The 113,226-nt window shown below is 44.1% G+C and overlaps 5 protein-coding genes and 4 non-coding genes across 12 annotated transcripts; 7 read left to right on the top strand and 2 right to left on the bottom strand.

The window, feature by feature from the left end:
* Positions 1 to 3,112: 3,112 nt before the first annotated feature.
* TMLHE (trimethyllysine hydroxylase, epsilon) lies at positions 3,113 to 37,126 on the top strand. 4 transcript variants are annotated; one of them, XM_026702995.2, is made up of 8 exons: positions 3,113 to 3,250; positions 19,392 to 19,540; positions 22,294 to 22,470; positions 23,809 to 24,088; positions 29,751 to 29,870; positions 31,878 to 32,114; positions 33,353 to 33,491; positions 34,345 to 37,126. In XM_026702995.2, exons 1-8 carry the CDS (start codon positions 3,174 to 3,176, stop codon positions 34,474 to 34,476), a joined length of 1,311 nt encoding a protein of 436 aa, XP_026558780.1. In that variant the 5' UTR covers positions 3,113 to 3,173; the 3' UTR covers positions 34,477 to 37,126. The 4 variants fall into 4 exon arrangements, with proteins under 4 accessions (XP_026558780.1, XP_026558782.1, XP_087797145.1 ...); XM_026702997.2 differs by lacking the exon at positions 3,113 to 3,250 and adding an exon at positions 13,678 to 13,880; XM_087941019.1 differs by lacking the exon at positions 3,113 to 3,250 and adding an exon at positions 17,498 to 17,568.
* Positions 37,127 to 41,797: 4,671 nt separating this feature from the next.
* LOC113437972 (putative G protein-coupled receptor 34) lies at positions 41,798 to 46,953 on the bottom strand. The gene is made up of 2 exons (XM_026703177.2): positions 46,818 to 46,953; positions 41,798 to 43,795 (listed from the first exon to the last, which is right to left on the bottom strand). Exons 1-2 carry the CDS (start codon positions 46,823 to 46,825, stop codon positions 42,823 to 42,825), a joined length of 981 nt encoding a protein of 326 aa, XP_026558962.1. The 5' UTR covers positions 46,826 to 46,953; the 3' UTR covers positions 41,798 to 42,822.
* A 4,972-nt stretch (positions 46,954 to 51,925) lies between these two features.
* LOC113437830 (40-kDa huntingtin-associated protein-like) lies at positions 51,926 to 53,958 on the top strand. Its single transcript, XM_026702999.2, has one exon. The coding sequence runs from the start codon at positions 51,970 to 51,972 to the stop codon at positions 53,029 to 53,031; it is 1,062 nt and encodes a 353-aa protein (XP_026558784.1). The 5' UTR covers positions 51,926 to 51,969; the 3' UTR covers positions 53,032 to 53,958.
* A 3,076-nt stretch (positions 53,959 to 57,034) lies between these two features.
* DKC1 (dyskerin pseudouridine synthase 1) lies at positions 57,035 to 74,109 on the top strand. The gene is made up of 15 exons (XM_026702993.2): positions 57,035 to 57,075; positions 58,961 to 59,013; positions 60,425 to 60,511; positions 60,838 to 60,929; positions 61,576 to 61,760; positions 61,873 to 61,937; positions 62,610 to 62,736; positions 63,107 to 63,237; positions 64,342 to 64,485; positions 66,081 to 66,201; positions 69,040 to 69,158; positions 69,924 to 70,030; positions 70,842 to 70,908; positions 71,264 to 71,422; positions 73,252 to 74,109. Exons 1-15 carry the CDS (start codon positions 57,060 to 57,062, stop codon positions 73,318 to 73,320), a joined length of 1,542 nt encoding a protein of 513 aa, XP_026558778.1. The 5' UTR covers positions 57,035 to 57,059; the 3' UTR covers positions 73,321 to 74,109.
* Positions 62,928 to 63,003, top strand: LOC113438000 (small nucleolar RNA SNORD83). Its single transcript, XR_003374321.1, has one exon. It is a non-coding gene; the product is annotated as a small nucleolar RNA SNORD83 (small nucleolar RNA).
* Positions 63,282 to 63,417, top strand: LOC113437996 (small nucleolar RNA SNORA36 family). Its single transcript, XR_003374317.1, has one exon. It is a non-coding gene; the product is annotated as a small nucleolar RNA SNORA36 family (small nucleolar RNA).
* On the top strand, positions 67,262 to 67,510 carry LOC113437997 (small nucleolar RNA SNORD17). Its single transcript, XR_003374318.1, has one exon. It is a non-coding gene; the product is annotated as a small nucleolar RNA SNORD17 (small nucleolar RNA).
* LOC113437999 (small nucleolar RNA SNORD83) lies at positions 69,616 to 69,691 on the top strand. The gene has a single exon (XR_003374320.1). It is a non-coding gene; the product is annotated as a small nucleolar RNA SNORD83 (small nucleolar RNA).
* A 944-nt stretch (positions 74,110 to 75,053) lies between the features above and the next one.
* On the bottom strand, positions 75,054 to 102,661 carry MPP1 (MAGUK p55 scaffold protein 1). The gene is made up of 12 exons (XM_026702994.2): positions 102,444 to 102,661; positions 87,946 to 88,089; positions 87,046 to 87,124; positions 85,980 to 86,065; positions 84,536 to 84,604; positions 82,133 to 82,329; positions 81,162 to 81,268; positions 79,314 to 79,394; positions 78,923 to 79,003; positions 77,521 to 77,723; positions 76,705 to 76,779; positions 75,054 to 76,004 (listed from the first exon to the last, which is right to left on the bottom strand). Exons 1-12 carry the CDS (start codon positions 102,549 to 102,551, stop codon positions 75,828 to 75,830), a joined length of 1,407 nt encoding a protein of 468 aa, XP_026558779.1. The 5' UTR covers positions 102,552 to 102,661; the 3' UTR covers positions 75,054 to 75,827.
* Between the last annotated feature and the right edge of the window lie 10,565 nt (positions 102,662 to 113,226).

Below are 113,226 nucleotides of genomic sequence, written 5' to 3' on the forward strand. Positions count from 1 at the left end.
GCATGCGCTCCACACAGAATTGCTTTGAGAAAGTGTGCCATGCGCAGGGGTGCACCGTGCACAAGTGGCCTTGTTTTTTTTCTTCAATTTATTTCTGTCCTCCTCCTCATCATAAAAAAGTTGGTCACCTTACCAGAAAGAAAAAACAAAAACAGCATGGGAAGGGCATGTGGCACCCCTCCGTGCTCTGTTTTGGGACCTTCCGGTCCTCAGAGGAGCCTCTGGGGGGGGGGGTGTTTTTGCTCCCAGAAGGCTCCCCTGGGGCCCAGGAAGGCAAAAAATGGAGGGTGGGCTGAGTCCCTCCCTCCATTTTTTGCCTTCCTGGGCCTCAGCAAGGGGAATCCTGGCACAGCTGATCGTATGGACAGCTGATTGTCTGGAGGGGGAAAAGAAATACCACGTCAAGCGGGTGGGGCGAGCAAGCAACAGGTAGGCAGGGCAAGCGAGCCATCGGCAACCAGGCGACTGGGTTGGGGGCGTGGCCAGCCAGAACTTACTACCGGTTTGGCGACCTACGCCAAATCCTGGCTACCGGTTCGCCCGATCCGGTGTGAACCGGCTGGATACCACCACTGGATAGGACAAAGTATTTTCCAGCACACAAATGTGGATCAGAGAGAGCAATTCAAATGGGATCTCTTTTCCACTCCTGTTGAATGCGATTCAGGAGAGAGAGAAATTTAATATCAGCAGGAAACTGGTTTCCTCTAGTTCAAGGAATATGCATATGGTTCAAATAGCATCCTCATTTTTTTTTTTAAAGGCTCCAGTTAATTGCTAAGACTTTCAGGCATGTTCCCATGTAATTCCCCAGTCATGACAGCAAACATATGGATGAGTTTGCCTCTTGGAGCACCCTTGGCCTGCTCGTCTTCAACTTTGGCAAAGCTCATTCTGGTCACTGACACAAAAGTAAGGATAGCACTGCAACACGGGAAGGCAGGCACACTTCTTCAACAAGCCATCTGTTGTTGATGGTTTTATTCTTGAGTAAGCTAGAAAGGAGAGGAAACGAGGTCTATGGAGATTCTAAGTCATCCAGGCCATGGTTGTCCCAAAGGGGCTTTTTCAAGACAACTGGACTTTCTTTATTTTTCTTTGAAGACATTTCACTTCTCATCCAGGAAGCTTCTTCACCTTGAGCTTAGGAAGATCACACCTAGAGTACCGAAGACCACACCTAGAGACACCACACTATAAAAAAGATGTTGAGACTCTGGAAAGAGTGCAGAGAAGAGCAACCAGGATGATTAGGGGACTGGAAGCTAAAACATATAAAGAACAATTGCAAGAACTGGACCTAGCTAGTCTAGGGAAGAGAAGGACCAGGGGAGACAGGAGAGCAGTCTTCCAATATTTGAGGGGCTGCCACAGAGAGGAGGAGAGGGTCAAGCTATTTTCCAAATCACCCAAAGGCCAGACAAGGAATAATGGATGGAAACTGAATAAGGAGAGATTCAACCTGGAAATAAGGAGACATTTTCTGACAGTGAGAACAATCAACCCATGGAACAGAAATTGCCTTCGAAAGTTGTGGGGGCTTCATCACTGGAAGCTTTTCAAGAAGAGACTGGACTGCCATCTGTCAGAAATGGGGTAGGGTCTGCTGCTTGGTCAGGGGGTTGGACTAGATGACCTACAAGATCCCTTCCAATTCTGTTAATCTGTTTAAAAAAAAGCAAGGAAGTCCAGTTGCCTCTTGAAAAAGCAGCTCTGGGGAAGAAACCACCCAAACCACTTTCAATTGTGGAGTATGGCGGCCTCTAGTGGTAAGAAAAGGGCTTTTACGCAGGCTGAGCTGAATTCCATTTATTCAATGTTAGTGCCAACCAGCCTCTGGCCAGCTTACAAAGCGTAAAAGCAGTAAGTTAGAATGAAATAAATCAAGGAAAATTACAACTACTACTACTACTACTACTACTATTGTTATTGTTGTTGTTATTGTTATTGTTGTTATTATTGTTATTATTATTATTTTCAATGACAAAGTTGAAACTGTTTCACACTTAATATATGAGTGTAGCACAATTGTGCAAACATTGCTAAATTAATCCACTGGTCATTATGTAAAAAATATGCCTTATCTGTATCTGAAAAGTCATGGGAACATAAAGTGAAAAAAAATTGTTGAAAATGAGACAGTGAAGATCTTGTGGGACTTTCGAATACAAATGGATCACCATTTGGAACACAACACGCCAGATATCACAGTCGGCGAAAACCGAAAGGTACAATTGATTGATATCGCTGTACCAGGAAACACTAGTCGAAGAAAAAGAACGGGGAAAAAATCACGAAATATCGCGACCTGGCCATCGAAACTACGCAGTTATGGATGAAACACATACGGGTGATACCTATTGTCATCGGGGCACTTGGTACCATGTCCAAGAATTTTACAAACTACATCAAAAAGTTGCAGCTTCCTGCAATAACACCAGTAGGAGCTGCAAAAAACTGCGCACCTTGGAACAACATACATATTAAAAAGGTACTTGGTCGATACCTAGAATGCTGGCAGCAACCTGTATCAACCATCAGCACCAGTCAATGATATTTGTGAAACATTTTTAAATGTTCAGTTGATTTGAGTTTCATGTTTAATGAATAGATAATATAAGAATAATAATTTTGGAAAAAGAAATCATGTGTTATCTCAATTGTGATTGGAGCCCTTGGAGCAATAGCTAAAGGGCTACCTCATTATTTGGAACTTCTGAATTTATCAGACTTGAATACCCTGATTCTACAAAAAACCACCCTACTTGGAATAGCTTATATCCTCTGACACTACTCGAACAGTTTCTAGGTCCTTGGTTAGGACTCGAGTTGCTGAGCTACCAAACCAGCCCCAAAGGCTGTGAATCTCACTAAAGATTAAATTGTTGTTGTTATTATTATTATCATTATTATTTTCATTATTAAGGATAATAAAGCAATAGATGACCATGCAAGGCTACAACTCAGGATCTCGCAAATAACCGTGCAATTATTCCCTTTTTCCTCCAGGCAAAAGGTGGAAAAGAGAGGGGAAGCATTTTTTTTTAACCCGCATTGATCTATTGGGATCCGGAAGTGTCCTGGCGCATGCCTCTCTTCCCGCTTTGCGCTCTCTTTCCCTTTCTTTCGCTAGGGGCGGGATACTTCTTGGGGCCGCTCTGCCCCGTCGCTCTATGGTGGCCGCTGCCCTTCTCCTCTCGGAGGGGCGGGGCGGGGCAGGAGTCCCTCTGCTGTCCGGAGACCCCGCGAGGTACGTCCGTCTGTCTCGGTTGCTGCAGGCATGAAATGGAGGAGGAGGAGGAGGAGGGAAAAGGAGCCAGGGGAGATCGGGGAGGGGGCTCGAAAACTGGAGGGGTTTCTGGAGGGGTCCCCTACTGCATTGCATTGAGAGGGAACCTCGGAAGCTCAAGAAAGTGTGTTTCTAAGCATGTCCAGAGTGCATTTGCTTTGCACAGGGTCCGGGTGATGTAATCCGCATGAAAGCATTTGCAGATTTACAGGTTAATAGAGTTGGAAGGGACTTTGTAGGTAGTCTAGTCCAACCTCCTCCACCATTTCTGACAGATGGCAGTCCAGTCTCTTCTTGAAAGGAATAAAGCAATTTGTTCCCCAAAGAGAGCTTGGAGACTGTTTTTGTTGTTGCTTTCTTTTCTTTTCTCTTCTCTTCTCTTCTCTTCCTTTCTCTTCTCTTCCGTTTTCTTCTCTTCTTTTTTCTTCTTCTTTTCCTCTTCTTTTTTCTTTTCTTTTCTCACTTCTCTCTTCTCTCTTTTCTTTCCTCTTATTCTTACTCCTCTGCTATTCAATCATAAGTCACTCTCTTTTCAAGATTTGGCTCCCGTGTCCTTGGACCCAGAATGGCAGGCTGGAGGTCCTGCCTGCCTCCTCTTGTTTTGGCATCCCATAATAGCCAGCCGCTGTTAAACCCGAGCTGCACTGGGCTTGGGAGCGTGGCTTTGGGGTAAACATCCCTCTTGCGAGTCCTACTTGCGGGCTTCAATCCTGCCAAAGTCTTACCGGGAGTGACTTGAGTGAAGAGGTGTCCTAACTCTAAACCTCCAAAGAAGCTGCTTTAGATCAGGGTAGGAAGGGGAAACAGTCTGCTGTGGTCTAAAATGTTTGGACTTCAACTCCCATCAGCCTCAGCCAGCGTGGACTTGTTAAGCCACCAACCTCTGCAACCCCCATCTGCTAAGTCTTGTGCAGAATCAGTTACTTTCCCCTCTTACCAACAGCCTAATCTTTACCCTTTTCAAGTCGGAATGTCATTTGAGGATTGCAAAGAAGAACAACCAGGATGATTAGGAGACTGGAGGCTAAAACATATGAAGAGCAGTTGCAGGAATTGGGCGTGGCTGGTCTAGGGAGGAAAAGGACCAGGGGAGACAGGATAGCAGCCTTCCAATATTTGAGGGGCTGCCACAGAGAGGAGGAAGGGGCCAAGCTGTTTTCCAAAGCACCCGAAGGCCAGACAAGGAATAATGGATGGAAACTGAACAAGGAGAGACTCAACCTGGAAATAAGGAGAAACTTTCTGACAGTGAGACCAGCAATCCACCCATGGAACAGAAGTTGCCTTCAGAAGTTGTGGGAGGTTCATCACTGGAGGCTTTCAAGAAGAGATTGGACTGCCATCTGTCAGAAATGGTGCAGGGTGGAGGGGTTGGACTAGATGACCTACAAGGTCCCTTCCAACTCTGCTAATTGTAAATTCCTAGCACAGGCTTTCGGCTTCAAATATTTAAAAAGAGAGTCTGGTTTGGTTTTTTTTTTGCTTTTTTGAATAAGGCTTCCTTCTTCCACCACTAGCAGTAGGACTGTAATTTTTTCTCAGCACCTGTCATATTGGGTTAACAATATGCTGGGTCCAAATAATGTGAACTATTCCAATCCTGCACATTTCAGGATTACTAACTTGAAGCTGCAAATCTAATGGTACTTCTTAGATGGCAGGAATGAGTTCGGATGTCTCTGCCTCCCTTTGGCACCATCTAATGACCAGCGGCTTCCGTGCAGCCTGGATCTCCTACCTCCACCTTACCTTGAATAGCACCTATACAAGTAGTCTTTGACTTACAATCACAATTGGGACAGGACCTTCCATTGCTAAGCAATGCGTTTGTTCGATGAGGGGTGCTCGATTTTATCACTTTCACCACGGTCATTAAGCGAATCACTCCGTTGTTAAGCAAACCGGACTTCCCCCATTGACTTTGCTTGCCAGAAGCATCCTGGGAACGATGGAAATGGCGATCATGTAACCTGGGATGCTACAACCATAAATACATATAAAGCCTTAGTAAGGATACTGGAATACTGTGTCCAGTTTTGGTCACCAGGTTACAAAAAAAGATGTTGAGACTTTGGAAAAAGAAGAGCAACTAAGAGGATCAAAGGCCTGGAGACTAAAACCTATGAAGAGCAGTTTGCAGGATTTGGGTCTGGCTAGTCTGGAGAAAAGAACTAGCGGGGGACATGAGAGCAGTACTCCAGTGTTTGAGAGGCTGTGAGAAAGAAGAGAGGGGTCAACTTATTCTCCAAAGCACCAGAGGGCAGGACAAGAAAAAAAATGGAGGGAAAATAAGGAGGGAAGCAACCTGGAACTGAGGAGAAACTTCCTAAGAGTGAGGACAATTAACCAGTGGAACAGCTTGCCACCAGAAGTTGCGGGTGCTCCAGCACTGGAGGTTTTTAAGAAGAGACTGGACAGTCACTTGTCTGAGATGGTTTAGGGTCTCCTGCTTGAGCAGGGGGATGGACTAGAAGACCTCCAAAGTCCCTTCCAGCTCTGTTCTGACTCTAACTATTCTTCGGATTGTGAAAAAAATACCTGGGTGGTAACCTTTGCTGGCAGGTAATGCTGTTGGATCACTTTTCCTGTTCGTTTGCATTCCTTCCAAGGATGGGACTGACCAGAGAGAAAAACATCTAGATAGACAGACAGACAGACAGACAGACAGACAGACAACCAGAGAAGTGGAAATACAGATCTTTTTAATGGAGATGTCCCTGAGTGAGCTGAGTATTAACAGTTGAGACTTTTTAGCTGTATTATTTCTTCAACCTTTTATGATCCTGTGCCCTCCAGATCTGCTGGCAATTTAATTGCCATAATTACCAGTCAAATCTATCTGTGTTTTTTATTTATTTTGTTTTGTCAAGCGATTATTAGATAACAAGTATAAGTATAAACATGGTTATGAATACATGAAATGGATACATATAAGAAAAATTTAAAAATACAAAAGAAACAATAGGACAGGGATGGTGGGCACGTTGGTGCGCTTATGCACGCCCCCTACAGAGACCTCTTAGGAAAGGGGTGAGGTCAATAGTAGACAGTCTAAGGTTAAAGTTTTTGGGGTTTGGAGAAGAAACCACAGAGTCAGGTAGAGTATTCCAGACATTGACCACTCTGTTGCTGAAGTCGTATTTCTTTCAATCAAGTTTGGTGCGGTTAACCTTGAGTTTGTATCTATTGTTTGCTCTTGTGTTGTTATGGTTGAAGCTGAAGTATTCATTGACAGGTAGGACATTGCAATGTATGATTTTATATACTATACTTAGATTGGACCGAAGGCGGTGTAGTTCTAGGTTTTCTAGGTCTAGAATTTCAAGTCTGATGGCATAAGGTATTCTTCAACGAGTAGAGGAGTGGAGAACTCTTCTTGTGAAATATTTCTGGACGTTCTCAGTTGTAGTAATATCAGCGGTTGCAAGGAGTTGAGAAATGACTGGATCAGGGCTCTCCAACCTTGGCAACTTTAAGACTTGTGGAATTCTGGGAGTTGAAGTCCACAAGTGTTAAAGTTGCCAAGGTTGGAGACCCCTGGACTAGATAGCATTTAATACATCAATCATGATCTTTGCTGGTGGGGCGTTTCAGACATTTAATGGTGCTAGAGGTAACCAGAGGTTAGTTTATTTTTCATTTAGTAGCTAGGCTGACCTCCTGCCTTTCCTCCAGCCAAAGGATGGCAGATTTAACGCTCCCTTGTTCATGTGTTTCTTCTACAACAGCAATCTTGGGAGGTGGGTTGGGCTGAGAGGGGGGGATTGGTCCGAAGCATTCAAGGAGCTTCGATAGTTGGAGATGGAATTCAACTCAGCTCTTTCCTTTTCTGATGTGAATCGAAGCTGGGGTGTTACTTGATTGGAATTCTCCATGGAGATTCTCAATCATCCAGGATTGGCCCAAACATCCAGGATTGTTTTTCTTTCTAAATGTTTCGCTTCTGATCCAAGAAGCTTCTTCACTTCTGAAGAACTTAACGGGAAAAGCTTCTTGGATGAGAAGTGAAAGGTTTTCCAAGAACAACAACTTCAACAAGAAAATCCGGTTACCTTTTACAAAACCATCTTTGGGGATTTGATTGGTTTGAAATGCTGTTTGCTTGGCTGACTCAGCCTTCCCTCCTTCCGAGGCCAGTAAAATGAGGACCCAGATTGTTACGGGATAATACGCTGACTCTGTAAACTGCTTAGAGAATGCTGTAAAGCACTGTGAAGCGGTATATAAGTCTAAGTGCTAGTGTTAGTTCCATACATAAATTGCAGAGCTAAAGGAGAGATTTTTGGCACCTTGAGACACAAACCAGGTACACACACACATGCAAACACAGTATCTGGGAGAAATAAAATGCTTATCTCCAAATCACACTACTGTATGTATAAAGGATGTATTCATCAGTGCTATGCAGAGATGCTTCTTGCGATACAATATTCCTGAAATCATGAAAGTGAGCGGTTAGTGTAACATATTTCTTACCTGCCTTTTCACTATCCAGCTTAGTGTGTGTAGTTTTTCCTACCTGATACCAGAATGTCAGTGGTTTTCCAATATTGGGGGTTCAGGGTAGATCCATTGCAATAGACTGAAGAGTTATGAAAGGCATAAGCTTGTAACCTGTGGAGGCCTTGCTGGTCTCCAAGATTGAGGGTTTTCTTGCAGACATTTCATTACCCAACTAGATAACATCATCAGTGCTTGAATGGAGTGAGTTTGTTCTCTGTTTATGCCCTGTCAGTATTGGTGTAACTGTTATTAATGGTTCCCTAATTGTTTGAGTTGGTAGTTCTTTGATTGGGGTTATAGTTTATTGCTTGACTGTTGGCCTCAGACAAACTATCAAAGAGACAACTCGGGAAAATATTCTCTTCCTTTGGTAGCTTGTAGTCTGGTTCCCTTGAAATGTCTTGGACTACAACTTCCATAGACCCCCATTTAGCACATCTAATGGGTGTGATTTATGGGTATTCTTGCTTCAAAGAATGAAGCAAGCATGTTCCTGAGTTGGTCAGTTGTAGGATATTTTACTGGGAGAAAATTGGTATCTGGGTTTGGGCCCAGTTTTGTTTATTCAAAGGAATCTTTTACAACACAACCAAATTGCTCTCTGTTTGCTTTCCTGAATCCCTAAAAATTACTCTCTTCTTTTGACATCTCTTGATGCTATCTGAACCTGATCTGACTTTTCCCAACTGAGGTTTGTCCTAATGAATCATTTTCAAATGTTCAGGGACTCGGAGGAAAACATGGGTAGAAGGTTAAGTAACCTAATATCTGAATTTCTTCCCATTATTGCAGCCTGGATAAACATTGCATGTGTGTGTTAGAGCTGCGTGCCTATCTTAGTAGCTGGGAAGGTAAGCCAATAAGTGCTTTTGGGGTGGGAGGAAGGAACTAAGTGTTCCTTATTGTTCAATATAGCCTTTTATTGTAAGACAATAAGGGGTCTGGAGGCTAAACCGTGCTATGAAGAGGAAAACCGGATATATCAAGTCTTGTGAAGAGAAGGATTAGGGGTGATAGGATAGCAGTCTTCCAATACTTGGGGGGCTGTCACAGAGAAGATGGGGTTGATGTATTCTCCAAAGGGAATAGGTACAAGACAAGAAATAATGGATTTAGATTAGCAGAGTTGGAAGGGACCTTGTAGGTCATCTAGTCCAACTCCCCATTTCTGACAGATGGCAGTCCAATCTCTTCTTGAAAGCTTCCAGTGATAAAGCTCCCACAACTTCTGAAGGCAACTTCTGTTCCATGGTTTGGTTGATCTCACTGTCAGAAAATGTCTCCTTCTTTCCAGGTTGAATCTCTCCTTATTCAGTTTCCATCCATTATTCCCTGTCTGGCCTTCTGGCACTTTGGAAAAGAGTTTGACCCCTTCATCTCTATAGCAGCCCCTCAAATATTGGAAGTCTGCTATCATTTCTCCTCTGGTCCTTCTCTTCGCTAGACTAGCCAGGCCCAGTTCCTGCAACATTTCTTGGTTGATTTTAGCTTTCCATCCCTTAATCAGGGATTCTACCAGTTCTCACCTATTCGCTAGAACCGGTTGTTAACATTCTAAGCAGTTCGGAGAATCAGTTGTTGGAAGAAATTGCTGGCCTAATCCTGTAAGGAAGGCAGGAAGGAAACATTCTGGTGTTGCTTACAGAAACTGCCTCTCCGTTAACCCTTATTCCATTCTTGGCAGGACTAGACTTCCTGTCTCAGGAACTTCTCTGGAGTTGTTTTTCCTTCCTTTGCTGGTACTTTGCTTGTGTGGAGTGACCATTCAAAGTTACAATGGCACTGAAAAAAGTGACTTATGACCGTTTTTCACATTTACGACTGTTGCAGCATCCCCACAGTCACGAGAGGCCAGGCGAGGAGATGCGTGCCTCGATGTGAGTGATGTTGAGTTGGCCACGCCCAGCCAATAACATGACCACCAAGCCACGCCCACCAACTTAGCCACACCCACAGAACCCATTGTTTAAAAATTTGAATCCCACCCCTGCCCTTAATCATCTTTGTTGCTCTTCTCTGCACTCTTTCTAGAGTTTCAACATCTTTTTTTATAGTGTGGTGACCAAAACTGGATGCAGGACTCTAGGTGTGGAAGGAATGGATGGACACTAATCAAGGAGAGAAGCAACCTAGAACTAAGGAGAAATTTCCTGACCCTTAAAACAAGTAACCAGTGGAACAACTTGGCTCCAGAAGTTGTAGGTGCTCCATCACTGGAGAATTTTGAGAAGAGATTGGAAAGACATTTGTCTGAAATGATATAGGGTTTCCTGCTAGAGCAGGGGTTGGACTAGAAGACCTCCAAGGTCCCTTCTACCCCCCTTTCTCTACATTCTAAGCAATTATATGGTGGGCATCAGTGCCCCTTTCTCATTCTCTCAGCCCTCCCTTACTGAAATCGATGCAGCGTTTTTTCCCTTCCAAACCTGAAGCTCTTCTGGATGTTATATTGAAAAATTGCCCTCCTTAATTTACCTGAAGAGTCCCAGGTTGGAGAAAGTGCTGATGGTTCTTCTACCTACCGGGGGGGGTGGGGGGGGCATTGCGGTCCCCATCCTAAAGTCAGCAAACCAGTCCCTCCTTCTTTTCCTGAACGTTCGAAAATGAAAAGCCAATTGGCCAATTTTTTTACAAGAGTGATCTTTGTTCTGCCCAGCTACGTGCTAAACGAGCAGATGAAAAGTCTTCGGAGGAGCTTCAAAGGAGGAGCTGACTTAATGCACCAATTAATACACTCATTTCCAATTAGAAGACCTGGGATGGCTCAGAAAAATGGTACAGTCAGGGGCCATACACCCTTAACAAAAATCGGTTGCAAAGTTAGTGCCAATCTCTTGCTTGCCTTTTAATCCTCCAAGAGCGAATAGCAGCAATGGCACTTAAGATTTATATACCGCTTCGCGGTGCTTTTACAGCCCTCCCTAAGCCATTTACAGAGTCAGCCTCTTGCCCCCAAACAATCTGGGTCCTCATTTTACCCACCTCAGAAGGATGGAAGGCTGAGTCAACTTTGAGCTGGTCAGGATCAAACTGCTAGCAGTGGGCAAAATTAGCCTGCAACACTGCATTCTAAGCACTCAGAAGGAAGGAAGGAAGGAAGGAAGGAAGGAAGGAAGGAAGGAAGGAAGGAAGGAAGGAAGGAAGGAAGGAAGGAAGGAAGGAAATGAGAGAGACAGAAAGAATACAGGAAGGAAGGAGGGAAAGAAATGAGAGAGAGACAGATAGAAGACAGGAAGGAAGAAAGGAAAGAAATGAGAGAAAGACAGAAGAGAGGAAGGAAGGAAATGAGAGAGAGAGAGAGAAGACAGGAAGGAAGGAAATGAGAGAAAGATAGATCGAAAGAAGACAGGAAGGAAGGAAGGAAGGAAATGAGAGAGACAGACAGAAAGAAGACAGGAAGGAAGGAAGGAAGGAAATGAGAGAGAGAGAGAGAGAAGACAGGAAGGAAGGAAATGAGAGAAAGACAGATCGAAAGAAGACAGGAAGGAAGGAAGGAAGGAAATGAGAGAGACAGACAGATAGAAGACAGGAAGGAAGAAAGGAAAGAAATGAGAGAAAGAGAGAAGAGAGGAAGGAAGGAAATGAGAGAGACAGACAGAAAGAAGACAGGAAGGAAGGAAGGAAATGAGAGACAGAAAGAAGACAAAGAAAGGAAGGAAGGAGGGAGGAATGGAGGGAAGGAAGGAAGGAAACAACAATAGCCCTTAGACTTATGTACCACTAAACAGGGCTTTACAGCCCTTTCTAAGCAGTTTACAGAGTGAGCATTTTGCCCCCAATAATCTGAATCCTCATTTTACCCACCTCAAAAGGATGGAAGGCTGAGTTAACTTTGAGCCGATCAGGATCGAACTGCTGGCAGTCAGCAGTGAGTTAACCTGCAATACTGCATTCTAACCACTGCGCCACCACGGCTCTTGGATTCGTTGTACAGGTAATCCTTAACTTACAACCCTTCATTTGGCCATCATTCGAAGTTGCATCAGTACTGAAAAAAGTGACTTACACCCGGTCCTCGCACTTAACGACCCTTGCACAATCCCCACTGCACCTGAGCAAAACTCAAGCATTTGGCCACAGGCATATATTTAGCAATGGTTGAAGCTTCCTGGGAAAAGAACCATTTCTGTAAATCTAAAAAAAAAAAACCCAAGGTTTGTTTTTCCTTATAAACCAGACAGAGGAGTATTATTTGCCCAGGATTATATGTGTTATAAATAGTCGATTCCTGAGGACAGCAAAATCTAGGCTTACAAAAAAAATCAACCTTTTTTTGCTTTAAGTTGTGTCCTTTGGGAGAAAGGAACATTCTTCTTGAATTTGACAATAAAGGGACTTCCCAGCCGATCCCAGGATTCATGCATGACATTTGAGAGGACCAGAATATTTTTCAAGCCGACATCTGTATGTCTGCCTCTCTCTCTCTGTCTCTCTCCACCCAAAGCAAACAGCTGCTCTTCCAGAGGGCTGGAAATCAACGTGGCTGTTCTCTCTCATTGGAAGCCTGTCTGCTTTGCTCCCCCTTCCCCTCCTTTAAAAAGCAAAACAAAACAAAACACAGCGGCTAAAAAGCCAGCCCACAGCCGAATGCCCCACGGAGCTCTCTCAGCCCCTGTGCAGCGTAGTGGAAGGGCTCCCCACCAGGAACCAAAGAGAGGCTGCCTCGTGCTCGATTGACAGATTTACAGATTCACAAGAGTTGGAAGGGACCTTGTAGGTCATCTAGTCCAAACCCCTGCATGAGCAGGAGACCCTACACCATTTCGGGCCAGTGGCAGAAGTGGGCTGCTAGGGGTTCGGCAGGGTTTGGGGGAGCCTCTAGCTAAGATTCTGCGCAGTCTGGAGAACCCCGAAATTCCATTCCTGGCTGGCCCGGCCCGGCCCTCCCAGGAGCCCCCACACAACCCGTTTTGGATGTAGGTAAGTGCAGGGCGCATGCAGAGGCTCAGGGAGGGGGAAAAACGGGCCTCCCGGAAGTTCAGGAAGGCCGGAAATGGGCCTGTTTCTGACTTCCAGAGAGCCTCCGGAGCCCAGGGAGGCCGTTTTTGCCCTCCCGGAAGCTCGAGGAAAGCCTCCGGAGTCCGGGGAGGGCAAAAACGCCCCCCCCCGACCATGGTGCAGGAGGCCGGCTAGGCCACGCCTACCATGGCCACGCCCAACCAGCAACTGGGCAGAGAACCCCTCGCTAAAATTTTTGAAGCTTAGCCCTGGCCGGCAGTGCACATGGACTCTTCTTCTTGAAGGTCCCAAGGGATGGCGCTCCCACAACTTCCGAAGGCCACTTCTGTTCCACGGGTTGATTGTTCTCACCATCATAAAATGTCTCCTTATTTCCAGGTTGAATCTCTCCTTGATCAGTTTCCATCCATTATTCCTTGTCTGGCCTTCGGGTGCTTTGGAGAATAGCTTGACCCCTTCCTCCTCTCTGTGGCAGCCCCTCAAATATTGGAAGGCCGCTCTCCTGTCTCCCCTGGTCCTTCATTAGACTCCCTTTTTATTGCATTTGTGCTTTCCCCCCCTGAAGTCTATCCTTTCGTGGATGGATTCTTCTGCTGGAGCAGGAATTCCTCTCTGCCGAAGAACCGGCAAAGAAGATTTTTGAATTCTGTTCGCCTTCTCCTGTTTGGTGTTTAAGCGAAACATAGCCAAGGGGAGCCTCTTCCAAGGAACTCACTCAGTCAGGCATGGCTGGGAAAGGCTGTTGAAACTGCAAACTCCTTGGCAACCTCCTCGGCAAAATCAACTTTGCCTGCCTGCCACCCACCAAATCCTAGAAGTCATTCTCATTTCAGTTTCCCCCAGAGATAGGACAACGTGCCCACCGTTGTCTCTTGCCAAAACACGAATTAAGAAAGAATTAAGAATTAGGAAAGCTATTTTTTTTTCAGGGTTTGTTTTTTTAAAAAACAAAAAACAAACACCAAATCTGAACAGCGACGCCCACCGGAGCTGTTCTTTTAATCGGCTGCTGGTAAGAAGCAGATGGAGAGCAGCGTGACACTTTGCTGTATTTAAAAAGTAACAGCCTCCTGGTCCTATATCCAGCTTTTTTCTGCTACGGAGCCCTTGAAGAATTGAGAGTATCAGGGTAAGCTTGCAATTCTGTTCCCGCATCGGTGAGAGGAAGAGAGAAGGAGGAATGGAACGAGGGGAAAGCTAGAAAGGAGAGGAAAATAGGGGGAGCTAGAGAAAAGGACAGGGACACGGTGGCTCAGTGGCTAAGACTCTGAGCTTGTCGATCAGAAAGTTCGGCAGTCCAACGGTTCGAATCCCTAGCGCCATGTCACGGAGTGAGCTCCCATTACTTGTCCCAGCTTCTGCCAATCTAGCAGTTCGAAAGCACGTTAAAAATGCAAGTAGAAAAATAGGGACCACCTTGGTGGGAAGGGAACAGCGTTCTTTGCGCCTTTGACGTCTAGCCAAATGACCACGGAGACATCTTTGGACAGTGCTTTGCTCTTTGGCTTTGTAACAGAGATGAGCACCTATACCGATATGGGAGGGGAACCTTTAGCTTAAAGAAAAGGAGGAAGAGGAATGGAAAGAAAGGAGTGCGGGAACTCTCAAAAGTTCTAATAAAAATGGAAACACCGCGTCCCATTCAGGTGCTTCTTGGGTAGCTTCAAAGTTCTGAATTTTGTTAAGGGGCTGGATGAGAGCCACGAGCTCAGGAAATTGAGTAAGCAGAGGACAGGAGTTTTCTGACCATGAATGGTGCTTGGTGCTGGTTTCTGGTGGACCAAGATAGTGGAACAAAGAAGGCTGATGGCTGTGTCTTGAGAAGGAGATAAGAGCTTTTCCCTGGGGGCTCTTGACAAATAAGAAATCACTCAGCAGGTTTGTCTGGGTAGGTTTGCATTTTAATAAGTCTGGGAATTACCACAGTCTGAAGGGCTTGGAGAAATCTTGGAAAGAGCTTTGAACGAACAAGTCATTTGTTGCTAAGCTGACTTTCCCAAGAAGCAGGCAGTCTAAGCTAATCTGAAAGAATATCAGAAATTCTTGTTCCTTCATTTCTTTGCCGTTTGCCTCTCCAATGATCAAACTGGTCTTTCGTCATTATTATCGCTGCTTTTGTGACTCTGGTTATCCTTAATATCACTTGTATTCTCTTGCTTTTCTGGCCTTAGGACATTGAAGGTGTAAAAATGGCATGGGTGAAGGGTTAATTTATTTTACTCATTTATTAAATTTATATGCCAGTTACCTCACTGCCCAAAGTGGCTCTTAATTGTAGAAATCATTGTAGAATCATAGAAATCATTGTAGAATCATAGAAATCATTGTAGAATCTTAAAAATCATTGCTTAGGATGATTCAAGGCAATATTCCTTTCCTCTTTGCTTCACAAATCATTTGAAAGCAAGGACACGATAATTTTTCAGCAAGAGCGTCTTTTTAAATAGATGTTTAATTAAATAGTAACACAGAAAGAACAAAACACACAGAAAATTAAGAGACAAAGACTCGCAAGGAAAAAACAATGCATCAAAGTACTTTTTAAAAAGTGGGGAAAGGCAAGAATATTATTAAGAGCAACTTAATAAAGAAATTGGAATTGGCAAGCTAAATACACGGAGAGTGGAAAAAATGATTAAGGGTTTGGCGATTCCGTCATAAGGAGAAGATTGGTTGATATTTAGCCAAAAATCTGATGGTTTGAATGCCTTTAATGAGCTGCCAGACAGAGGATGGAGCAAATATATTTTGTGTTCCTCCAAAGGATAAAACCTGAATCAACAAGTTTACATTTCAATCCAAAGATTCCAGCTAAATATTGAGAAGAATTATGATGATCCAGATTCTTTTGTCTGCAAGTTTTAAAAATTATACTGGATTGGGGAGATGATTTCAGCCAATTTCCTGTATCGGGAAGGAATTCAATGACCTTTATGGCTATGTTCAATTCTTGCTTTTTTAGAATTTCAGAAGGATTTCACCTTCTGAGATGTTACAGAATTTCTGAAAAAAAGAAAGAAAAAGCCACCAAAACAAAATATCTGTGATAAAAAAAAGATTAAAAATTATCTCTTCCTGGACAGCCAACTGGGTATTTATCTTACAAAATATACATTCCCTAGTGCAACTTAAATTTAATCTAATAAAAATCGTCATTGATTTGTGCATTGTGTTCCTTGAAAGTAGCATGCCGGTGGTCCTTGACTTAGGATGACAATTGAGCCCAAAATTTATGTTGTTAGGTGAGACATTGTTCCTCAAAGCCTCTGACAGTGAAAAGGATGCTGGAGGCGATGTGTGCAAGTGAGGTTAGTCAGTGGATGATATCCCCCACAAAATAAGATCTGGTGCCTTTTTTGGTGGGGAAAAAAAAAATAAGACAGGGTCTTATTTTCGGGAAAACGTGGTAGATGATCATCTGATATGGGTTATTTTTGAAGAAGTGTCCTGTAAAGATCAAGAAGCAAATGTTAGGTTTAAAATGCTCAATTGCAATACTTATCTGGCAATTCTGGCCTGGAAGTATTATTCTGAAAGCTCACTTAAAGTTTCCAAGGATTGGCTTTGTAAATCTTTCTTGAATGTGAATTAATTACCTCCAAATAGCAGAATAACAGGGTTGGAAGGGACCTTTGGGGTCTTCTAATCTAACCCCCTACCATTTCAGACAAATGATTGTCTAATCCCTTAAAAACCTCCAGTGTTGGAATATCCACAACTTCTGGAGACAAGTTGTTCCACTGATTGACTATTCTCACTTTCAGGAAATTTCTTCCTAGTTCCAGGTTGCTTCTCTCCTTGATTAGTGTCCATCCATTATTTCTTGCCCTGCCTTCAGGTGCTTTGGAGAATAGCTTGACTCCTTCTTCTTTGTGGAAGCCCCTGAGATGGTGGAATGCTGCTATCATGTCTCCCCTAGTCCTTCTTTTCATTAGACTAGACATACCCAGTTCCTGCAACTGTTCTTGGTTGATTTTAGCTTTCCATCCCTTAATCATCTTTGGTGCTCTCCTCTGCATTTTTTCTAGAATCTCAACATCAAATAAACCTCAAATACTTTATTTGATGCTTAATTACAACACGGGCATGTATATAAACACACATCTCTGACTTTCGTGATTTAAGCTGTAAAGACCTGTCAGAGTACAACATGAGCAGTTTTGTGCAGACATTGTTTACTTTATTTCATCTCCAATTTGAAGAATTGTGGGGCAGATAATAAGAAGGGTTTCTACAGGCCAAACATCTGGAAGAATGCTCCGGATATAGTGGGTAAGCATGCTAAGAAGGGCCATGTTCAAATCTATATGAAACCATGAAGCTTGATAAGCACTGATTGAACACTGAAGATCTTATCTGGTTGGGCAGTGAAACATCTTGCAAACAAACTGCCAAGCTCAGGAAGCATCAAGCACTCCCTGAGCTACAGAAATTCTCTGCCAACCCCGAAGTTGGCCAAACTGTGACCTAGTTTTTCTTTAGGGAGTTTCTCCTTCTCGCAGCTTCAGGGCTGACCCAGCCTGGAACGAAGGGGCAAGGGAGGGGTGGAAGGCTGTAGGGATAGCTGGGGTGTTATAGCATAAATAAAATTCTTTCCCTTGGGAACCAAGGATGTTGGTGCAGGTATTCGAAAGGTGCAGACTGAGGTCACCTAGCAACTGGACTGTGTGCTGATTGGACCATGTGACTGGAGTGTCAGGGTTCCGGCAATTGCCCTAATTAAATCATGAGCCTCGAGCCAAGCTTCAAAAGAATCCAAAATATTTATTAGGAGCAACATGTCAGCATTGAGCCATATGAAGCCAACTCTGCCTCATGTAATTTACGGTCACCTGTGACCCTATTTCCCCCCCCTCCCCCCGGGTGTGTCATAAATCAGATTCTCCAACCACACGGGATGGATGTCATCAATCACATTCTCCAATGAAGGATTTTACCAGGCAGAAAATCCAGTAGCCTAGGCTACAATCTTTGTAAGATAAGCATGAAATGTAATTCTGGTTTTAATTGCCGTACTGCTCCTTTGGGTTTTCCCCCACACCTGCTTGTGGCAACTCAAAAACAGGCATAGGAGTGCTTTACGAGTTGACATGGAGACTCTGGGGGAAAGTTTTACTTTTCATTGGGTGTAAAACCGGAGGGAACTTAGAGATGTTTTTTTTTTCACCAGGAATATTGGCCATTTGATATGTCCCAATAAAATGTTCTTTGAGGAAATTGCCTGCCTCAGAGTTCTTATTGAATGGGATGCATTACTTAGAAACCTGAGATGTTCTTCTGTTGGGAGACTGTCTCTTGCAGTTTTGTCTACATCTGGAAGAGTACAGATGTGCTCCCTGCTGTTCTTTGGTGCTTTCGGGATGGTGGCATGTTTCAAAGATGGCTCCCTCTTTAATTCAAGTTACTTCGTTGATTTTTCGGAGTCCCCATCTCATTAGCTTGCTACTGCTACAAAATTGGGTAGGAAATTGCAATCTTGGGTTATAAAGAGCTGCATTCTGCTCTTCCATTGACCCACCACATCTAAGCACAGATTGCAGAGTTGCCATCGACTCGGAATCGAACCTGGCTGAAGCCCTGCTTTTGCTGCGTCGTAGTTGCCACACACTCTTAAGACGGAGGGGGAAGAGATGGATAGACTGTCTGCAGACATAACAACAAGCCTTCTCATGGGAACCAAGGTCATCCCAACAGGTGCCAGTAGAAAGAGAGGAGGAGCAGGGTGGATTTGATTTAAATCGACTTGATCGATTTAAATCATGATTTAAATCACTAGTAAAAAGGCTTGATTTAAATCGACTTGTTTTAAAGCATCATTTTTCAAGAGCCACTGTCCTCTCTGTCCCGCAGCAGCTTCTTCTGTGACCCGCTGTTGACTCAGCGATAGTCCCATTCCCTTTAACGGGATGGCTAGTCGTGTGACAGGGACACAACATGTTAAGGGACATGGCGGGCCGCAGGTGAGTGGATGTAACGACTCATTCTTGCTTGCGGTTAGAATCTTTAATATTATCATTTGGAAACAAAATGAAAGTTTGCTATTTAGCTTGCAGAGCTCGGATTCATTGAATGAGTTTACTAAAAATGTAAATATTTGCAGAAAATACAGCCTCATGCGACATAACTAAGCTTCACTGCATGCTAAATAAATTAAATTATTAATGTACCTTAAATAGAAAATCATCTTTAGATAGATTTTTTTTTTTATTCCAAAAGCATCTTATTAAAATAAATTTGATAAAAATAAAAAAACCAAATTGATTTAAATAAAAAAATCCGATTTAAATTTTTAAAAAGCCTGATTTTTAAAAAAATATTTTTTATTGATTTTTGTCCACCCAGGAAAGGAGTGATTGAGGAGCCTGCTTCCTGTTTTAATTGGTCAGTGTGACTTGGGACAACTGAGGAAGGAAACTGTTACTCTTTAAATTACGCTCTTAGCGCGGGAAACTTCAGAGTCGGTTTTCACCAGCTGTGCCGATACGATGCATCCAATAAATGTGTTTTTTGATGGACCTGCCTGTCTTTGGAATTCTGATTTCTTTGGATGCTGTACTCGGAACGCTGACAGTTGCTTTGAGTTTTCAGTTGATTCTAGGAGTCCGTGACGGTTCTCTCTTTTTGGGTCTCCCTCCCCCAGGATGTGGGGCTGTCAGCTGAGGCAGGCACTCTGCAGCGTCCACCATCAACTGAAGAAAAGTTTCGGGATTCTCCCAGCTTCGACCCATTGGCATCACACGGTTCCCACCTCGCCCAGCTGTGCCTGGCAGTTAAATGATGGTCATCTAGGTAAGAACTGGACCTTGAAGGGAACGGCGGGGGTCAAAGGAAGTGGGTGTAGGTAGGAGCATCTCTAGGCATCATTGGGGGGATGGAGTTCTTGCCCTAGGTGCCAGCCGCCTGCTCGTGCTCCTTTCCAAAGGCCTACATTCCGCAGTGAATGAGCTGTGGTGGCGCAGTGGTTAGAGTGCAGTACTGCAGGCTACTTCTGCTGACTGCCGACTGACTGCAATTTGGCAGTTCGAATCCCACCAGGCTCAAGGTTGACTCAGCCTTCCATCCTTCCGAGGTGGATAAAATGAGAGGGTTAAGGTTAGGGGCAAGAGGCCAACTCTGTAAACCGCCTAGAGAGGACTGTGAAGCACTGTGAAGTGGTATATAAGTCTTAAGTGCGATTGCTACATTCTGTTCCTTCCCCTTCCTGGTCTTCCTGGCCTGCTCTTGAATGTTGTTATGCATTCCACGCTCACGGTCCATCCACATGTGCATTCCAGCCTTATCGGGGGAGGGGAAAAGAGAGGAGAGGGGACAGGAGGGGAGGATGAGAGGAGAGGAGGGAGGGAGGGAAGGAGGGAGGGGGGGAAGGAAGGAAGGAAGGAAGGAAGGAAGGAAGGAAGGAAGGAAGGAAGGAAGGAAGGAAGGAAGGAAGGAAGGAAATAAATGACAGAGAGAGATAGAAAGAAGACAGGGAGGAAGGAAGGAAGAAAGGAAGGAAATGAGAGAGAGATAGAAGACAGGAAGGGAGGGAGGGAGGGAGGGAAGGAAGGAAGGAAGGAAGGAAGGAAGGAAGGAAATGAGAGAGAGACACAAAGAAGACAGGAAGGAAGGAAGGAAGGAAGGAAGGAAGGAAGGAAGGAAGGAAGGAAATGAGAGGGAGAGATAGAAAGAAGACAGGAAGGAAGAAAGGAAGGAAGGAAATGAGAGGGAGAGATAGAAAGAAGACAGGAAGGAAGAAAGGAAGGAAGGAAATGAGAGAGATAGAAAGAAGACAGGAAGGACGGAAGAAAGGAAGGAAGGAAGGAAGGAAGGAAGGAAATGAGAGATAGATAGAAGACAGGAAGGGAGGGAGGAAAGGAAGGAAGGAAGGAAGGAAGGAAGGAAGGAAGGAAGGAAATGAGAGAGAGACACAAAGAAGACAGGAAAGGAAGGAAGGAAGGAAGGAAGGAAGGAAGGAAGGAAGGAAGGAAGGAAATGAGAGAGAGAGATAGAAGACAGGAAGGGAGGGAGGGAAGGAAGGAAGGAAGGAAGGAAGGGTCCTACAAACCTTCCATTACTTTTCTCATTACATCCCTTTCATGCAAATGATGCCATCTTGGCTTTATAAATACCCACACTTAAGTTTCAGGGAGATGTTTAAGCAGCTTGTTCAGTAGACAGGCAATGGGAAAGCTTATAAAAGAGATTAAGAAATTGGGCTGAGTCACAAGTTATACACAGAGCAGCTCCAATGTTTTTTTTCAGGGTTTCTGAAGGATCTTCCTATCAAAGGCAGGATTAGACCAGCTCCCTGTCTGTTAACCTTTCAGAGCAGGCAAAAACATTTTTTATATAATCACACATTTGCTACCCAAGCAGGTTTGCATTGACCTATTAATCATTTGACCAATTACTTAGTTTTAACTTGTTTTCATAGTGTTTTAATTCTGGATTTTAACAAGGTGTTTTTTTTTTTTAATGCCTTCATATTTGTCTGGACTCCTGGCACTGCTTGGATAACATCCCTGGAGTTTTCTTGGCAGGGTTTTTCAGAAGTTGGTTCTCCCTTGCCTTCTCCTTCCCAAGGCTGAGAGGGAGGGGCCGGTCCAGAGTTCACGCAACTGGCTTTTGTGCCTAAGGCAGGGCCATAATTCTTGGTCTTCTGGCTTCTAATCCAGGGCCTTTTTACCACTACTTCAAATTGGCTGTCTAACAGTGCTTATAATTGCCTTTTATTATTTCTGTCAATTCTGTTGAGTGAAACATTACCAAGCCTCAGTGCACATTGGCAATTAGTTGCAAAACAGGGCAGTTTATTTCCTGAACATTTTCCCATGGGGGAAAAAAAAAAGGCAACCTTTGTATGTTCAGGTGTGGTCCATACATTTCTGGAAGTATATTTGCTGATATTTGGGGCTCTGTTCCTGAACAAGACCACACTTGGAATTCTGGATCCAGTTTTGGTCACCATCTTACAGAAAAGTTGTTGGGAATCTAGAGAGAGTGCGGAAAAACAGCAACAAAGATAATTAGTGGGCTGGAGGCAAAATTGCATGATGAACAAGTGAGAGGATTAGGTATGTTTAGTCTAAAAAGAGAAGGATCAGAGGTGACGTGATAGCAGTCTTCCAATCTCTCAGGGGCTGCCCCAAAGAAGACGGAGTCAAGCTATTGTCCAAAGCACCTGAGGGCAGGACAAGAAGCAATGGGTGGAAACTGATCAAGGAGAGAAGCAACTCTCTCTTCTCTTCTACTCTACTCTTCCCTAGAACTAAGAAATTTCCTGACAGTTAGAACAATTAACCAGTGGAACAACTTGTCTTCAGAAGTTGTGGATGCTCCAACACTGGAGGTTAAGAGATTGAACAGCCATTTGTTTGAAAAGATATAGGGTCTTCTGCTTAAGTGGAGGGTTGGACTAGAAGACCTCCAAAGTCCCTTCTGAATCTATTCGTCTGTATTCTGCAAGTTGCACGGATGGTAAAATATGCTCGTAGTTTAAGAGGAAGTGGAAAGCTTTCTTTCTGTCACTTGTTTTGACCGAGGGAAGGGTCTTCTTTTCCTAGAGCTGAAATACAGGGACACTCTGATGCGCTTCGATTACTTTTGGCTGCGGGACCACTGCCGCTCGCCGTCTTGCTACAACACCAAGACCAACCAACGCAGTCTGGATACGGCCAGTGTGGATCTCACGATCAAGCCCCAGGCGGTACGAGTCGATGAGACCACGCTCTTTCTCACCTGTGAGTTTCTGGAGTTTTGTGTCTCCAAAGGCAGAGGGGGAGATGCTTCTGGAGAATGCTTCTCTCTTTCTCTCTCCCTCTCTTCTCTCTCTTTCTCTCCCTCTCCTCTCTCTCTTTCTCTTCTCTCTCTCCCTTTCCTCTCCTTTCTCTTCTCTTCTCTTCTCTCTTTGGTCCTCTCTCTCTTTTCCTTTCCTCTCTCTCTCTTCTCTTCGCTCTCTCCCCTCTTTATTTCCCCTCTCCTTTCTTTTCTCTTCTCTCTCTTCTCTCCTTTCTCTCTTTCCCTCTCCTCTCTCTCTTTCTCTCCCTCTCCTCTCTCTCTTTCTCTTTTCTCTCTCTCCCTTTCCTCTCCTTTCTCTTCTCTTCTCTTCTCTTCTCTTCTCTTCTCTTCTCTTCTCTTCTCTTCTCTTCTCTTCTCTTGTCTTCTCCCTTTGGTCCTCTCTCTCTTTTCCTCTCCTCTCTCTCTCTCCTCTCTTCTCTCTCTCCTCTCTTTATTTCCCTTTCTTCTCCTTTCTTTTCTCTCCTCTCTCCTCTCCCCCCCTCATGTGCGTGAGTTTGTGTTTGTGTTTATAGCAAAAGTAAAGTTGTTGGAACATTCAAATGTGCTTGGAGATTTTGTTCAAGATGAAAGTGGAGGGGGAGAAAAACACTCTAGTTGGTGAATAATTTAGAGAAGGAATTATTCTGTTCTCATGGATTCTTTCCTTCCTTCTTTGGCCGTTCAATTGACCCTGAACTCAGTAGTTTGTTCAGGAACCCACATGGAGCCCGCAAAACGGATCTTCTGCAATCCCAGACCTCCTGACTGGATAGGGCTAAGCATTTTAGCTGTTTGGGGAGGAGGATTTTGGAGAAGTTTGGGGGACACATTGCACCCATTAAACCCCCATCTCCCTGGTAAAGAATCGAGACCTTTTTTTCTTTTTAAACAATCCCAAAATGTGCTAACCAAGTTTACAAGGGCTACTAACCTAGTTTACAAGAAGCAAAACCAAGCCACTTGAGAACTTAGTGCAGGGGTCCCCAAACGTGGCAACTTGAAGACTTGTGGACTTCAACTCCCAGAATTCTCCAGCCAGCATAGAATTCTGGGAGTTGAAGTCCACAAGTCTTCAAGTTGCCACATTTGGAGACCTCTGGCTTAGTGGTACAAGACCCATGTTTTGAAGAACGTTCCCATAATCCTGTCTAACGTCAACTCATAAAACATTCCTATGCCTGGCAGTGCCAGTATGTCGCCTCTAATAAATCCTTTCAAGTTTTTTGAAGTTTGGCTCGAGAATCATGATTTCATTAGTGCGATTGCTGGAATCCAGACCTCTGTCTCCCTCTCGCCACCAGGGCCAGATGGCCACGTGACCAAGTATGGTCTGGAATGGCTGATGATGAACAGCTACGAGGGACAGAAGCAGCAGGTCATGCAACCCCGGATCCTGTGGAACGCTGACATTTACCAGGAAGCTCAAGTGCCCTCCGTCGACTATCGCAGTTTCTTGGAAACCAATGAGGGGCTGAGAGAATTCCTGCAGAACTTCCTGCTATACGGCATTGCATTCGTGGAAAACGTTCCCCCGACCAAAGAGGACACGGAAATCATAGCAGAGAGGATTAGTTTGATCAGGTAACTACGAAACATTGGAATAGAATAAGGATAAGGATAGAATAAGAATAAGAATACAATAGAATAATAACTAGGATAGGATAGGATAGGATAGGATAGGATATTGGAATGAGAGAATAGAAATAGGATAGGATAGGATAGGATAGGATAGGATAGGATAGGATAGGATAGGATATTGGAATGAGAGAATAGAAATAGGATAGGATAGGATAGGATATTGGAATGAGAGAATAGAAATAGAATAGAATAGAATAGAATAGAATAGAATAGAATAGAATAGAATAGAATAGAATAGAATAGAATAATAACAATAGAATAGAATAAGAATTAGAATAGAATAAGAATAGAATAGAATAGAATAGAATAGAATAGAATAGAATAGAATAGAATAGAATAATAACAATAGAATAGAATAACAGAATAGAATAAGAATAGAATATAGAATAGAATAGAATAGAATAATAATAAAATAGAATAATAAGAATAGAATAGAATAAGAATAGAATAGAATTAGAATAGAATAGAATAGAATAGAATAGAATAGAATAGAATAGAATAGTTGGAAGGTACCTTTGAGGTCTTCTAGTCCAACCCCCTGCTTAGGCAGGAAACCCTACACCACTTCAGATAAATGGTTATTCAGCATCTTTTTAAAATCTTCCAGGGTTGGACCATTGACAACTTCTGGAGGGCAAGTTGTTCCACTGGTTAATGCTTCTCACTGTTTGGATGTTTCGCCTTAATTCCGGGTTGCTTCTCTCCTTGATTAGTTTCCATCCATTGTTTCCTGTCCTGCCCTCTGGTGCTTTGGAGAATAAGTTGCCCCTCCCTCTCCTTTGGGGCAGCCCCTCAAATGCTGGAATGCTGCTCTCATGTCTCCCCTAGTCCTTCTTTTCTCCAGACTGGCTTTACGCAAATCCTGCAACTGTTCTTCATCTGTTTTGGTCTCCAGGCCTTTAATCATCCTAGTTTTTCTTCTTTGCACTTTTTCCAAAGTCTCAACATCTTTTTTTTTTTAGCCTAAAATTTCTGTTGCTAAGCAAGGCGTTTGTTAAGTGAGTGGTGCCCCATTTTACAACCTTATTGTCACGGTTGTTAAGCGAATTATTAAAGTTGTTAAGTGAATCATGCCGTCATTAAGCGAATCTGGCTTCTTCCATTAACTTTGCTTGTCAGAAACTCCCTAGGAAGGTTGCAAGTGACAATCCAGGATGCTGCAACCATTGTACATACAAGCTAGTTGCTAAGAACCAGAAATTGGATGATGTGACTGTGGGGATACTACAATGGTTACAAGGGTGAGAACTGGTCACAAGTCACTTTTTTCAGTGCTGTTGTAACTTTGAACAGTTATTAAACCAACGGTGGTAAGGGCTACCTTTGAATAGAATAGAAGCTGGGAGGGACCTTGGAGGTCTTCTAGTCCAGCCCCCTGCTCAACAGGAGAACCTATACCATCTCAGACAAGTGACTGTCCAGTGTCTTCTTAAAAACCTCCAGTATAAAGCACCCACAACTTCTGAAGGCAACTTCTGTTCCACTGGTTAATTGTCCTCACTGTTAGGAAGTTTCTCCTTAATTCCTGATTGCTTCTGTCCTTGGTTGGTTTCCACCCATTGCTTCTTGTCCTGCCCTCTGGTGCTTTGGAGAATAATTTGACCCCCTCTTCTTTGTGGCAGCCCCTGAAATATTGGAACACTGGTCTCATGTCACCCCTAATTCTTCTTTTCATTAGATTAGCCAAACCCCAAACCTGCAGCCATTCTTTATGTCTTTTAGTCTCCAGGCCTTTGATCTTCTTAGTTGCTTTTCTTCGAACTTTTTAATTCTCTGTTTGAACTTGCTGAGCAGAAATATGAGAGTTCCTCCCCGAGATAATCTTTACTGCACCCTTTCTTCCTGGTTTCCTATCTTGAAACGATTCTGTCTTTAGAAAGCAGGTATTTCTCCCTTCTGAATTTTCACCTTAGCAAATCGCCTCCTGCACTATATCTGTACCACCAATTGTTTCTAGAGCCTCTTCTGAATTATAATTCTGTTATTTCTCTTCTGCTTAAATATACTGCCAGATTTGTTTGTTTTTGCTAAGAATAGAATAGAACAGAACAGAACAGAACAGAACAGAACAGAACAGAATAGAATAGAATAGAATAGAATAGAATAGAATTCTTTATTGGCCAAGTGTGGTTGGACACACAAGGAATTTGTCTTGGTGCAAATGCTCTCAGTATACATAAAAGAAAAGATTTGTCAAGAATCATAAGATATTAAAGTCTACCGTTTGCAGGCTAGTAGTGCGCAGTTCTAGCAAAAATCTAGTTTTTCTGAAAGGCAGTAAAAGACCTTCAGCGAAAAATAAAAGAAGCAAGATCTTGTGGTAGGGTGGCCCTGTTTCCTGTTTTGACAGAGCGGATTGAAAGGGCAGCCTTAAGTCCTGGGAGATCTGAAGATCAAAACAGTTCTCTCTGCTAGGGAGGAAAGGGCAAAGAAACACATCCCACACATCTAATTAAAATTAAATTGCCAGGCTGACCTTGAATTGACCAGGCGTCTTAAGAAAAAGGGATTTGCAAGGGTTCCTTGCTCCTTTCTTCTCCTTCTCTGCCCAGATTGCTAACCCTTAGCCTAAATTATTTCGAAAAAGGCTTTTTTTTTTCTTTTAATCTGGGAATTTCCAAAATGCATCACGCTGGCATTAAGTGCAAATGTTTGCTTCTCCAAGTTCAGAACCGTTGCCTTTTCAAATATCTCAATCTATTCTAGCAGATTACAGTAGATTTCTGCTTATACCTGCTTTTTTTTTTTTTAAGGATTTCCCCTTGCATTTGAATGAAAGATAACGCTGATTTGCAAACAAAGTACATATAGTGGGTTAGTTAAAAAAAAAAAATCACATTTAAACCGCAATGACTTTAATCTCTGAGTAATAAGGATAACAGCAATGAGGTATCTCAAACCATTGCCCCAGGTCTATTCATTGAGAAGCAATGTCTGGTGTTGCATTGTGGGTGTGTAACTTGCTATAGCAAGCCATTCAGAAGAGTGACAAGAACCCCTGATCATTGATAAACACAATTAAAGAGATTCATCTGACTTACCTGCAGTTCTGTCAGTTCAGGTAATCCTCGACCATAATTGAGTCTAACACTTCTGTTGCTAAGCGGGATGTTTGTTAAGTGAATTTGCCTCTTTTTGCAAGCTTTCTTGCCACACTTGTTAAGTGAATCACTGCAGTTGTTAAGTGAGTAACACAGTTGTTCAGTGAATCTGGTTTCCCCATTGACTTTGTTTAGGAGAAAGTTGCAAAAGGGGGGGTCACGTGACCGAGGGCTGGGCTTCAAAAATTTTAGCAACGGGTTCTTTGCCCAGTTGCTGGGTGGACATGTCCATGGTGGGCGTGGCCTAATCAGCCTCCTGCACTACCGGAAGGGGGGGCATTTTTGCCCTCTCTGGGCTGTGGAAGCTTTCCTCGAGCCTCCAGGAGGGCAAAAACGGCCTCTCTGGGCTCCAGAAGTTCTGTGAGATGACCCAAAGGGGCGTGGCACAAAGGCAAGACAAGTCAGCTAATCAGTAGGAGTCCTTTATTAGCTCCAACTTTGCCCCAATGTCCTGGTTACCTTCTGAGCTGGAGAAAAATTCTCCCAGGAACAGCCTTTGGCTGCAGAGAATCAAGTCCAAAACATGGTCAACACAAATGGTAACTATAAGTCCAATGAAAGCAAATTGAGGTAATTAGTCTGGCAGGGCAGGAGAAGGAACGGTAGTAATTCAACACGGGAGGATGCCAGGAATGCAGATAACTAAAGTCAACACAAGATAAACTCACGTTTGCTCCCAGCAGCTGCCACACTCAGCATGCATCTCTTTTAAACTCTCTTCCCAGCTGTGGCTCATGAAAGGAATCAGGGCCCTTTCCTCCCCCGTAAGCCACACGACCCACATTGCTCTCTTCTCCATTCCTCCCAGCATGCCCTAGGATGAAGAGGAGGTGGGCCTGTGTCTTCCTCTGAACTCCCTCTCCCTTGTTCTACCTCTCCCCTGCTCTGAACAGCCAGACTTTGCCCTTCCCCAGTTTCCTCCACAGCCAATGGAGCCACACTCCCACTCCCTATCAGCTGTTCGCCTTCCTCCTCGGATTCAGACTCCGACAGGGGCGTGACACTCTCTGGAAGCTGGAAAGGGGCCCATTTCCAGCCTTCCCGAACTTCCGTGAGGGCCGTTTTTCACCCTCCCTGAGCCTCCAAGCGTTCCCTGCACTTACCTACATCCAAAATGGCCATGTGGGGACTCCTGGGAGGGGAGGGGAGGGGAGGGGAGGGTGGGGCCAGCCAGGAGTGGGATTTGGGGATTCTCCAAACTGCCCAGAATCTTAGCTAGGGGCTCTCTTGAACCCCTGCAAACCCCTAGCAGACAAACCCCTGCGCGTGACCCCCGAGGATGGTTTAACCATCATAAATATGAGTCAGTTGCCAAGCGTCCGAATTTTGATCAGGTGTGACCATGGGAAGGCCGCAGTGATCATAAATGTGGGGAAACGGCCCTAAGCCACTTTTTCCAGGGCTGCGGTAACTTTGAACTGTCACTAAGTGAACTGTTGTAAATCAAGGAACACCTGTACTGTATAATAGCCCACCCTTCAGGACTGAAACAGCTGGAATCATTCCTGGCCAAAGGAAGACAAGTCCTGTGTTTCCAGATGTTACTGTGAACTGGAATAGTTTCACGGACAATTATGCTTTTGATTTTATCCGGAAGATCCCCACTTTGTAGGAAGAGTTGGTGTCCAGATGGATCTTGACAGACTTGAACACTGGGCCCTGTCTAACAAAATGAAATTTAATGTAGAGAAAAGTCAAGTTCTACACTTAGACAAGAAAAACCAAAAGTACACACATGGACTGGGTGAAACCAGGCTCAATAGCAAGAACTGTGAGAGGGATCTTGGAGTCTTAGTGGACAACTAGCTAAATATGGGACAGCAGTGTGTGACTGTAGCCAAAAAAGCCAATTCAATCCTAAGTTGCATTAACAGAGGGATACAATCAAGATCAAGTGAGGTATTAATACCGCTCTATAAAGCCTTAGTAAGACCACACCTAGAGTAATGCATCCAGTTTTGGTCACCACACTATTAAAAAGATGTTGGGGCTCTAGAAAAAGTGCAGAGAAGAGCAACCAAGATGATTAGGGGACTGGTGGCTAAAAAATACGATGAACGGTTTCAGGAACCAAGCATGGCTAGTCTAGTGAAGAGAAGGACCAAGGGGACAGGAGAGCAGTCTTCCAATATTTGAGGGCCTGCCACAGAGAGGAGGAAGGGGTCAAGCTATTTTCCAAAGCACCCAAAGGCCAGACAAGGAATCATGGATGGAAACTGAATAAGGAGAGAATCAACCTGGAAATGAGGAGAAATTTTCTGACAGTGAGATCATCCAAACCATGGAATAGAAGTTGCCTTCAGAAGTTGTGGGAGCTCCATCACTGGAAGCTTCCAAGAAGAGACTGGACTGCCATCAGTCAGAAATGGTGTAGGGTCTCCTGCTTGGGCAAGGGGTTGACCTAGATGACCTACAAGGTCCCTTCCAGCTCTGTAAAATTCAGTATTGGTTCTCTCTCTGTTTCTCTGCCACCGTCTCTCATTTTTTGTTTCCTTTTCCTCTAGAGAAACTATTTATGGCAGGATGTGGTATTTCACCTCTGACTTCTCCCGTGGAGATACTGCATACACCAAACTGGCTTTGGACCGTCATACAGATACCACTTACTTTCAGGAACCTTGTGGGTATGAACCAATTTGCCAAAGAGGCAGAACACCGCAAATAAGATGACTGTAGCTGGTGGTATGGGCCATTCTGACACGGTTATCTCATAGTGCCTCTCCTGTCTTGAGAAACATTGCTCAGGAGTCAGGCACTGGAACCTCAAAATGTTTTGCAGACCTCAAACTGAATCATATGGGTACTGTTTATTTTGTGGGAGCCCCGGTGCTCGGTTTTCTGACCTAGGCTTCCCCCAAAATCACAAAGCAGACTCTTTGTCCCGGCAAAACCCTTTTTATTAAACGAAGGTGAATTTCTTGCATTGACCTTCAGCCAAAGGCCTGGCAAACAGTCTGTCAAGGGTGTAATTAGGAGCACAGACCTTATCTAGCTTGGAGAGCTGCCAAGTAAATGTTTTCAAGCGCAGTGCTGACAAGGAAGGACACAGCACAGAGTCTCTGAGATGCACAGGAAGATCTTCACAATGATGGAATGAACCAATTATTGTCCTGCAAAAGCCCCGTCCCCTTTTGCTCCTCTTTTAATCCCTATGGGAGGGGCCATTCACCATTCACCTGTGGCCTTACTCCCACGTTGACCCTTAGTTCGTAATTGTTCTTTCCTTCTGGCAGCTCTGTGCATGCACAGGCTGGGAACCGGCTCCAGCTACTCCCCCGCCTCACTGCTGTCTGAGCCCAAAGGCAGCTGATGACTGCCAGACTGCCCTGACCCCATCTCTGCCTCTGACGCAGAACCCTTGTCTGAGACTTCCTCAGCCTCCAGGATTGGCCCAGGTTCCTCCCCAAACACCTCACTGTCCGACTCTGCTGCCAGCTCCGCTAGCCACCGGCACCGGGCCACAACATTTAGGTTGTGTCCTTGCAGATATTTCATTATCCAACTAGGTAACCTCATCAGTGCTAGAAGGGAGTGAGGTTTCCTTTCCTTTCACATACAAGTGGCTTGATCTGCCATTGGTATGGCAGTTCCTTGATGGGGTATTGTTTACTTCCTGATTGTTGGTCTAATATTGTTGACCTGGTATTAATCAACATCCAGATAAGCAGAGATTAATTATTTGTGTATTCGATTTCTGTGGCCAGCCATCTCTGTCAATGACTCTGAGTGGATCTCGGTCAATGACCCTGGTGATTAACAGCAAGAGGAATGCTAGATCAACTCAGGCAAGCAATCAAACAGTAAACAACAGCTTCATCGAGGAATCACTAAGAACATTTCCACCAAGAGCGGCTTAGCAACTAAAATGTTGGGCTCAGTTGTGCTTGTGAGTCCAGCATTACCTGTATAGCATCTACAGAGGCCATGCAGTCACTGATATACAACACTAATAAAGCACATTAGACATACAAACACAAATATAAGTTTAAACGAAACATCAGCAAATACATGTACCTGAAGTGTGTGCAGAATACGACGGATGAGGGAGTAGAATAGAGTAAATTAGAAATAGAAATAATAAAAATAGAAATAGAAAAGAATAATGGAACAAGAATAGAATAAGAATAATAGGGTTGTATCTCCTTTTCCGAGACTGGTGGCCAAGGGGGAGAGTAATAGGCTAGGACAGGACAGGACAGAATAGAATAACAGAGTTGAAAGGAACCTTAGAGGTCTTCTAGTCCAACCCCCTGCCCAGGCAGGAAACATCTATCCCATTTCAGACAAATTTTAGACATATTAGAGTAAAAAATAAAATGCCACAACATGGTACCACAGTAGGATAGATGTTATAGTCAGCTAGATAGATGGATGGATGGATGGATGGATGGATGGATGGATGGAGAGAGAGAGAGAGATGGTAGACAGACAGACAGACATCTAAGGAAGCTAAGCCATCTAACTTCTAATTCCAATGCAGGATAACGTACCAGAGTAGAGACATCATCAATCTAGTATTTCAAGATTGCAAGAATAATTTTGAAGAAGACTCTTTGGAGCAATTTCGTCCCTTCTGGCTTCTGCCCTTTCCAGACTTCCACTCCTACAACTAACTGAGTGTTTCTTCTCAGCATCCAGGTATTCCATTGCCTCCGGCATGAAGGCACGGGGGGCCGGACGCTTCTGGTGGACGGTTTCTATGCCGCGGAACAAGTGCTCCAGCGAGCACCAGAGGATTTCGACCTTCTGACGAAGGTGCCACTGAGGCACGAATACATCGAGAACATGGGAAGCTGCCGCAACCATATGATTGGGGTTGGGCCTGTCTTGAATATCTACCCCTGGAACAAGGAGCTCTACCTGATCAGGTGAGGGGGGTGGCCTTATCCTAAGACTTGCCTTCATTGGGACATCGCATTTTAAGTCAGCGGTCCCCCACTTTTCCAGCTTTCAAGACGAATTCCTTGCGTGTTCAATCACACTTGGCCAATAAAGAATTCTATTCTATTCTATTCTATTCTATTCTATTCTATTCTATTCTATTCTATTCTATTCTATTCTTCATTCCATTCTGTTGTGTTCTGTTCTATTCTATTCTTATTCCATTCTACTCTATTCTTATTCTACTCTACTCTACTCTACTCTACTCTACTCTATTCATTCTTCATTCCATTATTCTGTTCTATTCTATTCATTCTGTGGCCTGGGGGTTGAGGACCCCTGCTTTAAGCCATAGCAGAATCCACTTGTTCCTGGCTCAGTCTATGATGTGAATCTACCTGATGTGAATCATCGCTTATGGATTGCTACCTATTGTTCTGACAAAGGCTTCCGAGACCGTAATTATGCACAGGCTTATTTTAAAAACAAGTCTTGTTTTATTGCAATGCTGGGAATTATTTTCATTCCCAGCTGGTAATGAATCTCAAACAGTCCCTAGAGATAAGTGCCCCACTTTCTTTCCTGTGAAGTGCTGCCAATAACAGAAGTGTCAAATGAACTAGGAAAAAAAACCCAACCAAAGTACAAAGAGCTTCAAGAATGAATCTGAACTGAACGAACGACTTTGCTTCCTGCAAAGGTTTCATCAACTTTGCCTGTCCTTTATCCCTTAGGGGAGGGTCAATCACTTCCCAGCCTTACTCCCGAGTCACCCTTTTGTCTCAGCTGCTCTCACCTTCTAGCAGCTCTGCGCACACGCACACTGGGAACAGGCTCCCCTGGTTCTTCTGCTTTGCTGCTGCCAGACTCCTGTGGCTCCAGAGTCAGCCCCCCACTCCCAGATGGTCCTGGCTCCATCTCTGCATCGGATGCAGGACTCTCATCCGAGTCCTCTCCAGACTCCCGGACTGATCCCCGTTCTTCCCCACTGTCTGATTCTGCTGCCATCTGCACAGGCTGCCGGCGAACCACAACATCTATGAACCTGGTTCACAATGGGTTAAGCCGACTGGGGGGACTGACTGTGATGTATAAAACCAGCTTGATCATGGTTGGGCAATGATGGTTGAAATCACTTCTCTGTAAGGGTTCAGCAACAGTGATTATCACTAGCAGGGACTCTTCCAACCGAGTGCATTTGACTAGTCTTCTGTTTCTTCTTCAGGTACAATAATTACGACCGAGCTGTCATTAACACAGTGCCTCATGAAACTGTGCACCGTTGGTACATCGCACACCGCACACTCACCACTGAGTTGCGGAGGCCAGAGAATGAGCTCTGGGTCAAACTGAAACCAGGCAAAGTAAGTTAAAAGGTGGCTTGTTGGGAGAAGCTGGCTAAGACTCATTTGGCCCCTTAAAACTCCCGCAACCCTTCCCTCCCCCAAAACACCAGGTTCCTGCCCTGTTTACTTTTGGGAGCGCAGCCTTCAATGCACCACGTTCTCACACCCACAGCTGTTGCAACATCCCTGCTGTTGCATGATCAGAATCCAGGCACTTGGCAACTGGCAGGTTGCTGGGTGTCATAAAATATTTCTATGGTCTTTTTAGAGTTGCCAACAGAAAAGGAGGGGGGAGCAGTGCGGCAGCTTGGAAATTGAAAGTACATTCCATAAATAGTTTTCAAAGATAGTAACTAGGTGACTGAAGTTTATGCCACGCAAAACTCTAACTGGAGAACATGATTGATGACTTTTGGCTATGGATGTGTCCCATTGGAGAATATGAATTATGATACACCCAGAGGGTGGGGGAAAACCAGGGTCAACCACATCCGTGCTAACTGTTTCCAGCTCTAGGGGGCGGTGCTCATCTTCGTTTCAAAGCTGAAGAGTCAGCGCTGTCCGAAGACGTCTCCATGGTCATGTGGCCGGCATGACTAAACACCGAAGGCACACGGAACACTGTTACCTTCCCACCAAAGTGGTCCCTATTTTTCTTACTTGCATTTTTTACGTGCTTTCGAACTGCTAGGTTGGCAGAAGCTGGGAGAAGTAACGGGAGCTCACTCCGATATATGGCGCTAGGGATTCGAACCGCCGAACTGCCGACCTTTCTGATTGACAAGCTCAGCGTCTTAGCCCCTGAGCCACCATGACCCTTTGACTATCTACCTAGCCTTCCTCATTTGGCTTCTTTTTGTTCCTTCTGTAGGCCCTCTTTGTGGACAATTGGCGAGTGCTGCACGGCCGAGAATCTTTCACAGGATATCGCCAGCTCTGCGGTTGCTACCTCACGAGAGATGATGTGCTAAACACAGCCCGTTTCCTTGGCCTTCAAGCCTAGGCTGGCTTGTACCTCCGATGGTCGGGAGCTGCTGATTCGTGAATGGAGAGAAAAAAGTGTTTACCTCACACCTCACAGGAGGTGTTTACCTCCTGTCCCAAGAGAGAGGAGAGGTCCTCTCAGCATCACTTGAGGTCCATCCAATGTTGTCTACTGCCTTTTCTTCACTCTCCCCGTTCTAAGCTCCCTGATTGGTTCTCCTTGGTTTCCATTGCCCATTGGCTCAACTCAGGTCAGATGGACTTGACAGCCATGTAAGAGACCTGCTCTGACCTCCAAGGTGCTACCTCTGGTGCCTTTTGCTATTGAAAGCAGCCTTGTCCTCTTGAGGAGACCTCCCACATACAAAACCATCAAGATTATACTGGACGTACATTCTTGAAAACGGGTAGAGTCTCAAGGAAAGTTAAGTTAGTTCATTGGCAAGACCTGTTGTCTTTCCAGCCTTTTGAGACTTCCCAGATAGACCGGTACCCAATGCTTGAAGGTTCTTCTTCTCCATGTCTCTTCTCTTTCCTGCCTGCTGGTGATGTAGCCATGTGATGGGGACAGTTGCTTCAGAAAGCCTTAGAGCAGGAGGAAGGAAGAAAACACACAGATCTGAGGAGGGGAGACAATATTAAGTCCCAATTTCCACAGCACTGTAAAAATAATAATGACGATAATGATAAAACTATAGCACTGCATTTCTTTCCAGCTTACTCTGTTGTCCATTCTTCATCTTGGTCATTGCTTCAACTTTCTCCAGAATCTCTTTGCTGTCCGTTCTATGCTGGGAAGAAGCACAATCCAATAATTTCCTTGCTTTGTTTCTTTCCTTTGTTCTTTCCTTCAAAGGACTTTATTGACAACAAGAGGCCATACCTCTCAGAAGCCGCCAACCTTTGTTCTGAACTAAAGCTCCAACCATCAGAAAGAGAGAGAAAGAAAAGATACTTGTTTATTCCTCTTAGCTAGCTGAGTGAAAAGAGTTGCATGTTTTCGCTTTGACTGGCTTTCTTGGTAGCACCAGTCTCTTCAGAAGAAGAGCAAGTGGAGCCTTTAGCTGAAACTGAGATGATTGGGTCAAAGATCTAAGTGGAGGCGTTGCTTCCGCGATCTGCTCTTATCCCCAGATCCTTGAGTTCCTTCACTAGGAACGAGGAATTCTAGATTGTCATTCCTTTTAGAGATGGGTGATGATCATTGCTTGCACCCCTGACTCCCGTTCCTACTGCATCTCTTGAGCAAGACCCAACAGGGATGCTCAGAACCTCTCTAGGAAGCCAAGATATGCCAAGAACAAGAACAAGAAGCAGCCGAAGCCAGCTTTTTGCCTTCAAACCAAATAGAAATTATCTTGGGCTTGAAGTGACATTTTCATTATTAATAACAAAGGATGGAACTCTTTGTCACAACTTGAGATGCAAATTCTGTGGTTGAGTTGGTTTTCCTGGGCCAAACTTCAAAACTAATCAGTGCATGAGTTTAGGAGTAGAAAGAGTGTCTTAGACCCTTTTAGAAGAAATGTTTGTTCGTGGTTGTCATTGGTTGAATCCGTTGGCCCTCGTTGGAACATTTCTGCTAATTAAGGAAAGTCAACCCTCTTTCCTATGTTCAAAGCTGAGCACTTGATCCATTTCAAAAAAACAAGAGCTATTCTTTTTGGTCCTCCAAGAATTATATTGAACATACAAACCTGCTAAGTAAGAAACTCTAGAAAATGAATTTTGCAAGTTCTTATATACATCAGGAAGTAGCTACCATTTTCCTTAGACAGCATTCTGTTCTTTGCAGCTTTCGAATTAAAATAGTGGGAAAACTGGCAAGATTCCTCCAAATCTAGAAGGATACAGTTTGAACCTCGCCAAACTGCAGAAGTCATATTTTGAACTACAACATTTCCAATCTTAAATAGGGGAGCAGGAGAGAGAATGCTTCTCCAAGGAACTAGAGTCGTACATGAACATCAGCAATTTAGGTCTAGTTGAACTTTCTCCCTGAGATGCTCATGTTCTTTAAGGAATATATTTTAGGTTTGCTAGATCATGAAACAGGATTTATCTCATGAGCTCCAAGCTGATGTCTGAAGTCATTTTGCCCAGCTATAGTTTGCTATACCTCATTGAGTTGATGTTCTTTGCAAGAACCAGATCTGTATGCGCTTCTCTCCTTTCTTGCCTGTAGTTTTGGACTTTGTTTTAACTTGATTGATGTAGTAGCACTTTTTGCTCTTAACACTCCTAAGGACTTCTAGACAACTCGACTACTTCTAGTTCAGTTTTTAGCAGCAGAAGATATTTGGTACTCGAGGTCATTCCTAACTTGATTTTCTTAACACTGTATGAGTTTCATCACTACATAGAAGACATCACATGTAGAGGTGGCGCAAATATGATCTTTGGATCAAGACAACTTCTACAGCTGTCTGGTATTTATTAGCTACTAAGTTATATTTACTAACTTCTAAGAAAGTCTTTGCAAAAAAGTACGACTTGGGTTGTGTTTTCGGTATGTTTTGTGGTTTTGTTATAAGTCGCTGAGATCTCTTCATCCTGTCCCTCACATGGCTGCTCATTTGTCACAAGATTGTTATGGTCACCGTTAGCCCTCAAACTTTGTAATTGTTTCCTGTTGCTCTGCTTTTAATTAAAAAAAAAATCAGCAATAAGTGTTTTTCTTATCTTAGAGGAACAGAAAGCTTTGATTCACTAACAAATTAAAAAGATGGAACTTTAGGAAACTCAGAAGAGATGTCTCTGCATACAGGGGTTGAATTAGGCTTCAAAAAAAAATTTTAGGTTTGAAATTTGTACATTCCAAATGTTATGTTGTCAGCGTCAAACTCTGCTTCTTGTCCCTGAGGTTTACAGGTAGTCCTGGATTTATAGCAGTTCATTTAGTGACTGTTCAAAGTTACAATGGCGCTGAAAAATGTGACTTACGACCAGTTTTCACACTTACAACCGTTGTAGCATCCCTACAGTCCCATGATCAAAATTCAGAAGCTTGGCAACTGACTCATATTTATGACGGTTGCAGTGTCCTGGGGTCCTATGATCCCCTTTTGTGACCTTCTGGTGAGCAAAATTAAGGGTGAAGCCGGATTCACTTAACAACGGTGTTACTAACGTAATAGCTGCAGTGATTCGCTTAACAATTGTGGCAAGAAAGGTCATGTAACTCAGCAGCAGAAATTTTGGACTCAACGGTAGTAGGATTATCTGTGTTTATTTATGTATTAAACAGATTTATGTAGCCATTCAATGCATGTCATGGGTGAGTCCAGGAGGCTTATATTTAAGAAGAATTTGTGAGTCTTGGACCCCTAGGACCATGTCAAGAAAAAGTCAGACAACGGAAATCTGGAAAGGTTGCATGTTCTTATTTGTTCTTATTTTCTTTGAAATTCTTTGAATTTCATCTACCTTATCTAATCAAAAAAAATAGGGCTCCATTTTCTCATACCTCTTTCCTGATCTGGTTTCTTCACTGACATTCCATAGAGGTTTGTGTGACATTTAGTTATTAATTTTATTTTCTCTTTCTGTCTCTGTCTCTCTCTCTCTCCTCCTCCTCTTCTCTCCCTCTTTTTGGCCCACATCAGCCCATGTAGAAATCTCCCCAAATTCTTTCTGTGTTGTCAAATTCTGTTTCATTGCAAGCGTGTAGAAGTGGTAGCAAATTCCTAGCTAAAGACTGAGAAGATGGATTGGCATTTGCAGAAGTTCTACAGCTGGTAGATTTTAGGATCGGAGAAGTCTTGAACAGATTAATAAAAACAAAACTTAAGTTCTCTACAAATTGCATGATGAAATGACAGGATTTGAGACAAGCGGTGCCTAAAAGTGGGTAATTTGGAAAGAAAAATTGGTGAACTTTTGGCTCTAAGCCAGGATAGTTAATCTGCCACCAGGAATGATGGTTGGAATGGATGGTTGGGTGGCCCCACTGCCATTGAATTCATTAACATGAAAACCGAATGCAAATCTGAATAGAGCTTTGGGTTTGGAGGGTTTGTCTGTGTGTATATAAGTAAAATTATGGAATTATTCCCACAAGACAACCACAGCATATTAAAGTTAACTATTTCACACAGCTCGGTCCGATCCCAAACTGACATGGATCATTCTCAGTTTATCATTCAGCTACTTCTTCCCAATTTGTGTTTCTGGGTTTGGGGGGTGGTTTTTTAAAAAAAAATATATATCGGAAAATAGATGCAGACTAATGCTCCTTTTAAATTTTCCACAATACTTTAATGCAGCAATGCACCAAAGATATTTTGGATTAACAGATTAACAGAGTTGGAAGGGACCTTGTAGGTCATCTAGTCAAAAAACCTCACCCAAGTAGGAGACCCTACACCATTTCTGACAGATGGCAGTCCACTTTCTTCCTGAAAGCCTCCAGTGATGAAGCTCCTACAACGTCCAAAGGTTGATTGTTCTCACTGTCATAAAATTTCCCTTTATTTCAAGGTTGAATCTCTCCTTGATCAGTTTCCATCCATTATTCCTTGTCTGGCCTTCAGGGGCCTTGGAAAACAGCTTGACCCCTTCCTCCTCTCTGTGGCAGCCCCTCAAATATTGGAAGACTGCTATCCTGTCTCTCCTGGTCCTCGTCTTCACTAGACCAGCCCTACTGAGTACTTGCAACTGTTCATCGTATGTTTTAGCCTCCAGTTGCCTCATCATCTTGCTTGCTCTTCTCTGCAACCTCTGATTATTTAAAACGATGATGCATATCAAACTGGGCCTTATGACCACAATTCTGTTGCTAAGCAAGACAGTTGCTAAGTAAATTTCCCCCCATTTGATAACCTTTCTTGACACAATTGCTAAGCGAATCGCTGCAGTTATTTAACTTATTAACACGGTTGTAAAGAGAATCTGGCTTCCCAGTTGACTTTGCTTAGCAAAAGGAGATCACATGACCCTGGAACATAAATATGTCGTAAATATGAGTCAGTTGCCAAGTGTTTGAATTTTGATCACGTGACTATGGAGATGCTGCAACAGTCGTTAAATATGAAAACTGGCCAAAGCTTGTTTTTTTCAATGCTATTGTAACTTTGGTCACTAAAACTAAACCAAGGACTACCTCTACCCAAGAGTCCTGCCAAGAAAACATGCTTCCAAGCCAGAAATACCCATGGATTCCAAAGACAAAGGTTAGCCCGAGGCCAGCTTTAACCACAAGTTGTTTGCAATAACGTCCATTCAGCATTTTGTTAAAAATAAGAATGGAGTAAGTTCCTCTTAAGGGGTACTGATGTGGAAAGGAAAGTTGGGGTGGGGGAAGTGTGTGCCAACTTAGACCTGGTCATATGGCCTCTCTTTGCAAAAAATAAAAGAGTGAAGCAACTTCAAGCAGCTGGCTCTTATGCATCTCCAAACCACAAAACCCTCCAACCCAGCAAGAAATTTCCTTGCATGCTTGATTCTTGGTGTGAATATCTTGCAGGTGCCCCACCAAGGAGTTTCAAAGGACATCAGCCTCGTCTGGTGAGGTTTTTGCAAAATTTGAGGAACTTCCAACTATAAGCTTGAGAAGCATTTTTCCCCACTAGTCAAGCTATGACCACCAAGGCGTAAAACAGAAACTGATTTACACCTGGTTGTGCTGGTTTATACATTGGAGTGTTAAAGGACATGCGTTCTTTTCAACCAATTCTCCCTGCACATTTTCTTTGTTCTTGTTCTGAACCAAACCCTTTTCCAATAAAACAAACACGAACCAAAGGGAACAGAAACCTTTTAATTATTCTTACCAGTTAAAAGGCCACTGCAAACTAACTTTGATAAGCACAAGCTTCGCCAAAACTGTGCGAGGCTGCCAGGAATAACAGATAGGAAATATTTCACAACACAAAGAGTCTTCAAATACCAACTAAGATACTGCAATGTCCACGAGGCTCGGGTTTCAAAAAGTCTTTGCTTCCTGCAAAGAACATCTGATTCACAGCTGGCTTTTATCTTCTTGAAGGAGGAGCCATTACCTTGCAGCCTTACTCCTGAATCACCCATGCTGCTGCAGCTGCTCTTTCCTACGAGCAACCCTGCTGCATACGCGCACACATGGCACGGGCTCCTCGGGAACCTCCTTATCGCCGCTGCCAGCCTCCACAATCTCTGAAGGCAGCTGTCCACTCCCTAATGGTCCTGGCCCCTCATCTGAGTCCTCGCTCTCCTCAGCCGTCCGCACCTGCTGCTGGCTAACCACAACAGTTCTTTAAAAGCTGTCTGGATTGAAGCTGGACTTAAATCCCCTCACAATTTCAAGCTTGAGTGCCTGTAGGTTACATTAAGCTCTTGTTTGAGATAGGTAATTTACAGTCACCTGTGACCCTGTTTCCCCCTTCCCCCCTGGCTGTCTCATAAATCAGATTCTCCCATTTTGAGCACGTTCCCAGGCTGGGTGTCATCATTCACGTTCTCCAATTCAATATATTCGTGGGCAAAAGCTCTGGTAGTTTAGTTACAATCTTTTAAAGATAAGAGTTGGAATGTACTTTCGCTTTCAAACTGCTGCACAGATCTGCAAACAGCTTCCAGATTTCCTTCCTTCCCTCCCCTCCCCCCCCCTTTTAATGGCAACTACTAAAACAGGCATAGGAATGTTTTATGAGTCGACATCTGTTACCTAGATTAGCCAGCAATCGCTTTTATTTCAGTTTTATTTGTATTTTTGTATTAAATGATCCTGAGACCTTAAGTCTCCGTGCATTTGTGTCAAAGGCCTGGATTGGTTTACACTTAGCTTAATCTGCAGAAACAAAATGAAACAAAACAATATGCCATTTCTTTTATGAAACAAGTGTTTCATAAAAGAAATGGTACGTACACGTACAAAAATAATACAGGTAGCCCTCAACTTACAACAGTTCACTTAGTGGCCATTCAAAGTTACAATGGCACTGAAAAAAATGACTTATGATCGATTTTCACACTTATGCCCGTTGCAGCATCCCCAAGGTCATGTGTTCAAAATTCAGACAATTTGTTAAGATTTGTTAAGTTGTTAAGATTCACTTAACAACTGTGGCAAGAAAGGTTGTAAACCGGGGCAAAATTCACTGAGCAACAGAAATTTTGGTCTCAACTGTGGTTGTAAGTTGAGGATTACCCATACAAACTAGCTAATTCGGTGCCTTTTCCAAAAAGTGTGATGACCCAGGGTGGGATACAAAACAAACACAGTAAAAAAAAAAAACAGGTGAAGCCCCTTTTATTCCTTCAGTTTGCTTCCAAGCTCCGAATATCTTTTGATGGAAGATAAACAAAAACTCTCACACAAAGTTACACAAAGAAGGCAAAAAAGCAACACAAACCAGGCAAGATAAGGGCTATCAAATGTAATTGCTTTCCAGTAAAAATTACCCTGTCCATCAATTTCTCCAAATTCTTTAAACGAAATATCATTTTAAACCAATTTTAATATTGGGATTTTTTTTACAAACAATAATGTTCATCTCATCATCCATAGGATGTCTAACATTCAGCGGCTTCCCCCTTTTTTTAGAAATCCCCAGATCTGACATATAGAAAGACCCAATTCTATTCAATCTCACAATAATTATTGGAAGGTTTTGTTTCCTTCCCTGAGGTGAAGAGAAATGCCTTCCAAGAATGATTGTTCCCATTTAAAGGGTTCCTGTAAGCAAATAAGGACTTGCGAGAAATCATTTTCAACCAACAATTCCTTAATCTGGAGATGAATATGTAGAAAATTGTGTTTACAAAGAAGCCAAAAATCATAATGCATTTCAACAGCTGAGGGCCTTCCTAAACCTTTGGTTTCCAGTTTTGGTAAATGGTGCTAGAAAAATTATGTGGAAGGTAATGGCCAGAATATTTCCTGTTTCCTTAGAAGACTGAAGTAGAATCACTGAGAAAAGATTTTGCCCAAGCATGAACAAAAATTTTAAGATCATAAGAACAGATTGAAAAACTTTTAAAAGCAACACGCTCAGTTTTCTGCCTACGCATACCATATTTGCCAGCTCTCACGAATAACTTTTAACATTCATAGTCTTTTTTGCTTTGTCTGTGGTTTCTCAGGAAAAAGTTCAAATATAGCACATCCTTAATAGGAACTAAAAATCCTATTTGTAGCTTGTGTTTCCTCTTAACATATATCGATCGGTATTTTCACTGAGTAACATCTAAGTTCAGGTTTCTGGGTCCTGGTACCTTCTAGACTTGTTGAATTTTTTTAAAAAAATCCTTAACTAGAGCTTTTAATCGTCACAACTTCTAGTCCTCACTATCTTGAAGAAGGCTGATCTAGCAAGAAGAACTCCTATCCAGAAGTTTATCCTAGTTGCGCAACTTAGTCCTTCTCTACCGTGAAGTCTGTGATGGATTATTTGACGTACAATACTCTCTGGTTATTTCGAGAAACCCACTTTAGCTTTCGCAGGGTGGTGTCCAGCAAGGATCTCTTGAAACTGCTGGACAGAAAGAAAAAAATCACAGGATCAAAACAACAGTTGAGGGTTGAAATGCAGAGGACCAGTTCGTTTCCAAGGTGGAGGGCCTGGATGTTGTGTTCAGAAATGATCATCATCTGGGCAAGGATGTAGGGTATTCGGACCATGTGGTAGGGGACAAAGCATACGATGAAGACTACCAAAACCACAAAAGTCTTTATGACAATTCTGGTGTTCATCCTCTTACTATGCTGCTGGGTTTTCTTCAAAGAGACCGCACGGAGCCTGAGGGAGATTTTACCGTAGGAATAAAGGAAGAAGAAGAGCAAAAGGAAAAAAAAAGTCACCGCCAGCATGTTCAGGATGCCCGCGCTGGTGCTTCGGTACTTGAAATGGAAGCACTTGTGGTCACAGGGCCCGCTTTCGTTAGTGTCAAAAAGGAAGCAAAGCATCGTGACGAAGCAGATGGCCCACACCACCATGGACATGGCCAGGCTGAACGACGTTGTGTGGATTCGGAAGTGCCGAAGGGGCTTGATGATTTTGAAGTAGCGGTTCAGGCTGATCAAGCTGAGAAGCAGAATGCTGACGTACATGGTGATGTAGAAGATCATGCCCACCATCTTGCAGAGGACAGGAGGGCCACCCTGTTTCTGGTAAGCCACCCGGAAGGGCAAACAGACGGAGAGCAAGAGGTCAGCAATGGCAAGGTGCTTCATGTACACCGTGATGGAGTTGGTTTTCAGAGCGCCGAAAGTGAACACCCAGAGCGCCAGGAGGTTGCTAACGAAGCCGATGATGGCGATGATAGAGTACATGGCAGGAAGGGTCTCCATCAGAAAGCCATCCTGGATTCTACATGTGGACTCATTAGATAGGTTCGATTCATTACGGAAGTTCTCACTGCTGTGTAAGGAAAATGGCAGAAATAACTGAGATGATTCCATACATTTCTTGGTAGCTCATCATTTCCTAATTAACTTAGCAGGAACGAAACTCTAGACTTGTTTCTTCTCTGTAAACCATTGCTACTACTCTCACAAAACCCTTGGGCTTTGTCAGTAGCAATAGCACTTATATACTGCTTTACTGCCCTCTCTAAGTGGTTTATAGAGTCAGCCTATTGCCCCCAACAATCTGGGTTCTTATTTTACCCATCTCAGAAGGAGGGAAGGCTGAGTCAACCTTGAGCCAGTCAGGATCGAACTGCTAGCAGTGAGCAGAATTATCTTACAATACTGTATTCTAACCACAGTACCACCGCAGCTCTAGTGGGGAGAGAGAGAGAGGGAGGGAGGGAGGGAGATATGTTGGAGTGGGATTTAAATGATGCACAGCATGACCAACAGCATAGTTGTATCTGGTCCTTGACATTGTTCTTTGATTTCCATGTTATGTTTTTATTTTGTTATTGTCCCCATGGTAGATGGGCACCCATATACATTTGACAAATATCTAGATAGGGTATGTATGTTGCTAAGAGCTGTCAATAGATTTAAATAAGCTTGAGTTCCGAATCAGCTGCGTTTTACATTTGCATGCACTGTAAATGTAAAATTTTACACTTGCAGTTTGTTTAAAATATGCAAAGATAGTTTTAACACCCCCCCCAAAAAAAGAACAAAAATGACATTTGTTTGCTGTACAGCCGAATACACACTGCAATGTCAAATGGGCCATACAACATGTTCTCTAGTTGTCTTTAGAAGTCGAAGAAAAGCGATTGTAGTTTCCTTAATTTTTATGGGGTTCAATTCAATCTGTTTCTCAACAGATGCAAATAAGATGCACTGTTAAGAACTGCTTTGAAATACCTAAATCTGACTGAGACATGGGAGAATTCACTGCCAGCTAATTTTGCGAGATGGAGGTGGCAGAGACATAATGAAAGTCTAGCATACCAACACACATTCATTTTACAACACACATTCATTTTCCTCATCTATGGAGGCATGTTATTGACTGCAAACGTGTTAAATACATGTTGTTGTTTATTTAGCTCAGAGAGGTGCTGAATTGTATAAAACCAGACACATCACTAGAAGCCAAAATCATAAGTCTATCTCTGTTTTACTTTGGCCGGGTCATGCGTGCAAATTCTTTGGAGATGGCAATGATGCTGGGAATGGTTTTGAATAGAATAACAGAGTTGGAAGGGACCTTGGAGGTCTTCTAGTCCAACACCCTGCTTAGGCAGGAAACCCTGGCCTATACCATTTCACACAAATGGTTATCCAGCATCTTTTAAAAAACTTCCAGTGTTGGAGCAGTCACAACTTCTGGAGGCAAGTTGTTCCACTGGTTAATTGTTCTAACTGTCAGGAAAATTCTTAGTTCTAGGGAAGAGTAGAGTAGAATAGAGGAGAGAGTTGCTTCTCTCCTTGATGAGTTTCCACCCATTGCTTTTTGTCCTGCCTTCGGATGCTTTGGAGAATAGCTTGACTCCCTCTTCTTTGGGGTAGCCCCTGAGATATTGGAAGATATTAAACTAGCCAAGCCCAGTTCCTGCAACTGTTCTCTATATGTTTTAGCCTCCAGTCCCCTAATTATCTTTGTTACTCTTCTCTGCACTCTTTCTAGAGTCTCAACATCTTTTTTACATCGGTTAGTGGAACAAGAAGAGACAAGCAAAGAACTCGCTGGGTTGATAATATCAAATCTGATACAAAAATGAACATCCAACAACTGAAAGAAGCTGTGCTTCACAGGGTCGCACTTGCCATATAAAGTTGCCAAGACAAGACAAGACAAGACAAGACTGAATGGTTAAAACAATAAAAATGTATTTATATGTGAAGCTGCATATAGGCCACCTAGTTTCTTGATTCTAGACGTCTTACAAGGATAGCCAATAAAATAGTCTAAAATCAGCATAAAACATAACCAGCATAATGTTGCCATTAAGACCAGTCTTAAATATTACTGCCTGTCTTATGTGAGATTCTCTTTGTGAGCTCCGAAGAAGAACACAGTTTTTGTGGTCTCTAGATTGAGACAATATATATTTTAAAAATCCCAGCTTGATTTCTGGAGCAAACTCTTCCAGAGCAAGATTGGGAAATGGGATCAATTCGCTCCAGAGATTCCTAATTTTTTCCACCATGCTCCCTGCCTGCTTGCACATATTGGCTGGGCAGATTCTACTGGGAACAGACTATCTCAGAAGCAATCACAGCTACAGGGAATCCTCAATTTACGACCACAATTGAGCCCCAAATTTATGTTATTAAATAAAATAAAATGTGTTTAGTGAATTTGACCCATTTTACAACTTGTCTTTGTTAAGTGAATCACTGCGGTGGTTAAATTAGTAATGTGGCTGTGCAGTCAATCTGGTTTCCCCTTTGCGTTTGCTTCACAAAATGACTCCTGAACATTGCAACCCGTCATAAATATGAGTCAGTTGTCAAGCATCTGAATGTAAATCACAGACCACGGGGATGCTGCAATGGTCATAAGTGTGAAAAATGGTCATAAGTCACTATTTTCAGTGCCAGTTGTAACTTCGAATGGTCTATTGTTGAGGACTACCTGTATTAAGTAAATCCCATGAGCAAAGCCATATACTTATTTCATCAGAAAAACATCAAAAGCATGAAATCCAATAAAAATAGAAAACCTGTCTCCTCATGGGCTATCACATCACAATACATGTCCCTATTTGCTTGCAAAATAATAATAATATTTTTAAAAAATGTAGTTCCTAAAACTGCCCATTCTTGGAAGTGTTATTTTTGATCTTTAAATGCTGATAGTTTGTCAGTGAGGCGTGCGTGTGGTTGCTGGTTTCTTATATTTCCATTATGTAGAGTTTGAATGAACTAATCACTATAAAAACTCAGAGACTAAAATCACATTTGGACCTGCTTCAACCCTCCATCATCACGCCCACCCCCTCAAAAAATAAATGGTTCATGTCATTACGTACCTTGACATCTCTATTCAGACATTCACCCTGATGAGATTGAAGCTTTTGCACTGCTTCTCTTCTGAGAACTTCCTAAAATGTATGTTCAACCAGCTGAGCTTTAAAGCTCTTGTCAGCGAAGATAAAGAGATGGATGTGGCTGACCAAACTTACTGCCCACGAAAATTTATTCAGTTTTTTTTACCACTAGATGAAGCAGCTGAGAAAGAACACAGGGGAAATAGATAATAGAAATAGGAAGAATTTTTAAAAGGGGGGAGGGAGGCGGAGTTATGTGTTTTGGTTCGGTAGTAGGAGGGTTTTGAATTTCTTAAGCCTTACGTTCCTTGTACTGTACTTAGACAAGGACACAAAGTCAAAATAGCACCATCAAATGTGAGACATAACCTTATGCAGGAGAGAGAGAGTTGTGAGAAGAAGAAAGAAGGTGACCATCAAGCAAGCAAGAACATTAAAGGATGGCCTCCCTTACTTATACTACTTGGAGGACCCTGAACAGGTTGAGAGTTGGAGTGCCTAAGTGTAGAACCGATATGCTCAAATGGAGGTCCTCAGTGGATAACAACACGTTGTGGGTATGTGGAGAGATACAGAGCCTGGCCCGTCTGCTGGTATGTCATCTACTACCAGAAACATGTACCGATGATGACTTATTTTTGGCCAACAACAATGCCAAGAAAGTGGCTTCATTCTGGCAGTCTAAAGTTTGATCTGGACATGGAAGAAGAGATGTTGTGCAGACCAGATGTTAGGTAGGTAGGTAGGTAGGTAGGTAGGTAGGTAGGTAGATAGATAGATAGATAGATAGATAGATAGATAGATAGATAGATAGATAGATAGAATTCTTTATTGGCCAAGTGTGATTGGACACACAAGGAATTTGTCTTGGTGTAAATACTCTCAGTATACATAAAAGAAAAGATACATTCGTCAAGAGTCCAGAATCATAAGGTACGGCACTTAATGATAGTCATAGGATACAATAAGCAATCAAATCATACTAGGAAACAGTCGATATAAATCGTAAGTATACAAGCGACAAAGTTACAGTCATACAGTCACAAGTGGGAGGGGGTGGGTGATAAGGAGTGATGACAAGATTAACAGTAACAGTAGTGCAGACTTTGTAATAGTTGAACAGGGTTGAGGGAATTATTTATTTAGCAGAGTGATGGCTTTCAGGAAAAAACTGTTCTTGTGTCTAGTTGTTCTGGTGTGCAGTGCCCTATAGCGTCATTTTGAGGGAAGTAGTTGAAATAGTTTATGTCCGGGGTGTGAGGGGTCTGTAAATATTTTCCCTTTTTGACTCCTGCAGTATACAGATCCTCGATTGAAGGCAGGTTGGTTGTAATTGTATTTTCTGCAGTCCTAGTTACTCTCTGAAGTCTGTGTCTGTCCTGTTGGGTTGCAAAATCAAACCAGACAGTTATAGAGGTGCAGATGATAGACTCAATGATTTCTCTGTAGAACTGGATCAGCAGCTCCTTGGGCAGTTTGAGCTTTCTTAGTTGGCGCAGAAAGAACATTCTTTGCTGTGCTTTTTTGATGTTAGGTGTCCATTTTAGGTCATGTGATATAGTAGAACCTAGAAATTTGAAGGTCTCTACTGTTGATAAGGTGTTGTCTAGTATTGTAAGAGGTGGTTGTATGGGAGGGTTTCTTCTAAAGTCTACCACCATTTCTACAGTTTTGAGTGTGTTCAGTTCCAGATTGTTCCGGTTACACCACGGGGCAAGTTGTATAATCCCCTGTCTGTATGCGGATTCATCGTTGTCTCGAATGAGACCAATCACTGTTGTGTCATCAGCAAACTTCAGTATTTTAACAGATGGATTGTTTGAGATGCAGTCATTGGTATATAGGGAGAAGAGAAGTGGAGATAGCACACAGCCTTGGGGGGGCCCCTGTGCTGATCGTACAGGTATTGGATGTGATTCTGCCTAACTTCATCTGCTGCTTCCTGTCTGTTGGGAAGCCTATGATCCACTTACAAGTGTATTCAGGTACCGCTAGTTGGTTTAATTTATTTAGAAGACAATTTGGAAGCATCTATTATCCTTTATTATGGACCTGGTGAAGATTGGAACATGGACTTTTTTTTTGAACTTTTTGGAGATAAAGTGATAGTAACAAATTGACATTCCTACATGAAAGAGGAAGTCATATAAATTCATCCAAAAGAGATAGGGAAGCTTCAAATATTTCAGTTACAGAAAGGATGTTCAATTTCAGTTCCTTTTTTCTTCTTCTGTGCAGATAATATCTTTGGACAGGCTGGTGAAACAGCAATCGTGCCAGAGATAAGTGTTTTTAGTTCTCCCAGATGCTGCCCCGGATCACATTCCATCTAGAGCTAAAACACTGCACAGAGACTACATAATTATGTTTTAATTTTATTAGGTTTAAATGTCTTCTCAGCCACCACAACTAACTCTCTGGGTCAACCTGTTGCCTGTTATCGACATTCTGTAACAGGCTGAAGGAAGGATTCATTGGTGTATAGAGTCCATGGGAATTGGGCAGCTAATAGAGTCAAACAAATAAAAATAATAATTAAAGAAGAGGCTATACTTGTTTCCAGTGGAAGGGATGAATGAAACGGACCAGTATGGTGAGAGCAAGGCAATATATTTTTGAAGGAGGTATTAGGATTTTTAGTCAGTATAGATATTTGGAGCTGGAGAAATGACGTGTACAAACACACACACACACACACACACACACACACACACACTATCCTTGTGTGTGTGTGTGTGTTCATGTGTGTGAGGAAACTATGTCATTGCTTTTCTGCAAGTCAGCGATGTGGTTGGGTATGGTTTTGAGAGCTGCAAAATAAACATGTAAAAATAAATTTGACATGATATTTATGGGCAAGGTGTTTTATGTTGCTACCTCTTGTCCTGCAAAATGAAGGCAACTCATGATTTAAAGAAATAATCCTGGCCAATGGTCCATGTGACTGAACATGTGAGCCCCGGTAATTTGATGGTTGCGTTCACAGAATGTGCTAACCTCACGGCTTATGGAACCCGCTTTGCACAACGCATTTCAGCCCAGTGTATTGTATGGGAAGAGCCATAAAACCAATGACGGCTTTGTAAGTCTGCCCCCAAACATTTTAAAATATTGGAATAATGAGCATGTAACTTCCTATCTCTTCTCAGCTGAGAAATGAGGATATTCATTGCATTGGCTGTCCCAAAGATGCTCAACTGGACTTTCTGGTTTTTCCTTGAAGACGTTTCGCTTCTCATCCAAGAAGCTTCTTCCGCTCTGACTGGATGGTGGGGAATGGAAGAATGTCTGCAAGGAGCATCAATCCTTCCATTCCCCATCATCATCTAGTCAGAGCGGAAGAAGCTTCTCAGATGAGAAGCGAAACGTCTTCAAAGAAAAACCAGAAAGTCCAGTTGCCTTTTTGGAAAAAAGCACCTTTGGGACAACCAGAACGTGGATGATGGGAGAATCTCCATAGACATTGCATTGGATGGTTCCCACAATTGAGAACACTGGAGTCATGCAAAATACATGCCAATTGTGTTATTTGTGTCATTCCTAATGATGTGAAAACCCAGCCATAGGTTGTCTTACCAGCCATGTCATTAGGTCAAGGCAAATTATTGAATAGGCACAGCCACATTATGCAAACCGCAACAAGTATGTTTTATTAAATCAGGGTCAGAGTTTAGCAGTATGCAGGACCACGCGGCTAACGCCACTGTTTGCAAAACATGGTTTCACATTGCAAAGTATGTGAATCCAAGCCAATTGGGGTTTATTTAACTAACCAGGATCCATGTGTGAATTATGAGGCAACCTAGAACTAGGACGAAATTTCTTGACAGGGAGAATAATTAACCAGTGGGAGGGCTTGTTTTTAGAAGTTGTAGGTGCTTCATCACTGCAGGCTTTTAAGAAGAGATTGGACAGCCACTTGTCTGAATGGCCTAGGGCAGAGAATGGCGAACCTTTTCAGCACCAAGTGCCCAAACTGGAATGCAAATGCATGCCGGAAAACCAAAGACCACCTGTGTGCATGCCTGTTTTTTGGCTGTTTTCAGGCCATTTTTGGGACCGTTTTCTAGACTGTTTTCTAGGCTGTTTATGGCCTGAAAACGGCCCCCCAAATGGCCCCAAACCAGACCATTTGGGAGGGCGTTTTTCAGGTTGCTTTTCGGGCCCTTTTTGGTCTGAAAATGGCTTGAAAAACAGCTTGCTTTTGGCCAGTTTCTGGGCCGTTTGTGGCTGTTTTCCGGGCTGTTTTTCGAGCCGTTTTCAGGCCAAAACCAGCCCCTAAAATGGCCAGAAAAATGCCCTGAGTTTTTGGCTATTTTTTTTGGCCATTTTCCAGCATTCCAGCACCCACGAAGACCAGTTAGTCAATGCCCAGGTGCACACCAGAAACGGGAAGATCAGCTGGCGATGGCGTGCACGCCCACTGAGAGGGCTCTGCATGCCACCTGTGACACGCATGCCATAGCTTCGCCATCACTGGCCGAGGGTCTCTTCTTTGGGCAGGGGGGTTGGACTAGAAGACCTCCAAGGTCCCTTCCAGCTTTATTCTGATTAATTTCATTAATTCATTCCTCAACTCGCGCAGAAGTTGTGGCCACACGGTTTTAGTGACCGTTCAAAAGTACAACTGCACTGAAAAGTGACTTGTGGCCGTTTTTCACACCGTTGCAACACCCCTGTGGTTATGTGATTCAAATTCAGACAGCTTGGCAAGTGATTCACATTTATGATGGTCCCAGGGCTCAAGTGATCCCCTTTGGCGACAAGCAAAGTCCATGGGGTGGGGGGAGCCAGATTCACTTAGCGGCCGTGCTACTAACTTAAGACCTGAAGCGATTAGTGGCCAGAAAAGGTCATAAAATGGGGCAACCCCCCCCCTCAATTTAACCATTGTCTCATTTTAACAGCATAACTTTTAGGCTCCCTTGCAGTCATAAGTCGAGGACCACCCGCAATAGAGCCGTTCTCATCAACCCACCCTCCCCATTTTAAATCAGCCAATCAGCTGCTCGTGCAGGCCTCCCTTAGCCTCCACCCACCCCCTCCGTTTCCACATCCGGGCCGTTTCTAAGCAACGCAGAGGCGTCACTTCCGGCGCGACGCGAGAAAGAGACCCCTCGAGAAGGAAGGCGCCATGCTCTCCGTCCCGGGCACCGGGGCCGGCTTGTCTTCGGGCTTCGGCCCCGGCGAGTCGTCTTCGGGTGCCGGCGCCGGCGGCGATTTCCTGACGCGCTACCGGCTGGTGTCGTCCAAGCTCCGCAAGCGCTTCCTGCGCAAGCCCAACGTGTCGGAGGCGTCGGAGCAGTTCGCGGCGCTGGCGCGGGAGCTGCGCGCCCAGGAGAGCCTCCCGTACGCGGCCTGGTGCCAGCTGGCGGTGGCGCGCTGCGCCCAGAGCCTGGGCCACCCGGCGGGAGAAGCAGCAGCGCTAGCCGAGGCGGCGCGCCTCTGGCTGCGCCACGAGCGGGAGCTCCGCCTGCGGCAAGGCCCCGGCTTGGGCCTCTCCGAGTACCTGCCGGCCGCCCACGGCTGCGTGGCCTTCGCCGCTCGTCTCCACGTCGACTTGGGGCAGCCGGCGCTGGCGGCCGGGCTGTGGCTGGAGCTGGGCAACGAGCTGCGCTCCGCCGGAGAGGCGAGCCAAGCCGTGCCGGCTTTCCTGCGTGCTGCCGACCTGCTGGCCGCGGGCCATCTGCCCTTGGAGGCGCTGCACGGGCTGCGAGACGTTGCCTCCTGCCTGCTGCTCGGCCGCGACTACGACGGCGCCCTGGCGGTGCTGACGCAGGCCCAGCAGCTGGCCCAAGGGGGCGGCTGCGGACCCTCAACCAACGCCCCTGCCTCCTCTTCCTCCTCCAGCGGTGCCCCGTCGCTGCCCGGCGCCTTCCTTGACCACCTGCTCCACTGCGAGGTCACCCGAGTGCTGCTCTTGCTCCTGCTGCAGCCTCCGCCATCCAAGCTGCTGCCGGAACACGCCCAGACCTTGGAGAAGTACTCTTGGGAAGCCCTGGATGCCTCCTCGGGCTATGTTCCTCCTGAGCTTTTCTTGCTGCTCCAGTCCACCGTCATGGCCTGCCAGGAGAAAGACTTGGAATCTCTGAAGGTTCTGCAGAAGGAACTGTGGCCGCTGCTGACGGCGGAGCAGAACAACCTGTTGCACTTGGTGGTGCAGGAGATGATGGCGCCCTCCGGCCAGGGGTTCTGACTGGGGGAGGGGTGTGCCCCTGGTGTTACATTTCCAATGCTCTCCGTCTGTGGATAGGTCTGGGTGGAAGAGTCGAAAGAACTTGAACAAACCTTCCCGCAGTAGTCAGTGGGAAGAGGGTGAAACTTTCAATTTTTGTTCCTCTGTCCAAGGGATCTTCAAACTTGACAGCTTTAAGACTTGTGGACTCCCAACTCCCAGGATTCCTCCTCCAGTCATGTTAGATCAGGGATTCTGGGAGTTGAAGTCCACAAGTCTTAAACTTGCCAGGTTTGAAGACCCTTGCTCTGTCACTAAGCTTCCCACAGGATGAAGTGAGGATACCTATGAGCCCCCAATACATTGGATGATATCTCCTTCCATTTTTAAACCTATTTTTTGCCTGTGCCACAGGGAGTTTTTTTCCGACATTCCTGGTTCTTTCTACCTTGTCATTCCTTGAACTTAAATTATGAGCTTGAGAGAACTGCGCATATACTGTTGGCCCGTATTCTATTTTGTGGCTCCTTAGAAATTCATTCTTCATCCCGCAGGCCACAAGTGAAATGAGCTTTGCAATGTTGGCTGAAAACTGATCGGAGCAGTTCTCTTGTTTTCATTGAGGTGACAGAAAGCTTTAGAAGCCATTTTTTCATCAGTGTTGCCAAGTGTATTGTGTTCTTCTCAGTGCTGTTGCTTCTGATGGAGGCTATATTAAAATCGACATGGATGATGTGAACAACAATTTGGGAGAGTTGAGGGAATTTCACAATATTTCTGTATTTGAACCCAAATGGGATTTCTAAATTGTGTTCTCAGGATTCTGTATTGGATTAATTTCTGCCTTGAAATAATCTGAATGTTTACCTTGCCTGAGTCTTAGCTGGTTGTGTAATTTGATTTGGATCTGACATGAGTTCTTTGAAAATAAACTGGTTTCTCAATTGGGATGTGGGGAAGCCTGATATTTTTAAGTAACCTTTTCCCCTCAAGGTATATTCAATTTTAAATATACACTATTACTTTATGAACAAGTGCCCCTTTATGTTGTTAGAATAAAAAGAGATTTATGCTGTAGCATTAAAAATCTTGCCCTATTGATTTTTGCAATTCTTTCCCATCATAATTAAGGCATTTCAGTAGCTGCATTGGAACCAACTTGCTGCTATGCGCTGGTTTAATTTGGGCTTAATTTATGTGACACGCAATTGTGACCCATTCAACACATTACGATTAAAATGTTGGCATGCTATATTTTAATACCAATTTGACCTCATGCCTGTTGCAGCAGGAACACTGAAGTGACAAAAGCACTTGGCTTGGTACAGAGATTTTTACTAATTACTATTCTTACAGATGAACGCAAAGTGATCTAATAATTAAATGAGTATGCCTTCTACTATGTTTTGGAAGGAGACAGCCTAAAGCCTAAAGCTTGGGTTCCTGCTCCGGAAAACATCCCAGTCCAACTTGCTTGCACTTTGTGAGCCACTGAGGTGACGAAGAGAGCTTTCCCAACTGATGTCGGTGTGCAAGGTGCTACCTCCTGTATCATCCAGTCCTAAGTACCAGTATAACATACTAGCTCAATACCTGTGCTTTGCTATGAAACTATGGCCGGGCTTAGTTTTTGGGGAGGAAAATAAGGGTGGGAAAATTCTGCCTCTGCCTACCAGCATCCATCATCGGTATTCATCTGGCAAGTGTCCTGTCGGTGTGTGAGAGAATTGAGGGCTGTTTGGAAACTGAATCAGTATTTTCTGTGTGAGCAAGGAGTCAGCAAGGAGCCTGGGCATGGCTTAGCTCAACTGTTCTGTACTAAAGCTGGTTGCTGCTGTGAAACTGAAACTCCTGCTTGTGTTTTGCCTTTGGAAGAGATTTCAGGTGGGGAGGGGGAGTAGAACTCCTTAGCAACAGAGCCTGTTAATAATAATATATGATATAATTTAAATGCTCTGATGGTCATTTTGAAAAATCCTTTCTCAGTGAGCACCTAGAAGCCAAGAGGAACATACGTGCCAAATTTCAAGTTTGTAGACTTTAACGGTTCTGGAGATTTTGTGATGATGCGTGAGTGGTCTTTTGCTTTTATATAGATTCTCAAGTGAAGCTGATTCATCCTCTGGCCTCCCATGCAAGGCACCCATTTTCTGCCTATATGAGCCAAGGGATGGCGGGCAGTCTCTTGCTTACAGATAATTCACTTAACAAAGTCGTCACTCCCCCACCCCATAAGCAATGATGATGTTATTTGTTCAAGTCAAAAGTCCAACTTTGGGGCCAGGTCTCTCCACATCTTCTGATCTTGCTCTGCTTCTTTGGAGTTTTTCATGCTCCAGTATCAGCTTTGATAGTGTCCAGTCATTGGTGATCTGGTTTCCTTTTATCACTAACTTTTCCAAACATAATTGCTTTCTCCGGTAAGTTCTCCCGCATGACACAGCCCAAATTTCAGGCCATGAGAAAGTTTCATTTTGCCTTCTCTAGTGATATGCCCGGTGTTACACACTCCAGTACTTGTTTTTTAGCCCCATTTGCTGTCCAAGTGATACGGAGGAGCTTTCACAGCTCAAAACAAGTAGATTTTCTTTTTTTAAAGGTCCAACTATCATAACCATCCATAAGTTTAGTTTATTGTCATTGCACCCCGTACAATGAAATTAAATACCATCTTCAGTGTACATTATGACTATGAAAATTAACACAAATGCATATCCTTTGCATTCTATATAATTGAATTGAAAACCCGATACTGTATTAGTGTTGCACTGTACAGTAGAATTCAAAAGAGCTACTGCTCTGGGATAGAAGCTGTTTTCCAGCCTATTTGTCCTTGTTTTTATTATCTTGTACCGTCTTCCAGGTGGTAATAGTTTTAAAAAAGGGTTCTCGGGATGAGATGGATCTTTAAGAGTGTTTTTGAACTTTCTTAGGGCAGCGGGAGCTATAAAGCTCTTCCAGAGAGGGGAGAGGGCAACCCATGATCTTCTGGGCAATGACATTAACCCTCCGGAGTGCTTTCCTATCTGCCATGGTGCAATTGGCAAACCAGACAGAGGTGCAGTAAAGTAAGATATTCTCTATGGTGCAGCGGTAGAAGGTTGCCATCAGTTTTTCATTCAGTTGTTTTCAGAGAAGTCTCAGGTAGTATAATCTCTGCTGGGCCCTTTTGACCATAAGCAATAGAGAAAGCAATCTTTTTTTCCCCCCAACCTGCTGCTTTGTTGCTACTATCCCAATTAGATTTAAAAGAGGGGGAAGCCTCCAGTGACCATCCATCAGGTTGCAAATAAGGTTGGGCTGGTAAGGCATTGCTCAGGTTTGGAAACATTCAGACACGCGGATTTGAACTTTTCAGAATTCGCCCCCAGTTAGCATTGTCTGGCTTGTCCTGCTGTTACTCCATGAGTTATGACGGCAGTTGAGCCCAAAGTTGATGTTGCTAAGTGAAACAATTGTAAAGGGAGTTTGCCCCATTTTGCGACTACTCTTGCCATGTTTGTTAAGCAAATCACTGCAGTGGTTAAATGAGTCACACGGTCATTAAGTGAATCTGGCTTCCTCGTTGAACTTTACTTTTGTCAGAAGGTCACAAAAGGGGATCCCGTAACTTCGGGACCCCGACCGTCATAAATATGAACCATATGCCAAGCGGTTGAATTTTGATCATGTGAATGCTGCTACGGTCATAAGTATGAAAAACGGTCACAAGTCACTTTTTTCAGTGCGATCGTAACTTTGAACCGTCACTAAAATGTAAGTCAAGCACTAGACCCGCAAACAAGAGAAGAGCGGGTCAGTCTAACTTTCGTTAGTCTATATAATTGTCGTTTTCCCCCCTCTTCCCCCCTCCAACTCTGCTGGCCGTTTCATTCTCTTTCCTCGATGATCCTTTCAACTCCCCCAACTCCGCCTTCCCTTCGGCGCACTGCCTGCCGGGAAGGGGAGGCGGAAGTGGGCGGAGAGGCCGCTTCCGGTGCGAGCGGGGTTGGCGGGATAGCTGCAAAGCAGCGCGCGTGAGTCCGAAGCAAGCGCGTGGCGCAGCCAAGATGGCGGACGGGACAGGTGGGCGCGAGACGCGGCTTTTCCTCAGGCGCCCTCAGGGATCTCGAACGGCCGGCGGGGAGGAGGCGGGCGGGAGGCCGGGTGGAAAGACCCCCGGGGCTCACGCGGGGCCTCCTTTTTTCTCCTGGAACCCTCCCTCCCTTCCCCCCCCGCAGTTTCTGAAAGGCTCGTAAAGGAGGGGAGCACGTGCTTCCCGGGAGCGCGGGGAGAAACGCACAGGAGCCCTTGAGGGGGCGGCGGGAGTCAGGGAGGCTTTGCAAGAGGGTTGCAGGAGCTTCTCCAAGCGGGCTGTGGAGAATCGGGGAGCTTCGGGTGTGGGGGAGCCCGGATTTTCCTCTCGCAGCGCCCCGGGGGTGGCCGCCTTGGCCTCCAGGTTCCCCAAAGGGAGCTTTTCACTTTATCCAGAAGTGCAATTTGGGGACTCCCGCAGTCGGAGGCTGGCCTGGAAACCTGGTGCTGGGACGTTTCGTTATTGTTCCCGTTATTATTTTATCCCCTTTTTTATGCGTGTGTGTGTGTATAATTATTTCGTTTCATTATTGCTCCTTTTTCATCCGGCCTTTTATATATAGATGTGTCTGTGTATCATTTCGCTTCGTTATTGACCCTATTTTATCACTCCTTTTATGTCTGTATATATGCATTTACGTGTGTGTGTGCATATATATGTTTATTATGTTTCATTGGTGCTATTTTATCTCCCCTTTTATGTATAAATGTGTGTGTGTGTGTGTGTGTGTGTGTGTATATATATATATGTATGTATGTATGTATGTATGTATTTTGTTTAATTATTGCTCCTATTTTATTCCTTCTTTTATATGTGTGTGTATATTTTTCATTATTTTATTTTATTATTGCTCCCATTTTATCCCTCCTTTTATGTGTGTTTGTTTCATTATTTCGTTTCATTATTGTTCCTATTTTATCCCTCCTTTTATGTGTATGTGTGTGTATATTTATGTATATATGTGTTTGTGTGTGCATATATCTGTTTATTTTGTTTCATTAGTGCTTCTATTATTTTATCCCTCCTTTTGATTGTGTGTATGTGTATGTATAATGGCAAACATTCCTAATGTTCAGGACTCCTCTTTTTTCCCCAACAACAGCCCTGTGAGGTGGGGTGGCTTGAAAGAGAGTGATTGCCCTAAAGTCACCCATTGGGCTTTGATGGATGTATTTGATAGTTAATGTATGTGTTATGATTGGATGAATGCCTTGCATTGCTTTCCTGCTCATTAGTACTCTTTTTATCCTGCTTTTGGACACCTTTAACATTGAGTTGCATGGTTGTGTCTAATGTGAGTTGCTTGCAATGTGTTGCAATTTTGTTGGTGTGATCCCAAAGAGTTAGATGTTGATGGAAGGGGGTAAGTGATGGTAGGCCTGGTAGGCCATTTTGGAAGATACATCTTTACGTTGCAATCCACCAAATGTGTTGATGCTAAAAATTCAACCGTGAATATATTTATCCTGTTCTTATATATTTATAAGAAGTTTGAAATGAATCTTCTCTAAGTATAAATTCTCCAATTTTTTCATTCTCTTTGAGTCCTAATTATCTCGTTACAAGAACAGTTGGGAGTTCTTGTTAAAATAGAAAAGTGTGTTGGATAAGTTGGCCGCCTTGAGTTATTTGGAAAAATAACAAAGGTGGGATACAAATAAATAAAAGGTATCAATATTTCTCCTTTTCTGTACTACCTTCATTCATCCAGCTTTTGTCAACTGTTTAGTAAAATAATGTGCATAAACCTCGTCAGCATTAATCAAACTAAAGCTTGATTTTGGTAGACCAGTAAAGTGGTATTTCAGGATCTGTTTCTATCTTTTAAGTTTGCAACAGATGCTAATTTTTATTATTTTTGCTTATACCATTCAGTTTCTAAGAAACACAAGAAGAAAAAGAAGTCTTTGCCAGATGAAGATGTTGCTGTAAGTTTTCCAATTATTATAGTTTATTAACCCCACAACACAAAGATTAGCACTTCTACAATATCATTATCTACAGATCCCATTTTTATTTTTCTGTAGTGCTCATGATGTTTTCTCATGTGTCCATAATGTGCATATACATCTTGTGAAGGAATTTGTTACAGGTAGTCTTCAACTTAGAACCACAATTGAACCCAACATTTCTGTTACTAGGCAAGGAGATTATTCAATGAGTTTTGCCCCATTTTACACTTTTTTGCCACAATTGTTAAGTGAAACACTGTAGTTGTTAAGTGAATCATGCAGTCATTAAGCAAATTCCCCATTGACTTTGCTTGTCAGAGGCCGGCTGGGGAAGTCACAGATGGTGAACTCAGGACCATGCAACTATCATAGGGCTACATGCCAGTTGCCAAGTGCCCAAATTTGGATTGTGTGACCTTGGGATGCTGCAAGGGTTATAAGTGTGAAAATGAGCCATAAGTCTCTCTTTTCAGTGTCCTTGTAACTTGAAACGGCCATTGAAGAAATAGTTGTAAGTTGAAACTACCTGTACTGTTCTCTGTTCTACTAGGCGATAGCTTCCCATCTGACTTTTATTTTTAAAAGTACTTTCTGAAGCATAGTGAAAGAAGTTGGACGATCTGAGCGTTCATTCATGGTTTTTTCATTTCTAATTTAAGCAAAAGTAAAGTCTTCCTAGAATCAAAGTCGACTCCTGACTTCATTGATAAGTCTGTGGCCTCCTTGGCAACCATTTAGAAATAGCTTGCCACAGGGCCATCTTAACAGCATTATGGGCCCCAGGCAAAGCAATGTAGTGGGGCCCCTACGACAACTACTCACAGGAATAAAAATGTAAATGGTATATATAAAATTAAACACATGTTTATTTTATTGGCACTTCCAACAGAATCATTGTTGCAACATTAAAAACATGCTCTGCAGCAATAGGTGGCTGTGTTTATATGATACAGGGTGCATTGAAGGGTTAACATACACAGATTATTATGGTGCCGCTATGTTCGCACGGGTATGTGCCCATCAGGCTCATGCCTTAAGGACAGCCCTGGCTTGCAGTTCCCTTTTTCTGGGATGGTTTTTGATTACCTGGTTTAGCCTGCAGCCATGGAATTCCTGTCTCGCATTCGGCTCTGGTCCCTGCATAGCTCTTTAGCCCCACCAGATGGCGCTACCATCTGCAGAGATTAGAATGTGCTACAGCTTCCCATATTTCCTTACTGAAAACTATCCTTTGCCAGTCATTAATGAATAACATGGTACAAGCATGTGTTTCATCTCTTGTTTTGGAGAGGCAGTTTATTTTAAGGCCAATCTTAGCTGCAAGACGAGTTTTCCACATTCTGGTTCACAGTCCCAGTTATTAATCTACTAATCCGATTGTTTTTAGGATATACAACATACAGAAGAATTCCTTATCAAGCCTGAATCAAGAGTGGCCCAGCTGGATACATCACAATGGCCTTTGCTTCTCAAAGTAAGATAGTTACACCAGTGAAATAGGTTGGTTTAATGTCAGCGTGACATTTTTTTTGTGCAGACACAAGATAATTTACAGTTCAGAAAATGGTGGAAAATGGTCTTCATTTTTTTAAGAGTAAATTTTAGGTATTGCTGTCGTTATGGAGCTGTCAGTGCATATTATGCTCCAAGGAATTTATGTAGAGGGGGGAGGCAATTTGCAGAGGCTTTTTGCCAAGTAAAATCAGGTGTATAACATCCAATAAACACTTTGGGGTATTGCTCCAAATTCCGATTTCCCTATAAAATAATTATAATTTTGCTTTGTTTTGGGGTTTGTAGAATTTTGACAAATTAAATGTGAGGACTGCACACTACACCCCGCTTCCTTCAGGCTGCAATCCCTTAAAAAGAGAAATTGCTGAGTATGTAAGGTAAGATTGTGTTACACAATATAAAATCACCTTTTCCTTCCACCTTTCTTTGGCAACTTATGAAATTTCAGAATCACAAAGGGCTATTATCTTCTCTCCTTGGGTTTTCAGTACACCTATTTATAGGCACCAGTTTCTGTTTATAACAGTTGACAGTTTGGCAGAGAAAAACCTATCCATTGTTGTGCCACAGAACGCCGTAAATCATCTAAGGAATGTTTACTAGTTTGCCAAATTGAAAACGAGAGAAACAAGAGAGTCCAGTTTAATATTTTACAGATAAATGTTCATTGCAACTTAAACTTACAGTGAACCCTGTAATATGCTTGAAATCTTTTTTGGGGGGTGGGTGGGGGGGAGAGCATGGATGCCTTCAAATCTATCTTGGCACATGGCAGTTGCCTAGATAAAAGTCACTGCAGTTTTATTGGCAAGAATCCAGAAATGGTTTGCCATTTCCTCCCCCCTAGGGCTGAGAGAGAGGGGCTGGCCCAAGATAGTCCAACTGGCTTTTTGCGTAAGGTGGGACTAGAAGTCACAGTTGCCAGCCTTACACTTTAAGCATTACGTTGTTGAGTTGGGTTTCTTTTACCTCCTTCTCGTTTTAAGTCATTACCTTAAATCGAATCCCTGATTTTTGTCCTAGGACAGGCTTCATCAATCTGGATAAGCCTTCCAACCCTTCTTCCCATGAGGTGGTGGCCTGGATCCGCCGCATTCTCCGTGTTGAGAAGACAGGCCATAGCGGCACATTGGACCCCAAAGTTACCGGGTGCCTGATTGTGTGCATTGAGCGAGCAACGCGTTTGGTCAAGTCTCAGCAAAGCGCAGGTACCTCATCTGCTTTGTGTCTCTAATCAAGAGAGAGAGAGCCTTCAGCCTTGAGAGGGGAAAGAGTAAAATTCAAGTGGCCCCTCCTTACTACTCTTCTGTCATCTTCCAGGCAAAGAGTATGTGGGAATCGTTCGGCTGCACAATGCAATTGAGAGTGAAATTCAGCTTTCGAGGGTAAGTTTTGGCCAGTCAGGAAATGAAACTTTTATCTGTTGTCTTTTATGTCTAACTATGAATGGGATAGATATGAAAGGTTTAGCTGTGAAAGGTACTCGGTGGCTCAGAAGCTAATACGCTGAGCTTGTCGATCAGAAAGGTCAGCCGTTTGGCGGTTCGAATCCCTAGCGCCGCATAACGGAGTGAGCTCCCGTTCTTTGTCCCAGCTTCTGCCAACTTACCAGTTCAAAAACACGTAAAAAATGCAAGTAGAAAAATAGGGACCCCTTTGGTGGGAAGGGAACAGTGCTCCGTGCACCTTTGGTGTTTAGTCATGCCGGCCACATGACCACGGAGACGTCTTTGGACAGCAATGAGCACCGTCCTCTAGAGCCAGGGACGACTAACACGTATGTGCATTTACCTATGAATGTCAATTGCACCAGCAAATCATGGTTTGAACATAGAATGGTTGTAGGGATAGAATAGAAGGAATGCTGAGAATGTGGCTCTACTTTTGATGGGCATTTCAATATATTCGGGCTTAAATAACCACTCTGGCCATGTTTGGTCTTCCATAATTTGATGCTTCCCTGAACCAGTGGAGGGTGTAACTAAACTCCCTTTCATCTTTGTTTCTGAGCCGCTTGATGTAATATTTGATTTTTTTTTCTTTCTTTCTTTCTGTAGGCAATAGAAACTTTGACAGGTGCCCTTTTTCAGAGACCCCCCCTCATTGCTGCAGTGAAGAGGCAGCTGAGAGTCCGAACCATTTATGAAAGCAAACTGGTTGAATACGATCCGGAAAGAAGACTGGGTAATGGCACCCTTTTTTCCCCCATTCGGTTGGGGGTGCAGGTGGGGAGGTTGGCCCTTCCGGGACCTGGCTAAAAATAAAAGTCCCCTTCCTGCAGCTCTTTCTTTCTTTTCCTCTTTCCCTGCAGCTTAGCCATCCACGGCTGCTTTTGCAGTAGCTTTGCTCTCCCTCCTGCCACTAGCATTTCCTGAGCCAAATGATGTAGAAATGATGACATAGCCCATCGTGCAAAGATGACTTTTCATCTATCACCCAATTCTGATGGCTTGGCTTGAAAAGAGTTTGCTCGTATTCTTACTGACAAGATGATATTCTTCTCTTTGGCATCAAGTGTTTTTCTCTCTCCCCCCACCTCTGCCCCTCTTTCCAGGTATCTTCTGGGTGAGCTGTGAAGCCGGAACCTACATCCGGACGCTTTGCGTGCATCTGGGTTTGTTGCTGGGAGTCGGTGGTCAGATGCAGGAGCTCCGACGAGTCCGCTCTGGGGTCATGGGAGAGAAGGTGGGTCAAGGACTGGAACCTTTCAAGCAAGGCGGCCTTATCTACCCCAAAGGGTTGAGTTCAGTTCAGGGTTCTCCCCCCTGCGCTGGTAATTAAACTTTGGGACAGTAAATAGTTGGGAGGAACGTCGGGGTGGAAAGTTTCATTTTTCTGCCAGTCCGGCTCTCTCAACCCACAATATTACACAGCGTCCGAATGAGATGAATTAGATCAGGGGTGTCAAACCAGGGGTGGGATTCAAATTTTTTACCAACGGTTCTGTGGGCGTGGCTAGGTGGGGGCGCTCTGCCAAGAAAGAACACACACATACATGGTTTTTGGGGCCTCAGGGAAGCCGCCTGGGTGAAGCAGTAAGGCAGCAAGGGGAATCCAGGCACAGCTGATTGTAGGAACAGCTGATCGTTGGGAGGGGAAGAAAAGAAATACCTTAAGGAGTGATTGGGTGGGGAAGAACACAGTCAGCGATGTTGGGCATGTGCAATAAGCACTGACCGGGTGGGGAGGCTGGGGGAGGGGCCAGCCAGGGGCACGATTCGCCAGTTCTCCAAACTGCAGAATCATAACAACTGGTTCTATAGAACCGGTCCGGACCGGTAGAATCCCATCCCTGTGCCAAACTAAATTTCATTGAGGGCCACATCAGGGCTGTGGTTGACCTTGGGGAGGGGGGGTGTTGGCTGAATAGGTGGCCAGTTTGACACCGCTCCCCAAACTGCTGGCATGTTTCCTCTTTGCATTGGGTAGACCAGGCTGAAGTGACATGGGCCGGCTCCTTACATTTTCCAGGATGGCCCTACAAGCCACATCTGGCTCTCAGGCCTTGACTTTGACACCCCCGAATTAGATAGAATTAGAGTCCCAAAACGAAAAACATGAAGGTAGGATTTTCCCCCTCTTATTAGTTATTTTAGTCTGTGGTAATTTTTAAACCTTTGTTTTTAAAACTTCTTCAGTGTTGTGTAGGTATGTGTGGAAAAATATCCATCTTAAAAAGACAGCAAAATTCCAGCTTCCTCTCATGAACAGTTCAACTGAACTTTAACCTCTATAATGTTGCTAGAAGGCTCTCTAATAACCAGGGGCTGGTGGGGATCTCCTCCTTAGGACCACATGGTGACCATGCACGATGTGCTGGATGCTCAGTGGCAGTATGACAACAACAAGGATGAGGCTTACCTCCGGCGGGTGATCTTCCCTTTGGAGAAGTTGCTGGTTTCGCACAAGCGGCTTGTTATGAAGGACAGTGCGGTAAGTGCCCTCCGACGGCCTTCCGGTTGGTGGCTTGGAACTCTGTTATAGTCACTTTAGCTCAGCCTGACCTACCTTTCCAGGGGGGGTTGCTGTTGTGGTTTGCCGGCAGCAGGTGTGGACGGCTGAGGTCTCGGAGAGCGAGGACTCAGATGAGGGGCCTGCGTGTGAGGCAGGGATGGGGCCAGGACCATCAGGGAGTGGAGTGCTGCCTTTCGAGATGGTGGAGGCTGGTAGCAGCGATGAAGAGGTCCCCGAGGAGCCTGTGCCCAGTGCACGTGCGCGCATGGTTGCTCAAAGGAAAGAGCAACTGCTGCAGCATGGGCGACTCAAGACTAGCGACTCCTCCCTTAAGTGATAAAAGCCAGCTGAGAAGCGGGAGTTCTTTACAGAAGGCAAAGAAGTTTGGTACTGGAGCCTGGTGGACGTTAGAATATCTGAGTTAGTGTTTGGAGACTCTTTGATTTATTGTTTAGAAACTTTATCCGTCCTTAGCAGCCTTGCACAGGCTCTTGTTGGAGCTAATTAGTTGGAAGCTGCCTTTTATCTGTGAAGAAACCGGATTCCTGAATGAAACAGTAAAAGGTTGTGCTGTTACCTTTGTCTTGTGTTTACTCTCGTGAAACCAGGTTTGGGTCAGAACCATTGCTCAAAAGGAAGAGGAGAGGCAGGTGATCGTAGGCGGCTTTCACCTTATATCACCGGGTGTCAAACTCAAGGCCCAGGCACCGGATCTGGCCTGCGTGGCCACCCCGGAAACAGTGAAGGACTGGCCTGCAGTGCCTCTGCCAGTGAAAACAGGGCTGTGCTTGGCCCTCCCAAGCTCCATTTTCACCGGCAGAGGGTTGCAGGAGGTCAACGGAGCCCAGGAGCCCGTTTGTGCTGGCAGAGCACCCACCACGGGCGCCCCCTGACACGAGTGATGTTGAGGTGGCCACGCCCTCTCCCCCCCCCCCCCAGCCCTTCCAAGGTCAAACACAACCCTGATGCAACCCTCAGTGAAATCGAGCTTGGCCCCCTTGTTATGCGTGAAATGGCACAATGTAAATCCAGAACATAAATAATCAATTGTGCATGGGATTGCTCCCAGGCCAGAGATGGAATCAGTGTTTTTATTTTTATTTTTACAGACTTGATTTCCCGGGTCAGGTCACTGAAATAAGTTCAAACCTGTTTATGTAAAGTGGCATTTTACGGAAGCTGGGAATTCTTTGTGCTTCAGCAGGCCTTTTGGGGGGGGGGCGGCGGCGCTGTTCATTTCCTCCAACATAAGATTAAGTTTTGTCGCTTTTTTCCTTTGAACACACTGGCACACATTTAAAAAACGAAATTCTGAAGCCTGCTCTCAAAAGAAATTACATATACACATACGTACACGTGCGAACGTGTAAGCGAGAAAGAGGAATGAAAAGCGCTGCCGAATTGAGGCAAGATTGTATGTTTTAGTTTTCCTCTGTGCTCCTTGTGCGCGACGACGTTCAAAGCTATGAAAGGTGGCGGTGTGCGGTACGTTCTCAAGGCTTAGAAATCCAAAGAAGCCATTCCCGGCTGAAACGTAGAATTCCCTGCTAAGCTAGTCGCTGCTTTCCCTCCAGGTGAACGCAATTTGCTACGGTGCAAAGATCATGCTTCCCGGATTACTGCGGTATGACGACGGGATTGAAGTCAACCAGGAAATAGTCGTGATCACCACAAAAGGGGAGGCGATCTGCATAGGTAAGAACGGGAATCTTGCGGTCTGCAGCTGCTCTTCTGGCTATTCTTCCCAGTCGCCTCTTTCCTTCTAGACGGCGATGGAGTTTCTGTTTTTATGCGACCATAACTGATTATTCTGGGGAGCTGTGCGTTGGCCTAGAGGTGGAGCTCTTGCCTCACAGTCAAGGAGGCTCTGAGTTCGATCCTAGGTAGCAGCAGGTATTTCTCTCTCCGGGCACAATGAGTCAATATCAGCGAACTCTGTATTGGCCGCAGGAAAGGCATCCGGCCAGTAAAAAGACTTCAGCTCCATTCAGTTGCCGTGACTCCACTCCGCTGCAAGGGACTACGGGGTCATTAAAAGACCCCAAAAAGTATCCCATAAGACTTGTTAGCAATGCAGATCAAAGATAAAGAGAGCTAGTGACAAATAATTGCTCTGTTGTGGGGTTTAAATTACTTCGTTTCTTTTACTACGTGCTCCTTAGACGTACCCTAAAAGAAAGAAAAAAACTACACATATAAAAAGCATATTCTCTTTGAAGAGCCACTTTGGTTTCGTAGATAAGGCGTCAGGCTAGAAGAAGGGCGAGTGGGAGTTCTAGTCCTGCACAAAGCCAGTTGGACCATCTTGGGCCAGTCACACACACTCAGCCCCAGGAGGGAGGCAATGGCAAACAACTTTGGGGAAACCATGCCAAGAAAACTGCAGGATTTTGTCCTGTCAACTTCCAAGAATTGGGCGTGATCAAACCGGGTGGGGTGGCGGGGAATCCCTTGGCTTTTGCCTGTTTTTGGATGTAAAAGTGCGACCCCACATAAAGCGATGCTATCAGTTTTACTTGTTAAGCATTTGTTCTGGACACAGTAAATGTGTTTCTGGTGCCATAGTACAAGAGGGAAATTGCCCGACTTATGGATGGTGGAAGAGCTGCTTTTCCTGCAGATCAGAAATGAGATTCTGCTCTCTCTTTTTTATCCTCTTCTTGGTTTTTGCAAGGCAGGTCCCTATAACTGGCACAGCCTTCTTGTGTCCTCTTGGAAGCCCTCAGCGCCCACCTGCATTTGCCCAGGGCTGTATGTGAAGTGATGATGACGTTTTATCCATTCTCTGAGTGCCGCTTGCTCTGCCCTTCCTGTCACGTTGAGGCTTCAGTTCTGCAGCCTCGACGTTCCGTGGCTTCTAAACACCTTCCGGGCTTCCAGTGTTCTACTGGAGGTTGTGGGGATGTTTGGCTAGCTGCTGACTGGACCTGGGCAGGGGACGCAGGGCCTGACCCCTTTCCTATGGGGCCCGACTCAACAAAGAAGAATGAAGCCGTCTGATCACATTTTGCTCTGGCGTGCCTTTCTTACAAATCCAAAGTGCAGAAATGGGGGTGGGGGGTGGGGATATTAAATATTCCACTACAGGTAGTCCTCAATTTATGACCACCATTCCGTTTCTGATGCTAAGCAAGACACATTAAGCAAGCGTTTTGCCCCGTTTCCTGACCTTTCTTGTCCCAGTTGTTACGTGAATCATTGCAGTTACGTTAGTAACACGGTTGTTAAAGTGAATCTGACTTTGCTTGTCAGAAGGTTGCAAAAAGGGGTCACGTGACAAGGGGTGGGAGTCAACCGGTGTTACTGCTGGTTCGCTGACTATGTTTTGCTGCGCGCGCGTGTAAAAAACTTAAACTGCGGCCCGGAGAGCTGACAAGCACTGCATGCAGGTGCGCAGCGTTTGAAAAGCCTCTTTTTTCCTGCTTTTTCAACCTGAGCTGTGCCGCGCAAAGCAGCTGAGGTTGAAAAAGCAGGAAATAAAGGACAGGTGAGAGCCCGGGCAGGCGGGTGGGCCAGACAGCAGCAGATACAGAACCGGTTTGGTGTCTGCTGCCCTTCAGAGCTACCGGTTCTATTAGAGCCGAGCAGAACCGGTAGCATCCCACCCCTGAACACCACGACCCCAGGACGCTGCAGCTGCCAGGCGTCTGAATTTTGATCATGTGACCATGGGGATGCAGGAACAGTCGTAAGGGTGAAAAAAGGGGTCATCGGTCATTTTTTTCACAGCCTTTGTAACTTGGGACAGTCACTAAATGAATTGTTGTAAGTCGAGGACTATCTGTACAGCTTGGGGATTTTTCTCAGCTGGGTGAGCATGAGCTGTTCCTCCTTTGTATTTGTAGGCATTGGTGTGTTTCCCAGGTGAAAATTCAGAAGGACAAAATAATCTGCTTTCTAAAGGCAGAATCGTTTCAAGATAGGAAACCAGGAAGAAAGGGTGCAGTAAGATTATCTTGGGGAGGAACCCTCATATTTCTGTTCAGCAAGTTCCAGCAGAGAATTAAAAAGTTCGAAGAAAAGCAACTAAGAAGATCAAAGACTAAAAGACATAAAAAATGGCTGCAGGTTTGGGGTTTGGCTAGTCTAATGAAAAGAAGAATTAGGGGTGACATGAGACCAGTGTTCCAATATCTCAGGGGCTGCCACAAAGAAGAGGGGGTCAAGTTATTCTCCAAAGCACCAGAAGGCAGCACAAGAAGCAACGGATGGAAACTCACCAAGGAGAGAAGCAACCTAGAATTAAGGAGAAATTTCCTAACAGTGAGGACAATTAACCAGTGGAACAGCTTGCCTCCAGAAATCGTGGGCGCTCCATTTCTGGAGGTTTTTAAGAAAGTAAACAGTCACCTATCAGAAATATTCTAGGTTTCTCCTGCTCGAGCAGGGGGCTGGACTAGAAGACCTCCAGGGCCCCTTCCAGCTCTATTTTACTCAAAGCCCTTCCCATATGGATGGCCGAGTAAACTCAGAGGCCGCATGAAGACTCCTTGGTTAGGGACGCTCATCTTCTCTTTCTCTCTTTTCCTTCAGCTATTGCTTTGATGACGACAGCGGTGATCTCTACCTGCGACCACGGCATCGTAGCCAAGATCAAGCGTGTGATCATGGAAAGAGACACTTACCCTCGCAAGTGGGGGCTTGGTCCCAAAGTAAGTCTTGGGTAGCCCTGGGTTACTTGCCTTTCTGTGAAGGACTGGCGGATTCTGGAGGCTCTGCCTTCCTTGGTGCTCTGCCTTTACTGGCAGAATTGAACAACCCTCCCTCAGGTCATGATGGTGTTACTTAGTCAGGTAGTGAAATGTCTGCAAGAAAAGAGCTGAGCTCAGAGGCCGCCACGTCCAAACCTGAGCTATAAATATTCTCTTCCATTGGATTCTAAACACAAACAGTTTTGGTTCTGTGTAGCAATGCTGTCCAGAAATAAGAGAGCCATTGGGTCATCCACTTTTCGGTCTTTAGCGATGTACTTGAGGGTGTTGGCGTCCTCAGCGTTGGCTCTCTTTTTTCCTGGACTTCTTAACAGGGATTTCCTTTGAACTTTTGAATACTTTTTTAAGCCTGACTCAGTTTGAGGAGCAGCCCTTGACTCTAAACCTTTCTTGGTGAGCCAAATGATGCTTAAATAGCTCAATGAGCACTCAGTGCAAAGATTACACCCATCTATCACCCAAGACTGATGGCTCTCTACCTGGGCTGGGCGTGCAAGAGTTGGAGATTTCAGCTCACCTAAAGCCATCCTGACCTTTTGGATGTCCATCTGGATATCTGTGGAGCTCTCACCATCTTTGAAATGTGGCAGCAAACTGGATGTCAGTTTGGTTTTTATTTTGGGACTTCTTTTTTTTTTTTTTTTTTGCACAGTGTATCAGCCAAAGGCAATGTCGAAATTGAACCGTCTCCCTATTTCTCCTCAGGCTTCTCAGAAGAAGATGATGATCAAGCAAGGATTGTTGGACGCTCGTGGCAAACCTAACGAGAAAACCCCACAAGCCTGGAAAAAAGACTACGTAGATTATAACAGGTAACAAATTGCAGCGCTTCTTGTTTAAGCCATAGCAATAGCACTTAAACTTATATATCACTCTATAGTGCTTTACAGCCCTTTCTTACCAGTTTTTACAGAGTCGGCCTCTTGCCCCCAACAATCTGGGTCCTCATTTTACCCACCTTGGAAGGATGGAAGGCTGAGTCAGCCTTGAGCCAGTCTAGATCAAACTGCTGGCAGTGAAAGGCAGAATTAGCCTGCAACACTGCATTCTAGCCACAAGGAAGGAAGGGCAATAGAAATAGCGCTTGGACTTATATCCCTCTTCACAGTGCTTTCCAGACCTCTCTAAGCGGTGTACAGAGTCAGCATTCTTGCCTCCAACAATCTGGCTCCTCATTTTACCGGCCTTAGAAGGATGGAAGCCTGAGTCGAGCCTAGTGAGAGTCAAACTGCCAAATTGCAGGCAGTCAGCAGAAGTAACCTGCAGTACTGCCCTCTCTCTAACCACTGCGCCACCGTGGCTCTTGCTGGTTTCTGGCCTCTTAAAGTCAGTTCCACTAGGAAAGTGAGAGGGAGCAGCAGTTGGAGAGATGGTCCCTTTTTCTTGGTTTGGGCTAGCAGGCAGTTATCCCTTTCTTGCCTGCTCTCCGTGGCTCTAGAGGGAGTCAGCCTGCTATACGAATGTGGGAAAGCTGCTTCCAGGCTCCCTGCACGTGGGTGTCTTCTATGCCAGCTTTCCAGACATCACGTTTCTCCTTCAAGGTAAAAGTGAGGCAGAGCAGGGTAGATGGGCACTTCCACCTTAGCTGAACAGTGCAAACTAAAAACGCCTCTTTCTTCACAGGGTTTCTGTAAAGAAGGAGGCAGAAGAGAAGGTGGAGCCGGAAGAGCAGCCGGAGAAGATGCCAAAGGTTGGTTGGTTTATTGCAAAGTCTTTCGAGTGATTTTAAGCGCAAAAAGTCCTTGTGTCAGGCATTCGGTAACGCGCTAAGCTTCGAGCAGCTGCTCTTCGAGTTTGAAACAAAAGACTCAAAGCAAGTTAGTTTTGCACGCTCAGTTTAGCTTGAAACCAAATGTTTTGCAAAGCTTCAGTTCCACTTTAATAATAATAATAATAAATAATAATAATAATAATAGAGAAGATACCAGAATTCACAGATACAGGCTGTTCTGTTTCTGAAAGAGCAAAAGCAACAATTCAGCCGCAGAATTGGCTCCCCCGGCCAGAAAACTTCTGATGTTCTTGTCATTGTTTTCCTTTCTCAGAAGAAAAGAAAAATCCAGAGCGATGGAGATCCAGAACCAGTACCTTCATCTCCCCCAGCCTCTCCAGAAGAGCAAGCGGAGATGAAGAAGAAGAAGAAGAAAAAGAAAGAAAAGAGGAAGATGGAGTCTGCGGAGAGCAGCGGAGAGTTAGTTGAAATGGTAAGACCCCGTGTAATCCTTTGCCACAATTTTGGCGATCTCTTGGGGCGTGCGGTTAAAAGAACGGCACCCTTGTTTTCACATGCACGGGTGTGTTAATTGCTGTTAGTGAATATTTCAGCCGTTGAAAATTGAGTAAATCTGATCGCACAATACGTTTCATCGGGCCAGAGAAACTTATACAGGTAGTACTCAAATTATGACTAATGGAGGTTGCCCAGCATAGTTGTAACTCGTGGATGTAATCACAACCTTCCTTGCAATGGTCCTTAACAGGACATTTTTGAGTCCAGGTTCTCAGTATCCCCAGGGAGGTCTGTCGGAAGGTCAGTCAGCTAAGTGATCAGTCATCTAGATTGGGTCGCCAATCTTTTGGACCTCCGGGACCACCAAACTCATGGTTTTAAATCCCGCAGACCAGAGACCCTGGGAAAATCCCCAAAAATGTCTGCAGGAAAATTCCCCACCCCGTTTCCCTACCAATCAATCATTCTTTATTTGGGATTGCAGGATACCGTCTCCAGCTCTGTTCTCAGGGGGAGAGAGAGAGAGACTTGGGGCTTCATGCAAGGAAAGCAGCAGAAGCAGCAGAAGTCTTTCTTTCTCTCCCCCAAACTCTGCCAGAAATGAATTTTTGTGAGGCTTGTTGTGCTGGCGCAGCCTCTTGGAGCAGGAGACCTTGCAGGGTCCCAAAGACTCATTTCTGGGGGAGTTTGGGGGAGAGAAAGGAAGACTTTTGCTGCTTTCCTTGCATGCAGCCAAAAGTAGAAGAAAGAAGCGGAAAGAAGCAACCCGGTGGTCAGGCCAGGAGTGTGGGGCGAGTGGGGCAAGTTCCCCCTTCCCCCCCTCCCCTCACTACCTCGTGTTCGCAAGCGACACACGCCTTGTGTTCCCACGCAGCCTGGATTAATTGCTTTGAGCGTGACATTTCTCTGGACCACCAAAATTTTCTCGCGGACCACCAGTGGTCCCCGGCCCACCGGTTGGTGACCACTGATCTAGATTACCTGTTACACCATTTTCCTACCACCTTGCTCATTTTTGGGTGGCTTAATCAGATATGCAAATCCCAGAAAGGTCTGTGTGAAAACAAGACAATTCTATTACCCACTGAAAATATCTGCAAATGTGGTGGGGTAAGACAGGCTTGACCTGTGATGGCCCCTTTACAAGAGCAAGGTGTGCGTGTCCAGAGCAGCATCCGATACAGCAAAGGTCTCCAGACTTGGCAAGTTTAAGGCTTGCGGACTTCAACTCCCAGAATTACTGAGCTAACATGACTGGAGGAAGAATTCTGCGAGTTGAAGTCCACAAGTCTTAAAAGCTGTCAAGTTTGAAGACCCCCTGATCTACAGTATCTATCTATCTATCTATCTATCTATCTACCTACCTACCTACCTACCTACCTACCTACCTACCTACCTACCTAATATCTCTCTCTCTCCCTCTCTCTCATCCAAGTGTCTTCAAACTTGGGAAGTTGAATACTTGTGGATTTCAAACGCCCAGAATTCCTGAACTAACATGACTGGAGGAGGAATTCTGGGGGTTGGAAGTCCACAAGTCTTTAAAGCGGTCAAGTTTGAAGATCTCCTGCGATACAGCAATAAAAGGGAGGTTGCCACAACTGCGCAACATTTATTTTTTTTCAATTGCCGTGCCAGACTGAAAACCTTCAAGCTACCTTCAAATGACTTTTAGCTGACATCTTTGGGGAACTCAAATCTTCTTGGAAATAAAATGGGAATCTTTGGGTTCTCCGGAGAAGAGTGTTGGGAAATTCGGGTCTCTTTTGAGCTCTTCTCTTCTCCCCACCCCTCCCCCCCCAGGTCAGCGATCTGAGCGTGAAAAAGAAGAAGAAGAAGAAACGAGAAGAAATAGAGGAGAGTTCGGAATAACTCCTCGCTGCCATCCAGAGTCAGCAGCCTGGACCAGTTTGGGAAGGCCAAAAAAAAAAAGCCCACAAAAGGCCTTCGCAGGGAAAATGCAGACTGGATCAGGGTGTAGAGGCTTGTCCTGATTGCTGTGCAAATTATTGGGGCAGGCCAAATGTGGCACCCCCCCCCCTTTTCTCTGTCCTGTTCTAAGGATAGTTTGAGATAATTGAGGCAGCAGACTCGCTCCCTGGTCCTCGGGACTTCCAGAGCGCTGCGATGCTCAGCGTTGGCACCGTTAGCAACCCTCTTTTCGTATCTATCAGGCCCCGAAGAGCTGCTTGAATGTTGAAGATTTAAGAGGAGAAAGCAGTGAAGCCAGATACTGTCAGATGCTTCGTTTTAAAAAATGTTTTTGTAACCTTTGCTTTTTTCTGTGTGGTTTTTTTTTTTTTACTTGCCTTAATTCAGAACAAGTCCAGACATTTCCCACTCAGGGGGTGCTAAAGCTTTTTGTTCCTTCAAAAAAGGAACTTGGTAAATTTGTATTGACAAGGGAAGGGAGGACACCAGTCATCCGGTTTAACTCGAGAACAGAATTCGAGGACTTTTTTAAAGTTTTTTTCCTCCCCTTCCCCAAACAAGTCTCCAGAAGAGGGTTGTGAAAATTGATCTCTGGTGCTCACAATAGTAGAGAGGCATCACCTCTTTCAGCAGGATGGTCTGGTCCAGGCTTATCCCGTCCTCCCTTTCTAGGCAGGTTACCGATGCTAATTTTAAAAAGTTTTTCTAATTAAAAGTTCACCTATCTGATTCCAATCGTGCTTTCTTTGGCTGGACTGCGCTACTGCAAAACTAGGGAGAAATGGACAGCAGTTGAGATAAGAGAGGCCCAGAGGAATGGTACCATTCCTCCCTCTCCCCCACCTCACCCCAAATTATGGTCCTCGGAATATAATGTTAGCCCTCAAATTACAACCACATTGGAGCCTGGAATTCCCATCTTAAGTTGAGGCACCAACCCCGTTTTACAACCTTTTTTTTACAGTGGTTAAAAGAAATTACACGGTCATTAAGCAAAACGATGGGCATTTTTTAGGCAGAAAAGACCAGCAAAAAGAGAAAAAAAAATGATTTGTGTCACTATGGCATACTACAGATGGCTAAGTCGCCAAGCATCCAAATTGAAATTGTGACTGCAAGGAGGGCTGTTGAAACTCCCCAAACCAGGCCATTGGTACTATTTCTGAGTGGCATGGGGGTCTGTCATAACTTCAAACAGTTGCCAAGCAAGTGGTCGTTAAGTAAGGACTGCCTATATCGTATCACCAAGATTCATTGTATTCATGTTGCTGAGAACAGAACGGTAGTATTGCCATAGTTTCATGATATGAATTCAGCATGCTGGCTGGAAATTGAAGTCCACACATCTTAAAATTTTCCAAGGTTGAGAAACACTAACCACAGTATTTGCTGGTTTAGCTAAGTGCAATGTGCCTTAACCAAGAGGAACTGTTCACTTCCTTAGAAGTTTGATAGCATCCCTTGGACTCTGCAAGCTGCAGTGTTTTTCATCGGATGCATTTCATGGGCTTGCAACAGTTTCTGCCTTTTAATAAAATTTGTTAGTCCGTTAAGTTTGCTACCGCTTTCGATTCTCTTCCATCATGATGTAACATGCCTCTCCCACAACACCAAAATCTACCTTCAGTTTCCAATGTTCATAAAAGATGAGTACAATGAAACTCGCAGCCACGTTTTTGAATCATATTTTATTGCTACTTGTTAAATTTTCCCTGTAATGGATTCAACTGAATGTTTCTATTGCACATTTGTTTCAATTTTTTTTTTTTTTTGGCATCCTCAAAAGCATGGGATTGAACACATGGTCATCCATGCTCTCTTCTGCTTATCCCTGTTAGTTACAAAGGTAGTTATTTGAGGGCGGTACCCCTCCTTGGTGGTGCTTGGGTGCAGTGGTAGAACAAACACTTATGTGACTGAGGCAAAAAATAAAAACACTCCTAGTTTAACAGGACGTCCAACATCAGTTCAAACTTCTCTGCCCTCTGCCAAAAAGATGAGTGAAAGAGTAAATCTCATTCATGCAGAAGTTTGAAGGGTACCTCTTAGCACAAGTGGAAAAGAAAAACCAGGAAAATGTGTTGGCATTAAAACACAGCTCTTAACATTCATGGCATTATGGCTTTTACCTAGAATGTGTTCTTAGTATCCCTGTTTAAAACCTTGTTGACAGCGGAAGAGGAGTATTCTTGGGACCGTCCCCTGCTGCTAACATCTGCAAATAAATGGAAATACAGAACAAAGAAAGGGGCAAGCTGCATCCGTAGATGCTTTTCTGAGGAGGTTTGCAGCTGGAACGGCTGGACTCGCGTCCTGGCAGTAACAGGCGATGGTGCGGCTCCAAGAAGGTTGCGTATTGGGCAGAAGCGTAGAGTGAAGGGAAGAGGCTGGATCTTTTTATTGTCCTCAACATGCCGCCGTGAGTTGGCCTAAATGGTGCTGCCAGCTCAATACACCCAAGAAACTGGCACCCATTGTGGGGAGCTGCACGCCTGGTCGAAAGCCGCCTGCAGCTGTTCCAGGCTCTCTTCCACACCGTTGTTCACCAGCACCAAATTGAAGTAATGGGCGTATCTGTTCTGGATGGCCTCTGTATCCTTCTGAAGTTGCTGCAAGCCTTCTATCTGTAGAGAAAGAAAAATACAAAGGTGAGGCCACGACATGCAGGCGTTTTGCTTACAAGTACTGTGAAGAAACGATGCTCGGCTTAAAAAAAAAACATCTGTGGGCCATAATAAGCCAACTCTCCTCTTGCTCTTCTATCTACTGATGCATTTCAGGCTGATTTTTTTAAAAATATATAACAAATAGTCCTTGACTTAACAGCTGTAATGGCAGAAACAGGAAAAGGTGGGCTGGTTGCCAGGTGTCCAAAATATAGTCACATGATGTGCGTGGCCATCAAGATTTTGCAATCGGGGTATAATACCTTTTGGGGGGAGAAGGTGGGGGTCTGTTACAACTTCTAATAGTCATTATATGTTCAGTTGGAAGCCAAGGATTACCTGCCATTGATTTGAAAAAAAACCCAAAAAACTCAAGGTTTCAACTTTTATAATCATCCGCGTGTGTGTCTTTTATTCCACTAAGCCACAGTCGACAAAATCTTCCAAAAATCACAACAACTAAGAGGTTTTAGGTTATATAACCAGGAATTGCTGAAATTCAGGTAGCTGCATCTTCACTGGTGTGGATAACGCATCCATGGAGGAAGGATTGAGTAAAAAGCTATGCTCAAGAGAGCCATGTGTTAAGGAAGGAGAGTTCTTCATTTAACTCAGAAGAGCACTTATAATTTCACATAAAGGCCCCACCGCTAGATACCTGATCAGCTTGCTTTGGAGGAACAACGAACACCACGAAAGGAGAAAAGTCAGCAGTGTGGATGATTTTCAGTGTCTGTCAAAAGGAAGAGAGAGAGAGTAAATTTCTGCCTTAAATCAAAAAGACCGCCCATTTCCCTGACTTATTTCAGGTCTGCCTATTTACATTTCAAGGTTTGGGTTGCTGTAGCACAAATGGACATAGATAAGGTTAATCTCCATTCTTGTTTTAAGTGATGGTTGCTCTATTCTTGGTTCTGGCCTCTTAGAAATGTCTACCTGAATAGAGATTGCAGAGTTGGAGATAGTATAAAGGAAAAGTGGGATCTTCCATTGGCAGATACATACTCAATTTGCTTTCCAGTGCCAATTGCTCTCCTGCACATCTATTTCCCAAGATGTTTTGGATCACTTTCCGTGTCATTTCCCAATTGATGGAAAGATCTACTTCTATCATACGTCAAAGAAGACTCAACCATCCAGGCCACAGGTGTCTAAAAGTTGAATCATGGCAACGGGACCAAACTTTATTCATTCTAAGAAATTCCATTGCTTGATGAAGTTGCTTGGATAAGCAACGAAACTTCTCAGATGAACAAAGTTTGGCTCGCTTGCCATGATTCAACCTTCAGACACCTACTTCCATCTTTTTTTTTTCTTGGTTCTGATGTGTCTTAATACAGTCCCCTTGTTTCTGCTCCCTGAATGTTTATGGAATTTACACTCTTGCCCTCTTTCCTTTCTCTTAGTGCAATACATAGAAGGAGGCTGACAAGTTTAACCTGCTGAGTAAACGAATGGCCGGCTCCTTCCCTACCTGAGGCTCAATGTCCAGGATTGCAATTTTGCCCTGTTGATGGATCTTGTGCAAAGTTTCAAATTTGGTGCCAAACATATAGCCCTGGTAACTTCCAAACTCCAGGAACTCGTTAGCAGAGATAGCTTTTGTCATGTCTTCTGTGGTGACGAAGTGATAGTTCTTCCCATCCTCTTCATTCTTCTTTTGGGGTCGAGTGGTATCTGCGAAAATCAGTGCAGTGTAACAATATTGCAGGAAGTGACTCACCGTAGAATCAGCCTAAATTTGGAGGGTGCAGTTCAGTGGATAGTAGCATCTACATGGAAGATGGTGAACCCAAGAAGTCTTTATATTTGTAAGACTGGGTCCAAGAGAACTTGGGAAACCTGTGACAAAAAATCTGGGGGACAGGCTGGGAATACCAGTTCAACTAAGCTTGACAACTAATTGCTGGACATGTTGAATTTGGGTAGGGTGAATATGAATATCCAAAAATCTTTGGAGGTAGTAGCTACCAGGCTTTCTCCACCACCCCAACCAAGTTTTTTTTTTCTAGATGAGAAAAAGACAGACTTCCAGACTTTTAAGTAGTTTAGAAGTGGAGAAGCAATTGTACAGTCCAGAAATAGAAGGAAGAGTGAGAAAGAAATTCAAAATAACTCCACCTTGATTATGTTCAGTATCGGACTAGACAAAAAGAAACCTGAACAGAATAATAGAATGACAAGAGTTGGAAGGGACTTTCTGGTCCAATACCCAAGCAAGAGACCCTATGCCATTCCAGACAATGGCGTAGGTCTAGGAGATCCTATACCAATTGAGACTTTCAGGATTCTGCCAACGTACCTTATAACAAAACAGTACTATTCTTGGAATCCCTGGAGGATTTGTTTCTTGATCAGGCCTACCACCAAAGTCTGGCATCAATCTTGAAAACCTTTGAGGTTTCCTCTGTCCCAATTTACACTAAGCTAAATCAAAATGGAAATACTTTTGAGTTTCTTTCTTACACTTCTATCGCTGGAATAGATCATCTCTTCACCAAGTCAAAGGCATGTGGATTTCATGAATAAATAAAGAAATCCCCTCCTTAATGGTTCTCCCATAGCTTCCTCAAGGGAGCCTCTAAATTATGGCCTGTTTAATTGGCAATGCAAATCAAGAGTTGTATAGGTGTAATGGCTTGAGGAGCTCTGCGAGCAGAACTGTGGGATAAAACATTCCAACTTAAAATAGGCATCTTTCAAACATGGCAACTTTCAGGTGTGTGGACTTCAACTCCCAGAATTCCCCAGCTGGTTCTGTTAGCTGCGGAATTCTGAGAGTTGAAGTCCACACAAGTTGCTAATCTTGAAAAACAGTAATCTAGTGTCTCCTCCCAAAGAGACATATTGAGTAGGATTCATGTAGGCAGACATACATGGAACAGGATATCCAAACTTCTCTGGGTATTTGTTGAGCAGCATGTTCTTAATGTGGCTTCGTCCAACACCACTTGCCCCTGATCCAAAAGAAAAAAAAAATAAGTTAGGCATCACAAAGGGAATTATTTTTATCTGTTTTCCATCTCATTGGCAGGAAGTTGCTGTTAGTTTCAAGCAACTTTACTCTCAGTGAAAAGTCTTTAAGGACTGAAATATCATCCACCTTGGGTTTAAGTGCGAAATTTCTATATTTTTAATATACTAATCGCTAGCATGAGACCAGATAAAATGTATGTTTTTTCTGATACTTAACTTGGTTATTTAAAACATCAAAACTCTAGGAATTCAATGGATTTAATGTTTGAAGAAGCAGAGCGACCTCATTACCTATAAGCACCAAAGTTTTCCTCTTAAAAGCTGGTAGCTGGACCACCTCTTCATAAGATACTACATCAAGCTGGTCGAAAACTAAAAGGAAAATGAGAAATAATTTAGACGAATTCCAGAAGACCACAAATCCCACAAATATCCTACAGTTGTGTTATGGTGTGATCTCTTTTAATGTTCTGGAGAACTTTGGTGATTGGAAACTTCAGTCCGTGTGCAAATTTATATGCTTTATCCAAAACCACAAATTCTGTTGTTTTTTTTCCTGCTGGAAAAGTTGTGGTTGTGAATCACCGACTTCTTTTCTGACTTGGATCAGCAAAGCGGGATTTTGCAACAATGGAATTTTTGACACACTAACCTAAAAATGAATGGGTTTGCTGCTTTGGGAATGGCCAACAGATTTTGAGTATAAAAAACAATTAAGGGCAGTCTCTGGCACCGAGAGTTCAGAAAGCAACAGAAAACAGGATGCTGGAGACAAGACCAGGATGAACTAATTGGAAAAACCGGTGAACCAGAAGGAATTGTGATGTGCAGGAACACGTTGCATTGTTTCCTTTTGGTTGTTTCTTTGCTCTGATTGCAGAACTGGATTTGAAAATTGTCTTTCAAGGGAGAAGACAGTTTTTGATGGTGGGGCTGAGGAAGAAAAAAATGGGTTGGACCACAACAACACTCCTAGGAACATGGCAGGTGAAAGGAAGGGTTTATTATTATTTTAGTGGCTGGGGAATTCTAGAAATTGAAGTCCAAATGTCTTTAAAAAGTTTCCAAGGTCGAGAAACACTGGCATAGAGATCTAGTCTACTCTGGAAGAACTCCAGTGCAAGTTCTTCATCTCAAGAGAAGTCATTCCTTCACAGAGCCAACATGCAGTCCTGGTGGAGCATTTGGCATTCTTGACTCAGTGCCATAGATGGCCAAGGGACACATGTGAGTATCCCATTTTTCACTGTATGGCCTTCCAATCTGCTGCCCCATAGCCTTCTATGCTTCTACTTATCCCAGCTGAAGGCATGTGAACAGAATTCCGTTCACAGAGGCTCTTTGGAGCAGGCTGACAGAGAGTGACAAGATGTATACATGAAGACGTATGCATGTACACAAACCAATGGTCCAAAACATGTTTCTGATGTTTTCCAAGTGTCTAGTCTTCCCAATCCCAATCTCACAATGGCTTCTTGGTAAAACTCTCTTGGTAAGATTGGAGTTAAATTATCTGTTTCAATGTCTTACCGGTTAATATTTCAGTTTTAACCACAACAACACAAGAGCACACAACAAATATAAACTAAAGGTAAACCACTCCAAACTTGATTGCCGGAAGTACGATTTCAGCAACAGAGTGGTCAATGCCTGGAACTCACTACCTGACTCTGTTGTCACCTGCTCAAACCCCCACTCCTTTACCCTCAAATTAACCTCTATTGACCCCACCCCCATTCCTAAGAGGTCTGTAAGGGGTGTGCATAAGCGCACAATCGTGCCTACTGCTCCTGTCCTATTGTCCCCAATTATTAGTACCTATTTCTTGTATTTAAACTTATGCTTATTCTTATGTCTATTGTAAGCATTTGACAAAATTAAATAAATAAAACCAATATGTAACAGCTGCTCTACCCATCATCCAGCACAAAGGTTGCCTCCATACGAAGGGATTAAAAGTAGGTTGTGGTTAACTTTCTTGTGCGAATCCCGCTCTCAACATCCTGAACTAGACTAGCAGGTTAAACTAGCCCAGGTATATTGGCTTGGCCCCAGAAATATTGTGCAAACACAGCCACAAAGAGTATTAGGACCTGGTGCTGAGTGGCACCCATCAGAACACCTGAAGTTGTGACTTACTTGAGCTGTGCTTTGCCAAATACTTGTCTTTGCACTTTTTCTTCTTTCCAAAGGGTGTGCAGCTCTGGCCTTCGGACTGATTCTCTTGGGTTGTGCTGGCAACACGCCTGCAGGGAGGTTGCAGCGACAACGGTCAATCTTCAGAAGAAATGGCCTTTCTTTCATCTACTACCTGAATCCCATCTCTGTCATTCTCAAAGGGCTTGGAAGGAAGGAGGTGGTGGCTTTCTAACTGTTGGTTTCATCAAGGGATTGGACTCTGTGCCATGGCTGCTGGAAGGCCTCCAAATAAGGACCAAGCTGAGTATATCAAGTACAAAAGAGGGAGCTCAAGAACTGGGGTTCAGCCTGGGGTGGCCCTGGGTATCCACCTACCAAGCTTCAGCAGGTAGTTGGCAGAGACCAATGAACCTTCTCCCGTTGGGCTGCCAAAATGTGATCTCACTCTTAATCTGTGACATCATTTAACATGCCTTCAACAACTGCAATATTCTTACTTCACATTTAAAAGCCTTTTAGGGAAGACCTTCAAGAATTAAACCCAATTACTGCTGTTGACGATGGGATGAACGCACCCATTAAGAGTGATGCCAAGCAATTTTTACGGGGAGGGAATTGACAGAATTCAAAGTCAATTTCAGCCATGCTGGTCAGCCTGGCCTCCATTTCTCTAGAGGGATCAGTTTGCTTATAAAGCTAATAAATTGAGAGCTAATAATTGGTATAGTCATTAAAGCACCAGGCTAGAAACCAAGAGACCATGAGTCCTACTCTCAACTTAGGCACAAAACCAGCTAGGTGACCTGGGGCCAGTCACTCTCTCTCTCTCTCAATCCTAGAAAGCAGGCAACGGCAAACCACTTCTGAAAAACCTTGCCCAAAAAACCTGCATAGACTAGTCCAGGCAGTTGCCAAGAATCAAGACTTGAGTTGAAGACATAATAAATAAATAATAAGCAAGCAGGAAGTACCATTCTTGGAGCTCCAGAGATGGAATAAGCCCTGCTGAGCCATTGGAAGAACCTTCTATCCGGCCTTGCCACCAATTACTATCATCTTTATTTATAATCTCAATTACATCTCCGGTTTGGAACTTCAGACCAGCTTCTTTGCAAGGGATGAGGTTGTCCTTCTGCGGGTCGTAGTTAAATTGGGCTCTGACAAACATCTATTTGAGAGAGGAGCAATCAAGAAAACTGTGTTAGCCCATCCACTTTATTTTGATCTCATAAATAGCATTAATTTGAATATAAAAGACGACAGCTATACAAATTCAAGTTATGAAGGAAAATATGGCAGGGAGAGATCTTCGTGACAACCACTGTGTTTCCTTTTAATGTTTGTAGAAGGTTCAGAAGATGATGATCCACATTTAGATACAAATCAAACTTTGATCTGGCTGGCTGGTTGGGGAATTCTGAAAGTTGAAGTCCACAAATATGGAAGTTTCCAAGGTTGAGAAACATGGACTTAGAAGCAATAAGGAGAACCTGATCTACTCTGGAAAAACTTCAATACAAGTTCTTCATACCATCTCAAGAGAAGCCCTTCCTTCCTTCCTTCCTTCCTTCCTTCCTTCCTTCCTTCCTTCCTTCCTTCCTTCCTTCCCTCCCTCCCCTTCCTTCCTTCCTTCCTTCCTTCCTTCCTTCCTTCCTTCCTTCCTTCCTTCCTTCCTTCCTTCCTTCCTTCCTTCCTTCCTTCCTTCCTTCCACCAATATTATTCAACTCTGTATTTCCATGCATCTTTGTCTATCTATTTCTACCAACTTGTTTCGCGGGACAATTAACTCTTTCCAGAAACCCAGGAGGAAATGACCAACAACCTCTAACTGTGTTAAAGAGGCAGCCGTATTTCTTACTCTAACACCTGCCACAATATGCAATGATGTGTGACAATTTCCTCTTTTCTTTCCCCAACCGGCTTGCTTTTTGTATTTTGCGTTGCCCTACAGGCTGTAAACCTAACAATGATATCTGTCTTGTTATTGTCACTCTCAAGCCATCCTTGTCGCCTTACCAGTTGAAAAGCAGGTTATAAATACTTATCAATAAACAGACAAAAATAAAAGCAGCATTGCAGTCATTCTGCCAGAAAGTTGACTCCCTGACATGAGCTGTCACTAGATCACAAGCTAGCAAAAGCTTCCCGTGGTCAATTTTTATTGGCTTTGCAGCAGTCAAAAATTGGAAGAGGTCCACTAGGAGGGAAAAATAGATAAAGGGGGTGAGAAATGGAATCTAGAGTTTGGGGGTTCTTGGGAAACACTGAGGCCTTAAATAGCGCGGATCAATTCTGCAGTGGTTTCCTGAGCAGTTTCTCCTTGGTGCTGCCAGCAAAGATTTCAAGATACCAGCTCTCTTGTTCTTAAGTGGAATGACTAGAGAATTATTCCCTTCTGCAGAGCCTCGTTGCACATTAATCAGCCTTTTTTATCCTGCTGCTTTCTTTTTTCTCTTTTAAATCATTAATCTGTGTGGATTACTTGCTTTCCTGGACATGCTACAGGGCTCTGAACTTTGCTTGACTTTGCTTTAAAGAAGGAACAAGCTACTTCAGAACAGACAAAAACAACAACAACTGGTAGTCCAAGAATTTGGGGGCTTTTGTTTCTCGTAACAACCCCTAGTTCTTTGTGCATTGTGCTGCTGTAAAGTGCAAAGCAGTAATACATATATGTAGAAAAATAGAAATAAAAGTGGGGGGGAAGTCCACAGTTATTTTCCCACCAGAGAAATCCTACACCAGGATTTTTCAACCATGGCCAACTTTCAGATATGTGGACTTCAGCTCCCAGAATTCCCCAGCCATATTCCTTCTTTGTGAAGAGGCAGGAGTAGAATTTGGCTGAGCAGAGCAAGCAAAGATACATCCATGTTACGTACCAGCAGGGGTGGGCTGCTGGGGGTTCGCAGGGGTTCGAGAGAGCCCCTCGCTAAGATTCTGTGCAGTTTGGAGAATGCCCAAATCCCACTCCGGGCTGGCCTCTCCCCTCCCCTGCCCCTCCCCTCCCAGGAGTTCCCCACATGGCCCATTTTGGATGCAGGTAAATGCAGGGCGCGCACGGACAGGAGGGTGAAAAAAATTGGCCTCCCGGAAGTTCAGGAAGTCCAGAAATGGGCCTGTTTCCGGCTTCCAAAGAGCCTCCGGAGCCCGGGGAAGGCAAAAATGCCCCCCCCCCCACCGTGGTGCAGGAGGCTGACTAGGCCACACCCACCATGGCCACGCCCACCCAGCAACCAGGCAGAAAACCCCTTGCTAAAATTTTTGAAGCCCAGCCCTGCGTACGAGGGGCAAAATCCATTCTTTTTTTAAAAAAAAATGATTTTAAAAAAAAAACCACATCAAATTTGTGAATTATAAATGTTCTACCTACCTGGAGGGGCAGAATACGGTTCTGTTGGTTGGGAATGATCTTTAGGGTGACGGTTCCCTTGGTTTCTTTCTAGAGTTTTGAAAGGAAAGAGAAAGAAAACATCCTTTAGATCAAGGAATGGTTTCCAGACCAACCATGGAATAAAATTTCCAAGTCTTCCTTCTTCGGTCCCCCAAAATGCAAACACGGATGAGACACTTCTGAAATTCTACAAGCTGTAGGAGATACCAGGCTGAGGCTGAGGGTGGGGTCAAATGCACCATCAGTTTGGAATCTCTACATTCTCATAACAGACAAGCCTTTTTTGAAGTCCGTTGACTCTTATCTGGCACCAATTCGCCCTGACTGTTAGTAGATCAGATTCTTGTGTATAAGTAGCGTGAAATAAACTCGTAGTGATTTTGAACCCTATCCTGGCTTCTTGAACCTGACAAAAGCATTTCAAAAGATATATGTTGTCCTGGAAGTCTGGGAAATAATGAACTTACAAGCTTAACCAGGCAGAGGATCTAATCTTCAACCATACCTAGCAGTATTTCTCCTGCAAAGCGTGCTGAAGTTCAAAGCTCAAAGCTAAGCTGACCCCAAAGAGACATAGAAGGTGGAAAGGAAGTCGGGCTCACAAGTAACACCGAGTAGTAGAGTGGTTTGGTGGTGTCAGGCTTACCATGGTGAGTAAACTCACGTCTTGTGGCTTAACATTAGGTGTGAATTCTACCTAACTCCTTATGCATGAATTCCATCTAATTTTCAAACCATAATTAAAAAATCATGGATTGGCATACGATTCTCAAACCTCGATTCTCAAACTTACTGGAATTGTGGATCATTAAATAAATTTCAAGACCATCCAATTAATGTCTTCATGTCTTCAAGAATATATTTTTCAATGAAGACGGTAAGAGTTGCATCTGGATATTGCTTCTCATAACCTCCTTTTTAAAATAATTGCTTAAGACTAAACATGTACCTCAAAAGACCTGGCTTATGTCCGATGACTTCTCCCCCAGTTTTGGGAACTGTAAGGTAAAGGTTCATCTTGCACCTACATGCTCGTCATTTCTGGCTCTAGGGGGCAGTGCTCATCTCTGTTACAAAGTGCTGTCCGAAGACGTCTCCGTGGTCATGTGACCAGCATGACTAAATGCCGAAGGTGCATGGAACGCTGTTTACCTTCCCACCAAAGTGGTCCCTATTTTTCTACTTGCATTTTTTTTACATGCTTTCGAATTGCTAGGTTGGCAGAAGCTGGGACAAGTAACAGGAGCTCACTCCGTTATGCAGCCCTTGGGATTCGAACCACCAAACTGCCAACCTTTCTGATCAACAAGCTCAGCATCTTAGCCCGAGCCACCATGTCCCTTTGGGGACTGTAATCACCCCCGATTTCTGTTCCCCAGGGAAAGCTTAGATCCACTCTGCCTTCCTCTGACCCCAAACCTACCAAGATCTTCTGCAACTGGTCTACAGAATGGTTGGCCACACTCTTCCCATTGATCTCGAGGATCTCATCGCCCACGTGAAGGAAACCTGCCAAGAGAGGACACACAGAACGGCGAAGCGTCAGAGCAAGATAAGGCACGGTTGCAAGAAAGCCAAGAATGAGACAACAGCAGCTGTATAGCCTGAAAAATGGCTCACCCTCTACCCTATAAGTGGGACGGGTAGACCCTCTTTTAACACCCCTTAAAAACTAACTCAAATGTTAAGGGCAGAAACGCTGGAAATCAGGAAACAAAACTGTCGAAGAAAGAAAGGGCCCAACAAGCTTCAGAATTAAAAATGGGAAACAGTTTTCCTCTCTCCGTCCAAACAGCAGGAAAGAAATGAGGAATCGTAGTCCTACATTGATATGGCAAGTTACAAGCTGACTTGAAAAGCTGTGGTGGCCCACTGGTTAGAATGCAGTATTGCAGGCTGACTCTGCCCATTGCCAGCAGTTCAATTCTCACCAGGCTCAAGGTTGACTCAGCCTTCCATCCTTACGAAGTGGGACCCAGATTGTCGGGGGCGATAGGCTGACTCTGTAAACTGCTTAGAGAGGGCTGCAAAGCACTGCGAAGCGGTATATAAGTCTAAGTGCTATTGCTATATAAGAGCCGTAGTGGCACAAGTGCTATGAATGTAGTATTGCAGGCTAACTTTGCCCACAACCAGGAGTTCAGTTCGGACTTGCTCAAGGTTGGTCTCAGCCTTTTATCTGCCCAAGGTCAGTAAAATGAGGGCCCAGATTGTTGGGGGCAACATACTGACTCTGTAAACTGCTTAGAGAGTTATATACCACTCTGAAGTGGTATATAAGTCTAAGTGCTATTGCTATAGTTAACTCTGCCCACAGCCAGGAGTTCGATCCTGACTGGCTCAACATTGACTCAGCTTTCCATCCTTCCGAGGTGGAAAAACGGTCATAAATCACGTTTTTTCAGTGCTATTGTAACTTCAGATGGTCTCTAAGTGAACTGTTATAAGTCAAGGACTACCTGTATTTTCCCAGCTCAGCTTCTATTTACCTTGCCTGTGAATCATGCCCCCATGAAGGATCCTGGCCACCATGCAGCTTTTCTTCTCGTTGAGCTTCAGAGTGATACCCTGGAAAAGACAAGGAGTTTAGAATAGAATGGATTGGAATACAGAATAGAATAGAACGGAATGGAATAAGAATAGAATAGAATGGAATAAGAATAGGATGGAATGGGATGGGACGGGACGGAACAGAACAGAACAGAACAGCCTAGCATAGCATAGCATAGCATAGAATGAGAAGAGAAAAGAGGAAGAGAAGAGAAGGAGAAGAGAGAATAGAACAGAACAGAAAATAGAATACAATACAATAATAAGAGAACAGAACAGGGAACAGAAAATAGAATAGAAAATAGAATAGAATACAATAGCAGAATAGAATAGAATTAGGAATAGAATAGAATAGAAAGAACAGAAAGAATAGAATAGAATAGAATAGAATAGAATAGAATAGAATAGAATAGAATAGAATAGAATAGAATTAGAACAGCAGTGGCAGCAATAGCAATAGACTTAGACTTATATACCACTTCACAGTACTTTTATAGCCCTGTCTAAGCAGTTTACAGAGTCAGCCTATTGCCCCCAACAATCTGGGTCCTCGTTTGACCCACCTCGGAAGGAGGGAAGGCTGAGTCAACCTTGAGCCTGGTGGGATTTGAACTGCCAAATTGCAGGCGGCTGGCAGTCAGCAGAAGTAGCCTGCAGTACTGCACTCTAACCACTGTGCCACCACGGCTCACTTAACACTCAATCATCCAGGCCAAAGGTATCTAAAAAGGACAAATCGTTATCACTAGTTCAAGGCAGTGATTTTTCCCAGCAGCTGAAATGTCCCAAAATAAGTCTTCCCTCCCCCCCCCAACCCGCATCTTTTCCCACCAGCTCACCATGGGCTCCTCCGTGATCTTCTCAAACTGGATTAGACGTATCTTCCGCATCTCCTGGCCGTTGGCATGGGCGAGGCTACCGTTCTTGGCTGAGCCGTTGGTGTAAATGTCCTCGGTTATTGCATTCACTGGGCAAGACACTGTCTGTAGGAACAAGAAGAGAGGCTGGACTTAGCAGAGACCCCAGCTAGAAGCTTCCGGTGAAGAGGCCTCTAAGACAAGCCTCTTCTTTCTAATTCCAACCTTGGACCCATGCTAAGCCTACGGGCACAGCTGTTGATTCCAGAATGCAGGCAGTCCTTAAGCTGTGACCCACAAGAAGGACCCCAGTTCATTGTTGAGCAAGGCGTTCGTTAATTGAGTCAGGCCTGATTGTGTGTTTTTGGTCCAGGTTGTTAAGTGAAACAGTTCAGTTGTTAAATGAATCATGTGGCCACTAAGCAAATTCAGCTTCCCTCATTGCCTTTCTTTCTTTCTTTCTTTCTTTCTTTCTTTCTTTCTTTCTTTCTTTCTTTCTTTCTTTCTTTCTTTCTTTTTCTTTTATTTCTTTCCTTCCTTCCTACCTGCTTTTCCTTCCTCCCTTCCTCTTTCTTTCTCTTTCTTTAATGTAATAATAACAAAATAATAAGTTCATATTTTTTTTAATTTTAGAATTTCTTCCTTCCTTTCCTTCCTTTCTTTCTCTCCCTCCCTCCCTCCCTCTCTTCTTTCTTTCTTTCTTTCTTTCTTTCTTTCTTTCTTTCTTTCTTTCTTTCTTTCTTTCTTTCTTTCTTTCTTTCTTTCTTTCTTTCACCAGTGATCTAAGGTCTCCTGTTAAGGCAAGGGGTTGGACTAGAAGACCTCCAAGGTCCTTTCCAATTCTATTATTCTGTCAAATTCCATTAAATTCAATCTGGTCAAATTCTCAGAAATGATTTTGTTTACTAAATAATAATAATAAATTATATGCCACCTGACTTTCAACAGCTGGGTGATTTCCAGTCATTGGCTTTCCATTTCCTCTTCCTTTCTTGTTTGTAGTTTTAATGTTATCTACCTTTATAATCTTCTTAATGATGATCATGTAGTTTATCAGTACAAAAGGTTAATCTGATACGAGTATTATTATTATTTTTAGTTCACTGGAAGGACCTGTTTGCGATCGCTATTATTTATTTCATTTAATGAAGTGCAACAATATGTGAAACAAAACAAAGATAATTAAGATAAGTTAAGCTCAGGTATGTTCCTGATGCTTGAAATAGCACACAATAAGACCTCTGGGTGGTTTCATCTACAGGTAGTCCTTGACTTATAACCATTCATTTAGCGACTATTTAAAGTGACAATGGCACTGAAAAAATGACTTATGACCATTTTCCATATGATCAAAATTCAGATGCTTGGCAACTGACTCATATTTATGACAATTGATCCCCCTTTGCGATCTTCTGACAATTGGGGAAGCCAGATTTGCTTAACAACCGAGTTACTGATTTAACAGTTGCAGTGATTCACTTAACAACTGTGGCAAGAAAGGTCATAAAATGAGACAACACTCACTTATTGTCTTTCTCGCTCAGTAATAGAAATGGTAAATTCAGGACTGCTTGTAATTTGCTGGGTCCCCAGGTCACAAAACCTACGCTAAAATAATGCGGTCTTCAGTTTGGGCTCTCAAAAAATGTTATCCAGCCCTGTGTGAAATCATTTACAGTCCACCAGGCGATCGTTCTAATTGTGGGATATTTTTGGCTAAAACAGATGCGCTGCTTTCATCAAAGAAAGCTCAAATTGTCACTTGGCGTCCGGCGTATCGGCAGACAAGAGACTCAATCTATACGATCAACACAGCGGCTAAAGCAGAGCAATTTAATTATGCCTCTCTTGGATTGCAGGCTGTTTTGTTTCCAGGCTGAGCACGGAGCATCTAGAGAAGCTGGTATTTTGGTTTCTTTGTAATAACATATTCCATCTCGGTTGCGAAAGAGAGGGAGGGAGGCAGAGAGAGAAATACAAAGAGGGAGAGAGAGAAAGAGGGAGGGAGAAAGACAGAGAGGGAGAGAGAGAGGGAGGGGAGGGGGCAGAGGGAGACAGACAAAGACACACACAGAGAGACATACACACAGAAAGACACACACAGAGAGACAGAAAAAAGAGAGAGGGAGAGAGAGAGAGAAAAAAGGGGGGGGAGGGAGAGAAATGGAGAGAAAAAAAAGAGAGAGAGACTTAGAGAGACACAAACACACAGAGAGAAAGACGGAGAAGGAGAGGGGGAGAAAGAGAGATAGGGAGGGAGCGAGAGAGAGAAAGAGAGAGGGAGAAAAAGAGAGAGGGAGAGGGAGAGAGAGACACACAGAGAGAAAAAAGACAGAGAGGGAGAGAGAGAAAGAGAGGGGGGAGAGAGAGAGACAGAGATGGAGAGAGAGAGAGAGAGAGAGAGAGAAGAGGTGAGCAAATTGCAAAGAGAATGAGGTCTCACACCTGCCCTATTCAGTGAACCACTGAACAGAAAGATACTCTGAATTGTTTAGCAACCATACATGCCTCGATATCGAAAGTATTTAAGAACTGAGGGTTGGTTACAGGAGGCATGAGATCCAGTTTGTGCAGGATCAAACATGGTTTTTCTAACATTGGATTTCCAATCCCTATGAATGCGTCCTGCAAGGACCAACGAGGCTTTTTCAACAAGGGAGAAATTATCACGGTCGAGGGGAGAGACTTGAGGGCCACTCAAGACATCTCTAAAGATTGACGTGTCCCCTTAGCATGATCAAAAAAAAAAAAGACATGATCGATCTGACTGCAGCTGGGATGGTGCAATCCACTCTCTACCTGTTTTCAGGTGTGTCACGCATAAATTACATAACAATCCTGTTTCAGGCCTGGTTGAAGCCATCTGGAGATAAGATGGTTGATCTTTCATCTCCCTTTCCTTTCCCCAGGATTAGTCGGTTATTAACACATTAACATACACGCACACACACAATCCCAAAACACCCCCTAATTCTGATCCTTCCATACGTACATTAACTCTTCTCCGGGAAAAGCAGAAAAGGAAACGATAACATTGCTTGTTTAAGATGGGGAAATAACAGATAAAAGAAGGGACAGTTAAAATCATTCTTGGCCAAGCATCAGAAATCTTCCTTTTCACCCAAGGTTCCCCTTAGCTGATTTTAAAAAAAGAGAGAGAGAATGACTGAGATAGATGAGGTCCAAGCAGTGGTGGAATTCAACCAGTTCGCACCAGTTCAACTTTCTGAGCAGTTTGGCGAACTGGTTGTTGGAAGAAATAATTAAGGCAGAGAACCGGGTGTTAAATTATTTGAATCCCACCACTGGGTCCGAGCCACAAGAACTGGACAATGTGGCAGTCATTCAGATGGGAAATGTATGAGATTCCTGAAATCCAGAACTTATTAGCGGTGGAAGTTTAAAACAGCAAAGGCAAGATTGGAAGGCGAGGGAAGAAACCTCCGCTGTGTTGCAATACTTTATTGGCTCAATGTTCGTCTTCCCCTTGTCTTCTCTAGCCAAGACATTGACATCAACCCTGGCCTGAGTTTAAAGTGCCTGTCAGGAAAGCTGATACAGCTCAACCTCATCCCTTATCTCATCGCCTTTCCTTGACGCAGCCGTTGACAAAGCTGCGGCCCAGATCTCTAAGCTCAGCAAAGATTTCCCAGGAACACAACACATTCTATCTACCAGCCCAAAGGTTAAGTCAGGATGTTCCCGTTTTCTCCCAACCAGGTTATTCCCCAATGCTTGGAGCAAGAGAAGAAAAACAACCACCTCCTCCAAGTAAGAGGAATCACCGGGGAACCCTGGACCTGGGAGCCCCTCATATTTGGATATTGTAGGCCACCCGAAGTACAGGTTACGCTAGGACTAAAGAAACAGTGGATTTGCAGATGGGATTGTACTATAACTCCCAGTTCTCCATGCTTAAGGTAAAGCTTCTCCTCGCATATATGTGCAAGGGGCTGTGCTCATCTCTGTTACAAAGTGTAGACATCTCCGTGGTCATGTGGCCGGCATGACTAAACACTGAAGGTGCATGGAACGCTGTTACCTTCCCACCAAAGGGGTCCCTATTTTTCTACTTGCATTTTTTTTTTACATGCTTTCGAACAAGTAACGGGAGCTCACTCCATTACATGGCGCTAGGGATTCGAACCACCGAACTGCCGAACTTTCTGATTGACAAGCTCAGCGTCTTAGCCACTGAGCCATCATCTCCCTTTTTCTCCCAGCTTAGCCATGCTTTTTAGAACCTGGAAGCTATGGGGTTTGGTGGCCTCTAGAAGTCCAGATGTTCTCTGCTTTTTTAGAGTACAAGGCTAGAAATCCCAGCTGATTTCAGGTATCCAGGCATTGACTTGCACCCATCCAGAATGGTGGATATCTCATAATGTCCTCGTGTGGCCAATGCAACACGGGGGTTTGAAGACCTGTGGAAATCTACAGCGTTAAGCCGTTTTCCAGATTTAGTAGCTGCCTCCAGGCAAGACTATACCCTAGTCAGTGCATGTACAAATCATCTTGCCTGGCGTGAGAGACCAGGTGGTCAAAGAAATTAATGATAGTGATGATATCAGCCGGTTTTCTGGAGCTGGCCTGAGTATAGTGGCCATCAAACCCGCTTGAGCAAGGAGATGATAAAGATATCCAATCTAAAACAGACTGCTAGGTTTTTGTGTGCCTTGACGGCAGTGAAAACCATCAGCTACAAGACTAGTGTCCAACTATTTACAAAGTCTGCACTACTATTACTGTTACAATTAATCTTCTCATCACTCCTTATCACCCATCCCCTCTCACTTGTGACTGTATGACTGTAACCTTGTCGCTTGTATCCTAATGATTTATACTGACTATTTCCGAGTATGATTTGACTGCTTATTGTACCCTATGACTATCATTAAGTGTTGTACCTGATTATTCTTTTCTTTTATGTACACTGAGAGCATTTGCACCAACACAAATTCCTTGTGTGTCCAATCCCACTTGGCCAATAAAGAATTCTATTCTATTCTATTCTATTCTATTCTATTCTATGCTATGCTATGCTATGCTATGCTATGCTATGCTATGCTATGCTATGCTATGCTATGCTACTCTACTCTACTCTACTCTACTCTACTCTACTCTATTATTCTATTCTATTCTATTCTATTCTATTCTATTCTATTCTATTCTATTCTATTCTATTCTATTCTATTCTATTCTATTCTATTCTATTCTACTCTATTCTATTCTATTCTATTCTATTCTATTCTATTCTATTCTATTCTATTCTTATTCCATTCCATTCTTATTCCATTCCATTCCATTCTTTTTGTATAGCCAATTTTCCACCGTGGGAACAGGCTGCTAGACTAGATGGACAAGGGGTCCAACCCAGAAAGGACTGCTTATGTTTTTATGGGTTTCCCCACTCCAGAATTCTCAACCAACACAACTCAGATAACACATCCTGGGGGTTTTGGTCCCAGCAAATCTACATGTTATCAAACCTTTAACTTCCTGATTTGAAATTCTGAGTTCTCAGCTTCTCATTCTTACTTTCGGTATCACAAATGCTTGAAGTTCAGCATCAGAGAGACATATTTTTAGAGAGTTCATGACCCCAAATGGGTTTACAATACTAGCAGTGCGGAACTTAAGAAATGTGTGTGTTCACAGCCTGTGAATCTGGCACTTTTAGGGTCTGGGATAACCCTTGCTCAATATCGAAACCAGGGGAAAATCCAGTTCAAATTAAATCTCCTTTCTGCTGTAACCTCTATTCTCCAAATCAGCTACAGCAAAAAGAAGATTTATATATAGATTTCAGAATAGAGCTGGAAGGGACCTTGTAAGGTCTTCTAGTCCAACCCCCTGCTCAAGCAGGAAACCCTATACCATTTCAGACAGATGGCTGTCCAGTGTCTTCTTAAAAACCTCCAGTGATGGAGCATCCACAACTTCTTGTGGCATGCTGTTCCACTGGTTGATTGTCCTCACTGTTAGGAAGTTTATCCTTGATTGAACTCAACCAGCCTTTGGATGACCCAAATCTTCATAGGATCCTTCAAGAAAGGTGGAATTCAAGCAAAATAAACCCATTAACAAAACATGCAGTGTCCAAATAAATAAACCATAATAAGACTTAATATGATGACCTGGGCCAACCTAAAAGCATTAAAGCAGTGATGGATTCCCACAATAGAGGCACTCCCAATTTACTCTCTTTCAACCAAGTCCAACATGTGGTGTGGATCCAACCCATAAGTATCATTTCCTAGAACACTCTCACAACCCTTCTATCTCCTCCATTAATTAAGAGCATCTTAATTTAGGGGGCCGGAGGCTAAAATGTACAAAGACTGGTTACAGGAATTGGATTAGTCTAATGAAAAGAAGGACTGGGGGAGACACGACAGCAGCCTTACAGTTTTTGAGTGGCTCCTCCCAAGATGAAGGGGTCAAACTATTTTCCAAAGGACCAAAAAGCTAAGACAAGAAACAACGGATGGAAACTAATCAAGGAAGGAAGCAACCTGGAATTAAGGAGAAACTTCCGAACAGTGAGGGCAATTAACCAGTGGAACAGCTTGCCACCAGAAGTTGTAGCTGCTTCATGACTGGAGATTTTTAAGAAAGGATTGGACAATCAATTGCCTGAAATGGCATAGGGCCATGATGGCAAACCTATGATAAAACGGGCTCATTTTTCGGCCTGCAAAGCCTGCAGAGGCTTCCCTCAAGCCTCTGGCAGGCCGAAAAAGGCCTCAAATGGGCCGAAAATCAGCTGAGAGGCACAGTGCAGGTAAGTTGGTGGCGGGGAGGAAATCACGCACACATGTGCAGGGGCGGGGGCGGGGGCCCCACGCACATTGCCTTCTGGGTGCTGGCACGCATAAGCGCGTGCGCCATTTTTGACACAGGAGCCCCAAAAGGTTAGCCACCGCTGGCATAGGGTCTCCTCCTGGAGCAGCAGGTTGGAATAGAAGACCTCCAAGGTCCCTTCCAATTCTATTATTCTATGTTCTGTTTTACAGGGTGTGTCTGGTGGAAAAGAATGCGACTGATATGGAATTTTTGAAAAAACCAAAACAAGGTAACTCTGAATTTGGGATTCCTCCAGTAAGAGAATCCTTGCGCCTCACAGCTCCGCTGTCTGGACACCCCTTCCTATCCAGGAACTGAATGTCACTGTGGCAATTTGGCAGAATGCCCTCTTTTATTGCTAAGGTAGGGTACAACATGGCCTGGTATGATGCCATTAAGTTCTCCTTGCACACAGCGTTCTTCTGGGAGGGGGAAAAAAATATCCACAATCAAGAAGCCAAAAATAATACTGAATTTAGGTGCTTCAAGGAAGAAAACCTGGCTTGAAAACAGACTGGGAGATGAAGTTGGCCACCTTCCCAGCTGTGCTGCATTACAAGTACCTTTGCGCCCGTGTGGGGAGTGGATTCTGGGGATTGTATCCCCAGGACCATGTAAACGTTACTTAACTTTATTAAAAAAAAAGAGCTTTGAAAGATAAAAACAATGGGTTGCTTTTTTTTCTCCATGCAAGCACAAATACCCATGCAACCCACCTACACAACTCACAAGAGGTGCGTTACACAATGAAAAGTGGTGTGCTAATAGGTTCAAATATTAACAAAGCCGTTCATTTCCAAGTCATTAGTTCCTCTTAAAAGCCACCTTCTGCATCTGGAGGTCACGTGGAACTAGATTTTACCACAGCCACCCCTAATCCGGTGCTCTCCCAGTGCAGAGAAGTACAGTTCCCATCATCCCCGGCACCCCTTCGTCTTCTCCAAAAATGCGCATTGGGAAATTTTTGGTAAAGGTTTTCTGTTGCTTGACAGCTGTTTGGAAATGAACAGAGAGCTTGCTTGACGTATTTATGTCAAAGGTGATTTCAATTTTAAAGGGCATTACATTAATTTTACATGCTGTATAAAAAAATGTGTGAGAAGAAAGTATATTCACCACGGGAAACATCTAAAACGTAGAACTTGATTCAGGGTGGAAAAAAAGTTAAAAGACTTCAGTGGTATACTTTGAAACGTTTTAGCCAAAAGTAATGTCAATATTTTACCATAACATTTGCAAACGTTTAAAGAGATGATAATCAATAACAAATGTACATGCACTTCCTTTTAAGTTACTGAAGAACGTTACACAAAAGGAAAATAAACCATGTAATGTCCATAATAAGACATTAACAAGAGTTGCAACATCCATAACGTTCTTCCTAAGGTTGGTGTAAGTTTAGTTTCAGAGTTCGGGCTTCTCCCTGGTATATTATATTTTGGCTTTACACTTTTATTAGCAATGAAATCCTTTTAAATTCTACCGTTTCACTCACCTGGCGTTCACTCACGCATTTTCCAAAACAATATCAGTGGTAAAACAGGAAATTTTTCAACCAAACAATAGAGCAGGGAACTTTTTCCAACAGAAAATACTGCATCTCATTTTATCACCAACTGCAATTGCCAAAACAGGTTCAAATTCACTTCCCATGGATGTTCCACTCCAATTTGTGCTGTTTCCCGCTCCCGTCTCAGCTGCTGTATTCAGATCTGGGCATCACATTTTAAGAGGCATCTAGACAACTATGAACAGCTGTAAAGAGAATTTATTAGGGGCCTGGAAACTAACTGTAAGAGTAATTTAATGGTGGAAATAATTCGTAAGGAATGACTCATCTTGCTGATTATTTTCAAGCGAAGGCTGAATAGCTAGCTTGCCTCAGTTGTCTGCTTTAATCCGTGCCTAATAGGGAACTGATAGATGTCAAGGACCCTTTTGATTCTGATTCCATAATCCAATCAACAGCATTTCAAAACCTGCAAACATTCAGCGATTACAGTATCATGCCCTACAATGATATCACAACTTATAAAGGTAGCATCCCACCCACAATCTGACAAGCACTGAATTGAGCAGAAAGCTAATCTCAGGTTTTTGTTAGGAGGTGCCAGGAAATTCTCAAGACCCTGACAAGCCCAGGGAAGCTTCAAAGGAAAACTGCAAACTCAAAGTCCTCCCCATTCCCTCCCCCAAGTTTCCAAGTCACATGAAGAAAGATCAAAGCTACTGGTTGGCTTTAATTCAAAGAAACAAAAATTGGGAGTTGCCCAAACCCAATCTAGATACCCCAACAATTCTCTGTTGCATATTATTTTAGCTTACAGATAATCAGAGTTGGAAGGGACCTTGTAGGTCATCTAGTCCAAACCTGCACCCAAGCAGAAGACCTTACACCATTTCTGCCATTTCTGTCCAGTGTCATCTTGAAAGCCTCAAGTGATGAAGCTCCCACAACTTCCAAAGGCGACTTCTGTTCCATTGATTGATTGTTCTTGCTGTAAGAAAATTTCTCCTTATTTCCAGGTTGAATCTCTCCTTGTTCATCCATTCCCTGTCTGGCCTTCAGGTGCTTTGATAAATAGCTTGACCCCTTCCTCTCTGTGGCAGCCCCTCAAATATTGGAAGACTGCTCTCCTGTCTCCCCTAGTCCTTCTCTTCCCTAGATTAGCCATGCTCAGTCCCTACAACTGTTCGTCATATGTTTTAGCCTCCTGTCCCCTAATCATCCTGGTTACTCTTTTCTGCATTCTTTCCAGAGTCTCAATATCCTTTTTATAATGTGATGACCAAAACTGGAAGCAGTACTCTAGGTATGTTCTTATTAAGGCTTCATACAGTGGTTTTAGTACCTCCCTTGATCTTGACTGTATCCTACTGTTGCGTTGAATATCTCCACTCTGGGATGACTAGGAGATGCAGGCAGAAGTTTTGATTGGAAGGCTACCAGACCTGAATGGGAGAAAGCATGCTTGGGTATAATCATTGGGTCCCCAGTGCTCTCTGAGTTTGCTGGTTTCCTTGCAGACGTTTCATTACCAAACTAGGTAACGCCATCAGTGCAGTCCCAAGGACCCTAACAGCTTAAATAGTCTGGAAATAGTCTATCAGTATCAGTACCTGGATACCTGAGACCAGCTGGGATTTCTAGTCTTGTACTCAAAAAAAGTAGGGAGCAGACGGTCTTCTAGAGGCCACCAAACTCCATAGCTTCCAGGTTCTAAAAAGCATGGCTAAAGCATGGAGAAAAAAAGGGATGCGGTGGCTCAGTGGCTAAGACGCTGAGCTTGTCGATCAGAAAGGTCGGCCGTTCAGCGGTTCGAATCCCTAGCACTGCCTAATGGAGTGAGCTCCCGTTACTTGTCTCAGCTTCTGCCAACCTAGCAGTTCGACAGCATGTAAAAAATGCAGGTAAAAAAATAGGGACCCCTTTGGTGGGAAGGGAACCAGCGTTCCGTGCACCTTTGGCCTTTAGTCATGCCAACCACATGACCACAGAGACGTCTTCGGACAGCGCTTTGCTCTTCGACTTTGTAATGGAGGTGAGCACCACCCCCTAGAGCCGGAAACAACCAGCACATAGGGTGCGAAGGGAACCTTTACCTTTACCTATCAGGTGTAATCCAAGCAAGACAGAGTGGCTATTAATTCAAAAGACAGTTAATGCCAGAATTATACCAACTTTAAGCCAGTTCTAACTCTCGATGGGGGTTGGGCTTTTCCTGAAGGGCAACCTCACAATCTGGAAGGTTACCTGGAACTCACAGAAGATCAAAAGGAGGCCATGCCCTGGAACACCTTCACCCTACTTCAACCTTTCCTGGGACATGAAGGAGTGACTATAGTTACTTGCAGGGTTGTCACCTCTTGAATGGATTACTGTAATCCACTCTATGGGGGTGGGGGGGACATACAACAGAGCATTACTCTGTTGGAAGGGACCGTGGAGGTCTTCTAGTCCAACCCCTTGCTCAAACGGGATACCATTCCAGGCAAATGGCTCTCCAGTCTCTTCTTGAAAAGCTCCAGCGACGGAGGACCTGCAACTTCTGAAGGGAACCCGTTCCGACGATTCTTAAAACATATTATTTCAACAAATATTTCAGATGAGGAGGAGGAGGAGGAGGAGGCCTCTATCTAATTGACCCAACATCTAATATATATATATAAATGAAAAGAAAACCAAAATCAGTCAGCAGGTTAGCCCAAATATTACACTAGTCTTCAAATCCCTTTGTTAACCATCTGTTATTGTATTTAACACGTAGAATGTGTGCGTGTGCGTGTGTGTGTGTGTGTGTGTGTGTGTGTGTGTGTGTGTGTGTGTTCTTCATCCCTGCATTGTGTTCTTTACCTAGAACATTTACTCTTAGGAAGAAAAGGACGTGCCTATTTCCAAAACAAGCACAGGGCCACGGCTGCCCATCATTTCTTTTTTAAAAACTTGTGAAGTCTTTCCATTTTACTCTTGTTTTTCTTTTTTAAAAGCCTTTTTATTCCCTCTATTACTTCTCATAATTACTCCATCTCTTCTATTATTATTATTATTATTATTATTATTATTATTATTATAAAAAACATGTTCCTCTTTTAGGGGAAACAATAAGGGGAAAGATATCCTTAAAAAAAATTATTATTAATATTTTTAAAAAGACAATCCAGAGATGTCAAAAGCAGCGAGTCAGGTAGAGAAACAGTTTCACTCAAATTAATCTATTTCCACATTCCTTTTCTTGGCAGCTGAATCCGCCTCAGCTCAGCCACTTCCAGTTCAAACCAGATGAAACTTTGCTGCAAAACCCGAGAATCAGTTTCCTCCTTGGCAGGCACCCAATCTTCCCCCCCCCCCGCTCCCTCTCTCTCTCCCACACACACACACACTGCCCAAGCACCGTGGCAATGTGGCCAATCCCAAAAGTGTCTCGCTTCAATTCTTATCTCTTTCCTGCCTCTAATGATCTTGCTTCTTATGCAATCCAAGGAACAGAGTGGCAGTCAGGAGAAAAGGCTAAGAATTCTCTCCTCTACCTGATCTCTCTCTCTCTTTTCTCTCTTCCTCCTCCCTCCCTCTCTCTCTCCTTCTCTCTTTTCTCTCTTCCTCCCTCCCTCTCCCTCCGCCTCTCTTTTTCTCTAACCCCTCTTTCTCTCTCCATTCATCTTCCTCTCTCTTCCTCCTTCCCTCTCTCTCTCTTTTTCTCTCCATCCCTCCCTCTCTTCTTCCCTCTCTTTTCTCCTTCCTTCCTTCCTCCCTCTCTCTCCCTCCCTCCCTTTCTCTCTCTCTCTCTCCCTCTTTCCCTTTCTCTCCCTCTCCTTCCCTCTCTCTTTCTCTCTCTGTCTCCCTTCCTCTCTCTCTTCCTCCTCCCTCCCTCTCTCTCTCCTTCTCTCTTTTCTCTCTTCCTCCCTCTCTCTCCCTCCGCCTCTCTTTTTCTCTAACCCCTCTTTCTCTTTCCATTCAACTTCCTCTCTCTTCCTCTTTCCCTCTCTCTCTTTCTCTCTCCCTCTCTTCTTCCCTCTCTCTCTTCCTCCTTCCTTCCTTCCTCCCTCCCTGTCCCCCTGTCCCTCCCTCCCTCCTTCTCTCTCTCTCTCCCTCTTTCCCTTCCTCTCCCTCTCCTTCCCTCTCTCTTTCTCTCTCTGTCTCCCTTCCTCTCTCTCTTCCTCCTCCCTCCCTCCCTCTCTCCCCCTTTCTCCTTCCATCTCACACTCCCTCTTTCCCTTCCTCTCCCTCTCCTTCCCTCTCTCTTTCTCTCTCTGTCTCCCTTCCTCTCTCTCTTCCTCCTCCCTCCCTCCCTCTCTCCCTCCATCTCCCTCTCCTTCCCTCATAAGTCGAGGACTACCTGTGTGACTGGCTCAGGAATTCAAAAGTGCACACATCTTAAAGTTGCCAAAGTTGAGAAACACTAATTAGGATATAAGGAGATCAGTCCCCAATGAAGGAACATTTAGTGCTGTCGTAACAAAAGAAGCAAAAGTCCAGCGTCTAAAATTACATAATTTCACCACCACTGGGGTGGAGTGGAGTCCAGTATAGCCCATTTCTACCATTGTTTAAGCAAAGGCAAAGTACAGGAAACAGCGCTGTGCAACCCAGACAGGGGTTACCGGTGCATCATGCATTTCCACCGTGAGGTTGCACACACTACAGTAGGCAGCTGGTTGACGGTTTGTTTTCACATCTCCCGTCCTTCATAATAATCTTTGCATGGGGAGGCGGGGTGTTGTCAGACCATAAAATAAGGCCAAAGGTCAAGAGAACCCTGTTTGTTGGAGGCTTAATGTCAGCGAGGCTTCAGGAAGTGAAACATATTCTTCTTGTTGTTGTCTACCTGTCTGGCTACAATGTCAGTCTGCATTTTGCTCATAAACATCATATTTTGCAGGGCTCACCTTTCCCACAGAATGTGAGTCCTTAAAAGTCGATCCAGATTTCAACTCCTAACGATTTCTACTTTTGGGGGGGGAAAACTGGGGGAATCTTCCTCCCACCCACTTTCAATTGGACATAGCAGTAAACCGGATCACTTTTTCCCACCCGGTAGCTGGCTGGGGGAAAAAAACCACACACATCTGGCCAGAGGTTCAATCCCCCTAAAATCTCTTTGCCATCGCAGCTTAACCCAATAGGTCACGTCATTTTATTTTGGTGCATTTTATTTTGCTGCTTTGCAATGAGCTTTCTGAGTGGTCTCGCAGAACAAATAACAGGGTTGGAAGAGACCAGAGAGAACCATTCCAGAGAGAACCATTGGGGTGGAAAATGGAAAACGCTGGTCAAATAATACCAGCCTTCCCTGTGAAAGTTGAGGATGATTCCAAGTGAACTTTTCGGTTTGCTGCTTGCAAACCCCTTGGAATTTTGGGGGAGAAGTTTCCCCACCAGACTGCCTACATATTAGAACTATGTTGTGGTGGAGAAAGAGAATTTATTCACAGATGGTAAAATAAACTAAGTCCACAGTCTGTTTTAAGGTTCACCAACATCCATTTGGAAATGCCAGATTAATACCACAGCTCATGACTTTGGGCCAAGGCTCCAAATACCATATAATTATCCAAGAAGCCCAGTCCGGCCTCACATCCTGCAAACCGTCTCCTCCTGTAGGTTTCCCACCATTCAACCCACCCAACCCCCAAGCATTTTTTCCGCCACCCCCAGCCAGAATAAAGGCAGAGAAGCCCTTGACTCCAGAACTAGCTAGTCAATTTTGGCTGAAGATGAAGAAACCCCCGAACTGAGCTAGCCTCTTGGAGAAGGTTGCCCAGGGGGACGGAGCGGTGAAGTAAGGTTCCCCCCACCCCCCCCAGCCCAGCTGGGAGCTCCCTCCAGACGTTTCCCCCCAGAGGGTAGGAGGGTTGTTGTTTTTCACTCCCGCGAATCCGTTTCTGACTTCCTCGCGACGCGTCATGCTCCAGGGCTTTTTGAAGCGCCTTGCCTAAACGGAGGTCCCCAAACGCCCCCTGTAAACTAACAGGCCAACGGGGTCCAAGACCCTGGAGAACCCAACTCAACTCAAGTCAACCCAACCCAACCCAACCCAACTCAACCCAACCGGGCCTGGCTTGGCTTGGCGAGAAAGCGTCCCCTTCTTCGCCCCTACGCAAGGTGCGGCCAAGTGCCTTCGGCTACCCGCCCCTCTCACCTCGACCCTGGGCTTGCTCTGCAGCAGGTGCTCCAGGTAGAGGTCCGAAAGCGCCGTCCTCATGCTGCTGCTGCTGTTGTCCCCGCTCCGCTCGGATTTCAGCGTCATGGTGCAACGGGGGATGGGTGCTGGCGAGGGCGCACGGCGCTTGGCTGGGGCCCCCGGGCGAGAGGCGATCTTCTCCGGCGCTTCCCTGCGCTCTTCAGCCGGCCGAGGCGAAAAGGACCGAGCAGCCGGCAGGCGTCGGGAAGGGAACCGAGGAAGGAGGGCTGGGAGAGCTGTGGGCCCGCCCGCCCGCCCGCTCAGCCGCCGGGAGGGGCCAAACGGGAGGGATTCCCCCCCCCCCCGTCCCCGCCCGGCTCCGCTGCGGCCGCTCCTTTCGCGATTCGGTTCAACCACAGGGCATCGGGCAGAGGCGCAACCGCGCGCCAGCATCAGAGGCTGGGTCCGCCCGGGGTGGGGGGGCTCCCTCTTGCCGCTATCTCTCCTCGCCTCCTTCCCCACCCGGGTGCAGGCCTTGCTTGCAAAGCAGAGGGAGCCCCCGCACGAAGTGTGTGTGTGTGTGTGTGTGTGTGTGTGTGTGTGTGTGTGTGTGTGCCAAGCCACAGGGATGGGGTTCACCTACCGGCCACCATGGTTCCACGGGGCTCTGCCATCTCCTTCAATAAGTATTGGCTTATTGCCCCAAAGGTGCTTTTTTTTTTTTTTTTTTAAAGAGGCCACTGGACTTTCTGGTATTTCTTGGAAGGCGTTTTGCTTCTCATCCAAGGAGCTTCTTCAGCTCTGACTGGATGGTGTGGAATGGAAGGATTCGTACTCCTTGCAGACAGCCGGTCATTTGCATCCTTTTTAGAGGGTCGTTGAGGCCACTTGGAGGTTTATCTGTGTCCTCCAGGTCACCTGAGTGGGGCTCCTGGTTCCTGGAGTCTGCAGTTTTTCCCTCCGGAAATCCACCCCTACACCATTCAAAAGGCGTTCATCCCAAATTGTGTACCTAAATGTCTGTAGAGATTCTCAGTCATCCCAAATCAGAAACCAGGGGCACCACTCAGATGACCCTGAGGACACAGATAAACCTCCAAGTGGCCTCAACGACCCTCCAAAAGGATGCAAATGACCAGCTGCCCGCAAGGAATATCAATCCTTCCATTCCCCACTATCCAGTCAGAGCTGAAGAAGCTTCTTGGGTGAGAAGCGAAACGTCTTCAAAGAAAAACCAGAAAGTCCAGTGGCCTCTTGAAAATGCACCTTTGGGACAACCTGGATCTGGAGGACTAAGAATCTCCATAGACACATTGGCTTATTGAGTACATCAAGGGTAAGCAAGCTGTGATTTAGTATATAGTGTGTATAGTTCCCAGTAGTGATAAATGCAATTTACTCCATCTTTGCAGATCCTTTTTAATATCCCTCCACAAAGGAACATAGTTATTTTCAAACAGTCTTATGCTTGTGTTTGTCAACAAAACTCCTAAATAGTTCACCTTTTTCTTGACCCTAAACCCGATCCTACTACCTGTCATCCTGAGATCTCCCTTTGCAGAAATATGAGTTCAACAGGGTTGTTCAGAGTTTGGATCATGTTTCCTTGGACTGGCCTGCGAGTAAGTCATCTGGAATTTTGCAATAACTCTGCAGTAACCCCGAGGCTGCGTAACTCCACCGCACATCTATTGTGCTCACCTAGCAGAGCACCTGGAGGAAAATCATAACCTAACATTAAAAGCCAGATCTTTACAATCTTTCAAAATCGGATGTTTTGTATCCTTCACCAGTGGTCTCTTAGGGCAGCAGCTTTAGGTTGACTGATGTTCAATTCCCTTGGCTTTGATTTAAAGCAGGGGTGTCCAACCTTAACAACTCTTAAGTCTCGTGGAGTTTAACTCCCAGAATTCCCCAGCCAGCATGGGAAGTTAATTCTGGGAGTTCAAGTCCAGGGGTCTTAAAATTGAATGAGTTTGGAGCCCTGGCAGGTTTCAAAATAAATAAACGGAAGACAACAATGTATATTGAATAAAAAGTCAGGTTTTAGGGTCGAGAAAAAGGTGAACTATTTAGGAGTTATGTTGACAAACACAAGCATAAAACTGTTTGAAAAATAACTGTGTTCCTTTGTGGAGGGATATTAAACAGGATCTGCATAAGATGGGGTAAATTGCATTTATCACTACTGGGAAGAATCTCTGTAATTAAGATAAGTACTTTACCAAAGATGCTTTTTTAAAAATTTCAGATGTTACCAATACATCTGATAATCTGTTTAAACAATGGCAGAAGGATATTTCTAGGTTTATATGGCAAGGGAAAAAAACCAAGAATTAGTTAAAATTGTCAAAATTGGACCTTTCTAATTTAAAGCAAGCAGTGTCGCTTGTAACCGCAACTTGGGTCATTTGTAAGCTACAGCTTATGACTTAGCGCCTTCGGTGAACCTGGCCAACTATGGTCCATTCAGAATCGTGATTAAGCAAACCGTTGCTTAGTCACAGGCTGTGAAAAGCCACCGTGCTTTGTGCTGCAAGCTGCAGACCTTCCCTAATCACCAAGAACAGATGTTCGATGTCTGCGACTCATCCATCTTTCTCTCGTGAATGAATTTTCCACGGGAAGCAAAATCATCGGAATGGAAGACCAAATTTTGGGCTTCCTTGTGAAATCTCCACGAAGGAATCAGGGCAATTGCACAATGAAATAATTGCTTGGAAATCTTTGTGAAACTGTTGCAACTACAGCTGTTGTTTCACAGCTGAGAGGTTTTACATGCCTGTGATCCTGAAGGAAATCTAATGGGGGTGAAAAAAAACCTCACAAAGCACACACACTGGAATTGCTGTGGGTTGCGTTGTAAAATCCCAGTTTTTCAAGACCTTGTAAAGGAAGCTTTGCATTTGACTGGCCTGTTCTTCAACTATGGGAATCTAGATGATTATTGTTCCAGGGTTATTTTTATTCAGACCGCATTTACTTTCATTCCGAGATAATAGCAAAGGTTGGTCTGCTTGTGAAGTTATCAGACAAGGTTGTGGAGTGCAAACAAGGACTTTCCTGGCACTTATAGGACAATATTCTGCACCTTCAAAAGTCTTTTTCAGGTGGACCAGCAAAACACCCGTTTCTTCAAGAAGCTGTATTTCAGTCCAGAAGAACACTGGAAAGAGACAAAAGTATAAATAAGGATTTGAATTACTCTTAAGTCCCATGGGAACTGCCTCTACATTTTCTTAGCTGGGTTTTGGAGAAATTTCTGCCATTGCTTCATTCTGAAATCTATTTTTTTAAAACGTTTCAGCCACCCTTTCTTGTCCTTTTAGCTCTCTGATTTCTTTTTCTCTTCCTCACTCCTTATTAGTTTGTGACAGTTGTGTGTTTTTAAAACTTTGAATATAATTATATGCTTTAAAAAAAGAAAGAAAGAGTGGGTGTTTTTGATGGTGCTTGGCCTATTTCAAACCTATTACTCACGCGTAAATAGCCCAGAAAGCATTGAAACCAAGCGTGGTATGAGTTTATCAAGCTTCCTTGTAGTCTTGTTGACATTGAAGGTATTATGTCTCTTTCCTGTCCTGGAATTTTTAGAGATACATTTTCAAACCAGCTTTCAACTGAGCAATGCTTCCTCTTGGGTATCTGGTGCTATTTAAATCTGCCCACTGAAACAGCCAGCTTGGTTCACCCTTCCCCCCGCTTTATTTTCCGAAGACGTCTGACTTCTTGCACAATGAGATGGTATAATTGAAGAAGGTCAAACCAGGCCATCTTGGAAACAGCTGAGTTCTCACATGCCCAGCTTGGAGAAACATCTGTGTTTTGGTGCAACTGAAGACTCCAGCAAGGAGTGGCGTGAACTCCCATTAGAACAGACTCTGGGGCACAGTGCAGACCTTACTCAGCAGAGTAGGCGTGCTTTCTCCCAAGTGTAACAAGGCTTTCTTGCTACAGTTTGCAGAAAATGAAGGCCTAGCCCGTTGCTATTTTCTCCAATTGGTTACCTTCCTAATGTGGGACTGTACAGCTTCCATGGTGGTTAGAAGAAGAACAGAATCTGGAAAACAACAGATTAGGGGAAGCCTGAAATAAATAGACAGGGGTCTGGCATGGAAGATTAGGTACATGTGAGAAGGTCCAATTAAACTGATTTATTCCTAAAAAACAACTTATGAGAATCTTTGCAACTAACTCTGGTTGTCAAACTGGTGGCCTGCGGGCCGGATGTGTCACACGCAGGCCACGCCCACTCCAGCTCCACAAATGGGAAGAAACTGTCGCAAAACATCACAAGACGGCAATGTGACACAGTGTGATGACCCAAAGGGGCGTGGCACAAAGGCAACACAGACAAATAAGCAAGAAATGTCCTTTTAATATCTCCAACTTTGCCCCCAATGTCCAGGTTACCTTCGGCTGGAGAAAAAACTCACCCAAGAACAGGCTTTAAGTGGAGGAAATTCAATCCGAAAATAAAATACATACAAACTGTAAATAAAAAACTGCACAAACCATGCTGCAGTAATTAACTTGACAGGGCAGGAGAAGGAATTGCAGACTTGAAAGGCCAGCAAAACACACACAGTTGGGAAGACACCAGGAACCCAGATGAGCCTTGACAATACCAGATAATTCACAATTTGATCCCAACAACTTTGCTTCCCTTTTTAAACACTGTGTTCCCAGCTGCAGCTAATGAAGGGAATCAGGGCCCTTTCCTCCCCCACAACCCATGCAACCCACATTGCTCTCTTCTCCATTCCTCCCTGTGTGGCCTAGGATGAAGACGGTGTGGGTCTGAGTCTTCCTCTGAACTCTCTCTCTCTTATTCTACCTCTCCCCTGCTCTGCCCAGAAATTGCTTTCCCCAATTTCTTCCACAGCCAATGAAGCCACTCTTCCACTCCCTGTCAGCTGTTCGGCCTTCCCCTCCAAATCAGATTCTGACAAGAGCATGACACACGGTGAGTTAGACACCCTTGGACTGACTGGTTAACACCTAGATAAAGGTCAACAGAATTCAAGGAGAGTTGGATTGAGTTCGCTTGTGGCAACATAGGGATTCTAGGCTGATTCCTCTCTTAACTCCACCCCCCAGGGTTCTGTCACTCCTTCTCCTACAATGGGTACTTCTTCAAGGCTGCAAAGGGAATTCATCGAGGCTGTTAATGCAAACCAGTGACACCTAACTCTTCATTTTCTAAAATCTTTTGTTCAATTTGTAGAACTTCACCCTCCTTCCAAGATTGAGACCTGGAACAAATTGCAGCTCCCTAGAAGGGACTTTTATCATACAACTCACTTACGTGGCACAGCAAAGAAGGAACATGACCACAAAGATAATTGGGAAGGCATATAGCGCTCCTCTAGGGAAGGAGTGAGAGACGTGAGCCCACAGATCATCCAGGTATTCTGACAACCAGGACCGCCGAACACCTACGGAGTCAACCAAAAAGATCCCTCAGCTTCTGAGACAGAATTGTATCATTTCCCCTGATTTCCTTTGGGAGAACAAAACACAAAATACATTTTTCATCCAGCCATGTGAAGAACTGAGGATAAACCCCTGGCTAAACACGTAACTTCTGTTTACAAAAGGCCATAATTGCCTTATTTCTATATCTTATCATGTAAAAAGCGGGAAACATCCAGAGAACAAATCATTGTGAGTGAAAAAGAAAACATGAGATAGATGGACATGAAAGGATGACTAAACCGATTAACAGATAATCGGAGTTGGAAAGGACCTTGTAGATCATCTAGTCCAACCCCCTGCCCAAGCAGGAGACCCTACACCATTTCTAACAGATGGCAGTCCAATTTCTTCTTCAAAGTCTCAAGTGATGAAGCTCCCATGACTTCCAAAGGCAACTTCTGTTCCATGGGTTGATTATTCTCACTGTCAGAAAGTTTCTCCTTATTTCCAGGTTGAATCTCTCCTTGTTCAGTTTCCATCCATTATTCCTTGTCTGGCCTTTGGGTGCTTTAGAAAATAGCTTGACACCCTCCTCCCTGGAGCAGCCCCTCAAATATTGGAAGACTGCTCTCCTGTCTCCCCTGGTCCTTCTCTTCCCTAGACTGACCAGGCCCAGTTCCTGCAACCGTTCATTGTATGTTTTGGTCTCCAGTCCCCTAACCATCCTGGTTGCTCTTCTCTGCACTTTTCTAGCATCTCAACATCTTTTTTATAGTGTGGTGACCAAAACTGGGTGCAGTATGTTGGGTATATGAATACACCAACTGGTTTGGGTGAATGAATATATAAAACCTAGGATTAAGTGTCTTGTAGCTTTAAGCACAAGAAACTGCAATGTCATTGTGGGTGCGGTTGCAGGCAGCCATATAGGTAGGAAGGGAAACGTAATAGACCCTGCTTCTGGATGCACCTGGTTTCTGATCCTGGTTTCGAGTTCCTGGTCTGATTCCTTGTGTTACCGGTCTCTGGTCTGTCTGCTGTCTGCCTGTACTACTGTATACTCCTGTATGAGATGTCTACTGTGCAAGATACTTCTCTCAACTGAACACAAGGACTGTTTGTTTGGTGAGCTGTGGATTCAGCATTGTCTTTGAGAGAAAGGTATCTTAAGAAGAAGATTTACAAGCAGATAAAGACATTGTATTTACTGTTTAAAAGACTAGGTAACTGGATGGATATACTGGATACTGACATATGGACTGAATGACTCTTCTTAATCTCTGTGTGAATTAAATATCTATTTAAAACCACAAACAGTGTTTTTGTCTCAAGTGTGTGTATACTCTTGGGCCCAGCCTCACTCTCATTTGGCTGCCTGGCTTGACTGCTGCTGTGCACTCAGCTCAGGGGTTTATCCCCAAACACTAACACAGTACTCTAGGTGTGGTCTTACTAAGGCTTTATAGAGTGGTATTAGTACCTCACATGATCTTGATTGTATCCCTCTGTTAATACAATTTAGGATTGCATTAGCTTTTTTGTCTGCTGCTGCATGCTGTTGGCTCATATTTAGCTGGTTGTCCACTAAGACACCAGGATCCCCCTTACAGTTCCTTCTATTGAGCCTGGTTTCACCCAGTCCATATGTGTCCTTTTGGTTTTTCTTGCCTAAGTGTTAGGACTTTGCTTTTCTCTGCATTGAATTTCATTTTGTTAAATATGGTTAAGTCTGTCAAGATCCATCTGGATCTTGAGCCTAATTATACTTAATTATACTTAATTGGTCAATGTAGCTTTTGTTACATTTAAATGAGTGCTTTTCAGACACGAGGACTTTAAAATGTGTAGACTTCAACTGTCAGAATGGAGACAGGATAATTTTCGGAGTCAAGAAGTCGACACATTTTAAAGTTAGTCAGGTGTGAGAAACACTGATTAAGGAAGGCTGGCTTGCTCTCCTCTGCCAGCATAATAATCATTTTCATGTTTTCACTAAACCATTGCAGATCCTGAAATGGTTTGTCTAAACTTTGACCAATTGAGTGCTAGAAACCAGACAGTTGGCTGCCTCCTAGAGGTGTTACAACAGTTTCATTTTCCTTTTGAAAGATATTTAAGAATACTTCCTCATTTGATAAACATGAACATTTTGCATTTTAGAAAGGCAAAAGGTTTTCTCACCCATCTCTTGTCAGTAATGTAATGCCCAAATTCTTTTCAGTATGCAAGTATGTATTTATGGCACTTGTATACTGCTGAACCAAGAATAAACCCGAATGGCAGTTTATTGTATCTCAGTTGCATTAATATATAAACTTATATTTAGAGCAAGCAACTCTTTGTCTAGCCTCCTCAACAGGCTGCTGGAAGGAAGGGGCAGAAACAAAGCAAAAAGATTAAAAAAAATTCATAAGCAAAAATGAATTAGATGAACAGTTTGGAAGAATATGTGTCATAAGATTATGCAACCATTTTAGTATCAAAAATCTTTGACCATGTACATATAGCTGAGGAACACGAGTAAGAAAAATTTTGGGGTTCCATGTTGGTATCTGATTGGTAATTTGGGGAGAGAATACTGGGTTCAGTTGACCATGAAGTTTAATTCAACCAGAATTATTGTTATGCTCTTAAACTTTTATTCAGTTTACAGATTTACAGAGTTGGAAGGGACCTTGTAGGTCATCTAGTCCAACCCTCCAAGCAGACCCTACATCATTTTTGACAGATGGCCATCCAGTCTCTTCTTGAAAGCTTCCAGTGATGAAGCTCCCACAACTTCCAAAGGCAACTTCTGTTCCATGGGTTGATTGCTGGTCTCACTGTCGGAAAATATCTCCTTATTTCCAGGTTGAATCTCTCCTTGTTCAGTTTCCATCTATTATTCCTTGTCTGGCCTTCAGGTGCCTTGGAAAATAGCTTGACCCCATTCCTCTCTGTGGCAGCCTCTCAAATACTAGAAGATTGCTATCGTGTCTCCCCTGGTCCTTCTCTTCACTGGACTAGTCATGCCCAGTTCCTGAAACCGTTCATCGTATGTTTTAACCTATAGTCCCTTTATCATCCTGGTTGCTCTTCTCTGCACTTTTTCTAGAGTCTCAACATCATTTTTATATTGTGGTGACCAAAACTGGGTGCAGTATTCTAGGTGTGATCTTACTAAGGTTTTATAGAGTGGAATTAGTACGTCATGTGATCTTGATTGCATCCCTCTGTTAATGCAACTTAGGATTGTATTGGCTTTAAATAATTAAATAAACTAATATTTAATTGGTTGTCCACTAAGACGCCAGGATCCCACTCACAGTTCCTGCTATTGAGCCTGGTTTCACCCAGTCTATATGTGTCCTTTTGGTTTCTAAGTGCAATACTTTACTTTTCTCTGCATTGAATTTCATTTTGTTAGTTAAAGCCCAGTGTTCAAGTCTGTCAAGATCCATTTGGATCTTGTGCCCATCATCTAGGACAGAGGCGGTATTCAGCAGGTTCTGACCAGTTCTGCAGAACTGGTAGCCGAAATTTTGAGTAGTTCAGAGAACCGGCAAGTACCACCTCTGACTGGAAATTTTACAGTATCCTTCCGCTGCCACGCCCACCAAGCCACGCCCACAGAACCGGTAGTAAAAAAGTTTGAACCCTACCACTGATCTAGGGTGTTGGCTCTTCCTACCAGTTTAGTATCAGTTTGTGACTCTTAAGCATCCTAAGCTAGAGAAGACATTTCTTTCTGTGGGAGGCCATTCCACCCAACCATCATGTGGCTATTTTAAAAACTTACGTCGGATCACGTGTCCAAAACTTCCAGTCTTTGGCCTTGTGGTCACACCTAGGAGCAAAGGGTGTTGCTTAAGCTGCTTTTCAGGTCTGCGTCTTCGAAGCCTGCTGTGAAAAATGATTGAGGGCATCCTAGCCCCGTAAACCCCCCAGACGTAGTCTGGAGACATGGCCATCGAGAGCACCTGGAAGCAAACGATCTCTTGCCACATGACATCCATGGCTTAGCAGACACAGGTAAGGTCGGTTAGAACTGCCTTTTGGACACACCACATACACGCACACCTGCAACGCTGCAAATGTTGGGAAAACACCAAATCAGGAAGTTCATTTGAAACTCAGTCAAAAGTGTAGAACCAAAACTGTTCCTCAATGATCAGAAACCAGGGTGGTCTCCACAGTCCATTCCAGAAACAACAATCCAATATTCTGGGGGCTAATTTAGAAGCCCTTCTAGAGGCCTACTCTCAACTAACTGCAGACCAAAGCCAAGGTGCGCCCAGCAGATTTCAACTGCTTGCACACACACATGGAACCTGGCAACCTTTATGATGTCACTTAAACCTCTGTAACACAACCTTCTTCAACTCAGTGTCTTTCAGGCACGTTGGGATCATAATATTCCAGGCAGTGTTGCAGTGGAGAGGGGGTGTCTTTCACATTCCCAGGATCAAGCTATCATAGATGTGCACATGTGCACAGAGACATGTGTGGCAAGAGTGGTGGTGTTGCCTGTCAAGCAATAGCTTTGCTATTTCTGAAGGAACGCTTCTAATCATGGAAATCTACTATGGTGTAGGTAGGAGGAGAGTAGGCAGAGCCCGAGGGTGGAGTCAAATGAGCCATCAGCCTAGAATCATTACGTTCCCATAAATGGTCTAAGTTTAACTTCTTGAATTCTGCTGAGCCTTAATGTAAAGGCTGTTCCCTTCCCACCAAAGTGGTCCCTATTTTTCTACTTGCATTTCTTATATGCTTTCGAACTGCTAGGTTGGCAGGAGCTGGGACAAGTAACAGGAGCTCACTCTGTTACGCGGCACTAGGGATTTGAACCACCAAACTGCCGACCTTTCTGATTGACGAGCTCAGCATCTTAGCCACTGAGCCACTGCGTCCCCTTGTGCTGAGCCTTATATAGTGCCAATTTAGAGTTGACCATTAATCGATTCAATTTCCGTGAATAGGCATGATATGTGGTCCTGATTCTTCATGCCTGGTAGATGGTCTGGAATGGCTTTCGAAAGCCCTCCTTTAGTCATTAAGAATTGGGCCTTTTTTGTGATGGAACCCAGGTTATACAACCCTTGCCTGACTAAAATCTTCCCTATCTCTCTTTAACCATGATGCAAAGCTCCCTGGGTTTTCTCACAGTTGGTCTTCATTGTGTACAAGCAGAGGCTCTTATATCCTGTTTCAAATTTTGCTGGCCCATTCTCTTTGGGGTACTCTTTGGACTGGCAGAGGGATGTGGTGGCTCAGTGGCTAAGACGCTGAGCTTGTCGATCAGAAAGGTCAGCAGTTCAGTGGTTCGAATCCCTAGCGCTGTGTAATGGAGTGAGCTCCCATTACTTGTCCCAGCTTCTGCCAACCTAGCAGTTCGAAAGCATGT

Source organism: Pseudonaja textilis, chromosome 12 (assembly GCF_049901715.1).
Source record: "Pseudonaja textilis isolate UNSWEBS1 chromosome 12, rPseTex1.2, whole genome shotgun sequence".
NCBI lineage: Eukaryota > Metazoa > Chordata > Lepidosauria > Squamata > Elapidae > Pseudonaja > Pseudonaja textilis.

Excerpts from the sequence above, each read along its gene's own strand:
- TMLHE (XM_026702995.2), top strand. The coding sequence starts at position 3,174 with ATGGTGGCCGCTGCCCTTCTCCTCTCGGAGGGGCGGGGCGGGGCAGGA. Across the intron at positions 24,089-29,750 it reads GAGAGGATTAGTTTGATCAG|AGAAACTATTTATGGCAGGA; the intron begins GTAACTACGAAA and ends CTTTTCCTCTAG. Across the intron at positions 29,871-31,877 it reads TACTTTCAGGAACCTTGTGG|CATCCAGGTATTCCATTGCC; the intron begins GTATGAACCAAT and ends GTTTCTTCTCAG.
- LOC113437830 (XM_026702999.2), top strand. The coding sequence starts at position 51,970 with ATGCTCTCCGTCCCGGGCACCGGGGCCGGCTTGTCTTCGGGCTTCGGC.
- DKC1 (XM_026702993.2), top strand. Across the intron at positions 61,761-61,872 it reads CAAGTCTCAGCAAAGCGCAG|GCAAAGAGTATGTGGGAATC; the intron begins GTACCTCATCTG and ends GTCATCTTCCAG. Across the intron at positions 70,909-71,263 it reads AGCCGGAGAAGATGCCAAAG|AAGAAAAGAAAAATCCAGAG; the intron begins GTTGGTTGGTTT and ends TTCCTTTCTCAG.
- MPP1 (XM_026702994.2), bottom strand. The coding sequence starts at position 102,551 with ATGACGCTGAAATCCGAGCGGAGCGGGGACAACAGCAGCAGCAGCATG. Across the intron at positions 79,395-81,161 it reads TTTGGCAAAGCACAGCTCAA|TTTTCGACCAGCTTGATGTA; the intron begins GTAAGTCACAAC and ends TTTTCCTTTTAG. Across the intron at positions 76,005-76,704 it reads CTCCAAAGCAAGCTGATCAG|ATAGAAGGCTTGCAGCAACT; the intron begins GTATCTAGCGGT and ends CTTTCTCTACAG.